The sequence below is a fragment of the Mirounga angustirostris genome, unplaced genomic scaffold (assembly GCF_029215605.1).
Source record: "Mirounga angustirostris isolate CCGP_5_RB_7025 unplaced genomic scaffold, mMirAng1.0.hap1 SCAF_1, whole genome shotgun sequence".
Classification (NCBI taxonomy): domain Eukaryota; kingdom Metazoa; phylum Chordata; class Mammalia; order Carnivora; family Phocidae; genus Mirounga; species Mirounga angustirostris.
Window position 1 is genome coordinate 160,872,838 of NW_026991709.1, and position 143,166 is coordinate 161,016,003.

The window sequence follows — 143,166 nt, forward strand, 5'->3', positions numbered from 1 at the left end:
CTTGTTGATTTTCTGCTTAGCTGATCTGTAATTGGGGTGTTAAAGTCCCATACTATTATTGTATTATTATCAATGAGTTTCTTTATGTTAATTATTAATTGATTTATATATTTGGGTGCTCCCAAGTTGGGGGCATAAATATTTACAATTGTTAAATCTTTTTGATGGATAGACCTTTTAATTATGATATAATACCATTCTTCATCTCTTGTTACAGTCTTTCTTTTAAAAATCTAGTTTGTCTGATATAAGTATGGCTACTCTGGCTTTCTTTTGATGTCCATTGGTATGATAAATGGTTCTTCACCCCCTCACTTTCAATTTGGAGGTGTCTTTGGGTCTAAAATGAGTCTCATGTAAGCAGCATATTGATGGGTATTTTTTTAACCTGTGTTTACCCTTTGTCTTTTGTTTGGATCATTTAGTCCATTTACATTCAGAGTAATTATTGAATTATATGAATTTAATGCCAGAAGGATACTCCAGGGTGCAGGTGGGACAGGGCTAGGTGTAAGTGGCTCTGGCCTGGCCTCCACGAGGTGGTGAGGTGGCTCAGTTTTGCTCCCTGAAGGCTTCCAGTGCTGATGGGCATGGCAAATATGGCTGCGCTCCTCTCTCCAGCCCCTCACTCTTCAGTGAGCCCTCACAAAAGAGCAATCAATCACCCTTCTTGTGTCCTCAGTTTCCATCTGAACCCTGTGTTCACCCTGCTTTTATATCTCAGCTTTTATATCCAAGCTTTTATATCTCAGGTGCAAGACTGAGTTTCAAAACTCCAAATTTTAGGGACTCCCATGGCGTAGACCCATGCTGTTCCATTGAGGGAGGGTCTCACCATGCCTTTGCTGTTTGCTGGCCAGTCCCAGGAAAGCAGTCCCACAACCACACAGCAGTTCGCAGTTTATGGCACAACAGAGTAGAAAGCTGGTACCAAGACCGAGTGTTCTCAGCCAGCTTCCCCACTCCTATGTCTGAGAATAATGCAGCACTTCAGCACCAGTGGCTCTTCTTGCGACCCTGGGGATCCTCAGACCATCCTGTCATTCCTGGGATTCCACCCCACTTCACTACCTGAGCACCTTTAAGCCAGGCACGTCCCCCACAGTAGCAAACTTCTAAAAGTTCAGATTTTGCACCTGCTGCTTATAATACTTTGCAGTAGCCTGCATAAGCAGGCTCTCTTCTTGCCATCTTACCCACAGCTATATCTCCTCCAAGAAAACTCTGTACTTCCTACCTTCCTAAAGATGGTCACTTTCCTACTTGTATACTTGCAGTTTTTATTCTCTCAGACCTCCGATAGATTTCTTGGGTGTTCAGAATGATTTGACAATTATCTAGCTGTGTTTGTGGGACAAGCTTAGGGTCCCCCTACTTCTCTGCCATCTTAAACACCAGCATCTGGATTATAGATTTTAAATACTTGGTTTTCCTAGAAATTGACCCCTTCATTCATTTTTTATGAGAATGTGTATGTAACCTATTCCCTTCCACTATCTGCTGAGATACAAAAGAATTGGCAGGTTGTGTAATGAATGTCCCACTTTGTTCTTTGCTACAAAAACATCTCCAGGGGGCGCCTGGGTGGCTCAGTCTGTTAAGCGTCTGCCTTCGGATCAGGTCATGGTCCCAGGGTCCTGGGGTCGAGCCCCGCATTGGGCTCCCTGCTCAGCGGGAAGCCTGCTTCTCCCTCTCCCACTCCCCCTGCTTGTGTTCCCTCTCTCACTGTCTCTCTCTCTGTCAAATAAATAAATAAAAAATCTTAAACAAAACAAAACAAACATCTCCAGATTCAGTGTTTAGGCTTCTAGCTAAATTTAGCATTGTATTTGTGACAGAGCTCCTCCTCTTTTCCCATCTCCTAAGTCTACAGTACCATTTTCTGTCCTCCTACCTCTTCACAGAACACATATCAATGCCTTGCGCTAGTAAATTCCAGTAGCAAGGAAGATTATTTGCTCCACCTCTCATCAGAGTCAGCTTCATTTGTTTAACCCAAAAGTGTCTCTCTCTCTCTTCTTAATATGAAGATATATTCCAAAGAAGAGTCTGACAGTCAAAGAAAAGCATCACACTTCCTGAAGACATAAGCATTCCTCTTCTCCTAGTCACATGGCATTTGTATATTCCACAGAGGGGATATTTGGCGTCCCTTAACTGTGCCAGTTGTTTCTCTGTATTTCTCTCAGTGGTTTTGGCATTGATTTCATGAGCATTATGTCAAGGGCATGGATTCTTATTACCCTTGGCTTCCATTAGAAATGTATATTGATAAAATTATGGGGCACCTGGGTGGCTCAGTTGGTTAAGCGTCTGCCTTTGGCTCAGGTCATGATCTTGGGGTTCTGGGATTGAGCCCTGTGTCGGGCTCCCTGCTTTAGAGGGGAGTCTGCTTCTCCCTCTCCCTCTTCCCCTTCCCTTTCTGCTTGTACACTCTCTCTCTGTCAAATAAACAAATAAATAAATTAAATATTTTTTAAAAAAGAAATGTATATTGATAAAATTAGATGGTTATAATAGATCTTTAGAATCATTTAGTCTACCATTCTTACTGTTCACATGGAGATTCCAAGGAGAAATATATATATGTTACATATATCATATATGCATATATATGTCATTATACATATATACAACATATATATATCATTATACATATATACTATATATATCTATCTATATATATATCATTATATGTATATGCAACTCTCTGGAGCCAAAGTTAGGTGGTGATAAATAAAAAGTCAATTGTTAAGTCTATAGTGCTTCATATATGTCATGCATTTTCCAAATGCTTTTCATATATTTACTTATATATTCCTCCAACAATACTATGATGAAAGTACTATTATTATCCCCCTTTTACTCATGATGTTAATAGAAACAAAATTAGTTAAGTGAGCGAACAATGCTCACCCAGCTAGTCAGGGGTGGAATCTGGGTTTAAACAGAGGCCATCTGGATCTAGGGTACAAACTAGATCCTTCATAATTTTGCACTTCTATAAATAAATGGTAAGAATGGTCCTGTTGGGATTGCTTACCTGGAAGATTCTTATTTCCCCTTGTCCACAATTTACATAAACAGGTTTTAGTGAGTAATTGTTATGTAAGCATCAGTGTTCCAGATGCTGTGAATCCAAAGACAAATAAATCTCTGCCTTTGAGGAATTTGCAGGGGAGATAGAAAAGTAAACAAAGGCTCCCATTAAATAGGTTAATGTGTGCTATAAATAAGAGTATAGGTACTATAGATTCACAGAGAAGGGTGTGATGTTAGTGCCACCATGAGGTGAAGGGGAGATACACAAAAATGATTTCCTTGGAGGCCTGAGTGAGTTGAAACTCAAATGCTGAATAAAAGCAAGTCATATTTATGTAGAATTATTGTGGTTAAAATGATGATTCTAGAGATTGAAAAGGATGATGTGATGATGTATAGAATAATGAAAACACTACTGTTGTCAGAATCTCTTATTTTTCTTTCCAGAAATAACATTGTTTGCTTTAACATTCACATGGAACAAATGTTCCAGTTATGTTGTCATTAGAAAATGCCTTTTATCTTTACGCTGGTATAGGGATCTCAGAAAACACCTCACTTCTTTTCCTCCACATTTTAGTTTTCTTTGTGGGATGCAAGCCCAAGCTCATTGACCTGACCATTACCCACTTAGCTATAATCCATATGATGATACTCCTCACCATTGGGTTCTTGGTGTCTACCGACATTTGGGGACATGGGATATCCCAAGTGACTTCAACTGTAGAGTGATTGTCTTCCTTAACAAAGTACTGAGGGGACTCTCTATTTGTACCACCTGCCTCTTGAGTGTGCTTCAGGCTATCACCGTCAGCCCCAGTAGCTCCTGGTTGGCTAAAGTCAAATTTAAATCTCCAAATTCCATTTCTCTTCTTGTGGGTCCTGAACATATCCATCTGTAGCAACCTGTTCCTTTGTACTGTGGCCACACCCAGTGAGGCCCAGGCTAATTTTTGTTCCTTACTGAGCACTGTTCCTTTTTGCCCATGAGCTAAACAGGGGCCTGTTCTTCACACTGATGGCATTCAGAGATGTCTTCTTCGTGGGTCTTATGCTCCTCTCAAGTGGATACATGATAATTCTCTTGAGCAGACATAGGCAGCACTCATAGCATCTTCACGACAAGAGTCTCTCTCCAAGAAGCTGCCCAGAGAAAAGGGCTACTCGGACAATTATGCTGCTGATGAGTTGTTTTGTGATCATATATTGTGTGGACTTCATCATTTCATTTTCCATGGGCAAGACATGGACAAATGACCCAATCTTGGTATGTATCCAGATGCTCATGGCCAATGGCCATGGCATAGTCAGTCCTTTGGTGCTAATCAGCGGTCAGAAACAAATAATAAAAATTATGCAAACCATATGGGGGAGGAAAGGTCAAAATACAAAAAGTATTTTTGTTTAACAAAACAGCAATAGAAATATTTTAAGAGAAAAATGTTTCCACTCTCATTAGAGCAATCTTATGTTTAACAGAATTTTCTCTCTGAAAAAATTGATTAAATATGGCATTATAAATTTTCTGTCATAACATGGTAATCTTAATATATATATGGCTAAAAAATACATTGTAGATAATTTGAGCAGTCTTTTTCTGAGAATTATGTTGTCTTTATGAAAATTCTTTTTAGGAAAGATTGTTTCTTTATCTTTTTCTTTTTAGGAAAATTCTCTCCACTCTTCGTAGTTTTAATTTCCTGTATTAAAGTATTCTGTATTTTTGCTAAAATGTATCTACATGTGGATATTCTTTCTATATTTGTTATATGTGTCTTGTTAAGCCTCACTCCATGTAAGTGATTATCCTTCCTGGGAAGTTCTATCTTTGTTGCTTCAAATACTTGTTCTCCTTTTCCCCAGTATTTGTGAAGTTCCAATTCAGCGTGTGTCAAAGCTTATAATTTTATTTTCTGTATTCCTTAGTCTTTTTCATATTTTCCTTCATATTTTCCATATGTTCTATGAACTACATCCTGAATAATCTCTTCAGTCTAATACTCTAGTTCACTAATTCTCTCTTCAGTTGTGTTTAAACTATTTCACACATCCAGTAATAGTGTATTATATATATATTTTTTTGTTCCCAAGAGTTAGCTTCATTTGTCTTTTTTAATTTGCCTGGTAGTATTTTATAATTACATATTTTCTTCATTTTTGTATGTATGCCTCTTAAAAAACATTTACCCTACTTAATAACCAATATCTAATATCCACAGAAATATAATTCCACTTTAGTTTTTGAGGGCTATTCTTAGCATTTTAAAAATTTAAATTATGGTTTCATATTTGGCAAATTTTAATTTATTGGGAAATTGAACATCCTAGTTGAGATGTATTTGTCCTCCTCTTATATGGCACAAGTCTGGGGAATTTTCAGATTAATCTTTTGTTTAGATTTTTCTGGACTCTACACACATGGGGATAAATTTGAACTCCAAGCCAACATGAAAGCAAGATTTTGTTCCCCAAAAGAAGCCAACAAAGTGGCAGAGTAATTTCATTGTTAAACTCCTTTACTAAATTTTCCGAGCTCACATTTTTGCTAAAGACATCAATCCTTATGAACACAGGCTTTATGTAGGAGTCCTGTTCCTCCTTTCTGCCTTGTGTGGATTCATGACATTGTCTCCTGTGTATAGCTGTTAAGATCGCCATTTCTGGGTTCAGTAAATAACTGAAGAGGAACCCCAGTTTCTCAGTTTCAGATCCCTCTTCATATTAGCCTGCTGAGGATTTCCCACACTTTTGTAAACTGTTACACATTTTTTAAAAGGTTGCTTTATACATGGCTTATAACACATTAGCAGTGGAAAGTTCTTCTGTGTTTCTAGTCTATTAGATTACCAGAAGAACCACTACTCGTATATGAAAAAAAACCTTTTAGACTAACTATATAATTCTTTGTTAGGCCATAGGGTTTCATGAGAAATACCAATTTTGTGATGTCCTTACAAATGCTTCAAAAAAATTCCAAGGGATCTCTGTTTCTGTTTTTACCTCTTAATTTGGGAAATGGTATGTTAAAGACCTATTAAAACCACCACTCAGCTTATTAAAAGATGGGAGTTTATTCATATATTTGAAGCTCCTGTGCATCTTTCTCTAAGTGCATTGAAACAAAAATCAAAACAAAAAATAAAAAACTTCTCCCAAATGAATTGCTATCTTGATTATTACAATTATTTTCCTTGCTTTTCATTTTAAAGTTGTTGCCATATATGTATATGAATATATCATTAAGATATGTAGTCCCTGGGGCACCTGGGTGGCTCAGTCAGTTAAGCAGATGCCTTCGGCTCAGGTCATGATCCCAGGGTCCTGGGATGGAGTCTGGTGTCGGGCCCTCTGCTCAGCGGGAGCCTGCTTCTCCCGCTCCCTGTCGCTCCCCCTGCTTGTACTCTCTCTCTCTCTCTGTGTCAAATAAATAAATAAAATCTTAAAAAAAAAAAGATATGTAGTTCCTTTCACAGATTGTATATGTAGATAATTCTTGGTGAAGTCCCAATAGTTTAGTTTTGCTTTTGTTTCCCTTGCCTCCGGAGATGTATATAGTAAGAAGTTGCTGCAGCCGAGGTCCAAGAGGTTGCTGCCTATGTTCTCCTCTGGGATTTTGATGGTTTCCTGCCTCACATTTAGGTCTTTCATCCATTTTGAGTTTATTTTTGTGTGTGGTGTGAGAAAGTGGTCCAGTTATGGGATATAAACCAAAACAGAAAGGGTAGTATAATATCAGATTACCCTGCTTCAAAAATATCAATTCATGGCCAATTTCATTTCATTTGTAGCCACTACTCTTCCATCAAATGCTGAAACAAATACCATTAATAAATTACTTCATCAGTAAAAAGTCAATGTTTCTATTAAATAGAGGAATTTTCCCTTTTAAACATAATCACAGTATCATTATCACACCCCCAAATTTAAGGTTAATTAGATATATCATCAAATTTCAAATGGTCATATTTTCTGTATTGTGTTGTACATTTCCAGTTTGTTTGTTTGAATCTGGTCCAAGTAAAGTACCTACATTGTGATTGATTGATATGCGTTTTAAAACAGTGTCCATACATCCCAAGAAAGTAGTCTGGGACAGTTTTGGTTTTTATCATTTACTTTGTTTCTTAGCACTATCCAAAGTGACTAAAGAGTTATTTTTGTATTATTATGAATTCAGGGGCTTAAACATATTTAATGTGTTTCAACAAATCACATTTATTGTCCTTACTGATGATCAAACTATCCTGTGTTTGGTATATAGAAGTCTATTCATTTTGGCTTCTGGGTCCTTTGATATGACCCTTATAGTATTTGATAGCATAGCATCCATATTTCTTTGTATAAGAAGTTCCAAGTTCATCTATCTTTTCTGCCCCAGACTTGAGGTCAGCCATTCACCAAGAGGTTCTGGGACCATTTAGTAAAAATGCTTTGTACAGACCACAATCTGGGTGCTAGCGAAATTCATTGCTATTGGGTTTGTAATTTTTTCTAGGCATTCTTTATCAAAAGCTAAAAAATATTTTATTAAAAAAATACATATGAGTTTACACTGATAATTTAAATTCAAATTAGAACTGAGGGTTTTCACTGTATTTTATCAATTTTATGTATTTGTTTCTTTCTGATATTATACCATTCTTTCTGCTTTTGTTTATGTTTCAAATTTTCTATAATGAAATGTTTAAAAGTTGGAAAATGGTAAAAAAAAAAAAAACAAAAAACACACAACAAGTTGCAAACCAGGAGAATATATTTGTAGGACATATAATTGACCAAGAATTAATACTTCTCTAAACTTTCCAAAATTCCTAGTTCTCAAAGGCATGAACATCATTTCTCATATGCATTATCCCACATTACAATCTTATCCATTTACAGTATGACTTGGACTAGTTACTTCATGACATCAGAAAGGCAAGGAAGAGATTTTCTACCTTTCTGGTTCCATTATGAGATTTCGAGAGCTGCTCTTAGCTATAGTCAGCCTATTCATGTCTGAGAAGCCCTGAGCCATGTCACCTTACTTTGGATTATTTCCCTGGGCTACATGCCTTATCTTGTATTTTGCAGAACCTGATAATTCATCTATTTCCCTGCATTTCTTCCTTACTTCCCTACTCATTCTAAATATATGCCATTTTCAGTCTTCCATATTTTTTCAATTATATATCTATTTATCTAAAAATATTCTTGAGCCCTTTAGTATGTGCCAGCTACTGAGTAAGGCTTTCAAGAGTAATTTTTTTTCATTTTTATTTTTTAACAGCTTTATTGAGGTATAATTAATACACAAAAAACTACACATATTTAATGTATACAGTTTGATGGGTTTGAACATATGCATGCACCTGTGGAACCAGGATGAATTTGTGAGCAAAACACATGCAGTCACTGCCCTCATAAAGCTTATAGCCTATTAGGGGAGCCAGACATTAATAAAATATTCACACAAATAAATGTAAAAGATAAATATGGTGCATGCCATGAAGTACAGATATAGTATTTAAAGGACAGAATATGTCAAAGGTATTATAGGAATTTTGAGCAATGGCCTATGAAGATTAGAGATATGTGTAGAAGTGTAGAATGTACGTCCCAGAAAGCATGTAGTTCATGTAGATAGACATAGGATCTAGAAATAGATGATTTGAAGAGAGAACCATCAGCTATGCCATTTGTTAGGAATTAAAAGTGAGTCAGGGAGTACGGTATATCCCTGTAGGTGAAAAGTATCTCAGTTATTCACTGCAAAATCATCCTTCCCCCTTTCCCACTCCATGTAATTCCACAGATTTGACTCCATCACTGAATTCATGAGGAAGACCTCTAAAAAGGTCAAAGCCAGAAAGTTTATCTCATCTACACGGACTGATTGATAGATAACCACATGAACCATCATGAGCCTATCAGGGAAATGAACTTTGTGTTAGGTTCCAAAAAAGACATTATTCTTTCTACCAGATGTACCTCTAACAAGGACATAGGAGTTGATCCAGCTGCCCATATCTGAAGCCTGATTCTAAAGCCAATACAGAGGCACCAAGACCTCCAAACCCACCAAGCCCAAGGCTGCAAAAACAGGAAACAAAAATTCTTCAAGTGGATTACTATGTGTAATCATAAAAAGGCCTACTTCTTGCCTCAAGTTTCCAGATCTGTGCACTCTGGCTTTGAGGTAAGCAGCTCCATTTATTGAGTATACAACACTGTGTGTGGCAGCATCTCAAACCCACAAGGTTTTGGATATTCACATCCAAATTGCTGTGCAGGGAGAAGATCTGTGGGCAGGGAAGTCAAATCCATACTCAGATTATGTCTACCCCAGTGAATAAGGTATCACCTTCCCTCCCCATCCCCTGCCATGAGAGAAGAGGTCCAATACAGTCAACCTGTCACCATGGAATATTTCCATATCAAAGACTCAGCATCAACCTCTACAGATGGAAAATTGGGTGCACAGCAGAGGTGATAGCCAGATCAATCTTGGTGAGCAGAATGTCACAGTGTTCACTCCACACAGAGCCATCTCTGCTGCCATGGCCATTTTGTACATGGTCACAATGAATATGGAGGAAGCTGGGCAAGAAGCTAAGTGATATCCATAGGATGATGATTATGGAGAATTCCCTCTGATGTGGCTGCCTCTGGTGGGCATTTGTGTGGTGATGACTATCTTCATATTCTGCCTACCTTGCAGGATTGATCCTCATACCACCCCCCCACCTCCACTGCTAAGACCTGCTGGTCACCAATTTTCCAAGACTGTTTTTTCCAAGGCCCTGATCAGCAAAGGCAAACTCTTAGCCATTGCCCACGAATGACTATAGATCTATGCCTCAGGCCATCTTTTCTTCCATACAAGGTGTCCAACCAGATGTACCCCAAGTTCTGTCTACTAGGAGTGTTTCTTTATAGCACTCTGTCTCAGAGACCATCCCTGTGTGAAGTCATAGTACTACAACGAAATGCTGCCAGCTTGTGCTGGCAAATCATGGAAATCTATCCATAAATCAGGCCCTGGAATTTTTTCCTGTACTCTTGGCTGGTCATAGGGAACCCCCCGTGTGACTGTAGGTATGAATTGAGGGAGAGAAGGTAAAGTAGAGGAGAGAGAACCATGATTGTCTGAGCTCCCAGTTCATGAACTTTACTTGTGTCTTTCAAAACAGCTTTGGCCCAAATCAACTTATATTTATTTTACATGCATTTTTGTGATTCAGTGGATCACATTATACCCAATTCATAAGAAGTTCAGTTCACACAGCATCCTTTCTTGATCAAAACTCTTCAGAGTATAGGGATAGAGGGTACATACCTCAATATCATAAAAGCCATCTATGAAAAACCTACAGTGAATATCATTCTCAATGAGGAAAAACTGAGAGCTTTCCCCCTAAGGTCAGGAACGCGGCAGGGATGTCCACTATCACCACTGCTATTCAACATAGTATTGGAAGTCCTAGCCACAGCAATCAGACAACAAAAAGAAATCAAAGGCATCCAAATCGGCAAAGAAGAAGTCAAACTCTCACTCTTTGCAGATGATACGATACTTTATGTGGAAAATCCAAAAGACTCCACCCCAAAACTGCTAGAACTCATATAGGAATTCAGTTAAATGGCAGGATATAAAATCAATGCACAGAAGTCAGTGGCATTCCTATACACCAACAACAAGACAGAAGAAAGAGAAATTAAGGAGTCGATCCCATTTACAATTGCACCCAAAACCATAAGATAACCTAGGAATAAATCTAACCAAAGAGGCAAAGGATCTGTACTCAGAAAACTATAAAATACTCATGAAAGAAATTGAGGAAGACACAAAGAAATGGAGAAACGTTCCATGCTCATGGATTGGAAGAACAAATATTGTGAAGATGTCAATGCTACCTAGAGCAATCTACACATTCAATGCAATCCCCATCAAAATACCATCCACTTTTTTTCAAAGAAATGGAACAAATAATCCTAAAATTTGTATGGAACCAGAAAAGACCCCGAATAGCCAGAGGAATGTTGAAAAAGAAAAGCAAAGCTGGCGGCATCACGATTCCGGACTTCCAGCTCTATTACAAAGCTGTCATCATCAAGACAGTATGGTACTGGCACAAAAACAGACACATAGATCAATGGAACAGAATAGAGAGCCCAGAAATGGACCCTCAACTCTATGGTCAACTAATCTTTGACAAAACAGGAAAGAATGTCCAGTGGAAAAAAGACAGTCTCTTCAAGAAATGGTGTTGGGAGAATTGGACAGCCACATGCAGAAGAATGAAACTGGACCATTTCCTTACACCACACACAAAAATAGACTCGAAATGGTTGAAAGACCTCAATGTGAGACAGGAGTCCATCAAAATCCTAAAGGAGAACACAGGCAGCAACCTCTTCAACCTCAGGCGCAGCAACTTCTTCCTAGAAACATCGCCAAAGGCAAGGGAAGCAAGGGCAAAAATGAACTATTGGGACTTCATCAAGATAAAAAGCTTTTGCACAGCAAAAGAAACGGTCAACAAAACCAAAAGACAACCGACAGAATGGGAGAAGATATTTGCAAATGACATATCGGATAAAGGGCTAGTATCCAAAATCTATAAAGAACTTATCAAACTCAACACCCAAAGAACAAGGAATCCAATAAAGAAATGGGCAGAAGACATGAACAGACATTTTTCCAAAGAAGACATCCAAATGGCCAACAGACACATGAAAAAGTGCTCAACATCGCTCGGCATTAGGGAAATCCAAATCAAAACCTCAATGAGATACCACCTCACACCAATCAGAATGGCTAAAATTAACAAGTCAGGAAATGACAGATGTTGGTGGGGCTGCGGAGAAAGGGGAACCCTCCTACACTGAGGGTAGGAACGCAAGCTGGTGCAGCCACTCTGGAAAACAGTATGGAGGCTCCTCAAAAAGTTGACAATAGAGCTACCATACAACCCAGCAATTGCACTACTGGGTATTTACCCCAAAGATACAAATGTAGGGATCCGAAGGGATACGTGCACCCCGATGTTTATAGCAGCAACGTCCACAATAGCCAAATTGTGGAAAGAGCCAAGATGTCCATCGACAGATGAATGGATAAAGAAGAAGTGGTATATATATACAATGGAATATTATGCAGCCATCAAAAGGAATGAGATCTTGCCATTTGCAATGATGTGGATGGAACTGGAGGGTATTATGCTGAGCAAAATAAGTCAAACAGAGAAAGACATGTATCATATGACCTCACTGATACGAGGAATTCTTAATCTCAGGAAACAAACTGAGGGTTGCTGGAGTGAGGGGTGGGGTGGGAGGGATGGGGTGACTGGGTGATAGACACTGGGGAGGGTATGTGCTCTGGTAAGCGCTGTGAATTGTGCAAGACTGTTGAATCTCAGATCTGTACCTCTGAAACAAATAATGCAATATATGTTAAGAAAAAAAAAAGAAGATCGCAGGAGGGGAAGAATGAAGGGGGGGAAATCGGAGGGGGAGACGAACCATGAGAGACGATGGACTCTGAAAAACAAACTGAGGGTTCTAGACGGGAGGGGGGTGGGAGGATGGGTTAGCCTGGTGATGGGTATTAAAGAGGGCACGTTCTGCATGGAGCACTGGGTGTTATGCACAAACAATGAATCATGGAACACTACATCTAAAACTAATGATGTAATGTATGGTGATTAACATAACAATAAAAAATTTAAAACAAAAACAAACAAACAAAAAGAAGTTCAGTTCACTTGTCCCATGACCAGGTATCTTGTCTCTTGTGGTGTTCATAGAAAGTGGGAACAACTTTTAAAATGGAGAGTAGTGGACAGCAGAAAAGGAGAAAGGCACAGTCTTACTCCTTATGGTCAGCACTGATTCTACTGTAGGTTTTACCAGTGGAACCCTGCAGCCATCTGTCTGCCACAAGCACCTGTGATACAGTTAGGTTTGCTGGGGCTTAAGGACCAAGAACCAGAGCAACTTGTTCCCGTTGCAGAGACCTTTCTTGTTCTGAGTCCCGTTCCAAACTGGGAACCTTATGGATTACCTCGTAAATGGATCAGCACTGCATGTCCCGAAGTAAAATATTGTTGCCTCCAAAATCCTGAGACACTCATCATTATGTCTCTTTCTTTGTTGTGGATAGTACACTATGCAGCAACTTATCTTTCACTTTCCTATGAATATCCCCATGTGCTCCAGAATCTTGGAGATTTTCTCCAAGGTGGCAGACAGATGGCTGCAGGGTTCCACTGGTAAAACCTACAGTAGAATCAGTGCTGACCATAAGGAGTAAGACTGTGCCTTTCTCCTTTTCTGCTGTCCACTACTCTCCATTTTAAAAGTTGTTTCCACTTTCTATGAACACCACAAGAGACAAGATACCTGGTCATGGGACAAGTGAACTGAACTTCTTATGAATTGGGTATAATGTGATCCACTGAGAAAATCTCCAGAAATCCAACCAGAAACTCCAACTATTTGACAATGCTACTGAATTTTATCTCCCACCATCTGGCACACTTCATGGTCTTAATAGGACAGTTATCTAGAGTGCTTCCTAATGCCCGATCACCAGATCCCATTAGCATGGTGTCATGAACCAACATGATGCTCTGGTGCATATAAAGAGAAAAAGCTCCCCCCAGACTTTATTATAATACAGAGGAGGAGAATGGGTATAGCACTAGAGTAAGATAGTCAAAGTAATTTTGTCCTTACCTTAGGGCTCTTTTCTTATTTTATTATCAGCAGGAATGGAAAATAAAGCACATGCCTGGATCCATCCCCCAAATGCCCTGCACCACAGCTGCCTCCTCTCCACTGGCCATCACCTGTACTCGAGCCCCACCCAGGTGCTTAGAATCATAGCTCCAAATTATCACCACATGATTATATTTACAATAACCTTTGGTCATTCTCCTTCACCCACTGTCAAGCAGTCAAATAGTCCCTAATCAGCAGGGTGGTGGCTCACAGGGCCACAGGGATCACTTATGTAGCTACAAGTCTGGCTTGCTACACTTTCCACAGAGTCAACCAGAAATGATGCAACAAGCCCAAATGGATTCAGAGTGAAGGTACATGTTGTCAGGTCCCCACGCACCTGGTCCCACAGGATGGCATGGAAATGGAGGGGCCGCATGACAAATAGCACAAGTGGTGGTTTGCTCTGCCACCTAAGAGCTAACTCTAAACTCCAGCCAAGTCATTTTCGGATTCACATGGAAGCAGGAAAGCTCTTTCTGACTAGAGTTTTTCTTCTTATTGAAAAAGTGTCGGGGCGCCTGGGTGGCTCAGTCGTTAAGCGTCTGCCTTCGGCTCAGGTCATGATCCCAGGGTCCTGGGATCGAGTCCCACATCGGGCTCCCTGCTCGGCGGGAAGCCTGCTTCTCCCTTTCCCACTCCCCCTGCTTGTGTTCCCTTTCTCGCTGTGTCTCTCTCTGTCAAATAAATAAATAAAATCTTTAAAAAAAAAAAAAAAAAGAAAAGAAAAAGTGTCCTTTAGAATTTTTAAATTTTCAACAAGGCTCTATGTAAGTACTAAGATTTCATATATTTGCAAGTATTCTTGTGCCCTTTTCCCCCTATAGTTTTAATTGTATGTAGATTCTATTGGGAGCTACCAATTACTATGACCCCTCTGCATTTTGGAGACATTTACTCACTTTGTCTTGTTGCTCATCTATTTTGCTGATGAGAGATCCACTGTCATTTTTACTGTTACTGATTTTTTGAAAAGTCTCTTTCTCTTGTAGATATTTAAGATTTTTTTCTTTATTCTTGATTTATCGGTAGCTTCTCTACTTGTGTGCAAACTCTGAGGACAAAAAAAAGTCTGTGCTGCATTCTGGTAAAGAAGCTCCCCAAATCCTGTAATTTGTGGGATTTTGCAAAGGTCCCATTATGTGGGCACGATGGATTAAACCACTGGCCACTGGTGATGAGACTAGTTTAAACTTGGTCTTGACTTTTGAAGAATTTTTCCTTTCAATGATTTTTCCTTTTTATATTTCTAAGTGTTCATTTTTTTTCATATCTACTTGTATTTATTTCTGCTTGATTTTTTAAGTTTTTATTTAAATTTCTGTTAGCATACAGTGTAATATTAGTTTCAGGTGTAAAACGTAGTGATTCAACAATTCTACATATTAGTGCTCATCATAAATGTACTCTTAATCCCCTTTGCCTACTTTACCCATCCCCGCCCCCCTCTGGTGACCATCAGTTTGTTCTCTATAGTTAGGAGTCTATTTCTTGGTTTGTCTCTTTCTCTCTCTCTCTCTCTCTCTCTCTCTCTCTCTCTCGTTTATAGCAGCATTATCTACAATAGCCAAATTAAGGAAACAGCCCAAGTGTCCATCGACTGATGAATGGATAAAGATGTGGGACATATATTTACAATGGAATATTACACTGCTTGTTTTTTTTCTTTCCTGGCATAAAATATTTTTTTAAAAAGTTTTATTGATGTATAACTGATACACTGTGAACCTATTTAAAGTATGCAATTGGATGAGTTTTGACATATGTATGCACCCATGACACCATCACAACAATTAAAATAATATATCATCACCTGCAAAAGTTTCCTGAATTGCCTCTTCCCTCCTGATCCAACCCTATCCCCAGGCAACCACTGATCTGTTTTCTTTTTTTTTTTTTAAGATTTTATTTATTTATTTGAAAGAGAGAGAGAGGAGGAGGAGCAGAGGGAGAGGGACAAGCAGACTCCATGCTGAGTGCGGAGCCCAACATGGGGCTCTATCTTATGACTCTGAGATCATGATCTGAGCCAAAATCAACTGATTGAGCCACACAGGCACCCATGATCTGTTTTCTATCATTATGTTTGCACTTTATAAAATTTTTATAGACATGGAAGCACACAGAATGTACTTTTTATCTGGCTTCCTTAATTAAGATTCATCCATGTTGTATCAACATTTCACTTTTTATTGCTGAGTATTCCATTATATGAATATACCATAACCATTCACCTGTTAATGGACTTTTTAGTAGTTTCCTGGGTTTTGTTATTACAAATAAAGCTACTATGAACACTCATGCACAAGTTTTTGTGTGGACATATGCTTTTATTTCTCTTGGATAAACAGGTAGGTGTGACATGCCTGGGTCATATGGTGGGTGTATGTTTAAACTTCCTAAAAACTGCCAAACTTTCTTCCAAAATGGTTATACCATTTTGTACTTGTACCATTTGTACTTGATTCCTTTCTCCCTGTAATTGGGATTTCAATTTTTAAAAAATTGAGGTGAAATTCATGTAACATATCATTGTCTTAAAGTGTACAACTTGGTGTTTAGTGTATTCACAATATTGTCCGACCACCACCTTTCTCTCTCTAGTTTCAAAACTTTTTCATCACCCCATATATCCCATACCCATTAAAAAATCACTTCCAATTCCTCCCTAAACCTTGGCAACTTCTGATCTGCTTTCTGTTGCTTTGGATTTGGCTATTGTAGAAATTTCATATAAATGGAATCACACAATATGTGACCTTTTGTGTCTGGCTTCTTTCACTTGGCATGTTGTTGAAGTTTATTCAACTTGTAGTATGTATCAGTACTGCATTCCTTCTTATGGCTGAATATATTCCACTATATGTATATATCACAGTTTGCTTATCCATTTATCTACTGATGGTTATTTAGGTAGTTTCCACTTTTGATTATAGTAAAGAGTTCTGCTATGAACATTAATGAACAAGTGACTCAATACTCATTTTCAATTTGGGGGGAATATACCTAAGGAAATTGTGGGATAATATGCTCATTCTGTGTTTAACTTTTTGAAGAAACTCCAAGGTTCCTATGTTTCCATATGCTTACCAACACTTATTTTCATGTTTGGCTTTTTAAAAATAATAGCCATCCTAACGGGTGTGAAGTGGTTATCTCATTGTGGTTTTGATTTGCATTTCCCTAATGACCAATGATGTTGAGCACCTTTCCACGTTGGCCATTTACATATCTTTAGAGAAATATCTATAGGGCCATAATTTAGGACAGCAGTAATTTGGCTATGAGCCTCCACTGACTTGAGGTAATGAGGAGTGGTTAAACATTCTTGCTTAGCATATTGTTTTTAACTATCCATTATGGAAAATTTCAAGCAGATATGAAATTAGAGTGATTCAATTAATAGTTCATAGATACCCCTTGTAGTATAAGCCCTGACAATATTGGGTTTTCTTTTCTTTTTTGTAAGGTAAGTGCCTGGTTTGATTGCCTAGCCATCCCTTCAAAGATGGCAATCTCGAATAAACATATTGCCAGCCACACCATAAGGAGCCAGGCTGTACTCCCCTCTGCCCCAGGCTTAGTTTTAGGGATCCTAGTTGGCTTCTATAACTGACCACTTGGGCCACTTGTTTTTTCTCTTCCAGCACTTTAAATTCCCACTCTTACGTTTTAAATTCACCAATAAAATGTGAGCCCATGAAACCCTAGGCCCCACTCTCAACCCCAACAAAAGCATAACCCCAGGCCTGCTCACTCACTCTCTTTCTTCTCCTCCCCAACTTTCCCCCCAACCTCACTGTGTGGCACATATAATTTCAGGTCCTGTAAGTAATAAACTTTTTTTTCCCAGTTTCCTGATGGTTACTGCTACAGGGGATCTTGTAAACATATAATAAGAACGATAAGGGCTGGTCCAGCTACAACACTGGTTATTGATAGGCTGCACCCAGCACCAACAGCCCTACTCTGTCTTCTTGATGCCCGATTTTGACAAACTATGTGCTGTTTTTCTCCCCATTGGTTGATTAGAGGAAAAAGTCTGTCTACTTATATCACACTAACAAGTAATTTCTACAAATTACTATTCTGGGCCTATAGCAGATCTTGAAAGTTATGTGAAATTATCTAATGCATGTGACTTTTCTTTGGTTCTTCCAGGTGAATGAGAAGGCTTTTATTTTTATATAAGGGCTACTTCCTAATAGTTTGGGCTATTAAAATGTTATTATTTTAATAACATTTATGGCTTACCAAAATGTTAAGTTAAAATCTATACAATCATAGAACTTAATGAGAACAAAAACGAGCAGAACAATGTTCTGCTAGAAGCCTGGCTGATATGCTGCACTGGCCTGCATCGCAAAATAACAAAACACAGACAGAAAACACTGTGTGTAGGTAGCTGGTGCAAATCACTGTGATTCTGAGTCATGGCTTCCATCTTGCTCTCTCACTTGCTCTCACAGAAGCCACCTGCCATGTTATGAGCTGCCCTAAGCAGGGGCCTATGTGACCAGGAACTGAGGGAGGACTCTGGCAGATAGGCAGTGAGGAACTGAGGCCCTCAGCCCAACCACCCACAAGGAACTGAATTTTGCCCCCAAACTACCTGAGTGATTTTGGAAGGCCTGTCAAGCTTTGAGATGATCACAACCCTGACTGACACCTCGATCACAGCCTCATGAGACTCTGAGCCATGGACCCAGGTAAGCTGTGCCCAGACCCCTGACCAACAGAAACTGTGAAATAATAAATGTTTGTTTCAAGCTGCTAAGTTTTAAAGTAATTTTTTATATGGCAATAGATAATACACCAGGGACAAACGAGGTATTACTACACCCTGGCCTGAAATGTCTTACAGTTGCCTTGGGCTAGTTACTTAACCTGTGAGGGCTGCAGTTCCTTATCTTCAAGATGGGAAGAGCCTTCCCAGCCTCACAAATTAACTGTGGTATCTGTATGAAGGATCTGCTCATTGACAAAAACAACTGGCTTGCTAGGAATTCAACAGAAAATTTTAAGACTCAAACCAGCTTACCAGTATCTTCAAGGAGGAATTTTAGGGAATTTTTCATATTTCTATTTCCTTATATCAAAAATATTTGTAATTAGTAAAAACAAAGGACACACTCAACATCAGGTAAAAATCACGTTTTCCTTTAATTGACTACTTAATTCACACCATTTCTTCTCTTGGCTGCTACTTTGGTAACAACTAGGTCCCCACCTCTCAAGAACATTGCATCTAAACAGGCTGACACAGAGCCATTGTGAACACAGGCCCCAAACCAGGGCTTCTGGAATAACAAGAACAGCAAAACCAGCCTTTCTCTTCACTCAGAAAGGGATTTTGAATTAGAGGGTCTAAAGCTCCAATTTCCAAACACAGAAAACCTGGAGCTCAACGTAAAAATGGAAACCAAAATGCATCAGAAATGAAATATAGTACCTCCTCATATACTCAAGGTCAAGATGGTTCTTGAGAAATATGTATCTGATCAGCTGGCTTCTTGTGTTAGGAATGGCCCCACTCCAGCATTTTTAAAGGAAGCTGTTTTTGTTTCTATTTCATTTCCCAAAGGGGTATAAAAATCTACTAAAAGGGATATAATCAATCAGAATAAATCAGCTCACTCATAAGACACTCCCAAATAATGATATTTGCTTGCTGAGCATAGTCAGCACATTATTTCAAAGTGGCAAAATTCAGGGTAATCTGAGAAGAGAATTCAAAAGTAACAGCTACATTTGCTGATAGATTTATGTGAGACACACATACATTTTTTCCAGTGTGTATGCAAAGGACCAAGATCCCTGATCATCAAAATAAGTTATTTTGTACATTATAGTGCACAGAACAACAGAGGAAAGACACTTTCTCGGAGAATGACCAAAAGGCATTTTGCAAAAGGTTCATATAACTCTGAAGCAGAAGGACTGGAGCCCAGTGCCTTGTGGCCTTTATTAGCTTGACTCCTCCTCTTCTTTGGTTGCAGTGGCCTCAGTGGCAGCTGTCTCTTCTAAACGTTCTGCCGGCTTCTTCTCTTCCTCTTCCTCCTCCTCGTCCTCCTGGGGATAGAGGTCGGGATATTTCTGCATGCATTCCTGCATGGCCCGGAACTGGTCTACACAGTCTGACCCCTTGACATCCTCTGTGCTATAATGGAAGCAAGAAAAGGCTGACTTGAACTGTTCCCCACAGGGGCCACTGGCCATTCCCCCAAGGCACGGGCAGTTCCAGTTAATGTCTCCATTTGGCAGGATCAATCCTAGAATGGGAAAATGGGCAGGAAAATGTGAGACAGGCTCTCGAAGGTTTCTGAAAAAGCAAAACCAAGTCCAGTCCTTGAAAGATATGTGGGAGGTACAGAACTGCTGCCTGGTAGGCCCTTGCCTACCTCTCAATCTGGATTGGGTTCAAATGCCTATGCAAACGCAGCATCCCTTGGCTTGGCTGGAGAGAAGCCACCAATGGCAACTTTCTACCCTGATCTGTATTTTCAGCCACCTCCCATGGCTCTGGCTGTGCTCCAAGAGCTAAATACTGGAAACCATTTAATCCAAAGAAGAAACCATTATTGGGTTGGTTAGCAAGAAGCTTTTTCAAAGCCCCAACACTTTAAGGAGTTGAGGTATTGATCTCCTTCTTTCGCTCTCTGCTCTGCTCCCATTCAAATGATCAGGACCAGACCACCCCCTGCCTCCAAAAAAGGCACCTTGCCCCCTCAAGCCCCTCTGGCTCTGCAACTGCTCTCAGAAGCTCAGCTCAGTGTGAGGACTGGTAAAGAAGAGGCTGAGCCTTCTGCACTGGCGGGAAGATATCCAAGACATGTTGTATAAGGAAAAAGCTAGTGGCATACCAGATGGTGTGGTTCTAGTCTTTTAACAGTGAAAAAACCTAGAGGGATGTTAACCATACTAACCCAACTGCTAAACAGCACGTGTGTTTCAGGGAGGGGTGCAACTACAGACTGACGTTCAGTTGCAATATTCTATAGGCCCCCTTACTTTTGAATTTTACACTTTCTTGTCTCTGAACCTTATTCACATCTAAATAGTATTTCCTGGTTTTCTAAAATGCTTTCAAGATGATGGCTTCGTTTCCAGCTTTGTAATAGACAGGGAAATACGATTCATACAGAAGTTTCTTACATGAGTCTTTTATAGGACTGGGAGCACTCTGTAAGACTCTAAAATGCCCAGTGAAATTATACAACTTTTCACTCTAACCAAGTACCCAGGCACGGCACTCTGAGTTAGTGTCCAAAGTCCTAGGCCTAGGCTGAACCCCATCTCTTCATTCTAGCTCAGGAAACTTCAATGATCAAAAGATCTGCTGCTGCAGTTCCTTACTTGTAAAATGGGCTAACAGTGGAGATGTCAATGGATACCGCACCCCAAGCAGGTAGTTCACCACTAGACCATCAATAGCTGCTGGGCACACTCTCAAGTACCACACTATCTGTGGTAAAAAACATAATCCTTTTTGACAACCTTCTTCAATCGTACTACAAATCCCAGTTTGCACAGGAGATTTTGTGGTTCAGTGGGGTCTAAGTCAGGACTACAGCCAAGGTCCAAAGGATTCCCAGAGCCCAAGCTGTCTCCCCCCACATCTCACCACCTCTCCCTACACAGGCCAGCATGGTGCTGGATACCTACAGATACACTTCAGAGATATTGTGGGTTGGGTTCCAGACACCACAATAAAGCTCAAGTATCAAATTACTAGTATCAAATTACTCTCTTGGTTTCCCGGTGCATATGAAAGCTATGTTTGCACCACAGTGAATTCAGTGCATAATAGCATTATGTATAAAAACCGTACATATAGTAATTGAAAATACTTTATTGCTAAAGAATGTTAACCATCGGGGCGCCTGGGTGGCTCAGATCGTTAAGCGTCTGCCTTCGGCTCAGGTCATGATCCCAGCGTTCTGGGATCGAGCCCCATGTCTGGCTCCTGGCTCAGCTGGGAGCCTGCTTCTCCCTCTCCCTCTGCCTCTCCCCTGCTCATGCTCTCTCTCTCTCTGTATCTCTCGGTCTCAAATGAATAAATAAAATCTTAAAAAAAAAAAAAGAATGCTAACCATCATCTGAGCTTTCAGTGAGTTGTAAGTTTTTGCTGGCGGAAGGTCTTGCCTTGATGTTGATGGCTGCTGACTGATGAAGGTTGTGGTTGCGGCAATTTCTTAAAATAAAGACAACAATGAAATTTGCTGCATCAATGGACTCTTCCTTTCACGAATAATTTCTCTGTAGCATGTGATGCTGTTTGATAGCATTTTACCCCGAGCAGAACTTCTTTCAAATTGAAATCAATCCTCTCAAACCCTGCCACTGCTTTATGTCATATTATTTTGTTGTCATTTCAACAATCTTCACAGCATCTCCACCAGATGTAGATTCCATCTCAAGAAACCACTTTCTTTGCTCATCAATCAGAAGCAACTTCGCACCTGATAAAGTTTTTTTAACTGAAGTATAATTAACATACAGTGCTATATTAGTTTCAGGTGTATAATATATAATTCTATACCCTTCTCAGTGCTTATCAAAGTAAGTGTACTCTTAATCCCTCTCACCCGTTTCACTCCTGCCCCGGCAATCATCAGTTAAAGCTTGATCAGGAGATCGAGGCAGTTCAGCCACGTCTTCAGGCTCCACTTCTAATCCTAGTTTTCTTGCTATTTCCACCACATCTGCAGTTACTTCCTCCCCTCAAGTCTTGAACTCCTTAAAGTCGTCCACAAGGCTTGGAATCTGCTTCTTCCAAATTCCTGCTCATGGTGATATTTTGACCTCTTCCCATGAATCACAAATGTTCTTAATGACATCTAGAATGGTAAATCCTTTCCAGAAGGTTTTCAATTGACTTTGCCCAGATCCACCACAGGAATCACTATCCATGACAGCTATATAGCTTTATGAAATATATTTCTTAAACAGTAAGACTTGAAATCAAAGTGACTCCTTGATCCATGGAATGCAGAATGGATGTTGTGTTAGCAGGCATGAAAACAACAATCTTGTACATCTCCACCAATGTTCTTGGATGACCAGGTGCACTGTCAAAGAGCAATAATATTTTGAAAGGAATCTTCCTTTCTGAGCAGTAGGTCTCAACAGTGGGCTTAAAATATTCAGTAAACCACACTGTAAATAGATGTGCTGTCATCCAGGCCCATCCTCAGGGCCCTAAGATTTTTGGAATGGTAAGTGAGCACCGGCTTCAACTTCAAGTCACCAGCTGCATTAGCCTCTAATAACAGAGTCAGTCTGTCCTTTGAAGCTTCAAAAGAAGGCACTGACTTCTCTCTATCTCTGAAAGTCCTAGATGGCATCTTCTTCCACTAGAAGGCTGTTTCGTCTGCATTGAAAATCTGTTGTCTAGTGTAACCACCTTCATTAATGATCTCTGCACGATCTCCTGGATAACGGGCTGCAGCTTCTACACCAACACTTGCTGCTTCCCTTTGCTCTTTTATATTATGGAGACGGCTTCTTTCCTTCACCTCAAGAACCACCTCTGCTAGCTTCACACTTCCCTTCTGCAGCTTCCTCACCTCTCTCCGCCTTCTCAGAATTACAGGGAGTTAGGGCCTTGCTCCCCATTAGGCTCTGGCTAAGGGAATGTTGTGGCTGGTGTTCTCTTCTCTCCAGACCTTCTCCTGCCTTCTCCGTATTAGCATTCAGGTTGTTACACTTTCTTATCATTTGTGTGTTCACTGGAGTAGCACTTTTCATTTCCTTCAAGATCTTTTCCTTTGCATTCACAGCTTGGCTAACTGTTCGGTGCAAGAGGCCTAGCTTTCAGCCCATCTTGGCTCTTGACAGGCCTTCCTCACTAAGCTCAATGACTTCTAACTTTTGATGTGACATGAGAGGCTGCAAACTTTCCCTTTCACTTGAACACTTAGAGGCCACTGTCAGGTTATTAACTGGCCTAATCTCAGTATTGTCATGTCAGGGAATGCGGAGACCCGAGGAGAGGGAGAGAGACAAGGAAGAGCCAGTCGGTGGAGCAGTCAGAAAACACACAACATTTATCGATTAAATTCCTCATCTTACATGGCTTATGGCACCTGAAACAGTTATAATAGTAACATCAAAGATCACCAATCACAGATCACCATAACATACACAATAACAAAGAAGTTTGAAATACTGCAAGAATGACCAAAACGTGACAGAGAGACATGAAGTGAACAAATGCTGTTGAAAAAATGGCACCAACAGACTTGCTTCAAACAGGGTCACCACAAACCTTCAATTTGTAAAAAGCGTGGTATCTGCAAAATGCAATAAAACCAGGCCTGTATACAAATGCTGCCCTCAGAAGGCTCAAGACCAGGAAACCTGCACAGCCAATTTCCAAATGAAATAGTAATACTAACTTTTTAAAATAATAGCCCAGGTCTGCAGGAAGTCTATGCTTCCTTATTTCTCAGGGGAAGGCATGCTAGAATGAGGTAGCTCCTCCCAGAGGGCGCTTTGGGAGCCAATTTGCATTTCAAGGGCAAAATGTAAACACACACAGACATCAACATTTTAAATTAAGCCCAGATGCAGCAGGTTTGGAACATATAATCAAAACCCTGCAGTTCTAGTCCCTGCCACTTTCTTGGCCAGTCCTCACCTCCTCCTGGGTCCTCAATTTTCCCCCAGACCAGGTGATCTTTAAGGCCCTCCCCCAGTCTTTTTGAGTGGATGAAAATTCCTTCTGCCACCTTTCTAATGGCACTCTAAGCCGAACCAAGTGCTATCTTAGCCATAGAGCTGGGGTGCTTGGATGCAGGCGGCCGGCATGAATTGGTGGCCTACTTAGTCTCCTGAGTGATTCTGCCATTGAGAGCTCAGAACCCGGGTCCCAGAGTTCTCTGTTGTATATGCTTCTTGGTACAATCATTCACTATAAGGGGCTGCAAAGGCAAATACCTCTACGTCCAAGCAGATCTATTATAAACGACAGAAGCAGGTAGGACAGAAAACAAGAAGGACGATAAGGCCTGGCAGGAACTGAAGGGGAATGCACAGGCTCAGCAGAGACACATTCAATTTTAAAATGCCAGGAGACAAACAAAACACGGCCTGATTTGTTCTGTAGGCCCCAATAAATGTGCTTAACTAATATGGACCTCAAGAGAGGCACAACACTGGAACTGACAGGCGACTTGTTTTTCTTCGCCAGAGTGCTGATTCAAGATTATTCCCATAGCTGCCTTTCTCGTAGAAGACCTGTGCCTCCCACCACTTCCAACGGAGTGCTCTCGACATGCAGCCTCGACCTGACTTTACTCTCACCCCCAGGAGCAGTAAGACATTCTCCCTGAGAACATACGCTTCAATTAGCATCTGAAAAATTCCAATCAGGAGCCTACACTCCATGGGCTGCTGCTGCAAGCTCTTTCCACCACATTTACCACCAGTCAGCACTGGAAAGGTTGCTAATTATCATCACAGGTGTCAGAAATAGCTTTAGATTGGTCAACTGAGGACTGTTTATGATACGGACTGTTTATAAATCCTGCGCACACACACACACACACACGGGTCAGTCTTAACACACACCAGGGAAGTTCCAGTGAGCCCAGCAGTCTAAAGCCTCTGGAATGGCATCCTAGGCCCAAAAGACCACTGACCATTAATAAGTTGTATGCAACAGTTCTGACTAGGTGAGCTGGATCCTGCCACTGGAAAATTGTCCCTCAATCTCGAGTGAGCTTTTTGTGCAGGATCCTTGCTGGAGCACCGACGAAGAGAGAGCAGACCTCACCACCTCACAGAACAAGGTGTAGGACTCTTCCATGCCTGCTTGCTAATGGTCTGTAGATGTGGCAGAATTCCATCTGCCAGCTCGACTGAGCAGGAGGATCCCTGTCACCTTAACCCGCCTGCCACGCTGGAATCCATGGCCACCCCCCAACCCTGGCGTAAAACTTCATCGGGAAGCATCCAACCAGCTCAGTCTGTGTAAAACTTCAGAAGAAAAAGAGACAGAAGACTTCAGTTCAGGAGAAACTTAGGTTCTGGCCTAATAGCCAGGGGAGTGCATCAGCATGAGGGCTAGAAAGCACTGTCCTTGGAGATAGCCCATGGCTGAGAAGGACACCCGAAAACCCAACCTTGGCCAGGACAAAATGGGAAAACTATTATGGACATTTTCCCCAGGAAGGGTCCGTGGGTCCCTGGGAGGCCCGTGTCACTTACCATGCTCCTCATACGGATCGTTGGGATCATCAGCCACCAGCTCTGCATTGCTTGGAGTTTCATGGTCTTCTTTGGTCACAAATATGATTCGATCCTTCCCTAGTGTTTGGAGAACAGAGGAAGAAACATTTCACTCAAGAGCAGCCAAACAGCCCCAAACCCAAAGAAGCCACAAAAAGCAAGTTTTAAGACTGTCCTATGCAAAACCCCAAAGCGAGGTGACCATCAAACTGCCCTTCCTGGGTTGTATCACTGAGTCTGTGTGTGGTCAAGCAGCCACTTGTATTGAGTGCCTGCAACTGGAACAAAAACTCCACCAAGGTCATGGGTAAGGAAGAAGATGCCGTATGCACCAAGGTAGGAGACAAAATGCCTGATCCAATGAAATGCAGCTGCTTTAGTCCCCAGATTTGCTGATAATAGAGTTGTGCAACAAATTCTTCTTCCCATCAAGAAAGGGGCAGTCTCATCTCAGAACTCCCCTGGCACTCAGACTGTCCCCATTATGTCCCAACAACCTATGAAGGCCTCATCAACCTGCCGCCGTCTCCCCTCCTCCCCAGGCCCAGCAGGGAGCTGCAAGCTGTCAGCCTTCAGACAACTCTAGTGGAATGAAGAAGACTCACTAGGGCCTCGGAGTGCCTGCCGCTGGGCACCCCGCTCCACTCCACTAGGGCTCGAGTGCATGTGCGCAGGGAAGGGGTGGAAGGGACAGGAAAAAGGCATGCAGGAAAAGACTTGCTTCTAGCCCTGTAAGGGTTTACCCACAGCATTCAGAGTGCAGACGAAGTCTGAGGAGACTGAGAACTTTGACAAGAAGAGAGGGCAGGGATGTGGGTGCCTGGCCAGCAGCCCACCACAGCCCATTCAGCTGATGTAGCCACCGAAGTGTGTCCAAGAAGATGCCCTGTGCAAAAATATCCCGGTCACCTGCCTCTGAAAGGCTGGGGACACGGTGGTCTGAGAGTGCCCACAATCAAGACTCCCTCTGGCCTCTTGGCCCCTAATCGTGGCCAGAAAGAAGGGGTCATGGTGGTAGGGAACATTATGGAGGTTCCCCATGGTCCCCGAGGCCTGGGGAGATTTCCCGACACGTGGAATGACTGGGGGGGGGGGCGGATTTCATGAAGTTCTGATGTTATCAACTTCTGTAACAATCTGCAGTTCGTTATGTTTTAGAACAATCACCCAACCTAAATATAATAGGCTGAGTGTTAGGGTCAGGACTGAGGCCCTGCAAGGACCAGTGTCAGGAAGCCAGCTCTTCATGTGAACCTCGATCAGGCCAGAGCCCCTGGCCGTACGTGCCTGGCTGCCAGAGGGTCCTGAGCCTCCAGGCTGGTGGGAGCCAGATGCATGCTGTGTGAGGAAAAGCTCCTCGTGGGAGGCTGCACCGGCAAAGGAATGAGAATCAGTGTTGACTGAACTGGTATGAGTGTGATCCGAGGCTTTTTATACAATAGAAGCCCAACCCCAGAGTGGTTACTCAAAGTCAACCAGCCGGAAAGGGTAAGGCAGGCATGTCTGCTGTCTGACACCCTCCCGGCTCTCTCCCCTACACCTCACAGCTGTCCACACACCTCACCTTGCTAGAACCTGTGGCCATCAGCTAACCACAGTCTGTCTGATATTCCTGTTGCGGTTGGGAGCACTTTGTCTTCAGCACCCCACACACTGCATGTCATTAGTTGCCCCTGCTGTTCCTGGAGGGCAGACTGAGGCCGGCCCCTCTCTGGGTCCTGTGTGTCAGCTAGCTCCTGCCATCCCATCCCTACCCTGAGAGGAGCCAGCAGGAGCCCCATTCTACGGTGGTTAAGCCTAGGGCTACGGGAAGTGGATATACCTGAGCCCACCCCAGGCTGGAATTTGAACCCAGCTCTGTGTGTTTCCAAAGGCCACGCTGTGGAGATCCTTTACCCAGACCCACACTGCCCCACCCCACCCCCAGGACACACAAGAATAAAAACAATAGCTAACATTGGGTACTTAGCATGACTCAGACACTGTCCTGAGAGCTTTGTGTGCTTGGAGCAGGAATAAACGTTTTGTACAATAAGCCCCAAGAAGCTGAGAATTAAGAGAATATTTGCTGAGTGAATGAACAGGAGCTTTCTTCTAAGCTCCTGGGTACCCACCTGGTGAAGGGCAAGGACAAATGCAACAACCCTACTGACTACCCATTCTCACCCAGGAGATGTGGGACAATGGGACCTCATCTGGAAGGGCATGGGAAGTGCCTTCTCCAGGTCCCATCCACATTGGCCCTTGAGCAGGGCCTTCATCAGTGGCCTGCTGTGAGTCAGCTACAATGGGGGCAGAGGCTGGGCCTGCGGAAGTTTGGCTCTCTGGGAGCTGCTGGCATTTTCTCTGATTATATCAGTTCTTTTCCCTTTACACTTAGGAAAGTTCCGTCACAGGCTTGTTAAGAGAAACCAAAGAAAAAGGTTTGGGCCCACACCAAGCTGGAGTATTTACGGAAGAGGATTGAGGAAAATACAGGGACTAAAAGCAGAGCAACACCTCCAGAGAAGACAGTTCAGGGGACAGAGGGAAGGCACCCTTCTCATGCCTCCACAGGGTCTCCCACATGGGGTAACAAACAGTAAGGACAGCCGACCCTTGGCATGCTCGGCGACTGGGCCTCCAGTCCACCCGTGGTTCTGCCGTCCTGTGACCAGCTCCTTCCTGCTTGTCAAACTAGCTCTCTCTCCATGTGCTGAAATGCACTCCTGTCCCTGACCGTGAACCCCACGGTTGGGGTCCTCAATTCCTCTGTCCGGCCAAGGCCACACAGCTGGTAAGTGTACAAGAAGAAGCTAAGGCCCGTCTGCCTGCTATTCGCGCCAAAGCACGATGTAGCCCCTCTGGGTCCTTGACTGAGGTTTGGTGTCCTTGTCGGCACCCACGTTCGGCACCCACGTTCTGTCATTACACGAGCAAAAATAGCTTCATCTGGACCATCCTTTGGATTCCAAGAGCCTTGAGAGCAAAGTCCTGGATCCTGCTGCTCCTTGCCTCTTCTACCAGTCATTTTACTTAGTGGATGTTTACTTACACATTTTAAATTAGGTTGAAGTTTATCGATACCTTTAGTTGATTATGGTGACTTCACCTAAGTCTTAGAGGCTTCACTGACAGAAATGAAGTGTGGGGCGAACAGTCCCGCTGAGCTGTCTGGCAGAGAAAGTAAGGATTCCAAGCCTCCCTGAGTGGCACTTTTCCTACCCTGGGTAGGTGTCTTTGTCCATTCAGGCTGCTATAACAAAATATCACCACTGAGGTAGTTCATAAACAACAGAAAGTTACTGCTCACAGTTCTGGAGGCTGCCAGTCTAAGATCAAGGCCCCAGTATGGTCACCTTCTGGTGAGGGCCCCTTCCTGGGTCACAGCAGCTGCCTTCTCGTTGTGTCCTCACAGGGTGGAAGGGGCTAGAGATCTCTCCAGGGCTTCTTTTATAAGGGCATTCATCTCAAACATGAAAGCTCCACCCTCATTCCCTAAGCACCTCCCAAAGGCCCCTTCTAATACTATCACTCTTGGAGCTTTGGATTTCAACCTATGAAACTGGGGGGACACATTCGTACCATAAAACTGGGGGAAGAAGATCCCCTGGGTGATCTGACTGTGGTTTCTAAGCAGGGATGTATCTTTGCATCCCCAATCTTGGTATCCAGACGGAGCTCCTTTTGTTTCACAGACAAATAACATTAAGGGCTAAAAACCATCTGTAGAAAGAACAGAAGCACAGCTCTAAGGCTGAGAGAGAAGACCAGCTTCGGGAGGTCTGGTTCAGTGGCATCGATATCACAGAGGTTTAGGTCTGGGGTTCAAATGTGAGCATGAGCACATAACAGCTGTGGGATCGCAGGCACCTTCTTGTCCCCCGGCAGCTCAGCCTCTCTTCCTCCCATGGTCAGGGCAAGAATCATGAGACTTTGCTTAAACAAAAGAGGTGAAATGAGTTTCTGCTCTCACCTGGAATCCCACTCGAAGGACAGTAATTTTTTAAATGGCATTAAATGACAAGGATAAAAGGGCCAAGAAAAGAGACAACCACAGGCTAGAGAGGTCAGTAAAGTTTGGGAAGTGGGCAAGCTGAGAGCGAGTGCTTTCTGACTTAACACAAAGTTGAACCCAAAGTCACAAGGAGGGGAAGTCAGCTAGAAGAAAATCCATCCTCACCCTAGTACCCTGGTAAGGGTCAGGAATCAGGGGCCCCAGGGCCCACTGTGAAAGCAGGACTTAAGGGAAAAACTGAGAACAGAAAGTCTGATTAAACAGTTGGATACCAAGACACCCCCAATTCATTATTTTTACTCTCTGTACAGCCATCCTTGACTCCTTTCTCTCAACCTCCATCATCAAATCTGGTTGGCTCTCCCTTCAAATACAGCCAGAAAGATCTGCATCCCTCACCTCCAAGACCCCATCTCCCACCACTCGCTCCCTCCATTCCCACACCTCGTTGCCTTTACTAGACACACTGGGGGCACACCTACCTCTAGGCCTCGGCCCAGGCTGTCCTCACTTCCGGGAGCTCCCTCCAGATATCCCCACAGCCACCCTCTCCCTGCTTTCATACCTCCTACTCAGATGCCGCCTTCTCTGACCATTCCCCATCTCCCTTGGCCTGCCTTTTCTCCAAAGCACTTTTCCTCACCTAACATATTATATATTTGCTTACTCCCTGTTTCCCCCACTGAAGTATCAGCTCTTCTAGGGCAAGGATTTGTCTATTCCATTCATTGCAGTATCCCCAGAACCTAGAACAGTGTCCAGAACATGGTGGGTAATCAATATTTGTTGAACAAATGAAAGGAGAAACCAAACTGAAGACCTCAGCAGAAAGCAGGAAGACAGAATGGTTCTTACCATTAAGTAGATTACAAACAAAACAAAACAAAACAAAACAACTTTGGATAAGTGGTCTCATTTCCCCCCAGAAAGGGGAGTAGGAACACGCACGGGATCTTTACATGTCAAAATCTTCAGCAGATTCAACCCAGATGGAGAGCCCATCTCTTCCCCAACGCCATGAAGCAGATGACGTCACCTGCACTCACCAGCACCTGCTCAGGGGCTGGTACACCACAGGTGTTCAATAAATGTTTGTTGAGGAACTGGAGAAGGCAGACAGCAACAGAAAAGAGGGAACTAAAGAAAGGATCAGTGTGGCACTAATACAGAAAGTGTGGGTGGTCTACGGCCAGGGAGCGAGGCTGAGTCCACGCCGTAGAACACTTGGATGTCAAAACTTCTAACCTGAAAGCTGGGTGGTGGGGGGGACCCCTGAAGTAAATTTGCTCAGGCAAGTGACTCACTCAGAACCCAGAATGAAGAGCCAGCCATGGGAAGAGCTGAGGGACAGAGGTACCAGGCAAAGGAACAACTAAGACACCAGTGTAGCTCAACTGTGACGGGGTAGTTAGAAATCAGGCTGGAGCCAGATCACGCAGGGGCTTTCAATTCTCATCCCCAAACTAAGAGAGAGATCTTTGACCCAGGGAAAGATGAAGATCCATGTTTTGGGTGGCAGATGGAAAATGCCTTTCCTTCCCAAAGAACCTGTGATTCCTAGATATCCTCACAGGCAAGGAGAGGTCTTATTCATCTGGCACAGCCTCATTATACCTAAAAAGCTCAAAATTATTTGCTAAATGAAGTAAATCAGAAACCCAGAGAAAGAAAATTAAAAACAAGAGACCTACTAACAAAGTAGTGAGGGCAGAGGACTTCTGTTCATGGCACAGTTATTAATCAATAAAAATAGTACCCAGGAGAGACATCAGTGAGTATTATGGCTTTATGACCCAGGAAAGGAGTGGTTCTATTAGGAGAATGAGGTACTGGGGAAAAGCTTGATATTTTAGATGGAGCTGTTCTCTAATTGGATGTATGACCTTGGGTAGGTCATCCCCTTCTCTGGTCTTCAGATTCCCTGAATTAAACTGAGGGAATCAGACTGACTATTCACCAAACAATTTGAGTGAGTTCCAACTCTCTTTGTAGTTTTACATTCTCATGTGTCCACCATAATTGCCAGGCACAGAGAAGATGCCCGTGAGTATCTGTTGAATGAATGAAAACCAACTTCTCATTTTACAAGATTGGAAACTGGGGCCTGTAAGTGTTAGGTGGCAGCTCAGGGAGAAAAAGCTAGTTAGTAGCAGTGTGTGGGGAGGCCCTGGGACTCCAGCCAAGAGACTCCTGGGTTCCTCAGTAGAGGTAAGAACAGATGAAGCAAAGAGGAGATAGGCAGAGGAGATGGGCACTTTGTTGGAAAGGGGGGGGGGGGGGCGGCTTCCCAGCAGAGAGCTCCCTGGAATCCAGCGGACACCAGACTGAATGGTGCAGTTTCTGTGATCAGACTGATGAAGCTTGAACCCCAGCTCCAAGATATACTGTGTCAAGTACTTGCCTTAGGCCAAGTCACCTCTGTGTCTTAGGGTCCACTCTTTGGTAAAATGTGGGTAACTTATAAAAATCGCTGCGAGATCAGTGAGAAAAGCCATATAAAGACTCTTGAACAGTGTCTGGTACGTAGTAGGGGCTCAGTAAATGTCCACGTGGGTGGCACTTTTACCACTCCAGCACAGCCCCTAACCCGAGTGGCAACTTTCCAGGAGGGACAGTTAAAAGGCGCCTACAAATGGAAACGGGTGGTGGGTGGTAAAAGCGATAGTAAAAACAATAAATTCCCAATTACGAGCCAAAGGAAGCGTGCTCAGCACTTCCCGTACCCCCTTGGCCTAGTTTATGAAATCTCCCACGTGCTGGTCCTTCTGAGGTCCGGGTTCGAGTCTCACAGTGACCTTGGACCAGCCTCGTTCCTCCCAATCTCGGTTTTCTCATCTGCAAAACGGAGGTGGCGACCCCACCGCTCAGCCCTCCCAAGGATCCCGAAGAGGGGACCCCGGGTCGCGCCTCGAGTCTCCCGCGCCTGCAGTGGGGTCGCGGGGCGCCGGGGCCTGCGTGGCCGCGGGGGTGGCAAAATCGCTTGGCCCCTGCAGGCCCTCGTAGGCCGGTCTCCATGGCAGCCCGCCCTGCCTACCTTCCTGCCGGCAGTAGGCCATGGCTGCAGCCCCGGCTCTCAGACCTCGCAGAGATAGCGGTGGCGGCGGCACGGGCGGCAGCGCGATCACGCTGTGACCTCTTCTCAGGCAGGGCGGGCGGCTCCGAGGCCCACGCGGACCCGCCCCCTCCAGGCCTGCCCGCCGCGCGCCTGCCTCTGCGCCCTCTCAACCCTACCCCGGCCCTAGTCAGCTGGGAACTACATTTCCCAGGAAGCCGCGCGCTGGTCGGTGACTCTTCAAGGTAGTGGAACTACATATCCCGGAATGACTTGCAGTGCGCAGGCGCATCAATGAGGTACGGTGCGTGTTGCAACTTAGTGGCTAAAGCGCCTGATCCCGGACTACATTTTCCAGGAGGCCCTGCGGCGCGCATGAGCAGAAAAGCTGTGGCTCACGGGGCGGCAACTTTTGCACGTCCTCCCTGATTCTAGGGTTCACGCGGATTTTCGCAGCTCCTCGTCGGGCGAGAGACCGCTGGGCTCTGCACTCAGGCCGTCAAGCCCTTACATAGCTGAGCAGAGCGAGGGTGAGCGCCCAGCCTGGTCCCACCATGGCCGCGAACGTGAGTGTCTCCTGGTCTGCCGGACCCCACCCATACTTACCCATGTCCCCGAAGGGACCGCCTGGGTCCATCTTGCCTGCCTGCCCCTCGTCTGTGCGGCCAGCCCCATCTCCCTCTGCATGCCCTTGTTCCGGCTTCTTGGCAGCTAGCCCGTCCGTTCACCTCTCTTGGTCTGTCCGGACCTCCTCGTCGGGCCGCACGTTTGCGGGGAGGGAGACTCAGGAGCTGTTGTTCCCGGCATTGGGGTCTCCTTGTGCTAGGCGCCTTCTCGCAGCCCCTCCTTTCATTATCAGTTCCCGCCTGGGCCCTTGGGCTTCTCATTTACGGGCTGTGAGAGCGGGACGCGACTTCCGAGGGAGCCAGTCCGCGGGAAGGGTGGGGAAGCCGATACCGCTCAGGTGGAGCTGTCCCATCAACTGACAGACAGGACTGTGCGGGCGGGCAGGGAGCTCCACGCCCTAGGGAAGCATGTAAACCGAGGCTGTGATGCTGCAAAGGGGTGCGGGCGAGATTGGGAACGGAGGAGTTAGGATGACCGTGAGAGGGAGCGTTTCCCCACTGCCCGGCCCCTTGTCCTCCTAGGTGTGTTTGGTTAGAGAGGCCATGGCTGAAGGTGGTTCCCTTCAAAAGCCTTCTGGCTGTTTGTCCCTGCAGCCAGCCTGTCTCGGGAACCTTTCCACTTAAGATTTAAGCCCAACATTCATTCAGCAACCGAACAGCACCTCCCACCAGGGTGCTGGGTGTGGGAGAGTCTGGTGACTCACCACTCCCCTCCTCTGTGAAAGCGCTTCTGGAGCCAGCCCTGGTGCCCTGCCAGCCCCAGGACACTCCCTCCCTCCTGCTTTGCTGGAGTGTCCTAGCCACTCTCCCCTGGCCTGTTACACTCTCCTTCCAGCCCCTCCTCTGTCCCCAAGAGCCCTCTCTGCCCCCCACACCCTTGGAGAGGAGGATTTATATCACTGACAGCCCTAGCGTGCTCCGCCTCAATTGGAGTTGTCTGGGAGACCTAGAAACTGTGAATGCTGCACCTAGAAAAGCCTCAGAGGTGGTCCGAGACCCAGGGTCTGCCAGGGGAGAGGACAATCAGGAGACCAGCCTGCCCCCAGAGGTAGACTCCTGTCTGCCCCCATACCATGTTTTACAGATGGACAATTTCCCCAGTAGGTGAAGGCACTTGCCCAGCTTGGCCAGCTACTTCATGGGAAGATGCTGAAGACAGCAGGCTTTGGAGTCAGGCAGACCTGGGGGCAAATCCAGTTTCTTCCTCTTAGAAGCTGTGTGGCCTTAATCACTCTGGGTTTGTGTTTCTTCGTGGGATCTGTTAGTGTGAAGTTTAAGGGAGTCAGCCTGTGCTTAGCACAGTGCCTGGTGCATAGAGGGTGCTTAATACATGAAAAAAAATCTATGTTCACAGTCTGACGCAGATGGCCCTGGTGGGGAGAGACTGTCTTGGGTATATTGGCACCTGACCTTTGCCAAGGAATGTGTATGAATGTGGGTATCTTCTGCAGTCAAACCTTTGTTGAGTCATCCAGGAGCTGGGTGCATGTTTACAGGAGCCACCAGGCCTGGTGAGGAGGAAAGATCTGAAGATGGTGGGGTGGAGCAGGGAGGTGACAGAATTTCTTAATTGGTATAACAGCAAAAGTGCCCTGTGACAGAGGTACTGTGAACCATCTCCATATTAATATGTGAGTAAACTGGATCAGAGAGGTAGAGCAACTAATGCAGGGTTACACAGCAAGTAATTTTCAGGGCCTGTGTATCAACCTCTGTACCATCACTCGTTGCTCTTTGCTCCTTAGCCTAGAGTGCTTACTGAGGACACCTGTATGTATTCAACACATATCAAGGAGCCAACATCAAGATAAGGGGCTCAAAGATGGCCTTGAGGGGAAGAAGAGAGGCACTGGAGGGTTGCCCTCAGGCTAGGGAAATAGTCCGGTAGTGAGATATGGGTGGAGGAAATCACCATCATCCTCCATTCCAAGACCCTCCATGTTTACTGGGATTTTGTTTTGGAATGTGGGCCGAGTGTGTCCTGTCACTACCCAGCCTACCCTTCCTGTAGACTGAGATATACCCTCCTGTGCCTTTCTTTCTTCCCTCCAAGGCCTTCCATGAGCTCCTCTCTTTGACGTTGGCTCCTAGATGTATGCTGAGGGGAGGCCCAGAAGGAAGTTATGCCTTCTGGCTTCCAAGTTTGGGGCTGCGCTGCTAATAGCAGGACGGGCTCCTTTTCCTGCCACTCTCTGCAGCTGGCTCCCAGTGTTCAGCTCTCCTTACAGCCCAAGAAGTGAGGAATGAGGCTTGGAGCAAAGTGGTAGGAGAGTGGCCTCTGTTCTGTCCAGATATGAAACTTAATTCTCCCTCTTAGAGGCTGAGTGATCTGGGCTGATGACTTAACTGATGAGCCTCTGTTTTCTCATCTGTGAAATGGGGTAGCGATAGCTTGCCTGTGATTGGCCTGTGATAGACTGGAATGTTGCCGTTGTCATCATTCGATGGTTGATGGTCACCTCCCTGCCGGCAGTGAACTGCTCTACTAATGTTTCCCAATGATATGGAAAGTTAAGACCATTTCTGAATCTAATGGACATCTGGACTCTGGCAGGCCTGGGCTGGGGACATTGGGGGACAGTCAGAGAATATGGCATCAGCCTTATTCAGGCAGAGACTAACCTGAATCTCTCCTCTGGCCCCCTGTGCCAGGGGCTTGGCTCACTCTGAGTGCACGTCTCAGAACCGCTTTACACCTTTGTGACTTTTGTCAGCTTACCCCCAGCCATGGCACCAGTCTTGGTGTCAGTTGCAAAGAAAGCTGTTAACATTCCCACCCTTAGCGCCTGTGCATTATGTCCTATGTCCTAGGCACTGAACTGTCTGATAATTAAGTCCTTTGGTTCTCACCAGAACCCTGTGTACTGGGTTTTTATCCCCATTTTACTGATGAGGAAATGGACGGCATAAAGGGGTCAATTGCTCACCCAAGATCCCATAGCTTGAATTGAAACCCACTCCTTCTGGCTCTGGAATTCTGCCCTTAACGGTGATACTCAATCAGCAGTGGACACACTTCAAACCATGCTTCTGTTATTGGTTGGATAAAACTTGACCCCCTGACGCTGGAGCTTGAGGCCTCTCATGAACCTGCCTGGATGTGTCTAGCTGCCCTCAGTTCCCTCCACCCAGGCCTCCCCAAACCCAGCCAGAGCAGATAGGCAGCTCTGCTCCTGGAAGCACTTCCCTCACCACTGCTCAGACAGTTCCCCCTGCTAAGGATGCCCTTACTCCAGAGTCTGCCTCTGAGATCCCAATCAAATGCCGCCTCCTCTGGGGAGCCTGCTGTGATCCCCCAGCCGGAAGGGGTCCCCTGTTTGGCACAGGATCTGCTCCTCACCAAGCACTCAGCATGGCTTAGTACTGTTTGTGCCTGCTACTCGATGGCCCTGCAGCCTGTTGTCTCCTTGCCTCACCCCTACAAGACCCTGCATGGCCCTTGGGAAGCCGAGCCACCGTTTGATGAATTGAATTAATAATATATGTCTAATAACCTCTTTGTAAAGCAGTTTGGCAGTTTCTTAAAAACATACATCATGGGGCGCCTGGGTGGCTCAGTTGGTTAAGCGACTGCCTTCGGCTCAGGTCATGATCCTGGAGTCCCGGGATCGAGTCCTGCATCAGGCTCCCTGCTCGGCAGGGAGTCTGCTTCTCCCTCTGACCCTCCTCCCTCTCATGCTCTGTCTCAAATAAATAAATAAAATCTTAAAAAAAAAAAAAAAACCACATACATCGTCCCTGTGATCCAGCAATTTCACTCCTACGTTGGTATTCATTACCCAATACCCAAGGGAAATGAAAGCACAGGTCTTCATAAGGACTTGTACAGGAATGTTCATAGAAGCATTGTTTGTAAAAGCTAAAAACTGGAAACAACCAAAATACCCACCCACTGGTGACTGAGGCAACTTACGTGGTATACTCCTAGATGGAGTACTACTTGGCCATGTAAGGGAATGAGCTACCACTATACCCCACAGTGTAGATGACCCTCCTCAGAATCTGGACAGAAAAGAGCTGGTGCTGTATGATGGCCCCATTTATATCGGGTTCCATAAGAGGCAAAACTAACCTATAATGATACAAATTCAAATAGTTGTTACCACTAGGGGCTGGGGAGCAGGGAACATTGGCAGGAAAGAGGCACAAGGTAACTTGCTGTGATAGTAGAAACATTCTGTATCTTGATCTGGATGTCAGTCAAGTGGGGTAAGCATTTGTCAAAGCCCATCAAACAGTATGCTTAATATCTGTGCATTTTACTGTATATAATTGAAACTCAATGAGAACAGTATACACAAATAACAAAATTCAGTTTACTTTTTAAAAAACTAAGTTTCATTTTGATTTTTTTTTTTTTTTTTTTTTTTTTTTTTTTTTTAAAGATTTTATTTATTTATTTGACAGAGACAGAGATAGCGAGAGCAGGAACACAAGCAGCGGGAGGGGGAGAGGGAGAAGCAGGCTTCCCCCCGAGGAGGGAGCCCGATGTGGGACTCGATCCCAGGACCCTGGGATCATGACCTGAGCCGAAGGCAGACGCTTAACGACTGAGCCACCCAGGCGCCCTCATTTTGATTTTTTAAAATATTTTTTTCCTCAGTATTCCAGTACGACTAACAGGAGAGAACATGTCAAAACGACGACCAACCCCCAGCCAGGCTTCTTGGAGCGGCTCAGCGAGACCTCGGGTGGGATGTTTGTGGGGCTCATGACCTTCCTGCTCTCCTTCTACTTAATTTTCACCAATGAGGTAAAATGTCTGGCATCCCTTTGTGCAGAGTGTGGATCCCTGCAGTATTAGAAAGCAAAGGCTATGAATCCAGAGGCTAGAGGTGGTAACAGGGCCTAAATTTTACAACAGGTGGGGTAGGGGGGAGGGAGGGTAATGGTGCTGAATTAATCAGAATTCTTTCTCTTGTGACCCATCTCATAACTGACCTAAATAGGAAGATGAATGAATTGGTTCACATTGCCTGAAATCCTGGGGTAGCTACAGCTTCAGGCATGGCTGGATCCAGGTGTTCATGTTGGGTCACTAGGAGTCTCCATTTTCCCATCTGTTGCCTCTTTTTCTCTCTTACGGATTTTTCTTTGACAGGCTTTTCCTTTTGTGGTGGTAAAGGTGGCCCAGCAACTCCAGGGTCACATCCAACAGCTTAGCAGCCTGATCTCTTCCAAAATCAATTTAGCAGCAGTTGCAGAGAGATATCTCAGTGTCCTGGCTTGTCTCAGTCCTCTCTCTGAACAAATCCCTGTGGACAGTGGACCCATGTTCTGTTTGGCTAGGCCTGGGTCACATGTTTGGGGCAGTAGTACAGAGGGGCCCATATAAACTACAAGGACTGAGAGGGGGGAGGAGAGAAGACAGAGAAAGATGGGGGAAGGGGCACACAACAGACAAGCACCAGTTGTTCCCAGCATGGAGTAGTGCTGAGAATTAGGGGGGTGGGATGTGCAGCAGGAAGAGGGCTACCTGGGAAAGCAGGAGTCCTTGGCTCCAGTTCTAACTGTGCCACTTGCTGGTCCTCGGGTTTCCGACTGTAAAATGGGGAGATGAGTCTCCATGCTTCCCGTTATGCACTGCAGTAAGCACACCTGTGTTGAACCACACCTGCGTTGAAATCCTCACTCCCGTTTGCTCACAGGGCCACGCATTGAAGACAGCAACCTCCCTGGCCGAGGGGCTCTCACTTGTAGTGTCCCCCGACAGCATCCACAGCGTGGCCCCGGAGAATGAGGGGCGGCTGGTGCACATCATTGGGGCCCTGCGGACGTCCAAGGTAGGTTTGGGGATGCTCAGGGCACATTGCTCAGGGGACCAGATGCTCAGGGCAAATTGCTGGATGTTGTCTGGTTGAGGATTTTGAGCACATGGGCTCTGGCGATGGACACACGGGTGTGACTCCTAGCTGCACCACTCAACAGCTATGTGGACCAGTCACTCCCAAGTCTCAGCATCTTCATCTGTAAAATGCAGAGAGTACCTGTAACAACCTTGGGGGTGGGGGGAAGCTTTTAAGAGTTAGTGGGATTAGATAGCTAACCTTTTGGCATGGTGCTTGGCACACGGCCGGAGCCTTACGAGGAGGTGCTTTAACAATTATGCTCTGCCTGTGTGGCTAGTGCAGGGCTGAAAGGTACTCTGGTTGTCGGACCTCTCCTGTTTGAACCCTAAATACACTGTTGTTGGCACCATGCCATCAGACCGTGCCACCCGAGCCGGGACTGGGAGACTCCTGGTCCCCAGGCAGTGGGTGTGAAGGACTTAGGCCAGGCAGCTTCACCTGACTCTCCTGCCTGAAGCAGCCGTGGTAGTCTCCATCCTGTCCCTGGCCTCTACCTGTCTCTTGTCCAGTCCCACTTCCTCTGGCATCCTAGGCTCATGTGAGTCTTGGCCTGTATTCTGTTTTTTTGACTTGTGTGATTCTTTTCAAAGCTCTTGTCTGATCCAAACTATGGGGTCCACCTCCCGGCTGTGAAGCTGCGGCGGCACGTGGAGATGTACCAGTGGGTGGAAACCGAGGAGTCCAGGTGAGGTGCCGGGGAGTGAAGCCTCAAGCAGGGATAACAGAGGTACAGATGTTAGGATACGATGCAGGTGGCTTTCGATTTTGACACTTCTGAAATTTAAAGTATTAAATCTTGTCGGAGAAGTGTCAGATTATCCCGAAATTCCTCATCAGTGATCTTTTGTTTGGAGGTGGCAGTAATCTAATGAGAGTGGTTCCAAGAAGGAGGGAGGATGAATTAGCCCCCTCGTGGAGGACGTCATCCGGGGATGCCCAGGATCGACACGTGCCCAGATCCAGGCCGCAAACAGTGCTTTCCTCTGTGTGGGCTCTGTTCTTGCCCAGGCCAGAGCAGAGGTGGCCCTGGCTTACGTCCTGTCCATTCTAACACAAGTCTGAGGGCAGGTGTCCTTAGGCAAGCAGGGGTCACTTGGAGCTGAGCGGCATGGAGGTGGCTAGGGGAGCCAGGGCAGCCGGCGGGGGGCCTCCGTGGGGCTGTCCTGGTGCAGACGGTGCAACCAGGTCCCTGAGCCCAGAGGTCAGGGCTGCAGCCCTTGGTGTGGGCCGAGTGGAGGCACATTTCAGCTCAGAATACAAAAGCTCTTTTCTCCAGTGTGGGCCTTTGAGGGATAGAGCTGGCTGTGTGGCGGGGGGTAAGCACCCTGTCTCCCGGCTGCTGCAGACAAGGCGGCTCCTTTTGGGGATTTTGACCTGGTCGCCCCGAGTTGCTTCCAGCTGGAGATGCTTAGGGATGGGAATGCCTCTAGGGTGAGAGGCTAACTCTGGGGCTGCCTGTGCTTTCCCCGCAGGGAGTACACTGAAGATGGGCAGGTGAAGACAGAGACAAGGTACTCCTACAGTGAGTACCGGGCCCCCCCATCCCTGCACACATGTGGTCTCTTCCCTCAGCGGAGGCTGACGGCCCTGGGGAAGGCATGGAACAAGGCATCGGGAACCCTGGGTGCCAGGCCTCAGAGTCCTGCTCTTCCATCCCTCCAGCGAGGCTTCAGGAGCCGCCCCTTTGGCCCTGGAGTGGCCACGGGCTTGGATGACAGGACACAGAGCCAGTGGGCCTAAGACACATGGCCACTCTTACCATGGTCTCTGAGTTGTTCCCTCTCCCTGTGACAGACACCGAATGGAGGTCAGAAATCGTCAACAGCAGAAACTTCGACCGAGAGATTGGCCACAAGAATCCCAGGTGAGAGCTGGGTGCCCAGGCCTGACTGAGCACAGTCTTGCCTGCCACTCGCAGGTCCGCAGCCTCAGCTTCCTCATCTGAGTGATGGGATTAAGTTCTGTCTCCTGAGCTGATGGAAGTCTGGGACATGGCTCTGAGGCCAGTTCCTGCATGGAGCACCAGGAACATGGAAGCAAGACCCAACTTTCTGAGCCCACACAGGCTCCCCTCAAACAAGTCATGAACGTAAGGCCTGGACTGAGTGCCTGAAGGGACTTGCACGTCCAGCGCCAGGGAGGCATTTTGTTACCAGCCGTGGGGGTGGGAAGACAATCAAGAAGGGCTTTCAGGAGGCAGTGGAATTTGATGTGGGCCTTTGTAGGATTTTGGCAGAGGGCGGTTAGCTCAGAGACACGGGGGTGGTGAGATGGGCTTAGTGTGGAGCGTGGCTGGAGCTGTGGTAGGGCTGTTCCCCGGGGGCGGGGGGCAGGGGGGTTTCGGAGCTCCCTGGGGCTGGGAAGGGTCAGGGAGGGTGTGAAGTCCACAGAAGGTCCATCTGACAACGGGTGGCTGGGGAGGGACAGGCCAGTAGGGGTCTAGGCAAGGAGGTACGAAGCTCTGGGGGATAGGAGATAGGAGGAGGGTGCTCCACTCAGGCGAGGGGGACAGGAACGTCCTGGGGGGTAGGCCTGGTGAAAAGATGTCCACAGTGCCTGGGCTGGTCTGGATTTGCAGGAGCCCCCTGGGTGGGAACCCTGCCGGGCATAACCTAGAGAGACCCAGAGAGCTCCTGGCCGGCACCCTGCTCTGCCAATAGCTCCTTCTCTCTCCCACAGCGCGATGGCGGTGGAGTCGTTCATGGCAACGGCCCCCTTCGTCCAGATTGGCAGATTCTTCCTCTCGGCAGGTAAGTCTCTGGCCCTTCAGATGAGCCAGCAGCACCCAGAGGCCCTGTGCTTCTACTTGGCTGCCTCCCAGGAGCTCGGGGCCCTGCTGCCCTAGTGTGGGATGAGCCTGCACTTTCCCGGCATCGAACTTTGGGCTGGGGGCCAGAGGGAAGGCAGGTCCCCAGGAGGTGGGGCCTTGTGTAGAACAGCCCCACCCCAGCCAGGCTCCTCTGAAACATGGGCTCTTCCCGAGGAGAACTGCCAGGCCCTGCTGCCCGATCTGACCAGACGGAGCAGAGAGCCCCAGAGCCAGTGGTAGAGACAAGGCTGCCCCCCAAGGGCTCCACCTCTGAGCCCCACCTGGCATCTAGCAATTCATTGCAGGCGACACCCCCCCCCCCAACCCAAGTGACTCCAAAGAGGCTTTCCAGGGACAAGACGGCACCTGGGGTGGGAGAGAAAACACATAGGCCCCAAGTAGCCAGGGTGAGGGAGGAGCGGTGGAGGCCCAGTGCTCCGCCAGGATGCTCCAGGGCCTGGCTTGTCTGCCGTCTGCCCTATCGCTCAGCTGGGGACTGCTGTACCAGGCAGCCCCGGCCTCAAGTGCACTGCACGCAGCCAGGGAGCCAGGCACAGACGGGTGCCTGCATCCAAGGCAGAACAGGTGCGGGGCTCAGGCTGTTCCCAGAGCTGCCGTGGCTCCCGCTGGCCGGGATGGTGGACAGGGAGGCTTCCTGGAGGAGGCGGAAGCTAGAGGGGGCCGGCAATATGGAAGGAGGGATGAGAGAAGGGCACTCCCGGTGGGAAGGAGGTCAGGCTGAGGGGTGTGCAGGTGTGGGGGGGGCGATGTTCGTTTGCACACTACTGTTGTAATCGCTGCACTTTCCTCAGGCCTCATTGACAAAGTTGACAACTTCAAACCGCTGAGCCTGTCCAAGCTGGAGGACCCACATGTGGACATCATTCGCCGGGGAGACTACTTCTACCATAGTGAAAACCCCAAGTATCCAGAGGTACGCAGGGGCATGGGCTGTTCACATAGCGGAGATCAGGGCCCTGGGAGTGCTGCCCCTTGGACAACACACAGGTGGCACATTCCTGCTTGGGACTTGGATTTGGTTCAGTTGAATCCGCTTGGCCAAATGAGATTGGAGGGGAGAAGCCTCAAGGTGATGGGAGCACCTGGGCAACGGTGTGGAGGCGGGAAGAGCGTGGGAGCTTTGGGGTTCGACGGTGCCAGGGACACAGGCCCAGGCTGGCTGCTCCCGGCCTCACTCAGCCCACTTCTCTTCCCAGGTTGGAGACCTGCGCGTGTCCTTTTCCTACGCGGGGCTGAGCGGCGATGACCCTGACCTGGGTCCAGCTCACGTGGTAACCGGCTTTCCCGGGGTGGAGCCAGGCAGGGCCTCCTACCCTTCCCCTGTGTGCAGTGCCCTGAGCACTCGGGACCCTTCCTCCAGGCTATGCGTGCACGCACCCCCCTCTGCATGCGGCCGTACCTCTGAGCGGCTTTGGAACCCTGTGTGCCCCGCAGCTGTCCGTGGGCATCCGTGGGCCCCAGGTTACGGGGCTGTCCCCCTGCGGCTTTACAGGGACCTCCTAATGATGCTGGTGAGAGTTCTGCCAATCGCATGCAGCTTTTCTTCCCCCAGCCCTAGTTTTGGCTCAGGTGCCTGACCAAGTCACCTGCAGTCCCAGCCCTAGCCCCAAGCTGCTGCGCCAGGTCCTCCCCCGAGCGTGGAACGAAGCGGCTTCGCCAGGCTTGTGGCTGGCAGGATCTCCTCACTCCTGCAGTGGGCACACTGCGCGAGGGGTGCTGGGCCGGGCCGGCTGATGCCCTCAGCTCTGATGCTAAGGCCTCTGACCAGGTCACTGTGATCGCCCGGCAGCGGGGTGACCAGCTACTCCCCTACTCCACCAAGTCTGGGGACACCTTGCTTCTCCTGCACCACGGGGACTTCTCAGCAGAGGTGAGTCGCTGCTGCCCATCTGTGTGAGCGAGGGGCAGGCGTCTCCCTCCCTCCTTCTCCCTGCCCGTGGTTATTCAGTAAGTGCCCGCACGGGAGGGCGCAGCCAGCGCAGAGGCGGGGGGGAAGAAACGGAAGGAGTAAGAGTCGTGCAGCGGACTGTGCGGCACGAAGGATAGCAGGGGAGGCCCAGCAGACTCCTCCTTCCCAGGCTTCCCGTCTCCTGCGGGGGGTTGGGGGCGGGGGGGACACTCATCAGAAGAACCAAAGAGTGAGGACCCCCTTGTGCTGAGTGTTGTGAACTGGGAGCGGGTGCCCTGAGAAGCAGACAGGGGTACGGGAGATTGACTCTGACAGTGGTCAGGGCAGGCCTCCCTGAGTGACAGTTTGGCTGTGTCACAAGTGAAGGGAAAGGGGTCAGAGCCGGCAGCATGGGGGGTCAGGCAGTCACTGAGGCAGGAATGGGAGCACCAGGATTACTCCTGTGGATGCCACCCAGAGAAGAGGCGGGGCTGCCCAGTGGGCAGGGGCTCCCCGTGAGGGGTAGGGGGTTAGAGCCCCAGAGTCCTGGGACTGGAGTGAGGGCCGGCACCCTGTCCCCCTCTGTAAACTGGGGGGGGGTCATGCCTCACCCTTGTCCCATTCTTGTGCTGATTAGTTAGTTCAATTGCATGCCCTAAAACTTAGCCTCTCTTCTCTAGGCAGAAACCCTTCTCTTTTTTATTTTTTTAAAGATTTGTATTTATTTCAGAGAGAGAGAGGGAGAGTGAGCATGAGAGAAAGAGAGAGAGCGAGTGCACGCACACCAGCAGGAGGAGAGGCAGAGGGAGAGGTGGACCCCCTGCAGAGCAGGGAGCCCGATGTAGGGCTCGATCCCAGGACCATCATGACCCGAGCCGAAGGCAGACGCTTAACCAACTGAGCTACTCAGCCACCCCAGAAACCCTTCTCTTTAACGGAAAAATCGTTTTGTGTTGTTGATGAACACAGTGTGTCACCGGTGGGAAATTTTATTCTCGCATGGAGCAGGACTGCAGGACTTTTCAATCCATAAGGCATTGAGATGGAAAGGTGGTGGGGAGGGGGCAGGGCATGGCTGTGGCCCTGTGACCCTATTATTAGGCCCTCTGCTGCCATCCTTCTCACTTCAGCCCCCAGCCCCAGGTGGTGATGGGCCCCACCTTCTCCTTTATCCAGGACCAGGGTGTGACAGGCTGCAGCTTACCTACCCAGTTACCAGCCTCAGGGCAGGGCTGCCACCTCCCACTTGGATGGGCATGAGTCACCCTTTCCATCGGCAGCTCTCAGCGAGTTTCTAAAATTAGGAGGCCCTGCCCAAGCCTCCTTTCTGTCCGGCAGCTCCGGCTCCACCCCACACTTCAGCCTCCTGCAGGTGGAGGTCTGGGTCTCCCAGCTGTTTCCCCAGAGAGGAGTGGCCTCCAAGCTTCCCCGGAGGGAAGGCTCAGACCGGGCTGACCACTGTGGGCCTCCGGCACAGTGTCTGGGGTCTCTGCCAAGCAGGGAGAGAAGGCCCTGAGCTGAACAGGTAGCGAGGGCCCTGAGGTGGAACCCGAACCCTGCGAGTCAGCACACCCAGATTCTAGTCCCAGAGGCAGGAGGGCTCAGCGTGGACAAGTGTGGACACTGGAGACAGCCCCAGCTCAAGCGGGCTACAGGACCTTAAGCCAGTTGTTTATCCTCTTGGAGGATAAGAATTATGATCCCTACCTTATTTGGTTGTTGTAAAGATTATGCATACGCTTATTCCGAGTCTCAGTTTCCTTATCTGTACACTGGAGATAAGTGTGTCTACCTTGTGAAGTTAGTTTGAGGACTAAGTAAAGCAATACTGGAAAGCACTGAGGACAGCAGCTAATAGGTGGTAGGCAGTAAGTGTTAGCTGCTGTTACTGTTACTGTCCTAGATAATGACGGGGGGCTCTCTAAGGAAATGGCATTCACGCTGACATCAGAACAATGTGTAAGAGCTGGCCAGGCATGACTGGGGGCAAACCTGCTCCAGGCAGAGCTAGCACATGTGCAAAGACCCAGGGGAGGGAGGAGGACCCTTGACCTGCTCCCGGACAGGCGGCAGGACCTTGGCAGGTGGCTGTGGGGAGAAGGTGGTGGAAGCAGGGAGGCCAGTGGGGAAGAGACTTCTGCAGTGGTCCTGGTGAGAGAGGGTGATGGTGGTGAGCGATTTGGGGAAATGGGGACACGGCATTGACAGGACTTGCTGATGGGCTGGATGGGAGGTGGTCCCAGCGGGGAGGAGCGAGCCAAGTGTGACACCCCGGTTTTGGCTTGTGCAGGCGGGAGGTGGCTGTAGCATTTGCTGAGGTGGGCTCAGCAGAGAGGAACAGGTCGGGGGGATGGGGGAGGCTGCAGGGTCCGTGTTGGATGGCACAGTGGGCAGTGGAAGGCCCAGGGCTGCAGCTTGAAGCCGGGGGGTGGAGGGGCACTGGCCGGGAGGCACCAAGGAAATGGATGGAGCTGGCGGGGAAGGCGCGAGACTGAATCCGCCGCAGAAGTGCAGAGGGCAGCCCGCTAAGAAGCAGGGGGCACGCGGAGAGTGAGGTGTCCCGGAGTCACGGGAAGGGCATCCGAGGTGAAGCACCACACATGACATTGTCGGGGGGGGGTGCGGTGAATGACCCCAGAAAGGAAGCACTGTCGTAGGGAGGGCTGGGTGCATTCCAGGTGACGCAGTGGGCCAAGGACTCCTGACTTTGCACACTGCTGTCTTCTGCCCCGTCCTGTGCTGCGCCGCTCGGGCCGACGCTTTGGCCTGGGTGGGAGAGGTGCCCTTACCTCCCCTCGTCTGCTTAGAACGGCCAACAGCTCCTAGCTTGGTGTGGAATGTACCCCTCAGCACCTGCGCCGCCAACTGGGGAGGCTGGGGGCCCCTCAGAGACATGAGGCGTGATACCCGCCCCCCACCTTGTCCTGCAGGAGGTGTTCCGTAGAGAACAAAAGAGCAACTCCATGAAGACATGGGGCCTGCGGGCCGCTGGCTGGATGGCCATGTTCATGGGCCTCAACCTCATGACCCGGATCCTCTACACCCTGGGTAGGTGTGCGGAGACAGGTCGGTGGGTGGGGGGGTGGTCCTGCTCACCCTCCTGCAGCCCGTGTGCCTTCTCCACTTCTCACACCGCCCCTAGCCCTTCCCGGCCTGCTGCAGTGATCCTCGGGGCAGAGACCGGGCATTTGGCCATGTCCGTGTCCCACTGCACGGCACTGGGATGAATGGGCCGAGGAAGGCAGACACGAGAGACAGGTGCTTCAGGGGTGGGGGTGGCGGTGCCAGCTCCTAGGAGGGTGATCTAGGCCTTGTGATCTGAGGGTCTGGTCCGTCTGGCCCTAGCTCTCCTGCTCCTTCCTAGCCCTTCACTCCACGAGTGAGTGGGCACGGCGAGGAGACTAGCCAGCCTTTTGAGCCAGACCCAGAATCGGTTACATCAGAGCTCTGGACACCTGGGCCGTTCCCTTTCCTGTCTCAGCTTCAGTTCCTCACATCTCATGGGCAGAGTTTTGTGAATGTTTGGCAAATAGGAAACACCCCCAAACCATAATGCTTCCCTCCCCCACCCCAAGACCTGGGCTCGATTTGGGGCAGCCAACAAGTTGGAGCACAAGGCAGAGTGCTGGGCCGCCCACTTGGCCTGGTCGGCACCCGTGAGCCCAGCAGTTGCCAAGTGACCCAACCTGGCGTTGGACCGAGGCCCCGGGTGGTTGAGTAAGTGCTGGCCCCACACTGTTGAAATAAGCCTGAGCCGGCCCCCCACCTCAAGGATTTCACTGGCTACTGGCCCAGTATGGTAAAGAACAGTACCAGCCTCCCTGAGCAGGCACGAGCATTTGAGGAGATGGTCCACATAGTGCCCGATGCATGTCAATGCACAAAATCCATCTGGACTTACACTGCATGGCGCATCTCAGGGGACTTGCATGCAAGCCTTTACCTCATCCGATGATTGCGTCCAGCCTGTGCTGGGCCCCACAGAAACCTCTGCCCCATTTACCCTTTCCCGCTGGGGAGAGGTCTGGCCACAGTACCTCCCAGGCTAGGAGGGAAAAGCACAGTTCCTCCCCTCCAAGGCTTTCTCTGGGCCGCTGAGTTGGGCTCAGAACAGCCAGCCGCATCTTGCGCACCATTTGGGAGATCAGAATCTGATCAGAATCCTCCATCTTCCCTTTGCACTGAGCCCCTCCTGGCTGTGTGACCTTGGGCAGGCCTTTTCCCCACTCGGAGCCTCATCCCCTATCGTGGGAGTCCGGCTCAGAGGGCCCTCTGATTCTCTCCTCATCTGGAACGCTGACGCTCAGACCCAGGACAGATGTCAGAGCGCAGAGGGGTCAGAAGTGCAGGTGGGGTGACTGGGGAAGCTACAAGACAGAAGCACGCGTTCACTCCTCTGTTCGGGCAGTAAGTTCTTATTGAGTGCCTGCTGTGTGCAAGACCCTGCTCTCGGCCCTGGAGACTATGTGGTGAGCAGGACAGACAAGGTCCCTGTCCTCTCAAGGCTCAGAACCATGGCTGAGAGCTCAGCTCTGGGCTCATACCGTCTTGGGTTTAAATCCTGGCTCTGGCACTTTCTAGCTCCAGGACATTGGGCAAGTTGAACTGCCTGGGCCTTGGTGACCTTGTAGGTAAAATGAGGGTAAGAACAGTACCAGCCTCCCTGAGCAGGCACGAGCATTTGAGGAGATGGTCCACATAGTGCCCGATGCATGTCAATGCACAAAAACAGAACTCTGCTTATTAGGGGGGCCAAGGTGGGCAATATGTGGGAACAGACCAAGATGAGCCAAGAGGTGGCCTGCAGGGTCCTGTAGTCATGGCAGGGCAATAGGCCTTGCTCTGCAAACCCAGTGGCAGCAGACCACTGGGGCCTCCTAGAACTGAGGGAAGGTTCCCCCCACGGACTGACGTCAACTACGGGATGCCAACCTGGAGGGGGTAGACAGGCCAAGGACAGTGTAAGTCCGGATGGATTCACTGGATCCTAGACTTTACCATATTGGGCCAGTAGCCAGTGAAATCCTTGAGGTGGGGGCCGGCTCAGGCTTATTTCCCTCCGCCCTGCACAGAGCTGGGCACAGAGGTAATTGGTAATGACTTGAGTGAACAGACACCTCCAGGAATGGCCGAGGAGCCCAAACAGGCACCCCCAGAAGGTTCTGCCCAGTCTCCTTTGTGAGTGTGCAGCAAATGGAATGTGCCACCATCACGGGCAGCTGTCTTCTATTGGCCTCAGACTGATAGCAACATCCATAGTTTTAGGGGCGACAGGGCACTTCCACCGGCCTGCTCCCGGGAGCAGGGCGAGGGGCGAGGGGCGCACGCCTTACCTGCGTCCTCCAGCTCTCACAGGAGGCTGTTTGCCTTCCGCCCCGAGCCCTCTCCTGTCCCGGACCAGGCAACACGGGCCCATCCTCATCTACAGACGGGAATGATCTGCTCACCTCTGTGACACAGAGCGTGGTGGCCTCGGAAGCCTCACCACCTTTCTCTTCCTCACAGTGGACTGGTTCCCTGTCTTCCGAGACCTGGTCAACATCGGCCTCAAAGCCTTTGCCTTCTGCGTGGCCACCTCGTTGACCCTGCTGACCGTGGCGGCCGGCTGGCTCTTCTACCGGCCCCTGTGGGCCCTCTTCATTGGCTCTCTGGCCCTGGTGCCCATCATCATTGCTCGGACGCGGCTGCCATCCAAAAAGCTGGAGTGAATCAGGCCCCGGCACCCGCCCCACACCTGCATGATCCTCAGGATCCAGCTCCTTCCCCCGCCCTCCCCTCCCCCCAGCCCCTCTTGACCTCGAGTCAGTTTGGGTTCTGCTCCTGCTCTGCTCCTCAAGGGGCCAGACTTGGCAGTGTGCATGGAGGTCAGGTTTGGTGTTCACCGGGTCATGTCTTCCCCACCCTTTTGCTTGCCAGCAGGCGGCTCTGAAGCGCAGAAGGCAGCTCCCGTCTGGTGGTGTGACAGGCCTTCTCCTTGCTTCCTTCCCTTCTCTTGGGACCGCGTGTGGCCGGTTCACGTGTTTCGCTTAGCTGAAGTCTGCACACAGGGAGCTGGTGACACTCCGCACAGAACTGCTGCCTGGTCACTCACTGTCCCTCCTCCTTGGAGACAGGTGCCAGGGCTCTGCCCCAGCTGCCACCCACTCTGTGAGCCCCCGGGGCCAGCGTCCTCAGCTGTCCCTGAGCAGTGCTGAGCACCAGGACGGACTAAGCGCGCAACCCCCCACACACGGGCGCCACACACCCAGCCTGGGCACAGAACCTGCCTTGGTGCTTAAAAAAGAACACCACCACTGAGGTCACTGGGAGCAAAATTGGACATTTGGTGGGCCTAACATGGATTTTATGGTTTGGCAAGAACCTGTTCGTGTGTAGGACTTCCAAAGGTCCCGTCGGTTATGTTTGCCTTTGTTACACTTCATGGGTAAGCTACCCGAAGAAATTTAAAATCTTTAAATTTCAAGATTTAAAGAAACAAAGCACTGCTTGAATGATGAGCAAATCAGACGGTTACAGAAAAACTCCCTGTAATCTGTCCGTTGAAGTTAATTCAGGCACAGGAAGGTATTACACCAGGGTGTGACGTGCTGGCTTAAAAAAAGTTACCTCTGGCAGGACTCGGGGCCAGTGGGAGGCCTGAAGATGCTTCTGAAGCCAGTGTCAGCCAAGGGATTCCACTCTGGGAGGAGATGGGATTTGTACAAGGTGGAGAAAGGCATTTCCTCTCATCCTTTGGCTTCAGAAACTACCGATTTCCTTGAAGATGAATTTTGAGTTTTTAGTCAACCTTTAAGGAAGAGGCTGGAAGCTTTCTGATCCTAAGTGGGCTCCCTCAGAGTGACCCCCATCAATCTGAATCAGGAGCCGGAGGCCTGACCTGAGGCTTGTGCAGCTCTCGGGCCTCATTCCTTTCGTGGAGGGGTGTGGGGTGGGGGCTTTTGGGTTAGCCGCTGGGCCCCGGCACCTGCCTCTGAGTGACTCCTGTCACGTCCGCGTCTGCAGCTTCACTCCTACGTACAGTCTACCTGCACTTCACCCCGTCCCCTCTCACCCCCACTGAAAGAGCAAGTATGTTGCCACTTTGATGGTTTAAAAGATCTTTCCTGTACCCTTTATCTTTTTATGACTTGGACTTGTTCTGCCTGGCTGGGAGCGGCTACTTTCGCAAATTAGTCAGTGGCTGAGTAAGTGATCGGAACTCCTGAAACTAGCAGCCTGACAGTCTCTCGTTAGCCTGCGAGGTCTGTGGTGTGGCTTGAGATTCTTCACACCGACAACAGCCGGCCCCAGAGAGGACTTCTCTGGACTGAAGAACTGAAATAGTATTCACTCCTGCAGTTGTCACTGAATCTCTCAACTCTTAAAGGATGCTTCTGGAAATAAATACAACTAGGTGGTAGCTACATACAAAATCTGTGGGATGTGGTTTGTGTAACTTTTCCTAGTACAGATTTTAAATTACTACGAATTTCAATAGTGTTTTTAAAGGGCAAAAGAATGTTAAGAAATATTTGAAGTCTTTGGGAAACCATGAAATTTGTATTATCTTTGTATTTTTTGAAAAAATTCAAAATAAATTTCGAAATAGCTTTTACAGGACCTTGCCGTTACTCTTTTTTTTGAAATTTCTATCTTAAACAATTCAGCCGTAGAATTAAGAACTGTATGAATTTTTAGAATTCAGTTCTTAAGTAGCTTTTAGTGGTTAAAATAGGTTTCAATTTTTCTTAAAAGGGCAACTCGGTATTTTTAGCACTTAGAAGCCTTATCTACCAAAGCCCACTTAGTTTTGGATTGATTTAAAGGACTCAAACGTCCCCCAGCTTCAGAATGCGTCAGAGGAGGTGGCTGGAGCCACAGTGGGACATCGTGTGACACCCTCCCCCACCCCAGGCCTTAGGTTGGCACAGACCCGAGTTCCAGCGCCCAGCCGACCACGGCCTGGCTGTGTGACCGTGGCGAGTCTGCGATCTCTGGGTCTCAGCTTCCTCATCGTGAAAATGGCAGTGAAAATGGCTTTTGTCCCTACGGCGCCGCGGCAGGGACTCGATGAGCTCAGGCCCACGAAATGCCTGATGGACGGCCCAGCAGCTTTTCCCTTTTACCTCCTGTTCGGAAGCAATAGGCAGCTGCTGAGGGGCCACTCTGGAGCTGACAATTTGTGTACTTTCTGTGACAAGGTTTGAAGCAGGTGACTTCCCAAAACGGGCTCTGCCTTCTCAGACCTGAGGTTCTGTTCCATCACGCCTCCAATGAGCTGGTATCTGCCTGAAGGACAAGTTGCTGACTTCCAGGACAGAGTGTGCTCTGGCGCCGGAAGCGCGAGGCCCTGCAGTTTCCATGGCGACCCCGGTTGTTTCTCCACACCAGCCTCCCAGCCAAGCTCTCGCTGCCGATGAGTCACACCCCAAGTGTTCTGTTTGTTTCCCTTGGAGAGAACTGGCTCAGAGTTTTAATGGCTCCCGTCAAAGGTTAAGAAACAGCTCTCCTCACTTAAACACAGAAAAATTTCCATGTGTGGAATGAGGAGTTCCCGGTCTACCGGAGACCCAAACCTGGTCTTTAGTCTCAACACGCGCACAAATCACTCAGTCATGCAGGTGTTCTTAGCTGACCATAAATCTGGAAGAAAAGGCAGAGCTGAGTCTTTTTAGATAAATGTTTTATTTCTTCCTCAAAATGTTACAAAAGTTATTTCTCCTGAATTATCTACAATGCATAGAGCTTTTATAAACTTATCCATAATGAATAAAATCTAGCCGAACACTGATCCACTTTGACTAACATTTCTTTAACTCCCAGTGTTTTTCCTTTTCTTCCCTGATTTTAGCTCTTTGTTCCAGTCTTCTGCCACCCTGAAGCATCACTTCCAAAAAGGAGATCCCCCCCCGCACTAATCTGAGACGCCCGTCCTTCCCACCTGCTCCCCGCCACACCACGAAGGGGCAGCGTCAGGCAGGTCAGCACACCTGGCTGAGGGGAAAAGGCCTGGCCCGCAGAGAAAGGGTCCCACGTCTGCAGGAGAGGCAAAAGCACGAGGGCCTGACAGATGAAGAACTCACCTAGAAGAAGGGGCGGGGGCATTTCTAAATCGCCCAGTGGTTTCTGTAAAAAAACGGACTCACGTTTCCGAAGGTGGGCCGAGCAACGTCTAGGCGGCCAGGGAGTCTCCTGGGAAGTGTTCTGTGGCTCAAAGCATAGGGCGTGGGAGCGGACAGCTTTGAAAGCCCTACCCTGGGTCTATGTGACAAGGCCCGGGGCCAGCCCAGACCCATGACACCATCTCGGCTTGACCCCCCGGTCCCCTGGCCCTCATCCGTGGTGCACGCAGCTTCTGGGGCTTCTCAGAGGAGACGCCACCACCACCAGGGCCCTGCGTAGCACAGGGTGCGACAGGTGGCCACCCCCATCACAGCCTCTCAAAGGGGAACAGGTGGGAGGCCGCGGCCGCCTTCTCCCTCTTGGTCTTCTTAGGGCACTTTGGCTTCTGCTCTTCTTCAGCCTCTCGGTTTTGGGGCCAGGAGGCAGCCAGGATCTTCGATGCTTCTGCTTGAGAGCTGGTCCCCTCCTCTTCATCAGAAGAGAGTCCATCCCCGGCAGGTGCTTGGGGAGCTCCTGCCTCACTCTGGAGAGGGAGGGACAACGGCAGCCGGGAGTCAGCCATCAGATGGCAGGGAAACGCCGGGGGGCAGTCAAGCCCCCAGCAGCAGCCTGCCCTGAGCCAGTGACTCTGAGAGGACGGGGGCACCACGTGGGGCTGGGGGAGCCTCGCACTGGGGACTCCGCCAAGCAGGTACTGGAGAACTTGCTCTGGGCCCAGGGCTGGGAAACGCAGAGATGTTTACGCAGGAGACTGCCCTCAAGGAGCATACAACCCGACCTAGGAGATCCCAGGACTGGTGCTTTGCACTTCTTTACCTCACTTCTGCACAAAAGCGCACTCATGTCTTTAACTGCCCCGGACCAGCTCTCCTTGCCAAGTGCTCCGAGGGGACGCTCCCTGACGCGGGGCCAGCTGGGCTGGGGAGCTGGGCCTGGAGGGTTTGGCTGCGTGAGGTGAGAGCACGTGGGGGGACGGAGTCAACATAAAGCCTGGTGACAGGTCACCAAAGGGATGTGAGGGAGGAGTCTGACAAAAATAGTTTGCCACTTTTAAAGGCAAACTGGCAGCAGTTCAGGGTTGGAGACAGGGAGACAACAGGTGCGGTTTTGGCTGTTCCCAGAGCACATTTCTGTGTCTGACCCAATCCTGATCTCACCACACAGCTGCGTGGAGGGGCCTCTCTGCCCCTCTGGGAGCCCTTTGAGGACTGCATGTCAACTCCGCACAGGTTGGCCCAGACTGGGGCAGGTGCCCTGAAACATGACTTAAGTGAGCAACCCCAGGCCTGGAGGACGGCCACAGGCGCAGGGAGCCTGTCTCTCCCTGGATCGGTTTAGCATGAGATTAGACCCCTGCTTGTGGGGACAGGAGCAGGACAGGGACGTCGGGGTCGGGCTGGGGGCTGGAAGAGCCAGCTGAGGTGGACTCCAGGGACACCTTTCCCAACAAGGTTAGGACACAGATGTCTCAGAGACACAGGACTGTGGTGTCAAAACACAAGGCATCTCTGGGCAGAATCCGGGCCCACAGTTCTGGGTCCCCTTCTCCCACCTGGGCTTGTCTTCTTTCCAAAAGAGCCGCACTGACCTTGTCCCCATAGCGAAGCTTCAGCCTCTCCCGGATGAGCAGTCCCCTGACCAGCAGCTTCCAGTTCCCCAGGGCCCGCTTCTCTCTTTTCTGCCGGCAAAATGAAACGGAGAACACAAAATGTTGAGTACTGTCACTTTCAGGAGAAGTATCAAGATGGAATCTATGAACATATAAAGATCCAAAATAAGACTTTTTGGTTAAAAGAGTCCCTCAACCATGCCGAGTCTGTTTTAAAAGGAATGTGATTTATAAAGTGATGCACATAAAAGGCAGCAAAACAGAAGCCTCTTTTTAACTGGTAGCAACTCTAACATCTTCGAGGAGGAGGCTTGGACCACAGCAGTTCCCTTCAGCAGAAGCAGGCGTGGACGGCAGGTGCCGTAGCCCCCGGAGCCGGGGTCCAGTACCCGGTGGACACGGATGCTGGATGGTGAGGTGGAGGCAGGACCCTGTTTATCCGGGGCTGGCTCCCTAGGGTGCCTTCCGCAAAGTCCGAGAGCTGGAAAGAGCTTTGGGGCACGTGGCCTCTCCTGTTTTAACCCACCATCAAATGAGGCACCTGCCCCACCTGGGGGCTCGTGTTCCCCTGCCACTCTGCTTTCGCACCTCAGGCCCCCGCCCTGGCCAAACGGCTCACCTCCTTCTCCCGCTTCTCAATGAGCGCCTGCTCGTTCTCCCAGGCGGCCAGGAGCACGTCTTTGTATTCCTCGCAGACAATGTACCCGTCGGTTCTGTAAGCACGCAACGCGGACGGCTCACTTGAGGCTGCCGCCTGCTCCGGCCTCTGCTCTCCCTTGCGGAGGCCGGCCAGCGGCTCCCAGGCGCTCGGAGCCCTGAAGGCTTTCCGGCGTCAGGCGCCGTGATCCCAGCCACAGCCGCTGACAGCGCCCGGGCACCAGGCAGGCCTGTGGACTCTGGCACCGCGTCCTCCCCAGGCCCCCCGCCCTGGGCGGACAGAGGCCACCTAACCAGGATGCGTGCTGACCTTGCTTGCTCCCCCGCCCCCGCCCCCAGGAGACGGTTTCCATCTGGCATCAGGAGCATGCGGTTTCCCTGGTTTTGCTGCCTCTGCAGAGTCGCCAGAGTGAAAGTGTGGAAGTAAAAGGTAAAGTGTTATGGCTGACTTCGCAAATGCAGAGTAAAACCTGGAAAATGGCCTCAACCCGCACATGGACTTCCTGCCCCAGCCCTCCTGCGGCCGCCGGGGAAGGCCCCTCACGCACATGGGATGGGAGTAGCCTTTATGGAAATCGAAGCCGGTGATGGCCTGGACACAGTCGATGTCCAGCTTGCGGGCCACGCGGTGCAGGTTGGGCAGGTTGAGCTGGACGCAGCCGACGGGCATCATGCTGGGCAGGAAGAGGTACACGTTCCCAAACTCATTCCGGGGGACCTGCAGGGGGTGGCAGGGCGGGTGTGGCCAGCGGCAGCGTGACACGACCCGGTCCCGAGCCCTCGGGGCGCTGCCCTCACCTTGCCGTCCACAGCCACGGGCGGCTGGTACTCCTCCGTCTGCCACTCGCCGAACAGGCCCAGGTCGTTGTGGTCCTGCAGCTGCGGCTCAGTGAGGCGGGCTTTCCGGGCCCGGTTGGAGTAGCCTTTCACCATCTGCCCCGGAGGGACAGCCAGTTGACAGACGGACTGCCGCTGCCGAAGCACTTACTGTATCCTGGGCACCGTGCTGAGGGCCTTCCTAAACCCATGGCCTCATTTCACCTCCACAACGGACCCGAGATGCACGTGCCTCTTACCCCCTTACCGGGCCCAGTACCAGCGCGACCCCGGGGACGGCCACCGCTAGCCAACACCTGCAGACGCTCCCTGCCCCAGGTTGTGTCCGGCAAGGGGGTCCCATCGCCGTCTCCACTGCACAGCCAGATGAGCGACCCGGGAGCTGCAAACTATCTGCCTACAGCGCAGACCGGAGCCAGGCTTTTACCCGCCACACCTCGCTCCCTACTTTCATCACAGACAGGGTGACTGGGACTCGGAGATGAAGTCACTGAAATCCCATGGCCAGGTGAGTGACAGGGCCAGGATTTAAACCCGGGAACTAGCTGCGTCGTGCATTCTGGAAGGCACTGACAGCTTAGGACTCCTCGCACACTCCCCGACCATGTCTAGTGGCCAAAAGTCTCACTGGGGAGGACGAGCGAGAAGGCTGCCTAAGTGCTCCAAGGAGGAGTGGGACAGACGCACCGGGCGCCTCTAGCACAGGGCTCGGCACATTTTTCTGGAAAGGGTCCCATGCAGCCTGTTTTACAACCCTTAGGTGTCACATGTCTTGCTTGCTCTGAAAGATCCAGCTTACAAATTCCCCATTAGAGTAAGACATATTTGAATGCTTTTCGCTTCCTCCAGTCTTTCTCAAGCCAGAAAAGTCAGCCCTGGATGCCTCTCCCCGCCTGTCCTCAGCAGCCCTCAGTGCCCAGGCCTCTGCCTGCAGGGCGCCCGCCATGGTTACCTTGTAGGGCACTTCTCCCAGCCTCACCACTCTCGCCTGTTTCAGCCACGTGTCCCGCGAGTGCAGGGTATGCACGCAATCCCTGCGGGAGCCAACAGGGGGAGACACAGGACACACTCAGTTCACACCGGGCTGAAGGAGCTGTGCGCGCAGCCTCCCAGAAGGAAGGGCTCGGCCCTCGATTCTCTCCTCAGGCCCGGCTCCTGAGGGAAGCAGGGGACCTGCGGTGGGCGAACGGCTAACCTGGACTTCCTATCTTCTCGGGGATGTGTCCACTTACACTGGAACCACGAGCTACTGAGTGACCACAGAATGAAGATGCACGCCCGTGGCAGTCACGATTCCCGGCAGCCTCTGGCTCCGCTCTCCTTCCACAGCTAAGAGCTGTACCCGGCCTTGCAAGACCACTTTCCAAAGAGTTCCACCTGCCGTCCTCGCTGAGCCTTCTCCGACAGGGCGCGCTCATCTCTTCCTCAGTTTGCAGCCCTGCACTCTGGCCAGAGAGAGGGCTCCCGTGCGCAGAGCAGGCCCTCCGGCTCCGGCCCCATCGGAGGCCTGCGGTGCACACCTCCTCGTGCCACGGCCTGGCGGGGGGCCCCACACAAGCCACTGTCCCTTCCTGAGCCTCAGCGGCACCCTCTATCAGCCAGGGATAATGAGCTCTGTCCTCTGTGCTTTGCCGGGCTGCAGGAAGACCAGACGCTGCCCGGGTGCTGGAGCAGAGCCTGTCCTGTCAGGGCTGGCACCCCCGGCAGGCTGCACAGCTCTGATCACCCAGAGGAGCAATTACGTCACGGTCATGGTCTTCACGTGGGGGCGCGGGGGGGAGGCAGGCGGGCACTGTCAGGACATTCCAAGGAGCACAGCGGGGAAGTGGACACAGCCCCGTCAGGATAAACCTCAACTTCTAACCACTTCACACCCACGAGGACGGCTATTATCCAAAAACCCGAAAGGAAGCGTGGGCGAGGGTGGGGGAAACTGGCATCCCTGCATGCTGCTGGTAGGACCGGAAAACAAGGCAGGCACTGCGGAAGGCAGGAGGTTGAGGCTTCAAAAAGTAGACACAGAATTACCACGCGAGTCGCGATTGTACTTCTGGGCATATGCACCCAAAAGGAGCGACAGCAGAATCTCAAAGAGGTATGTGTGCACCCACGTTCGCAGCAGCACTGCTCAGCACAGCCGAAAGGGGAAGCACCGCGAGTGCCCGTCCCTGGAGGCCAGTCCCCAAAGGACGACTACTGCACGATCGCATTTACATAAGGTCCCCAAAGGAGTCAAATGCCCAGACAGCGGCATGGTGGCCGCCAGGGGCTGCGGGGGAGGGGGGAGATCCTGTTTCATGGGGACCGAGTTTCCGCTTGGGAAGATGAAGAAGTTCTGGAGACGGACGGTGGGGATGGTTGTACGATCCAGTCAGTGTACTTAACACCACTGAACTGTATGCTTACAAATGGTTACGTGGCACACTTGGTTTTGTGTATTTTACTACCAAAAAAACTGTCTACCTCTGATGCGTTCTCCGATGACTGACGTGGTGGTCCCTGTGGACCACACCTGCTTCCTTCCCACCGGCCTGCTTTGCCTCAACCACCTGTGCCTTACGCCTGAGCCTTACGCCCTCGACCAGGGGGACTGGGCCCTGGGGCCTCTGACTGCCGGCAGCTGAGGCCCTGACCAGGACTGATGCCTCCTGACACGGAACAGAAAGCTCAGCCACAGACCCTGAACAGAGGGTGTAGGCTGGGTCCCTGCAGGGCTGCACGCAGGAAGTGGGCTGCACCCACTCAGAGCCCCTGAACCACCTACTCCTGTGATTTCCCTGTTGCCTTGTTTTCTCTCTCTTGTCCTGGTTATTAAGAATACCCTCTACTCTATTTTTTGGTCTCTCATTCCAGTGTTTTAAAAAGCCACTTCTTTTAGTTATCATTTTGTTTTGTTTTTTTGAGGCACATTTTATTTAAATTCAATTAATTAACATATAATGTATTAATAGTTTCAAAGGTAGAGGTCAGTGATTCATCAGTCTTATATAATAATAGCCAGTGCTCATTCCATCACATGCCCTCCTTAATGCCCATTACCCAGCCACCCCATCCCTCCACGCCCCTCCCCTCCAGCAACCCTCAGTTTGTTGCCTATGATTAAGAGTCTCCTATGGTTTGTCTCCCTGATTTTGTCTTGTTTTATTGTTTCCTCTCTTCCCCTATGATCCTGTTTTGCTTCTTAAATTCCACATATCAGTGAGATCATATAACTGTCTTTCTCTGATTGACTTTTTCACTTAGCCTAATACCCTCTAGTTCCCTCCACGTCACTGCAAGTGGCAAGATTTCATTTTTTTGATGGCTGAGTAGTATTCCATTGTAATTTCTTTCTATTGCCATTTTTCTTAAAAGTTCTGCTTCTATTTTTCTCTCTCACCTTAAGATTTTATTTATTTGACAGACAGAGGCACAGCAAGAGAGTGAACACAAGCAGGGGGAGTGGGAGAGGGAGAGAAGCAGGCTCTCCGCTGAGCAGGGAGCCCGATGTGGGACTCAATCCCAGGACCTGGGATCATGACCTGAGCCAAAGGCAGATGCTTAATGACTGAGCCACCCAGGCGCCCCAAGATTTTTTGTTTTAGGGGCGCCTGGGTGGTGCCGTCGGTTAAGTGTCTGACTCTTTGGATTTTGGCTCAGGCCATGATCTCAGGGTTGTGAGATGGAGCCCCGCCTTGGGCTCTGTCCTCAGCAGCGAATCTGCTTGAAACCCTTTCCCTCTGCCCCCACCCTGCTTGCACGTTCTCACATGTGCACGCTCTCTCTCAATAAGTAAATAATCTTAAAAAAATTTCTTTTGGGGCGCCTGGGTGGCTGTTGGTTAAGCGACTGCCTTCGGCTCAGGTGATGATCCTGGAGTCCCTGGATCGAGTCCCGCATCAGGCTCCCTGCTCGGCGGGGAGTCTGCTTCTCCCTCTGACCCTCCCCCCTCTCATGTGCTCTCTCTCTCTCTCTGTCTCAAATAAATAAAATCTTTAAAAAAAAAAAAAATTCTTTTGTTTAAATTTTGTATATATCTTACATTCTTCTTCTAACTCTTATTCCCTTCCCCTCTTCTTTGGCAATTTTCTTTAGTGTGGATAAAATATACACAGAATGTACCATCTTAACCATTTCTAGGTGTGCAGTTCAGTGACATTAAGTATATTCACACTGTTGAGTAACTGTCCCCACCACGCACCTCCAAAACTTTTCCATCTTCCCAAACAGAAGCCCTGTCCCCATTAAGACATCTGCTCCCTTTAATTTTCATGATCAAATCTTGTATTCCCTCCTTTTGTAGTTTTGTTAACTTACATCTTAGGGGTGTATTTTCTATTGTCCCATATAAACCTTGTCATACTTTTAATTTTTCCCCCATAACTCTTTTGCACCTGCTGGTCTTTTAACCCTTGTGGTTTTCATCTTCAAACTAGAATCCCTTCTACATGTGCACCCCATGGGACGGTGTGCGCACACACCCACACCCACACCCACACCCACACCACACAGCTCATCCCGTTTGACAAAAGGGCTGATGTAAGCAGCCCCTCCCGCAGAAGGCTGCTAGTCCCAGGCCAGCGGGAAGCCCACAGGGCCACCTGGCTGCCTCACGCACCTGGAGTAGACCGCTTCTCCACGACAATAGCCAAGAATCGCGGCTGTCTCAGGGTAGATGGCCTCGTATTTCAGGAGATGCCTCTTCAGCGCGTACAGAGGGTGGTTCTTATATGTGCCAATGACAGTCGGCAAAGGCTGGCCCAGGTGCTTTGCCTGGAACTGCAAAGACCAGAGAGACAACGCTGAGCATGTTTGGAAGAGGAGGTGAGGTCTGAGGCGGGCCATTCCCTCGACCACCTTGTGCAGGGAACAGTGGAGCAGAGGTTTCGCGAGCACCAGTGACTGTAACATAGCGTCTGTAGTCTGGTACTAGGCAGGTTTTAGATAAAGCATGGGATCCTGTGGCCTGTGGCAACTGTGGAAAGTCATCTAACCTACTCATTCTCGGTGCTCAGACCTAGCCCTCAGGGAGGACACACGGTTTTCCGCAGGAAGAAGGCCTTCCGTCCTCTGCAATGTGGGTCTACTTGATCCTGCTCGGGAACCTCAAATGGGCCGTTCGCGCCATGTAACTCTCCTTAGTCCCCTGTGAGGAACACTCATCTCTCGGCACTTCTTTCAGGACTCTGATTTCTCAGTGGACAATTCCACTGCGGTAAGTCACATGCTAGTCATCAAGGTCTCCTGAGCTCTCCTGGCATCTCTTCAAACAGCCCCAGCAGATGAGAGCAGACTGGCCAAGCTCGGGCAGCTTCCACCTCAAATAGTCCGTTGTGACACCATCTGCACCATTCCCACTCACCCAGTCACATCTAAGTAAAATGAACCAGGAACAGCCCCTCTCAACGCACCGGAACTGGGGAACTGTACTGCTATGGGGGACGCTAAATAAACCCATGCTTCACCTGCCCCGACAAAGTGGGCATCATTCATGAGCAAATCCGGGCAAATGCTGAGCTCCACCCCACGCGACTGCCGTGCACAAGGAGCTCGGGTCAGTGGGCGGTCCTAGCACAAACTGTACTGCTTTAGCAGTCTGCTTCCCTGTGCGCCCTCCCGAGTCCCTTTCTCCCCAGGAGACGAGTGTTCTAGATCCAAGAAGGGATGTCCGTGTGTGCTTCTGTGAGCGTGCACTCGGGGCTCAAGCGGGGTGGGGGGACAGATGGCCATTGCATTCCTGAGTTTTTTCTTCTTTCACTCAGTGCAATTTATATGATTGCATACATATTTTAAAGCTCCAAATTTACAACTAGGCAATAACTAAAAGTATGCTGTATAACGGCTTTGAAGCCTGACAGATGTGGGTTCAAATACCAAGGCAGTTAATCTCTCAGATCCTCCATTTTTAACTGGTAAAATTAGGGCAATAGTCATCCCGGGTCTAAAGTACTGTGATACCCCCACATGGGGCCGGGCACATACAAGGGGCACCAAGATGGGCCTTTGAGCCCACAGCAGACCTTACCTCTGAGTCTTCCTTCTTCTCCCTCTCCACCAACGGGCTCTGGTACGGTCTCAGGGTTTCAGCCCACCACTTGGCATCAACCCGGCACTTGCGGGTCACAGTCATCCAGTCTGGGTCGTACCTCTGGGTGACATCCCGGACCCAGCCATCACCGTCGATGCCCACCACGTAGGTCATGGGCTTGGTGGCATACTTGTAACAGGCCAGAGCCTGGCCCACCACACCATGCACACAGTCCACACACACCCACTTTTCCTCCTGCTCACAGAACACCTCTAGCCACTGGTCTACACCAGCTGCTTTCTCTCCTTCTGCCCCCTCACCACCACTGGAGATTTTCCTGCCTCGCTTACTCTTACTGCTTGAAGAGCTCGTGGATGCTGCTGGAAAGCTAGGGTGCTTGGGGTGCTGAGGGTGCCTTCCACGTTGGGTCCTGGAGTCACTCTTGGACCCTGCCTTTGTCCTCTGGGGGGCTGGGGCCCTCCTCTGCCTGGGAAGGCCAGGCTCAGAATCCTCATCAGATGAATGAGGGGCTTCCCCGCTGGAGAGCTCAAAGTCAGAGCCGCTGCTGCCCTTGTCACTCCCACTCTCTTCTTTATAAGACACCCTGGAGGCCACCTGCCGCTCCCGGCCAGGCCGACGTCTCTGGGTGGCCTCCTGCCGCCCTCCCGCCCTGGGCTCTTCCGCGCTGGAGGAGGGCTCTCTCCGTTTCTTCTTGGCCGCGGCTGCCTGGCTCCTCTTCCCTTGGGCACTTGGACCTCCAGGGCCCTTAGAAGACGTGGCCTCCTGCCTGGTTCCTTGGCTGGTCTTGGGGCTGGTTTGGCTTTCTGGAACTGGGCTGCAAGTCTCCAAGGAGCCCCCAGGATCTTCTGCAGAGGTCTCCTTGGCAGCTTTCTTCCCCTTAAGTAGAACAGGAAATTTTGTTTTTTCTTTTTGTGCTCATGATATGACAGAGATCCTATAATCTGCCAGGGCTAAGTCACTGGCTACAGAACCAGCATACACAGGATGTCCCCAGCTCAGACAGAGTCGAGCTGGCAATCCTTTAGGAATGTAAGAATGTATTCACTAAAATCTGTGGCATCTTAGCTAAGCCACAGTGGACTCTTTCCACTCTAGCGCCTGGCTCGGGGAGGGGAGTGGGGGCAGCAAGGGAAACAGACCAACCTGGGTTCCATCTCCAGTTCTGCTTCTCATTCATTATGTGGTTTCAGTCAACAATATATACGTTTATTTACATTTTCTCAAATATTTATTACTTATGTGTAAACCTCTGAGTCTCAGTTTCCTTGGCAATACCCGCCTCGCACATAACATATCTTGCGAGCAAATACTGATGGACTTATTAAATTTGCAGCTTTAAGAACATGGAATTAAATCCTCTGGACCACTAAGTTTCAGACGGTGCTGACAGCACGGCAAGTCTAGTGCTGAGCCTCCTCCTTAGATGACAGCAGAACGCAGAGTCCCTCACCCCTTACCACTCCACACGGCCAAGGAGCAGGAGGACGGGGCCAATCTGCTGCATCACAAGGCAGAAACTAACCCACCAGGGAGCCAGGCCCTCCCTTGGGCCCCTCTGTGCATGCCAGGCTCAGGCTGCTGGAGGCCCACTGGTGTCCAGTCTTCCCAACACAGGGGTGAGCAAGGCAGGCTCCAAGGGGCCCATGCTCCATGAATGCCAACCCGTAAAAATAGTCCAATGACCAATTTTTTTCTTGGAAGTCTGGTAATTTCTCCCTCCCTGCTGAGCCAACTGCCTTTTAGGAGAACCCCACCTTTGCTGTGGGTAACTTCAGAGGAAGTGGCTGGAGAGACAGCACCAGTCGGGTCTGGACCTGCAGGGCCCGGAGGATCAGTAAAAATATCTGTGGGGGGAAAAGAATGATGCATTTATCCTAAGAAAAAAATCGAGGATTTAACTAATTCCATGGTGTTTGTTGTGGTAGTTTTTTTTATAACAGGGAAGAGTTAGAAACAACTGAACAACAGGAGCCGGGAACCCTACACGGTTTTAAAAATGATGCTGAAGAGATTTATCTTTGTAGAAAAATGGAAAGATGTTCACTACATATTAGATGAAAAGAGAAGTTTGGTTTTTAATGTGTAATGTTAATTTTTGTAAAAAAAAAAAAAAAACCACATAAACATATATGTGTATTTAGAAAAAAAAGGACCCATTTTTGGGTTATGGGTGTTTACAGGTGATCTTTTTTTTCAGCTTACCTACCTCCTGTATTCAACATGTGTTGTAATTATGAATAAAATAAAACAAACGAAGTATCACTTTGAGAAGAAAAAGTAGAAAACATCATTATCACCAGATCTCCAAAGTCTATTCTGTTTACCATTTTCCCCACAACGAATCTTTCCACTGGAGGCTGCAGTTCTACAACTTCTGCTTACCTGTAAGGAGGGGAGCCTCCTCAGGGGAATGAACCTCCAAAACGGCGACAGTGATAAAGCACCTGAGCAAGATCTTCCCACGCAGACCTCAGCATCTCATGAGTTACTCTAATGCCCGACTGAGAAAGCCACAAACAGGAGGGCGTGTTTTCTGTGAGACGCTGCATTATATCGAAAAAAATAATGACTTTTGCCTATTTCTTCTGGAGTTAAAAGCGGCTTGGTGGGGAGGATGAGAAAACATCAAAGAAACCCAAACTGAGAGACACTCTACAAAATTCCTAAGCAGTAGTCTGAAAAGTGTCAAGACAGGAAGGATGAGGGAAGACCCACAAACTGGCAGATGGAGGAGACGAAGGAGTCCCGACGGCCAAAGGCAATTCAAAGTAACCAGATGCCGACGGCCAACTGCTTTTTGATGAGGGTGCCAAGACTTGTCTCTTCTTACCAGTAGTGAAGATAACACAACAAACAGCTGGAAGAATAGTCTCCTCAACCAAGGACACCGGGACAACTAGATACCCACATGCAAAAAGGATGGAGTCGAACTGAGACCTCACATCATATATAAACATTAACTCAAAATGTATGGAAGACTCAAAATGGATGTAAGAGCTGAAACTGTAAAACTCTTAGAAGAAAACGTAAGGGGGAAAAGTTTCATGATCTTAGATTTGGCACTGGATTCTTAGATATGACACCAAAAGTATAAGGAATAAAAGAAAAATAGAAAAAGCAGACTTGGGGCGCCTGGGTGGCTCAGTCAGTTAAGCGGCTGCCTTCGGCTCAGGTCATGATCCCAGGGTCCTGGGATCGAGCCCCACATCAGGCTCCCTGCTCCGCGGGAAGCCTGCTTCTCCCTCTGCCACTCCCCCTGCTTGTGTTCCCTCTCTCGCTGTGTCTCTCTCTGTCAAATAAATAAAATCTTTAAAAAAAAAAAAAAAGAAAGAAAAGAAAAGAAAAAGCAGACTTCATCAAAATTAAAATTTTTGTGCCTCAACACACTTTCTCCAGAAAAGACAACCTACGGGATAGGAGAAAATATCTGCATATATCTGAGAGCGGGTTAGTATCTAGAATATAGAAGGAATCCTCACAACTGAACAATAAAAAGACGAAGAACACAACTAAAAAACGGGCATAGGATTTGAATAGGCGTTTCTCCGAAGAAGATACACGAATGGCCAACATACACATGAAGGCGATAACCATCATGAGTCCCCAGGGGAATGTAAATCCAACCCACAATGAGCTAGCACTTCACACTTATTAGGATGGCTAGAATAAAAAAGAAAAAAGGAAAATACAAGTGTTAGAGAAGATCTGGAGAAATTGGAGCCCTTGTACATTGCTGGTGGGAATATAAAATGGGGCATCCGCGGAAAAGTTTGACAATTCTTCAAAAAGTTAAACATAAAATGACTCAGCAACTCCACTCCTGGGTATACACCTAAAAGAACTGAAAACAAGTAGTCAAGTACGTACACATGTTGATATTAGTACTCTTTACAATAGCCAAGAGGTGGAAACAACCTAAATGTCCAGGAACTAACAAATACACAAAATGTGGTCTAGCCATCCAATGGGATAATATAAAGCCATAAAAAGAAACAAAGTGCTGACACAAGCTACAACATGGATAAACCTTGAAAACACTATGCTAAGTGAAAGAAGCCAGACACAAAAGGTTACATGATACTTATTCCACGAAAAACATCCAGAACAAGTAAATGCGTAGGGACAGAATGCAGACTGTGGCTGCCAGGTGCTGGAGGGAGTAGGATGGGGAGTAACTATTTAATGGGCACATGGTAGCCTTTTAGGGGGGGTAAAACATTTTGGAAATACACACAGGAACAGAGTTTGGGAGGATAAGTCTCTAATATTAATGCTTTTCCCTGGGTGGTGGTATTAGGGCAATATCACTGGCCACGTCAGGTGTCTTAGGCTTTTTCAAGCCGAATCAGAAGAGAGGTAAAGATGCCAGTCATTTGGGCTTTTAAGATCCAAGAAGTCTGGTCTCTTTCCCTAAACAAACAGAGAAGCTGGGGCTCAGATATAAGTACATGTAATGAATAGGAATCTTTCGGGGATAAAGCCATATTTCTACCTCTATTTTCGGTAGACAGAACTCTCCTCACTGCACTGTTGCCGGCCAATGTCACTTCTCCAATCGGAAGGTAGGGAAAAGCTTTCTGACAGATTTCAGCAGAAATCTGACAGTTTGAAAAAACATTTCCTTGGGACTTCTTTTTTTTTTTTTTTTTTTAAGATTTTATTTATTTATTTGAGAGAGAGAGAATGAGAGACAGAGAGCATGAGAGGGGGTAGGGTCAGAGGGAGAAGCAGACTCCCTGCCGAGCAGGGAGCCCGATGCGGGACTCGATCCCGGGACTCCAGGATCATGACCTGAGCCGAAGGCAGTTGCTTAACCAACTGAGCCACCCAGGCGCCCTCCTTGGGACTTCTGAACATAATTTTTGAATAGTTAATGGAAACAATTCTAGGGCACCTGACCAAAAAGTACGTGCTTAATGCCCCAGGACACCAAGCAACAGAACGAATGCAGGCTTTCCACCCCACACACTGGTCCTGAACCTGACTCCAGTGCTTACCAGCGGAATGACCCTGAGAAAGTTCTTTGGCCTCTCTGAGCTTCAGAACCTATTTTTTATTTCACAAGCAATGAATAAGGAAGAACATGGAAAACACTGGAATGGCATCTGGCACGTGACTGCCATGGTCATTAGCTCACGGTCCTAGAAAATACTGGCACCAAGAGGAATCACTTACATGGACCAACTCTTCATCATCCCGCGCAGAGTAAATAGCAAACCTCCTTTCCAACGTCGTCTGTAGACCATCGCGTTCGTTGGTTGAGAGGTCTGCATTAACTGTAAATGTACCAATGAACCTGGAGAGAAACCAGGCGTTCCCTGTGTCACAGGTGAGGGCAAAGAGGAACGCTTGCTATCCTTTTATAGCCAAGCAAATCAGACAGGAGAGTCTCAGAAGGGAATCGTGAGCCTTGCCTGCCTCTGTTCTCATCTTCCCAGTCCGTGTGGCTGACCCCGGCTCACCACTGAAGACCCCAGCAGACTTCATGTCCCTGGGAGGTTCCCAGCCCCCCAGCTGCTCCGTGCACCTACAGGCCCCAGCAGACCTCTTCCCAAGTGCTCCTCACACTATCCTGACTACCTGGGGTGCATCTGTCTCCCCAGCCAGCCTAGGAGCTCTTCCAGGACAGAGAGCATGCCTGACACGTCTCTATCTTCAAGGCTGTGCTCAAGGCTCGGCATATAGGAACCCCTCAGGGAAAGTCTGTGGGAACTGACCTGCCCCCAGCCTCTGAGAGACACAAGTCCTATACTAGGGCTTCGCAGGACGGGCTGGAGGGCCATACCATTTCACCAGGTTTGACAGGTAACAGGCATCCACGTCTTGAGGTAGCACTCTGGTAAAGCGAGCTGGGATGATGGACAGGCCAATAGCAAGCAGATCCGGCTGGCTGCAGATGTTACTTCGATAGAAACCATTTGCCAGCAGGCACAACAGGTGAACCTGGAAAGAAGGGGAAGATGGTAGGCCGAGAACTAGAAGGGTTTTTGCTGCCACACTGAGAGATGTTTTGTGGGCGGGAATTATCTGTTATTTCTACACACAAGGAAGTAAAAATCCCAACATTAGCCATTTCCCAAGATCATGTTTTTCACCCTGTCTTCCCCCTAGATACTTATTCCCTCAAATAACCAAATCTCAAAATTGCAGAATACAGACTTTTTTTTTTTTTAAAGGCCTTGTCTTTTAAACATATGCTGCAGGATTTGCTCCAAAAAGATCGGGAGGAAAAGTGAGTCGGGGGAGAGAAGGGAGAGACTGTGCAAGCGCCAATAGCTGTCCAAGCTGGGGGACGGCGCAGGTTCACCAGACAGCTCTCTGCGCCCTTCCCTGGGTGCCAGGACCCAGCCTCTTCCGCTGCAGACCCCAAGGCAAGCTGGCCCCCCACCAGAGCTCCAGAGATGGTCACATGACTCCTCACCACCTCCTCCACAACCTTACATCCTTTTCCCTTCCTCCCCACCGAGGACCTCCCCATTTCAGTCAATGGCTCCGCTCTTCTCCCCTCACTTGAGCTTCCCATCTTGGAGTCATATGAACTCTTTCCCTCATTTCACCTCTTCCCAAAGCTACAAGCAGCACAGCTGTCTCACGTGCTCAAGGCCTCAGGGAGGCGGGTGTCTTGTCTCCTCACTGTCCTTGCTCTGTGCTCGTCTCATCTCCCCATTTCTGCGGCTGCTGTAGACACACCGTCTCTTCCAGCCGTGCAAGCTCTACCCGCTCTGGTTGCTCACTGCCCATCAGGGGGACATCCAAGCGCCCTTCCCTCACTCACAGGCCACCAACGCACGTACCGTCCAAGACGCAGACACACGGGCTGTCCCACCATGCCCTCTGCACTTGGCGCGGGCAGCCTCCCCAGCTCCGCCCTCCCCCCACCGCTACCCGCTGGCCCTTCTCTTAAATAAAGCTGCCTTCCTCAGCCACCTGACCCACACCGGTCCCCTTCCGTGTTCTGAGTCTTGAATGTCCTGTTTTGAAGTCTGTCTTGTTCCATCTCTGAGATCAGATGCTCCTTAATGGCAGGAAAGAAGCTTTATACAAGTCTCTAACCCCACAAAGCCAAGTACCTTGTGAGGTCCATGATGCGATTCAATAACTGCCCCCTGAAGTCAAAGACACCATCTCTTCAGCGGTGGTGGGAACTGAGGTTATGAAACAGGTGGAGGAAGGGATGGCGGGAGAGTGCCTGTGGGTCCGGCCCTGCTTTGTGCCGGCTCTGTGCTCCGGACCTTGCGTGTCATGTTTGCTCCGTCCCTACAACCCCCCTCCGAGGCAGGCACTTATCACCCCCCACCTCAAAGATGAGGAAACCAAGGCTCAGGGAGACAAAGAAACTCGCCAAGGCCACACAGTGAGTAGAGGAGCCAAACAAAGCCAGGCTTGACTGAGAACCGAGGTTGCGTGCACCACACTGCCCTGCCTCGACAGAGAGGACACTGTCCCTTCACCCCCTGCCCTTGCCCTTACCTTGTGTGTGTCCTCGCGGACTTCTTTACCGAAACGTTTCATCATCCTCCGAAGATAGGTCTCAAACTCCACTTTTATCCTTTCACTGCCATGCACATGGAAAAATCCGAGAATGAAGTGGGAGACTGAGCCCTGAGCCCAGAGCCCAGCCCCCAGTCCCGCGTCATAGCTCCTGAATCACTCTCCTGGTTCTCCTGCCCGAGGCTGTGCTACTCGGGCACACCAGCAAGCTGCCTGTTTTCCGCTGGCTTTCTGCTCCTTCTCACCTGCACACCTTGGCTCGGGACATTCTCCACCCGTCACGCCTCATAGCCGTGCTTCGAAACACACATCCTCCAAGGAGGCTTCCCTGCCTGTCTGACCTCCCGACCACTGATTCCGTCCTTTGCACCAGGACTTCCGTGCTAAATTGGTGCACACTCATTTGTATGGTGCTGTTCTGCTGGGCGATCTCTTTCATGCCTGTGTCCCATGCATCTGTCCTCCTCCTTCGTGCCTAATGATGTGCCCATCAATGTGCAGAGTGCACACAGAGTGGGACTCATTCGCCAATTAACTGCCGGGCGTTGTGCTCACGTTCCCAAGCCACCAGTGGCTGCACTAGTCCTGGCGATCCTGGGATGGAGTGGGGGCTCCCTACCATAGGGGGGCACTGGCTCACATCGCGCAGTATAATGTGGTGCGAAAGCATGAGTGTCAAGTTGGCCAGAGAGGGATTTGGATCTTGGCTCATCTGCTCCCTGGCTGAGTGACTCCTGAAATGTTACTTAACTTCTCTGAGCCTCCACGATCTCATCCACAAACTATCTTCAAGTTTAAGTAAGACAATGGACAACCTACAGAGTCCTCGGCACACACCAGATGTTCAACACTAAGGATTTCCTCTTCCCATGTCTGCCCCAGCCAGAGAATAAACCAGGAATTTTGAACGTGGGACTCTCTCACCTAAGGCTCCTAACCACATTGGTACTCAGCCCCCGTCTCCTATGTGTTTCTCAAAAACTTGTGTTAGGGCGCCTGGGTGGCTCAGTTGGTTAAGCAACTGCCTTCAGCTCAGGTCATGATCCTGGAGTCCCGGGATCGAGTCCCGCATCGGGCTCCCTGCTCGGTGAGGAGCCTGCTTCTCCCTCTGACCCTCCCCCCTCTCATGTACTCTCTCTCATTCTCGATCTCTCAAATAAATAAATAAATCTTTAAAAAAAAAAAAACAAACTTGTGTTAAGTAGCAGCTCTTGCTCATTTTGTGTGACAGGAATCTACAGACAAGGTAAGATAATCTTACCTTCTTTCCCTTGCTTTCGCCTGCTGGGGTGTTTCAATCTCTATCTCCACTGGTTTCACAGGCAGGACAGATTTAGAGAAGGCTGCATTTTCTCCCACATCACCTGGCACAGGTTCACCAAGTTCTATCAACAATAATGTTTTTTTAAATCAGTAATCATAGGGGCACCTGGTAGCTCAGTTGGTTAAGTGGCCAACTCTTGTTTTCAGCTCAGGTCATGATCTCAGGGTCATGGGATCGAGCCCCACATCAGGCTCCACGCTGAGCGTGGAGTCTGCTTGAGATTCTTCTCCCTCTGCCCCTCCTCACTGCGCTCTTTCTCTCTCAAAATAAATAAATAAAATCTTTTTAAAAAACTAGTAATAATAATAATTATGATAGCTATCATACTGAACAAAATGGAGGTTCTGCGGGGAGTGAAGAACAGATGCAAGATAGGAGACCCCTACTCCTACAATGCTTTGAGTATCTCAAAAATGCCACAGACTGTGCTGTTTTACATTTATTTCTCATTTAACTTGAACAACCCAGAGAAACAGCCCTTAGAGGAGGAAACTGAGGCACAGAGATACTGAGTTGAATTAGAACCACACCTCTGGTATCAAGGAACTAATGCTCATGTGTGTGTTTTAGTAGAGACAGTCTTTCTCCAAGAGAAAAAAAACCCCAAAGAACAATTTCCTATTCTGTATTACTAAAATAATGCATATCATAATTTGCTTCATATACAGGCATGATTTAGTGGTCTTCCAGCCCCAACTGCAAACTTGTAATGATAAGGAATGCATCTTTTTTATCTCTTTATCCTCTACATCACTTGTAAACCCTAGCTGAAATAAACTGAATTCACTAAACTGGATCTGTGAACTTCATTAGCAAAGGCCCCTTTAAAGAGGCTCTGGGCCCAGAAGCAGTGACACCCCATTGGCAATGAACACACCTCATGCCAAGATATGGTTTCTACATACCAGTCACTAGTGAATGAGCCAGGCTTTCCTGGAGAAACAAAAGTTGATTATAGGTCTGGAGCAAGAAGAATATAGGATGGGCCTGGAACATCTTCTTGTGCCAAAAAACAAAAATGTTCTCAAAAACGTTTTTGAGAATGAGGCCATGTCAAAAGGACACAGTAAGGTAGCTGGCTTAAAGGAGCTCTTACTAGCCAAATCTGGGACAATCTGAAGATCAAAAAGTATAATGATGATAACTGATAACACATGAGTATTTAAAATATCTCTAAGTCCATAGTGATACTCAAAATAAATAAAATTCTTAAAAGAGAGAGCTCTTCTTTACAAAGTCATCTGATAAATGCATATGAGATGACAGAATCAGAAAGTTCCATTTTGCGATGCTCATTAAAATAATCTTTGATTCAGGGGCGCCTGGATGGCTTAGTCGTTAAGCATCTGCCTTCAGCTCAGGTCATGGTCCCAGGGTCCTGGGATTGAGCCCTGCATCAGGCTCCCTGCTCAGAGGGAAGCCTGCTTCTCCCTCTCCCACTCCCTCTGCTTGTGTTCCCTCTCTCGCTGTGTCTCTCTCTGTCAAATAAATAAACAAAAATATTAAAAAAAAAAAAAATCTTTGATTCAGTAAAGATAAATGCATACTAAAAACCATGAAGTAAAAAGTTACTGGAGAATAAGATATTCACACAGAATCAGAGTACCACCCGAGATGGTTAATTACAGAGGAAAAATGTACCTTTATATTGTCACAATCTGCCAGAACCACATTATATGATCACACTTAGCATCACTAGTAGGACAAACTGACATTAGGAGCCTCTTAATGGATGCAGTATGAAGTATTTTTGCAAAAAAAAAAAAAAAGTTTAACCTAAATTCAATCAAGTCTTAACTTACAGTTTATAAGAACCCAGGGGATACTGAAACACGTTTACCACCACCCTGAGGTGCCTATTTATCAGACAAAACTAGAATAAGAGACATCCCACAAAAGAAGAGGCCAGGACTCCTCAAAAATAGCAGTGCTACAAAAAGCAAAAAAAGATGCTAGGTGGGGTGTCTAGGCTAAGGGAGACTAAAGAGATGTAACTCACACCTTGATTAGACCCTGGATTAGAAACAGGCAAACAACAGCTATGAAGGATATTTTTGTAACAATTAGGGGCTTTTCTTTTTTTTTTTAAATTCTATATTCTTTTTTATTGTTACGTTAATCACCATACATTACATCATTAGTTTTTGATGTAGTGTTCCATGATTCATTGTTTGTGCATAACACCCAGTGCTCCATGCAGAACGTGCCCTCTTTAATACCAATCACCAGGCTAACCCATCCTCCTACCACCCTCCCCTCTAGAACCCTCAGTTTGTTTTTCAGAGTCCATCGTCTCTCATGGTTCGTCTCCCCCTCCGATTCCCCCCCTTCATTCTTCCCCTCCTGCTATCTTCTTTTTTTTTTTTCTTAACATATATTGCATTATTTGTTTCAGAGGCACAGATCTGTGATTCAACAATCTTGCACAATTCACAACGCACACCATAGCACATACCCTTCCCAGTGTCTATCACCCAGCCACCCCATCCCTCCCACCCCACCCCCCACTCCAGCAACCCTCAGTTTGTTTCCTGAGATTAAGAATTCCTCATATCAGTGAGGTCGTATGATACATGTCTTTCTCTGATTGAGTTATTTCACTCAGCATAACACCCTCCAGTTCCATCCACGTCATTGCCAATGGCAAGATCTCATTCCTTTTGATGGCTGCATAATATTCCATTGTATATATATACCACATCTTCTTTATCCATTCATCTGTCCATGGACATCTTGGCTCTTTCCAGTTTGGCTATTGTGCACATTGCTGCTATAAACATCAGAGTGCACGTACCCCTTCGGATCCCTACATTTGTATCTTGGGGGTAAATACCCAGTAGTGCAATTGCTGGATCGTATGGTAGCTCTATTTTCAACTTTTTGCGGAACCCCCATACTGTTTTCCAGAGTGGTTGTACCAGCTTACATTCCCACCAACAGTGTAGGAGGGTTCCCCTTTCTCCACATCCCCAACAACATCTGTCGTTTCCTGACTTGTTAATTTTAGCCATTCTGACTGGTGTGAGGTGGTATCTCATTGAGGTTTTGATTTGGATTTCCCTGATGCCGAGCAATGTTGAGCACTTTATCATGTGTCTGTTGGCCATTTGGATGTCTTCTTTGGAAAAATGTCTGTTCATGTCTTCTGCCCATTTCTTGATTGGATTATTTGTTCTTTGGGTGTTGAGTTTGATAAGTTCTTTATAGATTTTGGATACTAGCCCTTTATCCGATATGTCATTTGCAAATATCTTCTCCCATTCTGTCGGTTGTCTTTTGGTTTTGTTGACTGTTTCTTTTGCTGTGCAAAAGCTTTTTATCTTGATGAAGTCCCAATAGTTCATTTTTGCCCTTGCTTCCTTTGCCTTTGGCGATGTTTCTAGGAAGAAGTTGTTGCACCTGAGGTCGAAGAGGTTGCTGCCTGTGTTCTCCTTTAGGATTCTGATGGACTCCTGTCTCACATTGAGGTCTTTCAACCATTTCGAGTCTATTTTTGTGTGTGGTGTAAGGAAATGGTCCAGTTTCATTCTTCTGCATGTGGCTGTCCAATTTTCCCAACACCATTTGTTGAAGAGACTGTCTTTTTTCCACTGGACATTCTTTCCTGTTTTGTCAAAGATTAGTTGACCATAGAGTTGAGGGTCCATTTCTGGGCTCTCTATTCTGTTCCACTGATCTATGGGTCTGTTTTTGTGCCAGTACCATACTGTCTTGATGATGACAGCTTTGTAATAGAGCTGGAAGTCCGGAATCGTGATGCTGCCAGCTTTGCTTTTCTTTTTCAACATTCCTCTGGCTATGCGCGGTCTTTTCTGGTTCCATACAAATTTTAGGATTATTTGTTCCATTTCTTTGAAAAAAGTGGATGGTATTTTGATGGGGATTGCACTGAATGTGTAGATTGCTCTAGGTAGCATTGACATCTTCACAATATTTGTTCTTCCAATCCATGAGCATGGAACGTTTCTCCATTTCTTTGTGTCTTCCTCAATTTCTTTCATGAGTATTTTATAGTTTTCTGAGTACAGATCCTTTGTCTCTTTGGTTAGATTTATTCCTAGGTATCTTATGGTTTTGGGTGCAATTGTAAATGGGATCGACTCCTTAATTTCTCTTTCTTCTGTCTTGTTGTTGGTGTATAGGAATGCCACTGACTTCTGTGCATTGATTTTATATCCTGCCACTTTACTGAATTCCTGTATGAGTTCTAGCAGTTTTGGGATGGAGTCTTTTGGGTTTTCCACATAAAATATCGTATCATCTACAAAGAGTGAGAGTTTGACTTCTTCTTTGCCGATGTGGATGCCTTTGATTTTCTTTTTGTTGTCTGATTGCTGTGGCTAGGACTTCTAATACTATGTTGAATAGCAGTGGTGATAGTGGACATCCCTGCCGTGTTCCTGACCTTAGGGGGAAAGCTCTCAGTTTTTCCCCACTGAGAATGATATTTGCTGTAGGTTTTTCATAGATGGCTTTTATGATATTGAGGTATGTACCCTCTATGCCTATACTCTGAAGAGTTTTGATCAAGAAAGGATGCTGTACTTTGTCAAATGCTTTTTCTGCATCTATTGAGAGGATCATATGATTCTTGTGCTTTCTTTTGTTAATGTATTGTATCATGTTGATTGATTTGCGGATGTTGAACCAACCTTGCAGCCCAGGGATAAATCCCACTTGGTCGTGGTGAATAATCCTTTTAATGTACTTTTGGATCCTACTGGCCAGTATTTTGGTGAGAATTTTTGCATCCATGTTCATCAAGGATATTGGTCTGTAATTCTCCTTTCTGATGGGGTCTTTGTCTGGTTTTGGGATCAAGGTAATGGTGGCCTCATAAAACGAGTTTGGAAGTTTTCCTTCCATTTCTGTTTTTTGGAACAGTTTCAGAAGAATAGGTATTAATTCTTCTTTGAATGTTTGTAGAATTCCCCTGGGAAGCCATCTGGCCCTGGGCTTTTGTTTGTTGGGAGATTTTTGATGACTGCGTCAATTTCCTTAGTGGGTATAGGTCTGTTCAGGTTTTCTATTTCTTCCTGGTTCAGTTTTGGTAGTTGATACATCTCTAGGAATGCATCCATTTCTTCCAGGTTATCTAATTTGCTGGCACAGAGTTGCTCATAATATGTTCTTGTAATTGTTTGTATTTCTTTGGTGTTGTTTGTGATCTCTCCTCTTTCATTCATGATTTTGTTGATTTGGGTCATTTCTCTTTTCTTTTTGATAAGTCTGGCCAGGGGTTTATCAGTCTTGTTAATTCTTTCAAAGAACCAGCTCCTAGTTTCGTTGATCTGTTCTACTGTGCTTTTGGTTTCTATTTCATTGATTTCTGCTCTGATCTTTATTATTTCTCTTCTCCTGCTGGGTTTAAGCTTTATTTGCTGTTCTTTCTCCAGCTCCTTTAGGTGTAGGGTTAGGTTGTGTACTTGAGACCTTTCTTGTTTCTTGAGAAAGGCTTGTATTGCTATATACTTGCCTCTTAGGACTGCCTTTGCTGCATCCCAAAGATTTTGAACAGCTGTGTTTTCATTTTCATTGGTTTCCATGAATTTTTTAAATTCTTCTTTAATTTCCTGGTTGATCCATTCATTCTTTAGTAGGATGCTCTTTAGCCTCCATGTACTTGAGTTCTTTCCGACTTTCCTCTTGTGATTGAGTTCTAGTTTCAAAGCATTGTGGTCTGAAAATGGGCAGGGAATGATCCCAATCTTTTGGTACCGGTTGAGACCTGATTTATGACCTAGGATGTGATCTATTCTGGAGAATGTTCCATGGGCACTAGAGAAGAATGTGTATTCCGCTGCTTTGGGATGGAATGTTCTGAATATGCCTGTGAAGTCCATTTGGTCCAGTGTGTCATTTAAAGTCTTCATTTCCTTGTTGATCTTTTGCTTAGATGATCTGTCCATTTCAGTGAGGGGGGTGTTAAAGTCCCCCATTATTATTGTATTGTTGTCGATGTGTTTCTTTGCTTTTGTTATTAATTGCCTTATATAATTGGCTGCTCCCATGTTAGGGGCATAGATATTTACAATTGTTAAGATTGTCTTGTTGGATAGACCTTTTAAGTAGGATATAGTGTCCTTCCTCATCTCTTACTACAGTCTTTGGTTTAAAATTTAATTTGTCTGATATAAGGATTGCCACCCCAGCTTTCTTTTAATGTCCATTAGCATGATAGATGGTTTTCCACCCCCTCGTTTTCAATCTGGAGGTGTCTTTGGGTCTAAAATGAGTCTCTTGCAGACAGCATATCGATGGGTCTTGCTTTTTAATCCAATCTGATAGCCTGTGTCTTTTGATTGGGGCATTCAGTCCATTTAATTCAGCGTAACTATTGAAAGATAGGAATTTAGTGCCATTGTATTGCCTGTAAGGTGACTGTTACACTATATTGTCTGTGTTCATTTCTGGTCTATGTTGCTTTTAGGCTCTCTCTTTGCTTAGAGGACTCCTTTCAAGATTTCTTGTAGGGCTGGTTTCGTGTTTGCAAATTCCTTTAGTTTTTGTTTGTCCTGGAAGCTTTTTATCTCTCCTTCTATTTTCAATGACAGCCTAGCTGGACATAGTATTCTTGGCTGCATATTTTTCTCGTTTAGTGCTCTGAATACATCATGCCAGTCCTTTCTGGCCTGCCAGTTCTCTGTGGATAGGTCTGTTGCCAATCTAATGTTTCTACCATTGTAGGTTACATATCTCTTCTCCCAAGCTGCTTTCAGGATTTTCTCTTTGTCTCTGAGACTCGTAAGTTTTACTATTAGATGTCGGGGTGTTGACCTGTTTTTATTGATTTTGAGAGGGGTTCTCTGTGCTTCCTGGATTTTGATGCCTGTTTCCTTCCCCAAATTAGGGAAGTTCTCTGCTATAATTTGCTCCAATATACCTTCTGCCCCTCTCTCTCTTTCTTCTTCTTCTGGGATCCCAATTATTCTAATGTTGTTTTGTCTTATGGTATCGCTTATCTCTCGAATTCTGCCCTCGTGATCCAGTAGTTGTTTATCTCTCTTTTTCTAAACTTCTTTATTTTCCATCATTTGGTCTTCTATATCACTGATTTTCTCTTCTGCCTCATTTATCCTAGCAGTTAGCGCCCCCATTTTTTATTGCACCTCATTAATAGCCTTTTTGATTTCGACTTGGTTAGATTTTAGTTCTTTTATTTCTCCAGAAAGGGTTTCTATAATAATGTCCACGTTTTTCTCAAGCCCAGCTAGTATCTTTAAAGTCATGATTCTGAACTCTAGATCCGACATTGTACTAATGTCCGTATTGAGTAGGTCCCTGGCAGTCGGTACTACCTCTTGTTTTTTGTTGAGGTGATTTTTTCCGTCTTGTCATTTTGTCCAGAGGAGAACAGATTAATGAGAGAACAAAATGCTAACAGGGTAACAACGTCCCCAGAAAATATACTCTAAACAAATCAGAAAAGACCTGAAGCCGGGGGAAAAGAAAGGGAAAGAAAGAAAAAAGAAAAAAAAAAAGATAAAAACAAAAACAGAATATGATCAAATATGATCAGGCTGGTGCATAGATCAGTGCCACACACTAGATTTTGGGTGTATTTTGCTCTGTTAGAAGAAAGTGCCCCCCAAAATTTTAAAGAAAGAAAAACTTATATATGTACAAAAATAAGGATTGATATGATGAAGGGATAGAATATGACTGTAAAGATGAAAATTATAAAAAATTTTATAAAAGGAATTGATAAGAAGTTGTTTGAAAAAAGAAAGCAGAGGATTTAAAAAAAAAAAAAGAAAAAAAAAGGCAGAGAATGTGATCAGGCAGGAGAGAAGAACAAAACCATACACTAGAGATTTAGGGTATATTTTGATCTGTTAGAAGAAACTATCTCAAAATTTTAAAGTGAGAACAACTTATATATATATGCCAAAAATAAGGGTAACTACTATGAAGGATAGAATATGACTGCAAAAATGAAAAATAAAAATGTTTTTTAAAAAAGGGATTGATAAGATGTTGGTTGAAAAAGGGAAAAAGAAAAATTAAAAAAGAAAAAAAGAAAAAAAGACAGTTAAAAAAAAAATTAACTTTGAAAGACTAAAGAATCACGGTAAAAAAGCCACTCCCCTAGCGCTGGAGTTCTGCCGTTCTCATTGATCGGTAAACTTGGCCTTGGCTGGCTGTTCTCGCTGATCTTCTGGGGGAGGGGCCTGTTGCTGTGGTTCCCAAATATCTTTGCCGGAGGCGGAATTGCCCCACCCTTGCCCGGTCTGGGTTGAGTAATCTGCTCGGGTTGCTCTCTGGAGCTTTTGTTCCCTGCGAGCTTTCCCTACAGCTTTGGAGGTGGAGAGTGAAAATGGCGGCCTCCCAATCTCCGCCCCGGAGGAGCTGAGAACTCGGGGCCCCGCTCCTCAGTAAGCCCACAGAGAAAAGCCTCCAGTCACTCCCGTCTCCCCGGTCTCCGGCCGCACTCCGTGCTCACCCAGCCTGTGACTGAGCGTTTCTATCTCTGGCACCCGACTCGGTGTGGAGTCTCCAAATCCAGCAGATTCCTGCGGTGCGCTCCCACACCTCTCCTCCCGGGGGAAGAAGGGGAGTCTCCCCTTATCTGCCGCCTGTTGGGTCCCTGTTGGAGGAGCAGTGGCCCGACTGTGCCGCGGATCATGGTTTATGGCAACTCTGAGCTGAGAGCCCGCGCCTTGGCTCCGTCTCTGCAGCCGGCTTCCCGCTCCGATACCTGGGAGCTCTGCCGCACTCAGGCACCCCTGGTCTTTCTGTGACCCCGAGGGTCCTGAGACCACACTGTCCTGCGAGGGTTCCACCCCTGCTGAGCCACTGGAGCGACGTCCCTCAGCGGAGCCGACTTCTAAAAGTTCCGATTTTGTGCTCCGCGGCTCTATCACTTGCCAGAAGCGGCAGACGGAGGCCCCCTCCCCTGCCGTCTATCCTCCCGAATATCGCCTCGGATTCACTTCTCCGCACGTCCTACCTTCCAGAAAGTGGTCGCTTTTCTGTTCAGAGAGTTGTTGCTATTCTTTTCTTCGATCTCCTGTTGAGTTTGTAGGTGTTCAGAATCGTTTGATCCCTATCCAGCTGAATTCCTGAGACCAGACAAAATCCAGGTCTCCCACTCCTCCGCCATCTTGCTCCGCCCCCGGCTTTTCATTTTCTTAAGTGTGAAAATATTTTATCATGCAGGAGAATGCGTTTCTCAGGAAACGCATGAAGTATTTACAAGTGAAGTGCCAGGATGTCTGCGACTCACTTTCAAATGGTTCCACGATACATATTTACAGAGAGAAAGATACATTCACTATGGCAAATGTCAGTTACTGAATCTAAGTGAAGAGTCTATGTACTACATTTCCAATGTACTATATTTTCAATCTTTTTGTAGGTTTTCAAAAATTATTTTCAAAATCAAAAGCTGGGATAAAGTTAGGCTAGACAGAAGGAGTCAGGGATGATAACATTAGCTGCCATTTATTGTGAGCATATGATGCTTTAGGCCCATTACATTTGCAAACCTTTCTTCCTTCACTACAATCCTGCAGCCTAGCCTGTGAACAGCTCACGGTGAGCATACAATGCTTACTGTTATCGGTGAAAAAACTCCACTCTGACGGGTGGATTTACTTGTTCACACAGCTATACAAGTGGCAAGGCTGGGCTCTGAACCCAGATCTCACTACTCTCGAAGCCCATGCGCTTTCTACAAGATGATGCTGCCTCTCTATTTCACAATCTACTCCACTGACAGCCACAAGAGGAAGAGAATATACAGCCTTCTTTGGTAACCTGGTCATGAATTCTTCCTTGCATCAAAAGCAAGTCCCTACTGGAACCTTATTTGGTCCTATTTAGTTTTAAAAGGAAACAACGGAATTGCAACTAAATGACATGACTCCAAGCAGACTCAAATGGAAAAACGGGATCACACAGCAATGATGTTTTACCTTCGACCTCTTCCCAATCATCTTCGCTTTCTTCCTCATTGTCTCCTTCACAGCTGCCTTTGTCCACAGCAGCCTCTCTCTGTGGGGGGTGTGACTTCTTCCGGGCACTGGCGAAGTCCCTGTGTAAAGATCACAGGAGGGAAGGTGAAGAAGGCTCATACCTCCTCATGCTACATTTAAGCTAAATGGAATCCTAAGGACTCTTTCTTCTATTTATTGTGAACCTGTTGCAATTATTTAAAGATAACGGGTGAGCTCTGAACCTCATTCCCTCCATCACTGTGAGTCTCAAGGGCTCCTCAGGACGTGCTCTGATCATCAGTCTAATACTAGATGTGCTGTCAAACAGAAAGAGTGCAATGGACTTACAGCCTAGAGCCGTGTGAGGGAAAACACAGCCGTGCCTGGAAGTGGTACAGGAAAAGTGAGAAGAAACCACAACAACAATGCAAGTTCCAGAAGTAAAAGCTGTGACGTGTATTATATATGCACAGGTGGACACCACATTGAAGAAGCGGGAATTCACGTTTGCCACTCATACCATGAGCCAACTCGGATCACTGTTTCTCCCCACCTCTATGATGTAAGGAAATGGAAGCTGGTAGAATTCTAACCTCAAGGTATGTGGGGATCTGTCCATACACAGGTATGTCACAAATAACAACAAAAGTATGGATAGCTACCTGGTTAAGTAGGTAACTACACAGATAAGCAGCTAGCTGAATATTGGCTGAAGATGCAATGGTTGCTAATATGTAATCCATTTTCGTAATTTCATACATAAAACGTGTTTAGAGCACAGTTACTTTTAGCTTTTGTAAGGTCTTGACGTGTGGTATCAAGTGAGAACATCATCTAAGATCTGAGCTCAGACATTTAAAATAAGCGAGCCTCAGTCTTCAGCTCTAAAAATACACACATTCTCTTTGCAACCACTTTCAACACCACAGTAACAAAAATTTCTCCTTAGAATAAACGTAGCGGGAATGTCCATGCGCTATGGATTTGACAGCAGTCAACTCAGTGGAGAGGGAAAGGGGGGCCCAGAGCTTTAACCGGCAGCATCCTGGTCTATGTGTATGTGGATTTCTCTGGAGAAAGAATTCAACTAGTGGGGAGAGGCAACCGGGAAGCAGGAAGCTCAGAGGCGTGCATTCACAGGAAAAGTCTAAGGGAAAAGAAGAGATGACCTTGAGGGCAAAATTCCCACGCTTTCTCATGGCTCCTGTCTACTGCTGGCCCTTCCCCGGGCTGCCTTCCTTGGCCAGGACTGCAGGCTGCTGGGAAAGCCAGCACTAAGACGGAAGAGTGGTTTCTGAAGGACCTACTACCTCTCTGTTCTTCCTCTTCCTCCCCTCCACACAACTTTCCTGGCAAGTGGACAGTCAAGTGTTCACTAGGCTTGCAGTCATTGTTCACCAATGTATTACTATGCATGTTCATTCAACTGCAAAAATCCTGGCTCGGTTTCTGCCAAACAAAAGGCCCCGCCCTAGATGCCACAGGGCCTACAAGAATGAACCAGGCATGGTTCCAGGCCTCGGAGAGCTTGCAGGGTAGTAAGCAGGGGTATGTGACCTGGGCACAAATAAGTGCAAGAAATCAGAGGGGGAAAAGGGGAAGAAACCAATGAAGACTGTCGAGTGGATGGATTCTGATCCACATCTTCAAGGTGGAAGAAAGCATTCCAGGTAGAAGGAAGAACAAGCACGATTCAGAAGTAGCAAAGTCTGAGCATGTGGCAAGTGAATGACAAGAAGTCCAGCTGGGCGGGAGCAGAGTGAACTTGAGGAGAGCAGTACAAGAGAAAGCTGGAATGGCAGGCCAGTATCTTAGGTATGTAGTTATCATTGCGCAGTAGAAAGAGCACTGGACCAGGAGTCCGAAGGCCTAAGTCTCATTTGGATTTTGCCACCGTCTAGCTATGTAACCACAGATAAATCCCTTTCTGCCAGCTCTCGTCATCTGAGAAGTCTGGGAGGCAAACTATATACAGCTGGCCCTTGAATAATGCGTGGTTGGGGCACCAACCGCTCACAGTCAGAACTCCGCACAGAACTTTCGACTCCCCAAAACGACTAACTACTACTAGGCTACTGTTAACTGGAAGCCTTACCAATAACTTGCAGTTGATTAACACATATTTTGTATGTTATATGTATTACATACCGCATCCTTCCAATAAAGTAAGCTAGAGAAAAGGACGTTATTTTTTAAATAATCGCAAGAAAAACTACATTTACAGTGCTTACTGTACTTATCAAAAAAACTCCATGTAGAAGTGGACCCATGCAATTCAAACCTGGTTGGTCAAGGGCCTACTGTAATTGCTAAGAAGAATCTTACTAGTGGTCTGAGCTCCAGCTGGAGGAGTTTAAAGATCCCATCTTTTGCACAGATCCCAGAGATGAGCTAAAAGAGACTCACAGTTCCCGGAGGGCAGAATCAAGACGTGGCTGGAAGCTTTTCAGCCATCTCACCTGAACTCCTCCCCATCGCTGAGGGCTTCATCCTTCACGACCTTGGGGTTTTCAGATTTGACAGTCACCTGGGACACTTTCTTTTTGGCTGGACCCCCAGGATCACTGCAGCCTCTCTTCCTCTTGCCTTGTGAGACTTTGGAGAGAAGGCTCCTCTTTAGAGGTTTCTTGTCTTCCAAGACATCTAGATGACCACACAGAACACGAGGTAAGGGACACAGGAAAGGCGGAGGCGGTGTGCTTTCACGGGCAAGTGATGAAAAGCCCCCTTCTGTCATCTCCCTCCAGACCCCATCTTCATCGCCAGGGCACCGTCCCTGGTTTGTTCCACAAGCAGCCTCCAGCCTCCTCCTTCCTCCAGCCCAGTTTACACCCTGCACTCCCAGTAAAAACTGGCTTCCTTTATCAGGGTTTTATTCCACTCCCTCGTGGGGTAACACGGACTGCCACATGAATCCAGTAAAATCTGGCTTCCAAATCTCAAATTGCAGCTAATAGCCAGGAAGGAAAAATACATCAATCTGCTAAGTAATACCTTGCTTATTTATTACCTGCCAAGACTAGTTATTTTAGGAGTAACCCACTATTAAGTGAAACGTTTTGAGTTCATAAACATGTCCAAGTTTTATCACCAACTTTACTATTACTAATCCATGTTTCTGCTATCTTTCAAAACCAAACCCCTGCTCAAAACATACTTCATGAAACCTTTCCAATCTAAGCCTAAAGTATATTCATATACCAACCATCTCAGCAAGCTTAGGGTTGGAAAAAGACAGTAATAATTTAAAAAATACCTTTATTTCCTTAAAAATAATTGTTGGTTTTTGTTAAAGGGAAAATTTAAAAATGCACAGGCTGCTGGCTTTAGTTAAATTAGGGTATCTAAAGGTATGGTCTGTTTCTTAACATATTAATAAATCAATTTTCAATAAAGAATAAATAACATGGCAGGGGACAATATCTTCTATTTTGCAAATATATTCATAAAAATAATTCTGAATCTGAAATAAAGCATCTTCCTTTGCCTTTGCATGACTCTGCTTCAGTTAATTTTGGAAAACAAAAATACTTTAGCCTTTTTTGAGGTTCCAAAAGCAGCAGCAATATTAACCTACCATCATATTGATTCCTTTCATTTATGGTTTGTCCTACCGACTCTACAGATAGATACTTATATTCCCCAAGAATATACTCTTGCATGGGGGAAAAGCTCTCCCTTTTGATCTAAATAAAATCATAATTTTAATAAATTTCTCATAGTAGAGGGGCATTTGTTCTAACACTAGATAAAATCACTGATTCAGTTCAGTTTCTTTAGAATGTTTTATAAAAGGAATTTATGCATTCTAATGTTTTAAACATTTTAACAGAAACACAATTTCAAAATTCTTTAGAATCTGGAGATACTTCTTATTCCAAGGCCAGAAGCTGCTTAAAGGTTTATGACTTGACAGTTTGAGTAGCATGTCCTTGAAATCAGGATTTCTGGATCTTTTCACGCTTTTTAGCCCTCTATGAACAGATGTGAAACAAAGATGTGAAACACTTCATTTTTACTAAACTACGTGGGAGGATACTTCAAAGGAACCATTTCTTCCTCACCAAACTTATTTGGTTGGTTAAAAAGCACAATTGTGTAAATCTTTTTGCTTTGAAGAGAGTTAGAGGAGTTAAAAGGGGGGCAAGAACGGAGCAAGAATGGAAACAAAAAACGGTGAATCAAAAAAATTTCCAGAGTATTATTTTCATACAGTCATCCTCCCTTAGCTGTGGTTTCAGTTACCGGGGATCAACCAGTGTGGAAGCAGATGATCCTCCTTCTGACAATCTCCTGTAGGTCAATGCCCCATTCAATGCTACGTCACAATGCCCCATTCACCCCATCACTAGGCATTTTATCATCTCACATCACCGTAAGAATTCGAAGGCTGAGTATAGCACAATAAGATATTTTGAGCAAAACAGAACACATTCACGTAACTTCTACTACAGTACAGTTTTAACTGTTCTATTGTATTACTAGTTATTGTTAATCTCTTACTGTGCCTAATTTGTCAATAAAGCTTTACCATAGGCATGTACCTATAGAAAAAAACGGCATATATAGGGTTCAGTACTATCCGTGTTTCAGGCATCCACTGGAGGGGAGGTCTTGGAACATACATCCCTGCGGATAAGGAGAGGGACTACCGTAATACCCCCAGATTTTTAAAATATGAATGCCTAACCATGACATATCATTATGTACATACATTGCAATATAAATCAGTCATCTTTTAAGACAAAGGAAAATGACCTATGATAAAATGTTAAGCATGCAAAATTGTTTTTACTATAAGGTTTCCACTACTTAGAAAAACAGACTAGAAGGAAATATACCATTATTTCTGGATAGTTGTAATACTTACTTTTTAAAAAATTCTTTACATTTTTTGGGGTCCCAGAGAATCCAGAGGCTATTTCCTAGGACTCTCCAAGATCTAGAGCTACCTACCCAGTCTCCTTGAGCTCAATGTGGTAATTTCAGAAAGGCAGGAATTATCACTTTGGGTGTGACTGGCCTTCTACTGAGATTTTAGAATACCTGCTTAAAACCGCCAGTGGTATCTCATAGCACTTAGAATACAAACTCCTTAACTGGGTCTCCAAACTAAGGGTCCTGACCACCTTTCCCACCTCAATTCCTATTTGCCCCTCACTATGTCCAGCCAGCCCGCCAAGCTCATTTCATTTCCTCCTAAGTCTTTAAACTTATTGATTCCTCTGCCTAGAACTCTTCCTGAGAACTTCCTTTGAATAGCTCCTTTGGGACACTCAGTAATTGGTTCAAAATATCACCTCCTCAAAAAGGCCTCCCTTCACCACCGACTCTTAGCTGCTTCTTCCCCACCACGTCAGTTTTACTACCTCTTTTACTCTTTTCGTAACTCTCATCATCGTGTGAATTATTTAACTTTTTATTGTCTGCCCTACCAACCCCTCCCCAGGGATTGTAAGCATCATGAGAGCAGGGACCTTGCCGGTCCTGTTCACTACTAGAATTTCAGTGCCTAGAATAGTCCTTAGATATAGCAGGTGCTCGGTAAATGTTTGTTGAAGGAATTAATGATTCACATCAATGAAAGCATTAACACAGAGAAGAAACATGAAGAAATTAGAGATGCCCTAATAGAAACAAGGAAATAATGTGAAAGACTGTTTTCTTTGACCCTAAATGTTGAATGCAGCCAAGTGTCACTTTCTTTGGCATGCACTGAGGTGCTGTTAGAAACTACACTGAAGGTCATCGAGTCAGTGTCAACTGTAGCCCAAACCACAACCAGATTTTTCCTCCACCCAACCACAGCAGAGATTGTAACTCTTCCTGGAAGCTGCCTTGGGAACTTACTGGTAGCTCCTCTGGCTGAGTTTCAGTGAAGCTTGGGTGCATGCTTGCCTACACCTAAGCTGAACTGATAGAAGCTAGCCCATCTGATTACCTGACACGGACCATGGCAGGAGCGTCTATCTCACTGAAAACTCACAACCACCCTGAAAGACAGTATTATGTTTCAGAGATGAGCTTCAGAGATGAGCTTCAGAGAGGCTAAACTGTCCAAAATAATTTATGCAAGTGCACATAAACAACTACGAAGTGTTGGAGCTGCACCAACTTGGCGTCCAGATACTGTTCAGCTGGAAGGAATGGTACCCAGGCAGGTGGAATTTCCATCAGATCACAACTTTTAATTTTTGAATTGCCACATATTCAGAATACATTCCCTCTGACTGGAATAAAAACCCTTTTCACAGCCATTTGCTGAAATGTTACCCATTCTCAAAGTCACAGATCTAACATAACTCCTTCAGAGAGCATTTCCCAATCTCTCCAGTCAAACTTGATTATTCCTTCAGAAGCCACAAAGCCTGCTACCTTCTTCCAAGATATCACACTTTCTTGACTATTTTTTATAAATGTCAATACTACAGCACTCTAAGCTTCTCCAAGTAATCTCTATCTCCCATGTCAACCAGCTTGTGCGCAGCACATATTAGGTACTCCAAAAATGTTATCTGAATGAGTAAATGAATAAAATGGAACTTGTAGCATTAACTGTGAGGTAAATCACTTTCTAAGTTTAGAAATGACTTCCACTTGCCTATTTACTAATGGATGATGAACTTACGTAAAGAATCACAGGATTATTGAATCTAGTGTCATAGGAGCCCTTGCTGGTTACCTATCTATCCAGGTTATTTTAGGAACCTCAGAAATCCCTTCTACAGCATGCATTATGCAATTATTTAAGATATTTATTGAGCACTTAATAAATGCAGGGAAGGAGAGAACAATATGGGACACAGCAAAAAATAAAACATGTTTTCATAAAGTTAAATTGTGGTAAGATAGGCGATCAAAAAAGAAGCAAATAAATTAACAAGATCATTACATTATATGACAAAGGCTGTGAGGGCCTGTGATAAGGAGTACCTGGGGAAGATCACCTTAGATAAAGCACTGAAAGCGGTGTGAATTCTCAAGAACAGAAGAAATCTGCCACCCTAGAGCCACGGAGGAAGGAACATCAAAGGCAAAGGCTCAAGGTGAGAAATAACATGGCATGTTTGAGGGATGGAAAGGAAACCACTAAGGAGGGTATTTGGCAAAGAAAAGAGTCATAGGAGACAACAAGTAGCAGCACCCAAATCATGTAAGGTCTTGCAAGCATTGGTAAAGAATTTGGATTTTAGGCCAAGAGCAATGAATCGGAAGCCCCAGGTTTGAAGTAGGAACATGGCATGATCCGATTTTTTTTTTTTTTTTTTAATCACTTGGGCTGCTGGGTGGGAAAACCATTGCAGGGGGATAAAGGGAAGTAGGGAGATCAGTAAAGAGGCATCTGTCATCGTTCAACTGAAAAGTGACGATGGCTTTAGGCAGGGATTGTGACCATGGAAATAAAGACAGGTGAAGAGATTTGAGATACAGACGGATTACATGGGTACGTGTAAGGAAAAGGAGGGCTTTACTTTAACAAGTGGGTGAAGGGATCATTTATTGAATGGGAAAAGGTGGGGGAAGGGACAGGTTTAAAGGGGAAAAATCAAGAGTTTTGCTTTGCCCTTGACAAATATTTTAAAAACCTATTTGATATCCAGGTGGAGAAGTCAGGTTGGATCGACTCTGTAACTCTGGGGTGAGATTTAACTGAAGACATTATTCTGGGGGGCCGCACACTACAGCACTCTGATCCATCCGTCTTCTGGGGCCACAAAATAACTTGCCATGCCTTTTTCCCTAGTCAGCCCTGTGCATCTGCAGGAGGCTGGACTGTATCCTGTGGGCAACAGGGAGCAGGAAAGAGGCTACGCGGGAGAGCCAATGGGCAGGTAGGGCTCCAGGGGAATCGCCCCGGGCGCATCACTCCTCGCGAGGATTAAAGCACAGCGACGTCGATAAGGACCAGACCAGCGACACAACCGCCTGCCTCCCCCTGCAGTCGTAACGTCGTCTCCTCCGGGCAGATGGGCACGGGGCAGCCTCTGCCCCCCACCTCCAGGAGTCCGGCCTCCCCGCTCCCCACACCTTGCCTCCTGCCCTCTTCCAGCAGCTCCCCCTAAGCCCGGCTAGGTCTCGCTCTCACCCGCCTCCTTCTCCTCACGCCCGGCCATGCTCTCGCCCTTGGCCTTCCGGCCGCACGGTTCGCGTCCCTGCGGCTTCCTACCGGCCGCGCGCTTCCGAACCATATTGCCCGGGCAAGACCCCCTTCGAGAGCGACGCACCAACACCGCGGGAAGCTGAGCGCCGACTCCGCCCCAAGCGGGATCAGGCACGGCCACGCCCTTCCTTACAGACCTAGTCTACGCCCATGAAGCTCCGCCCCAGCATCAAATGACCAATACAAACCGTACGAAGCAAGACGGCGCGTAGCGGATTTCTTTCTCCTTCCGGCGCATGGCATTTTCGCATTTCCTGAGATAATAGTGAGGGGCTCGCGTACTCTCGCGAGAGGCGGGAAAGGGCGCAGGGTTTGAAACATGGCGGACGACGTGGATCAGGTGAGTGAGTTTTGAGGGGCTCGCTCCAAAGCGGCCTCTCCACTACCAGTCCTGGTGCCGCTAAAGGAGCACTAGGGCTCTGTGGTGTATATGTTATAGAATTACTGTGTATTTGTTAATATGCCTCTCCCCACTAGAATGAACTGCTTGAGGGCAGGGACTGACCTCTCTATCCTAATCTAGTAGTTAGCTGGTTCTTAACAAACACCTGTTTAACTGGGGATGGGGACCAGTTCAGGTCAGGTTTGGCTCCCCCCCTCCCCCCACTAGCTTTTTAAGGCTGTAGAGCTTGTAACATTCGGTCACATACCTCCACTAGTCTAATGTACTCAATGAAGAAGCTCTCCTTGAATAATCTTAACAACTCCTGGCTTCAACCGTCCCTTGCGTTTGGATGATTCAAAGTCATCTTAGCCCTGATCTGTCACAGTTCTTTAATTGGTAATAACAAGAACCATTTCTAGGTACTCTCAGATTGCCAGGTACTATTTTAAATACATTAAATATGTTGATTTAATATATTAGCTCATCTAATACTCAAAAGAATCATGAAGGGAAGATAGGGCTTCCTCATTTTACAAACAGGGAAGCTGATAATTAGAGATGGCATGATTTTTAATCTGAATTCATAAGTATCACAGGGCACCTGGGTGGCTCAGTCGGTTAAGCCTCTGACTCATGATTTCGGTTCAGGGTGGTGAGATCAAGCTGCACTGGGCATGGAGCTTGCTTAAGATTCTGTCTCTCCCTCTGCCCCTCTGTATGTGACAGCACGTGCTGTCTCATAAATTAATTAATAATAATTAATTAATTATAAAAGAAACTTATATTTCTTTTATATAGAAGAAAAGATACTGGTATCTTTTCACTGGTGTGAATTCATAAGTATCAGATTCAGGAGTTGAACCCATACTGCCTGACTTCAAAGCTAGTGCCTTCAACCATCATTCAATATATTCATCTTGCTGGCCAGTTGGTACCCTAAACTCAACCTGACCCAAACTGAACCCATAATCTTCCTTCAAACTTTCATCTTTCCTTAGCATTCTGATTAGTGTGTGGTAATCATTAATGTTTTTCAAATCACTAAATGATATTTGAGATAAGGTTAAAGGCTCAGAGAGTGACTTCCTATAACTGAAATTGGGTCAGGCAGTTTGGATTTTGAGGAAACAAAGTACAGTCATGATTATTTTGCTGTATAACTCCTTCCTGTATATGTATGTTTCAGCCTTCATGTATATAGCACTATGATCCAGACTCTGTTCTAGGCCTTCATAATGTCATTGAAGCCTCATAGCAACAGTATTAGGTAGGCACTATTATTACTCACATTTTACAGGTTCGGAGACTGAGGCATAGAGGGGTTAAGTAACTTGCCCACAGTCACACAGTATAGCAATGATTTGAACACTGCACTCTCTAGTACTATATTACTAAGCCTGTTTCTTTTATCAGCAACAAACTACCAACACTGTAGAAGAGCCCCTGGATCTCATCAGGCTCAGCCTGGATGAGCGAATTTATGTGAAAATGAGAAATGACAGAGAGCTTCGAGGCAGATTACATGTAAGTAAATTTATTAAATTACCTTGAAATCAGATTATTTCCTTGTCATCCCTTCCTAACCCTACTCCTTTGAAATATAAACACTGTCCAATGTAGAGGAGTATTTTGAATGTAGATGAGAGAAAGGTAGGTCACTTGTATTTGTACAAGCGAAAGACAACTACCTTTTATTCATATTTTTTAAGAGATTTTATTTATTTATTTGACAGAGAGAGAGAGCGAGAGCAGGAACACAAACAGGGGGAGTGGCAGAGGGAGAAGCAGGCTTCCCGCTGAGCAGGGAGCCCGATGTGGGGCTCAATCCCAGGACCCTGGGATCATGACCTGAGCTAAAGGCAGACACTTAATGACTGAGCCACCCAGGCGCCCCTGTTCCTATTTTTCTCAACAAAAATGATGTGTTTATTAAAGAACATTTTCATTTTTTCCCTTCTGTTTATTTGTAAATAACATTTACTCCATTCTTATTTCAGTGTTCTTTCAGTTACTGATATGTACATAAATTTTTGTTTTCTTGTGAGAAAAATTAAATAGCCCAGAAGTACATAGAGTAAAAGGTGAAATCCCATTTTTTCTTTTGCTAACCACTTAAAAATGGGTCTGTCATCTTTCAGATCTTTTCTGTATATTTCCACACATATACATATATGTGATCACATGCATATATTTGCACTGTATACACCACCTCTAAATAAAAATGGATCTTACTATACATCTTTTTGAGCACCTTTTTCTTTAATCTTTCTTGAAAATTATTGATCATGAGTATGTATAAGTCTCCTTTATTTTTAATGGCTGTATAGAATTCTTTATATGGTAATAGTGGTTTTTAAGATTGTTTTCTATTTCTTACTATTATAAATAATGCTGTAGTATGTATCTTTGTATATATTTTTTTGTGTATGTCTGCAAATATTTCTATAGGACTGGTCCTTTGAAATGGTCCTATTTATTCATAATTCATAATTATGAATATAATTCATAATTTATTCCACTGAATGTTTTGCCTTTTCTTGACAACTTGTTGTTTTCTTGAGTATATTGTTTTTATTACTGCCATTCTATCTTAAAGTGATTTAAAATAGCTAATATTTATTGAGCATTAATTACATGCCAAGTGCTTTTATTATAAGTGTTTTGTATGGGGGTGTCTGAGTGGCTCAGTCAGTTAAGCATCTGACTCTTGATTTTGTCTCAGGTCATGATCTCAGGGTTGTGGGATTGAGCCCCACCTCAGGCTCCACACCCAGCGCAGAGTCTGCTTGTCCCTCTCCTTCTGCTCCTCCTCCTGCGCGCTCTCTCTTTCAAATAATTAAAAAATAAATAAATACGTGTTTTGTATGTAATACCTCATTTAACCTTTATAATAATCCTATGAGGGTAGATACTCATTAGTCCTGTTTTGCATTTGAAGAAGCTCAGGCTCAGGAAGGTGAAGTTACCTGCTTAAGGTGACAGAGCCAGTAAAGGGAGGGCCAGAATATGAACCTAGGCGGTCTGACTGCAGCCCTACTCTTAAGTACGCTGATTCCACCTTCCGTAAAACCTAAAGGTAAAGAACCTCTTGTATTTGGAAAGGAAGTAGGGACCTAGGGAGACAGTAGTCTTAATACACAGCTAGCTTTACGAGAAGAGGAACCCCAGGAAATGGAATAGTGACAACTTTGCCAAGAAAAATAGAATTGCTTAATCATGTGGGCCAGTGGCATGTCGACAGACACCCCAGGATATGTTGTTTAAGCTCTCGGAGGCTTCTTCAGTTCCCTGCTAAACTTGATTGCCTCTATACTCAATGGCCCCCAGCCTTCTGTGTGTTTGTTTTCTGGCCCTCATGTATAGATTTTTGCTCTTGTTAGTGTGCTTTGCTCCACTTCCCCACATGGCTGATGGGCTACTTTTATTTTGATGTGAGCTGGTAAACCATTTAACACTGTTAGAAGTAAGCTTAAGTGGGTTCTGAACAAGGCCCCTGGAGTTTCACCTTTTAGTAAAATATATGAGCTTTGGAGTTTGGATTGAGGACATCCCTGAATATCAGAATTGCAACATTTATTGATTGAGCCCACAAGTGCCAAACACAGTTTATTTTGGCTAGGTTTTAAGTGGGCAGGGTGTTGCGCTACTTACTTTACATGGTGGTGTTTAGTATAGGACAAGGGAGGGTTGAAGGGCAGTGTCTTATGCCTTTGGGAGACCACAGTACCATCATCTTAGCAGTTAAAGAATTTTATTTCCTTTACTGCCTCTTTCTTGTCATTTTGTTACAGAGGGAATTGAAAGAAGTCTACTGAGAAGTGATGAATTTGCTTTTTTTTCATAATTAAATATTATAAATGATGTGACTGCCGTGGATGACCAGTAGGGTGGACACTTTAAAAAAAAATAATTTCAAATTATTTTGAGTAAACTCATTTTGGGCCAATATAAACAGCTTTGCATTTTTATCAGGTCAATTAAATTATCACTGGAAATAATTTGTGAAGAAACAGTGTATTACTAGCAGAATTATATTTTACTTCTGTATAAAAGTTTGTGGTATAAGTATTGTGCAGAAGACCTGTTCATTGTTTCTTAATTTGATTGTTAAATTTTTTGGTCCCTCACCTTTCCACTTTAGGCTTACGATCAGCATTTAAATATGATATTGGGAGATGTGGAAGAAACTGTGACTACTATAGAAATTGATGAGGAAACATACGAAGAGATATATAAAGTAAGTCATGCAGTTCTGTTCCTCACTTTTAAAATGTCAATTGTTCTTAGTATCCAACAGCTTCTCACTACTTACAGGAAGCCTGTCATGATTTGATACCTAATTGGACTCAGTAAAGTATAGCAATCAAAAGCAAAAGCTTTGGGGTCAGACAGACCTGGTTTCCAGTCCTGGTGTGGCCACATCCTATCTGGGGTACCTTGGGCCAGGGAATTAACTTGGCAGATTTAATTTCCTCATTCTTAAGCAGGAATACTACCACTTACTTCATAGGGTTACCAGTATTCATGGATACATGTGAGTGTAAGATGCCTATGTGTGCTAATATATGAGTAATGCTGGACAGTGTTCTTATGTTTGATGTGGATCTGAGCTGTCAATAATAAAAACTAAAACTGAGAAATTCTAAAAATACTCCTTAAAAGTAATAGTAAGCCTATTACATGTTAATGTAAGTAACATTCTTATTAACAATAACTACTAAAACAAAATGGTGAGAAGCATCTTTGTTTTACCTTTTTGCAAATTTCTTTAATGCCTGGCTTAATTGATAACATCTAGATTCTCACATCTTTCTCTGCATTTAATCTGTCATGATATGTTATAGTTGAAGAAAATACAGCCTCACAGAGAGGTAGTTAGAAAAAGGAGGAGTATTTTTTGTGGATATTTGCCTTTGATGCTACGTTAAAACTCAACAGGTGGTAGTTTCTTAAAGGTTAGTTGTGGGACGCCTGGGTGGCTCAGTTGGTTAAGCCTTTGGCTCAGGTCATGATCCCAGGGTCCTGGGATTGAGTCCCGCATCGGGCTCCTTGCTCAGTGGGGATCCTGCTTCTCCCTCTGCCTGCAACGCCCCCTGCTTATGCTCTCTCTCTCTGACAAATAAACAAATAAAACCTTTTTTTTTTTTTTTAAGATTTTATTTATTTATTTGACACAGAGAGCGAGAGCAGGAACACAAGCAGGGGGAGTGGGAGAGAGAGAAGCAGACTTCCCGAGGAGCAGGGAGCCCAATGCAGGGCTCGATCCCAGGACCCTGAGATCATGACCTGAGCTGAAGGCAGATGCATAACTACTGAGCCACCCAGGTGCCAACAAATAAAATCTTTATAAAAAAAACGGTTAGTTGCAGTGTGGCATCTGAGACCATTATCGGTGAACTTTTCATACTCTTACTATATGCAAATTCATCGGTCTACCTTTGTCCTTTCAGTGGATCTTTTACAATGCAGGATTCTGTAACATCAGGCACTGGTCATTTGGAAAATATTAGTTTGTGGAGTTATGCAGATCTTCTGAATCTTGGCATATTTCATTGTTAAATATAAAAAGAGAACATCACAGTTAAGTCTTCTAAGTATTGGGAAGCCAGTCTCTGACTCTCCTAGAGCACAGTGGTTTAAAATGTAGACTCAGATGGTAGGACTGGATTTAAATCTTGACTCCCTTGCGTACCAGCTATTTAATTGTATCACACTACCCAACCTGTCTGTGAAAAGTGCCCTTGTCTATAAAATGGGGTCGGTAATAGGACCCACTTTATACAGCTATTGAGGATTCATTGAGAGGTTACATGAAAAGCCTTTAGATTAGCCACAGGCACATAGTAAGTGTTCAACTGTTAGCCTTTGTTGGTTTTTGTAGTTCTGCTTTATCCTGGCTTTCCTTCTGTCTTCAACCACTGCTGACTCCTTTGCAAATTTTCTTTCTTTCTCCCTGTGAACATGGGCTTTAAAATTTTGATCTACATTTTTTTTTTCCCTCAGACATGTCATTTAGTCACTATCATATGTGATAAGCCATGAGTCCATACCAGTAATCAGTACAGCACCAAAGCTTGAGCTCTTCACAGATCTAGGCTCAAATTTTTGCTGCTGGTGATTAGTTTCATGACCTTGGGCAAGTTATAGAAACTTCCTAAGCCTTGGGGGCTTCTGTAAAATGACAACTGTGCCTGCCTCCCAGGATTATAACAAGATGCACTAAATTCGGTGTGTGTAAAGCTTTGGCATGTGGTGATTGGTGGCCATTATGATTGTGGATAAATCTGTGTCTTCAGTTTCTTTCCTTTTCTGAGCTTCACTCTTTCATATCCAGTATTCTAATTGAAAATATTTTTACTTTGGATGTTATCTTGAACTCAGTGCATCTAAAGCTAAATTGCTAGTGTTCTTCACCTTCAAAACAAGGTCATTCTCAGGGTACCTGGGTGGCTTAGTTGGTAAGCGTCTGCCTTTGGCTCAGGTCATGATCCCAGGGTCCTGGGATCAAGCCCTGCATCAGGTTCCCTGCTCTGTGGGAAGCCTCTGCTCCCTCTCCCACTCCCCCTGCTTGTGTTCCCTCTCTCCCTGTCTCTCTCTCTGTCAAATAAATAAATAATCTTAAAAAAAAAAAAAGTCATTCTCTATTCCGTATTTCTGTTCATGATTTTCTGTTATTTAGACCGTAAATTGCAGAATTTTCTTGGACTTCTCTTTTTCAGTCACAGTGATCAATAAATAATTCAGTTGATTCTTCCTTCATGCTGATTTAAAGTGTCATTTTCTTTCCTATTGCCATGACTCTAGCTCAGGCACTTCACTTTATGTCCACCTCCATTTCAGCCCATGCACAACAATTGCAAAAGTAATTGTCCTCAAATAATGCTTTCATTTGTTACAGTCATGCCTAGAGACATTTAAAGCTTTCTATGGCTTATAGAGCAAAGCACAAGTTCAGGCTAGGTTAAGAACCTCCACAGTGTGATTGAAACTTTCTAGTCTCCTCTCTGATGACTCCTCTGGCCACGTTGGTCCACTCACTGTCTTCAGAGTGTGCCCTCTGTAGTCCTGCTTCTATGTCTTTTCCCATAATGTATCCCCTAACTGGAATGTTGCCCTTGTCTCTTTTCCTGCAAAGCCTGTTTCAAGAACTGCCTCAGTCCTAACTCCTCAGTGACACTTTCTCTGACCATCTGGACCTTCTTTCTTCCTTTGGTCATTTCCTCCTTTGATTGGATCTTCCAGCCTTTGGCACTGTCAGCTGACATTGATCTTACTGACTCTTCATTTCTATATCCCTTTTCATCATGTGAGCTATTTGATAGCAGAGCCCAGGACATTATTCATTCTGTTCCCCATAGTGCCATGTTAGCTATGGGTGATGAGTATATGTGCAGGTTGTTAGAGGAATATGGGGGAGGGGAGGAAGTAGAGATAACAAAATATAGATTTTCCTTTACTTACAGTAGGGTTACAGCCTTAGAAACCCACTATAAGTTGAAAATACATTTAATACACCTACCAAATGTCGTAGCTTAGCCTAGCCTACCTTAAATGTCTCAGAACACTTACATTAGCATACAGTTGCCCAAAATCGTCTACCACAAAGCCTATTTTATAATAAAGTGTTGCATAATCCATGTAGTTTATTGAATAAGGTACTGAAAGTAAAAAACAGAATGGTTTTAAGTGTATTGGTTGTTGAACCTCTTGATCACATGGCTGACTGGGAGCTGCGGCTGCTGCCACTCCCCAGCATCACGGGAGAGTGTCGTACTGTGTATTACTAAGCCCAGGAAAAGAACAAAATTCAAATTTTAAAGTACAGTTACTTGTGAATGCTTTTTGCTTTCACACCACAGTAAAGTAAAAAAATAATAAGTCGAAGAACAAAAAAAGAGATAAAAGAGAGAAAATATCCAGGAAGAGAATAGAGAAAGGGGGGAAAGGAAACTAATACATGTTGAATAACTGCTGTGGGCCAAAGATTTACAGGTTTTATTATACTTAATCCAATAACAGTGAGGCCAGCGGTGTTATTTCCCCCTTTCTAGCCCAGGAAACCCAAGTTCAGCTAGGAAGAGATATGGTAAGGATTTCCAGCGCCAGCCTAACTGGATCAAAGCCTGGTGGGTTCAGTTCTATGTATTAGGGCCTTGGGCTCAAAGTAGTTGATGGTGGAATTGATGGACAGTGAAATCTTGAAGGTAGCAGGATAGCACTAGTTCTTCTGGAGATCTCAGCAGTAGCTGAGCTACATGGGTAGACTGCCTAGTCTAAATCTCTAGGATCTGGCAGACCATGCGTGGTCCCTGCTGTTGTGGGCTTTAAAATCTAATTTAGAAAGTGCCCACTATACAGAAAAATTGTGGGTGCCTTGAATGTGAGCAATTAGGCAAAATAGGTTCAGAGAGATAACACTAGATACGGAAAAGTATTCTATCATAACATAAACTTACTCTAATAGTAAACAAGTGGAAATGGGAGGGGTTCGAGAACTAACCTTTGTGCCTGCTGATGTCAAGTGCTATGCTATCCATTTATATACATCATGTATAATTCTAACAGCTCAGTAAAATAGGCCTAGGTTAAAGCAAATTGACATTACTATCTCCAAAAAAGTGTATAGTATGCAGTATTTCCCAAATTTATATAACCACAGTACTTTTTTCTTTTTTTTTTTTTTAAAGATTTTATTTATTTTTTTGATAGAGACACAGTGAGAGAGGGAACACAAGGAGGGGGAGTGGGAGAGGGAGAAGCAGGCTTCCCGCAGAGCAGGGAGCCCGATGTGGGACTCGATCCCAGGAGCCCGGGATCATACCTGAGCCGAAGGCAGATGCCTAACTGACTGAGCCACTCAGGCGCCCCCACAGTACTTTTTTCTTAAGAATACATATGGCTACGTAACAAATTACCCCAAAACTTAAAAGCTTAAAAGCACATACATTCATTACCTCACCATTTCTGTAGGTCAGGTATCCAGACACAGCTTAGCTAGGTCTTCTGCTTCAGAGTCTTTGATGAGGCTACACAAGGGCTGGAGTCTCATCTGAAGCTCAGCCGTGGAAGAATCTGCTTCCGATCTCACTTACATGGTTGTTGGCAGGATTCATTTTCTTGAGGGTTGTTGAACAGAAAGCCTCAGTTCCTGCCACATGGGTCTCCACTACTTGGCAGCTTCCTTCATCAAACCTAGCAAGAGAGTTGGCTAGCAAGATGGAAGTCACTTTCTTATGTAACCTAATCATGATGGTGATATCCCATTACCTTTGCAGCATTCTTTTGGTTAGAAGCAAGGCATAAGTTTCACCCACACTCAAAGCGAGGGGACTTCACAAGGGTGTGAACACCAGGAAGCATGGGGATCATTAAGGGCAATTGTAGAAGCTACTTTGCCTTGGAAAATGCTGCCGTGTTCATTTCTGTTCACTGAATCTCTAGAAAACTATCATTTCTTCTTAATGGAGAATCATTGCAGATGAAGTGGATTCCATAGGAAGAGAAGGAACTTTTTAGTTCAGAAATATGACCACCGAGTAAGGAATTTGAGTAAAATATATCAGTTATTTTGATGAGCACAGACTCTTTCCCTAAACTTGCTGTCCTCGAACGAGATGCATCTTTTGCAGCTCGAAGGAAGCCAGAAGGAAGAACTGCCTCATAATTGACAGCAGTCATATGACACTTGTTTCTTGGAGAGCGATTCTCAGAGTATGTTCCTTAAAGCAGGGAGCATTGGCATCACCCTTGCCTGTGTTTGAAATACAAACTCATGGGCCACAACCTGACCTACTAAATGAGACTCTGGGCCTGGAGCCTAGGAAACCACCTTAGGAGCTATTAAAGAGGTGATTCTTTATTCACATTATAATTTGAGAGCCACTGCCCTGAGAGTGTGTTATAGGGAAGAGTCAGATCACTTTTTCGGTGACAGTGACAAGTAAGTGTACTTGAGTTTCGTATACTAAACTTACAAGTATTACTTGAATTTTAGTGTGAGGGGTTATTTTATGTTAGTTCCAGTACCCAAGAAGCTCATAAAACATAGTTTTTACATTTTAAAAAAAGTTATGAAAACATAGCCATCATGAGCACACTATAAAGGCGCACACTGAAGACACGCAAGTTGTGTCTCTCCACAATGTCAGATTATTCAGTCACAAAGCAAGGTTAACATCATTTTAAGCAGGTTCAGGATTCCAAACTCAATGACATTTCACCCCGTGATTAACTTGGCTTCTTACATGACACACAAAACAGAACATAAGACAAGCCACACGACAGACAAGATAACACAGAGGGCAGGAAGTGAACGAATCGAACGCCAGGTCAGTCTGTGGACACGCAGGGGAGATAAGGCCTCGGTCTCGTCCGGGTCAGCTCTCAGCACTTGCTGCTTCTGATGTTCAGTGAAGGAGCTCAGTTCTGTGTGGAGATCAGTCAGGCAGAGAGCCTTCAGCCGCAGCTACCTTTTTGAAGTGGTCAGACGGAGGGGTCCATGTCTGAGGAGTCTGACAGTTGGCTGCAAAAATCCTCTCATTTTAAAGGGATTTAATCAGTCTCGGGCCCCTGCAGACCTCCTCCGCTTCTGCTTGCTGTCAGTCCTGGGGTGTCGTCAGCTGGTGCTGGTCTCAGCAATAATCTGGTAGCTGCAGTCCACTTAGCTGCTCGTGTCATTGCTTGACGCAGGCCCCTGCGTGACATGAGTGACTCCATCTGGCTCTCTACAACAGCTATTACTAATATTTTCTGCCTGGCAGAGAGGCAGTTCACTCTGTCAGATCTACATGTGGTCACTTGTGGTATAGATTCCTAGAACTTAAAAAGGATGGATTAATTACCATTGCCCTTCCCACATCCTCTGTTGCAGAGCAGGGACAGGAAAACCGCCAAAAAAAACCTCTCTTTGGAATGGAAACAGCAGAATCCCCTGGGGATGTGTGAAATGTTCCTGTCCTGGTAGTAGAAGTAATGTCTTTTAGGTTAAGTGTGTCCTATGTGATATTTGGGACATACTTACACCAAGAAATTCTTCTCTGTTTATCTAGAATTCAAATTTAATTGAGCAATCTACATTTTTATTTGCTAAATCTGGCCACCCTAAATGGGGGCTGCAGAGTTTTCACAACCAAGTTCTTGCTTATGGTGGAAGACTGAAATAGTTTCTTTGAATGCAGTTTCTTTAAAAGCTTAGGACTTCATCTGTGTCTGATCTGTTCACTTCCAATAAATTCTATGGGCCAGTAACCTCAGTCAAAGTTCTTGCCTAAACATGGCCTGTCGATGCCTTTATTTCTTTGGTTTCTTCCCTCTGTTCCTCTCCCTCTCCGTCTAATTAATGTTGACCTTTCGGCCATTTGCTAAAGTAAATTTGGGTGGGAAAGCAGCACCCTTAATCTGATCCTTGCCTCAGGGCTTAGTTTGTTTAACTGAGAAGGTTTAACTGGGCTTAGTCCTCAAAGCTTTTGTTCCTGTTTATTGTCTACAGTTTGGGATCCAAAAACAGTTGGCTTTTTGAACCCTGTGAATCCTGTTTCTTGTAATCTTTTCTTGAAAACCAGCTCATTCTTGCCTGGGTTCATCTCTTAAACTGCCTTGCTGAGTGCATCAGCAACTAACATTTGGCTTTTTCCAACCTCTTCCCCTAGAACCTATGGGTTTGGGAGGCCCTTAGACTAGTTTCCAAGTCATTGCAGGTAACAGTTGTACCCTACATTTTCTAAGGCATAGGAGGATTTCAGATATTCCATATCTGTTTCCTTACTGCCCAAGGCTCGACCTGTAGGCTACTGCCCCAAGGTATTCATTCTACATATTGAGTGCAGGGCACACGGAAGCAACAGCTAATGGCTCAGCACAGCAGAATTTTATTTCTCACCCACATAACAGTCCTGAGTGGAGTTTGAGTTCAGCACGATAGCTTTCTTCCAGGTACTCAGTCAAGGACCCAGGCTTTCTCTGTCTTATGGTTCTGCCATTTCCAGAGTTCATCATCTGAGTCCCATCTAGTTACGTGGGGAAGACCACAGAGGGGCATTCATAGAATGTTAATGGGTCAGTCACTTATTTTTGTTTACTTCCCATTGGTTAAAACCCAGTCCCATGGCTGCACCTGTTTGCAGAGGAACATTAGTAATGTAGTCTAGCTATGTGCCAGGAAGAGGAGAAGAATGGATTTTGGTAGATAGCTCCAGTCTTTGCCCCAGTTGTTGACATCAAGGACAAACAAGTAAACAGTTAATACAGTGGTTCTTTGTGCTACAAAGGTAAGTAAGTGGTCAGGTTTTTAAATCAGTATGTGTTATGATGAATCTATGTTATTTTTTATTTTGTTTTCAAGTTTCTCAAAAAATATATACTACTACTATGTATCTGTATAAATGTGTTCTGTCTTTGTTTTCCTCTTCCAGTCAACAAAACGGAATATTCCAATGCTTTTTGTCCGGGGAGATGGTGTTGTACTAGTTGCCCCTCCATTAAGAGTTGGCTGAAACAAAGAATTTATCATGTATGGAATATAGGAGCTTTTGTATGATTGCCTCTTTAAATGTAGAAGACATTCAGAAGAGAAACCTGCGTAAATTTTGATATTCAGAAATGACCAAGGATTCTTCCACTCCTGAAACGAGTTGATTTGCAGATAACTAAAAAATTCTTAAGCTAAAGGGCATTTTAATTTTTTTCCAACCCTTTCAATAAATGTGATCACCAAGATGCAGAACTCTTTTTTTCAGGAATTGATTTGTTCTGTTGTTTTCTCAATTTCTGATTTTTTCCCTTTAAATTAAATTTGATGTTTCCTTTTTTGATATATTTTTTTAATGTGGTCTCCTGTCTTGTGACTTCTTTAAAGCAAGCACACATCTTACATTGACTTTATTTGTACACATTTATCTGTGCATCTGCTAGGTTTGAGGCACCAAGTGGAGTACTGAAAACTACAGTTTTGCCAATATGTGTCCTTCCTTTGAGTCTTCTGGGGAGGCAGTTCTTTAAACCAACAATTGGAGGACAGGGAGATTAGTGCTGATAGAATAATGCACATATAGGATGTCATAAGAGCACAGAGAAGAGCACCCAAAGAACAGGTTGAGTGGGTGGGTGGGTGTGGGGGTGGTACCATGCCATTGTAAATGTGGCCATGAGCTACAAAGCATGATTTCTGTTACTTCTACTTCGATTTATCTCTGAGGTCAGGCTCCAGTGGTAATATACCTGTGTGGTTCAGCTTGGTCATCTCTACCATTGCCGCCCATTTTATGACTCAAAGAACATTTTCCCACTCTTGGATCACAGACCATTAATGATGACAGGTCTACAACAACATACCTGAGTGGCACAATAAAACAAAGTAGCTAAAAAGCTAAGCTCTTTTTATTTCTAGCTTCAGTCAGTCAGCACTTAATACTTGAAAGGGAAAGAGGAAAGTGTATGTATGTGTTGCAGTCTCTAAAACTTTATTTATATAGGACTTAGAACCTGACATCCTCTCCTGAGTAGGTTGTACCCTACTGTACTGTAGAAAATCTGATATGTGAATGGCTTGCCTGTAAATATGCTGAATGTGTGTTTGTTAATCCATTATCCAGCCCGATATGTTAACATATGCACAATATTTTAAGCCATGTGCAGGAAAGACACTCGGTAAACATTGTGTAAAAAGGTTTCATTTTCATTATTTATTGTACTTGTCCCTGCAAGTTAATGGAAAAGGGGGAGACAAGTGTGGGCAAGCTGACAGAGGTTTTATCTTACGTGAGTAGACAGGAGAGAACCTTCCTTCGCTTCTGCTTACCCCCACACTTTGTCCTTAGGCTTCAGTAGTCCGGGAAGTAACCTGTTTACATCAGCCTGTTCAATATGGAAAAAAATGGGACCTGTGCTTCTGGTGGTAGCAAGTGGCCGATCCTTTGGATCACCCTTTCCTAGTAGAACTCTTGACTAGATGATGATGATGATGATCTAGGATGATTACCGTATGTATTGAATCACAGTGCACCAGGCAAAAGCAGTCTGTGTGTGTATGCCTGTTTAATTTTTACAACAACTCTCCTGCAGAATGTTACAAGACACTGAAACTTAAAGAGCTCACGTTGCTTGCCTGTGGTCCCACAGCTAGCACAGGGCAGTAGGGTGTGAATCTGCTGGGCTCCAACCTGGGGGTTTGGGGGTGGTGGTGGGCATGCTGTGGAGACCCTGGCTCTGGGTAGTACACTGCTCCTAATGCCTACCGCAGCCATGACATGACTGGCATCTGGTCCTCTTGCTCTGCCACACCCTCCAGTTCTTTCCAGGGTTGTGTTTATTTTTAGTGGCTTCTGATATCCATGATTAGAGCCTGGATACTTCTACTCTATTCTTGGTCATCTTTCTCCTTTTTCTCCTAGAAGTGATAGATTATACTAGAACTTTCGGCAGTGAGGGCTGTTGTTCACACACCAAGGTTTCTAGAAACCTTGGGCCTTAAAATCTGACACAGCTACTGTCATATGCCAGTAAGATTCAGCTGCAACATAGAAACATCCACCCACCTCCTGGCTGCTAAGGTACAGGGAGAGGGGCAATAAAAGGTCAACTGCAGGATAACCAACCAGTCGCATGTTAGCAGAGGAGAAGGAGGCAGTGTGGGTTTGGGGAGCCCTTTTGTGGTTCAGTCTACCTACCTGGAGGGTTGGTGCCGGGACTCATTCTGCAACAGGGGCAGCTAACCCAGCATCCTGACACAGCCCTCATCAAGGCTTCCCCTACAGGGCTGCACGGTGCTGCCCTCTGAGGGTTTATGCAATATGAGGGCACCCTGGAGCCATTCCTTGGATTCCCAGGCTGCACAGCACTCTTGAGCTCTGGCCAGCTGGACGGCCTGTGGTCATTGGAGCTGGTGACGAGGCTTCTGCAACATTGTGTCACAGAGCTCAAGAGGAGCCTTCTGACCATCTCTCCTTTGGAAGCCTCCCAAGCAGATGCCATACCTAGATCCCTGTCTTGGTGGTTTCCTGAAGGAGATTGTTATGAATTGTCATTGCTTCCTGCAAAGGAAGATGGACAGACAAAATGTAGGACCATGCATTTATCTTTGAGATGAAATGTGCCCAAATTGAAACCCAAATAACTTGAGTATCTCAACTTAGACTAAATCATTAGCTACAAGGGGACAATTTTCACACATTTCAAATAGTGATTTTTCTAAGATCTGCATAAACTCAAGTATTTTTCTGTACACCAAAAGAGAAACTGGTTTCATACACCCTTTTATTACAAAAATACCTATTGCCCACAATGCTTTTAGCCTATAGTCAGGAGAGGAATGTTCCACTGGGAGCAATTGCCAGCTGTAGATCAATGCTCATCTGTGTTGGACTGGGAAGGGAACTGAAAATTCCGGGAGTCATCCTGGCAGAATCAAGAGGCTTGGTTGGTGTTTCTGTCACTCAGTTCCAATGAACTGTGTGGGCAAGCTCTACCCTGTAGCAGATCAGGCTTACAACCTACCTGCCGATAGCACTGGTCTCCCTCTCAGTAGGTTCATGTGCTGGTCCGCGGCCAGTCATCATGGTCATGAGAATGTAGGGCTCTCACTGACAAGGCCTGAGCCACACGCCCATCCTGGAACTGAGCAAGATTATCCCCACCTGAGCCGTATGGTCTGCGCGTGGAGGGGGTAGTTCTCTAAAGGGAACCAGAGGAAAGGGTGGATGGGAGCTGGAGACAAAAAATGCCTGTTAGATAGAGATGACCTGTAGTCTTCTGATTATAGACAAAAGACTCCTTTGATTTACTTGATAATTGGTAAAATTTCTTGGAACACACCTTAGAGTGGAGACCCTGATTTGAAACCATTGCTCTGGAATCTAGTAGGAAGCCCTGGATCCCGAGGGGGGGTCAGTGTGGGAGGAGCTTAGACTTGTTCCATGACTGGGCCTGATGGTAGTTGGAGTCTCCTCTTGGAGTTAGGTTCGGGACTTGCCACACAGGAGGGTATTAGGCTGAGAGGAGGTACTGGGGTCCTTGGAGCTCTGAGGCAGGTGGGTTACTTGTAGGATGTGAGTGAAGAACACTGAGCCCCACCAGATAGGTTGCTGCTTAAGAGCAGGGACCGTGTACTCACAACCCCTGGCATGGGGGCTGGCCAAGAGTGTGTCCTCAATAAATGCTGAATGAGTCATTGAGTCACAGGAAAACCAGTGACAACACTATGGGTGGAAGGGGAAAGTGGTACTTTTTTCCCTCCAGCTTTATGGAGGTATTATTGAAAAAAATTACAAGATTCGTAAGTGTGCATTGTGGGGATTTGATAGATGTATACATTGTGAAAGGACTCTCACCATCTAGTTAAATGACACATCCATCACCTCATAGTTTTTTTTTTTGTTCTGTTTTTTTGGTCGGTTTTGTTTTGGGGGGTTTTTTTGTTTGTTTTGGTGAGAGCACTTAAGTTCTCTCTGAGCAAGTTGCAATTATACAATATAGGGTTATCAACTCTAGTTACTTGTTTTACATTAGATCCTCAGACCTTACTCACCTTATAGCTGAAGTTTGTACCCTTTAACCAACCTCTCCCTATTTCCCCCACCCCCAGCCCCTGACAAACATTTTTGTATTCTCTAAGGGTTGGACTTCTTTCTTTTAGGCTCGACATATAAGTGGTACCATGTAGTATTTGTCTTTGGCTTATTTCACTTAGCGTTAACTCCCTCAAGGTCCACCCATGTTGCAAATGACAGGATTTCCTTCTTATGGCTGAATAATACACACACACACACACACACACGTATATACATAAACACCACAACTTCTTTATCCATTCATGGCAAATAACACTTCCAAGGTGAACTTGGCACACTCTTTTCCAGATACTTGTGATGTCCTCCATAAAACTGGACAATGCTTCCCACTTTTTTGCCCTAGCCATCTTGTCTCCATTACCATTTACCTGAGAATAGCAGTATGTGCCAACTGTAGATACCTAACTAGTTATCAATTTACATGGAAAACTAACACCAAGAAATGAGGAAGCCAAGGCTGAGTGTTTTAAATTCCTTTTAGATCCATTGCTCATTTTTAATACCCAGAGCATGTAGACTCTTATTTTCTTGGCTGCTTCTAGAAGCTTGCTGGATGTAGAAGCAACATGCCCCACTGCAGTTCCTGATTCTGATTACTCCAGAGGAATTCTTTTCTTGGCTCCCATCCCACCCACCTCCAAGGCTGTGGGTTTCTGGGCTCTGGGTATTGACAGCACCTCCAAAGAGTTACTCTTGGTGGGTTGGAAAACTGACCAGAGAGTCTGGAAGTGTGGTAGAGTCATAAACCTGGCTTTAAATCCCAGCTGTGCCATGTGCCAGCTGGGCAAATTACATATGCCCAAAGGTCAGTGGTAAGGATTGGAAAGCATTTATATAAACAGCCTAGGATAGTGCCTGGAATGGCCCTTGACACATCACAGGCACCAGTTGCAAAAACCACAGAAGTGGAGACTGTATTGGAGGCCAGTTCCGTTTTCTAAGGTCATTCATTTATCTTATTCCAACTATCCCCACTCTTTTTCTCCCTAGATAGTTTGCAGGAGGATCATGAATGTGAAATAATATAATTCAATCAAAGATTGTGATCACTAAGTGCTGGGCTCTGTCAATAGAGGACTGAACAAAACAAAATGAGAACACAATGCTAAGTGCTATAAAGGACGTAGAGGGTAAGGTAACAGAGCATGAGAGTAGCAAGAGAGAAGGCAGAACATCAGAGGGCCTCAGAGAAAGGTTGTCCAACCAGGTATCATTTGAGCAGAATCTACAGAGCTAGAGGGAGCAGGCCCCACTGGGACGTGGCAAAACAGCATTGGTCCACGCAACTGGAACCCATGCAGAGGCTCTGAGGCAAGAACAGTTTCACCTGGTCAGCAAAGGGGCCAGTGGGCAGGAGGAGAGTGAGCCGAGGAGATGAGGTCAGAGAGGGACCAGATCCCAGCGACCTCAGTGGTCCAGGTGTAATTCAGCACCCTTGTTGTACACATGGGGAGGAAGAGGCCAAGACTCAAAGAGGTCTGCCCACGGCCCCAAGCAAGTCCAAGCTAATCTAGTTCTAAAACCTCAGCTGGGGCCACTGTGTGACACTCCAGCAAGCACAGCTCACACTGTAGTCCCTGGGGTTGTGCAAGGTGTAATCTGTGTAGCGGTGTGGCCCCCTAACTTCTGCTCGCGTGCTATGTCACTTCCCTCTTTTTCTTTTTTATCCAAAATGTGTTTATTGGGGTGGTCTCCCACTCATCTTGGTTCAAAGGGCTGCCTCTGTCTGAAGCAGCAACCTTCTGCAAGCCTTGCCGTTCTTCCTGTGGGCTGGCAGAGGAGAATGGAGCCATCTATGGTTTGTGCCTGGCTACAGATGGTGGTGATTTTATACCATGCTGGGCTCTTTACATCCATGAAGTGTAGGAACTGGGGCTGGCGCTTGTGTTTTTCTTCTCTTCTGGAGAGAGATGAAAGAGATCTTTGCAGGAGTCATGTTCGTGTAGGAGGTCATCACTGCCAGCAAGGTTACTCTCCTTTTCAAAGGAAGGGATCTTCCTTCTGAGTACCAGCTGCCGTTTAGACCCCATATGAGCTGGTAGCCCATGTTCACCAAGGGCAAAATGACTGTGCTCTCTTCCCCCGAATTGGGCCCTGTGGAAAAGACACAGAGTTGAAAACCAAACAGGATTCGGCTCTCTCATCTCCTGTTTTGTGAATTTTGGCAGGCCTCTCAGCCTTTCGGGCCTCCATTCCTCACCAGAAGGGAAATGAAGAGGAGAGTTTTACCCCTGAGGGGTTTCTGCTAGTCAAGCTGCTTCTAGCCAGGAGAGAGCACCTAAACTGACTTGTCTTGATTGTCAACACCAGGTGGCGCTGTGCTCTGTGCTTTTCAACTTGCTACTCTTCTTGGTTTGCATTGTATATTAATATTGGCCAGCAAAGTCTGTGTCATTTATTTTCTTAAGTCTAAACAGTTTGTGGAATTCCAACCCAACAGTATCTGTTGCTGCCAGGAGCAAAGAAGGAAAGAAAACAACATGCTGTTTAGGCCCCAGGGAGCAAGTTGTAAGGTAAAATGCCCTTCTGATTGTGCCCACATCCTGTCGAGCTAAAATGAGATTGTTGACAAGGCCACATTCCAGATGAGATGACTTTTGTCAGCACTCTGTCCTTTGCGTGTAGTTGACTGGTGGTTGGAGGGTACTTCGGTCAGGGTTTGAGGCCGGATGCTGCCACTCTGCAGAGCAAATTCCTTTACCTGCTCGAAGCCTTGGTGTCTTCGTCTGTACAGTGTCCTTTCAGGTCAAACATTGTGTGATGCAGGAAGGCCTGGGATAATTCTGTTACTGATGAAAAGGGCCCGAGTGTGGAGTTCTTGATAAACTCTTGGTAATAGTATCTGAAAGCCAACCATTGTGTGTGCTAGGTAAAGAATACAGATTTGGAGTCAAGAAACTGTGTTCGTATTCCAACACCACTACTTACTAGTTGAATATCGGACTCAGCCTCTCTGATCCTCTTTCCTCCTCCATGACATGAGGATCATGGCAGTGCCCACCTCATGAAGAGGGGCCAAGGTTTAACAGACATCCAAGCTCAGGGCCTGGCATGCAGTAGGAGTTCAGTATATCATTGTTTCCTTTCATTAAACCAGCGGCTCCGTGTAATGTGCTTCCTTTCTCCTCCTGCCTTTCAGGCCTCTATGGTTGGTCCATAGTGCAAAAAGACCACTCGTAAATACTTATCTGTCTTTATAACAGGGATCAAAGTCGTTTTTATGAGTCCATAGTTTCTGCCTTGCTGAGCCCACTACACTTAAAAGCTAATCTCACTGGTCTCTTCTCACATCGTTTTTCCTTTATGGCTTTTCCAGGCTGAGGATTGCTAGAAACTGGGTCAGATAAAAGCTGATCATGATAAGTGTTTGGAAATCGGGTGAGAAAGACCAGGGGACATCCCTTTTGCAGAGTCTCAACCCTCCCTGTGCTTGGTTCTCAGTAGTGTTTTTCACAGTTCAACTTTAGGATATAAGAGAAATGAGTGGAACCAGCTCAGTGGACAAGGTCACCCAACATCACGAGATGATGACATCACTGTCAGCTCCTGCCCAGGAAAAACCCAGGGCTCAAATGACGGAGGGAAAGGGCAGGTCATCTTCATGGCAGGTTGACAGAGCTAGTTGCAGGCCACCATCAAATATCAGGTCCAGAGGTGTTGCTAAAAATTACCCAGGGGCCACACCTGCCTCTGCTCAGTTTGCCCTGGGCAGCCTTGCTGCCCTCACATGCTCAGGACAACAGAGTATCACCAACAGGTTTTTTTCCATTTCCTAGAAGAAAGGTTACCAACTGCCAGAATCAAAATAGAACGTGAATCGTGTCACAGGAATCCTGTCCATTCCAAGCACACTCATATTGTGCAATGGCCTTGAGGGGATAGAGCAGATAAGCAAAATCTCAAAGTTATTATCACTTTGTTGGACTTGACATCTCAGAAGGCCCCTCGCCATCCTCTCTCTCCAGGCTAGTTATGTTTCTGCGATGCTACGTGTCAAGTGAATCATGTTTTTAGTGCCCTAGAGGGACACTAGTACTTAGGTCAACCTGGTGCAAAAACCCTCACATCAAGAATCTTTATGTTAAAGTGAGTAGTTTTTCCCAACTTTGTCCATTTCCTAAGTTCGTGGTTTTATACATTTTCTTTTCTCTTTTGTTCATTCTTGGCTTAAATTCTTCTTTATTATTCTTAATGGTATGATATAGTTTTCCATATGGTAGTGAAATACCCATGCTAAGTTTCCTGAAGAACAAATGAAAATTTAATAAATTGAAGAATTCAGTGCTTTGCAGATTTATCTTTCACCTATATGATGAATATTTTTTTTTAATTGTGGTAAAAAACACATAACATAAAATTTACCATCTTAGCCATTTTTAAGCAGTAGTGTTAGGTATATTCACATTTTTTGTGCAATATATGTTAGTTTTCTTAAAGCAAAGCACTCCTAGATGTCTTTATCAATAATTAGAGACATCCCTATCCGCCAAGTCCTTTTCCAATGACATAGTACTTTATTAGTGTGCCTGAACTTACCTTTCAAGGATTTCAAAAACCTTGGACAGTAATTCTAAACAAAATCCATGGGCAATACTTAAAATATGTGTGTGTGGGGGGGGGCATTTAGAGAAGGGTGTGAAGCCATTTCATACTTTATTTGTCACAATTCAAACTGATTTGGGTAGAAGGGCCTGGCAGGAGAGCTGGCCTCAACACTGTTGGATGAGGGTCATGATTAAGGCATTCAGGTCATGTCCTCCTTGCTTAAAGCCTCCAGTGGCTTCCCATCCCGCCACAGAAACCTCTGCATGCCTGACCCAGCTCATCCCCTCCTGATCCCAACCCTGCCTACCTCTCTGACTTCACTTCCTTCTGCTCAGCCACACTGGCCTCCTTGATGGCAGTTGAAAATGTCAAGCTTATTCCTTCTTCCAGGTCTTTGTATTTACCCCTACTTCTTCTAAAACAATCTTCTCAACTTTTGCTAAGCAATAGAACCACTTATTGTGGTTATTGTGACCTTATTGAGGTCATAACATTCTCAATGCCCAGGCCACATCCTATACCAATTAAATCATAATCTCTGGGACCTTAAAGGTCAGTATTTAAAAACAAAAGAACAAAAACAAAACAAAACAACCCAGGAATTCCGATGTGTAGCCACGTTTGAGAACCAGAGTCTAGATTAGTGGTTCTCAAAGTGTCCCAGATCAGCAATAGCAGCATCACCTGGGAATTTGTTAGATGTGCAAATTCTCAGTCCCCACATAGGGAATGAGAAACTTTGGGAGTAGAGCCCAGGAATATGTATTTTAACAAACCCTCCACGTGATTCCAATGCATGCCTTGGTTTGAGAACCATTGCCCTACATCTTTGACGCTCAAGATGTGGCTTATGGACCAGCTGTGTCAGCATCACCTGGAAGCTTGTTAGAAGAGCAGAATCTCTGATACCATCCCAGCTCATGACCTGACCAATGAATCAGAATCCGTACTTTTAATGTTATCCCCAATGGCTCCTAGGCACATTAAAGTTTGAGAAGCTTTCTACCTCTCTCTCCTGAGAGAACCTAGGAACAATGACACACTGGTAGCAGGAGCCCACCTGGCGCCTAGATTCTAAATCTCAGATTCTAATACCTTTTAATATCGAAGGCAACTGGGCTCATTGGAGAAAAGGCTGATTCGAGGCCTAGTGCCAGGAAGGTGCAAGATGAGCCTGAAATATCTTGTGCCAGAAAGCAAGGAAATTCTTGAAGGATGATGGAACATGTCAGAAAGACACAGGGGTCAGTTGAAAAGGGCTCTCACTGGCCAAATCTGAGATACTATACACAAATAGTAGTGGATTATAACCTATTGAATAAAATAAAAACTGATGAGTTCGTAATGTTATAAAAAAACAGATGATCATATAGATAAGTGAGACAGAAGGAACAACTCTTCCTTGCAATAGAATACTAACTAATAGGTATAGAAGGAAAGATGGAGAAGGACAATCATTCGTGAATGCTAAAACTAATGGATGAAAGTTTGAGGAACAGAATGTTTATGTTCTAAAAGTACCTCCCCACAAATGACTTGGTTACAGAGGGGAAAAGACTAACTTGATATGGAGAAAGCTAGCAGAGACCACCTTCACCCAACAGTCAAAGTTAACATCACCCATATTGGGACAGACTGATACCACATACCTCCTGCTGCAATGCACCGAGGAGGACATGGCATTACTTCTGCCAAAAAGGCATTAACTGAATCTACTCCTCAAGAATCATCAAGAAACCCAGGGGGAACATTCCACAAAATAACTGGCCTGCACTCTTAAGAAATGTCAAGGTCAAGAAAGACAGCAGGTAAGGAATTGTTCCAGATTAAAGGAGACTAAAGAGGCATGAGAATTACATGCAGGATGTGACCCTGGACCTGGAAAAATGTATGTAATTTCAAAAGGTTATTGTTGGAGCAACTAACGAAATTTAAATACAGATGGTGGTTATGTAAGAGAATGTTCTCATTTTAGGAAATACATCCTGAAGTATAGGGTAACAGGACCGTGTGTTTGCATTATGAACTCTCAAACAGTTCCAAAAAAGTATGTGTAAAAGTATGTGTATATATTATATATTTATACAGAGGAAGAGAGGAGAGAGAGTGGGGCAAACATAAACGATTGGTGAATCTAGAAGATGAGAGTTCCTTGTACTGTTTTGGAACTTTTCCGTAAGTTTGAAATTATATCAAAATAAAAATCATGCCCCCCGCCCTCGAAAAAAGACATGTGGGAGCAAACACCAAAATAAACCAAGGAAGAAGCAGTGTTCCAGAACACTTGCTTCCAAATTTAGTATGACTCTGTCCTTCCGGTCATTCAGGTCTCTGTTCCTCCGTTACCTTGTCAGAGAGACCCTGGCTGGTCACCTCCTCTAACATAGGCCCCCACCACCACTGTCAGACCCTGTCCATCACATTACCTGCTTTCTTATTCTCATAGCACTTTGTTAGCATGTAAAATTATCCTTGTTTATATATTTGTCCACTCCTTTATTACCTCCCCCCACTAGAATGCAAACTTCGTAAGTATAGATATATTTTTTTTTCTGTCTTAATACGTCGCCCGGTATAGTGCCTAACATGTAAGAGGCACCTTGGGGGTTTATGTTAAATGAATGAACAAGCAAACAGATCTCATCTGCAGGACAAGGGGGCTCTATAATTCAAAACCCAGACTCCTTCTCAGCCCTGACACTGACAGAGTCTGGCAATGTAAGAGCTACTGTTTAATGAGCATCTAAAATGTCCTAGGCTTTTATTTTTTATTTTTTAAGATTTTTTTTAGACGTAATCTCTATACCCAACACGGGTATAGAGATATACCGAACTCATATCGAACTCATGACCCCGAGATCACGAGTCGCATGTTCTACTGACTGAGCCAGCCACACGCCCTGAAAATGCCCTACACTTTTATTGACAAGCTCTCAACCCCCACAATGATCCTGCAGCACTGGCGATGGTACCCTTGTTCCACTGATTGATTTGGCAGATGTGGACTGAGTGCCACTTGTCTGCGAGGCACAAAGAAAACACTGATTAACACAACAGTCTCCTGCCCTACTCCCATGTGACATGCTGCATTAGCAAGAGCTGACTGAGAAAAACCAAGGCTCAGAAAGGTTGCCCAAGTTGCTGTAGTCACACAGCCATCACAGGGACAGCTGGAACGGAAAAGTTCCAAAACAGTACAAGGAACCAAAATCTCGGTCCAAAGCCCAAGCTCTCCAACTGCTTCTGACAAGCTGCCTCAAGGGAGGGAAGCTGCTGTGAGTCAGTCCACTCCTCAGGTGGCTCCCTCAGAGCCACACCCCGTGTCCTGTGACCGCGACACTAATTCTCACTGTGCCCCTTTCGTCGGCACAGAAACAGAGCGTGCTATATCTTAGCCATTGCTGATTACGTTTTTGATTATTCCATGGCCTCTTGGTCCCATTTACTTCAGATAAGCAAGAGCCTGTTCTGCTTCACTGGGCAAAGGTCAAGATAAATTCAGCGTGAGAAATCATATAAGTTGGAGATGTGATCAAATAACCTTGCCAGAAAAATAACCAAAAAAGCAAAAACTAAGAAACAAAATAAAAACCCACTTCAAAAAATGTTTAATGAAGAGACGGAGCATGAAGAATTAAAACAATGTAAGGGAGTGGGAAAACTTCCTGAAGGGTGTTTAATTTTTCTTCAGCTCATTGATCCTTTCCCTCCTTGAAAGCTTTCTTTGCCAATTAATCACTCAACTCATTACCAGGCCCTGTTCCCTGTTTATAATCTTGGGCTCAAGAATCCCTCTGTAAGGACCATAGTAAATTTCCCTGGTTAGCAGACAAATATTTATCTTAGAGGATCAATTACTATGCTGGGAGGTCTCAGATTCCTGGTATTTAGTGCATGCTTTTGCCCTTGATTTGTTGGGTGACCTTCGCTTCTCTGCCTTGGTTTCTGAAGCTACACAAGGAAAACAATGTGACCCCCTGAGTCGTGTCCTGAAGTTGCTTTGGGTTCCCTGTTGGAAAGTAGAGGAGAGTATTTGGCCAAGGATATGATTTATCTATGCCCATAAATGCCCTCCTTCTTCTGGAAGTTAGCTAATTGTGTTTAGAATTGAAAATGCATTCTCTGCGGGCATCTAAAGTAGATTCCTTACAGGAATGTCCAGCGGCTGGGTGAATAAAAGAGACACATTAACAGAGTTTTGTTATTCCAAAGGAAAATGTCATATCTCCATTTTTTGTGGCCAGAAATTTCGGAGTTGGGGAGAGCGGTAGACAAGAAAACAGTACTGTTCTTTGGAACTATGACTCACAGATTGCTTACCCATGGGAAGCTTTTTTGTCGCTGTTGAGTGACCTTTCTTTAAGTGAACCAGGCAGCTAACTGACCACTGGGTGGATGATGAAATGATCCACCTTTGGATTTAGTGAGTTCCCCATTATTAGAGGTAAGTAAGAATAGCCTGGATGTACTCTCGGCAGAGGGTGGGGTAGAGAAATTTCAAGCACCAGGAGAGAGCTTAAACTAACATTCATTCTCATCCAGCCCTGAGATTCAGGGATTTTGGTCCCTTTCAGTGTCACAGGCTCTTCTGAATAGATGGAGTTGTGGAGCAGCACATGGGGACAAAGTGGTGACAAGTGAGATCATGGGTAAATTTGAGATTCAAATCCCTCAAAGAAAGGATGGCTTTATATCCGCTACAAAGCATGAACTAGAATTAGGATCCCAGGAGAAGAGGCTAAGTAGGGTATTGTGTATTTGAGGACACACCTTTCAATAGGGAATGCGGCATGGACCGTGGACTCCAGCCTAAAAGGAATTTGGTGTGGCCACTGAACTCCCTCTGGAGCTCCCTCTGGAGCTTTCAGCCATAGAAGCCCCATCACTGATTAGAGGAGGATCCCCAGTGTCAAAGACCTAGAGAGGGTGAGCGCAGTGGTGGAAATTGGAGCAGTATCAGCTTTTAATCAGGCACTTATTTTTAAAATAAAGAACAACCACAATAACAATAAGAGTTGCCGATTATTGATCATGTGCCACGTGCAAGCATGATGCATGGTCTGCCTCACCTGCGCAATTCTTCAAGCCAGGTGCTATCTGCCTTTTGACAAATGGGGAGACTGAGGCATCTAGCGAGAGGAAGTGCCTTGCCTTGCCAATGGCAGTGCCAGTATTCAGACTCAAGCCTGTCTGACTCAAGATTCATGTTCTTTCCATTGTGTCCCCAGCCTTCATTTAAAGGTAGGAATTTAAATTTAAAAAAGAAAATAAAGGTAGGAATTATTAACTCCATTTTTGCTGATAGAAAAACAACTCAGAACGTGGAGGTAATATCAGACAAACTGAAACCCGACTGGCTCCAAATCTCTGCCAGATGGCCTGTGAGGGGAATAGTTGTACTTTGCAGGATGCCAAAACTGGGGGGGGGGGGGGGGGGAAGGGGCGGAGGTGACTGCCCCTAGGGTTGGCTGATCACATGCCTTCAGTCTGAAGGAGAACCTGACTCAGAGGTAGGAAGTGAGCAGCTCAGGGGCATGAGGCTAGGCAGTGGCAGGCGGGACAAAGAGCCCCTATCTCCAGGCTCCTGGGATGTGCTGAGTTAATTGCTTTCAGGTAGATCTGTGCTGACCACCCTCTGGGTGTCTTTGGGCCTGGTAGGGATGCCCTGCCCTGAGACTGGGATGGAGGCCTGTCACCTCCGAGGATATCCAAGAGGCTAGCGTAGTAGGGGCTGGATGTCTGACAGGGAAGCTGATTCCCTGTGTGAGGATGTGAACCAGCAGGCAGGGCCCTGGGATCAAGGTCACCAGCCCAGCAGCTGCCCATACTGGTGAACCTGGGAGAGCTGGGGGGAATCAGGTGAAGGGCAGACAACAAAAAGTGGAACTCTATTTGGGGAGGTAAGCCATTGTTCTCAGATGCCCCTGCTCATCCTGCACCTTCTTGAAAGGCTCTGCCTGTAGTGCAAAGCCTCCCTGAATCTATCTGAACTCCCTTCTCTCCTGGCTGCAAGAGCCATAATACTGACTGCTGTTTCTAGAAGCCACTTAAATGCCAGGCCCTAGGCTTGACACTCTACTTGCAAAATCTGACATTTATTTTCCAGCAATCCTGGAATCATGTGCAATCCTGTGATCATGTTGTAACTAGCTAAGGCTCAGAGAAGTTAAGTGACTTGCCCAACCTCACACAGCTGATAAGTAACAGAACCAGGATGACAGCTCTATTAGGATAGGGACTTGCTGCTGTATTCCCAACACTTGGCACAGAGTGGTCACCCAATACACTTCATGGACGCAATGTCTGACTCCAATGCCACATACCTCACTTCCTCCTGAAAACCCCCATGATAGGAAAATTCAGATTTGAGTGAAAATGGACTTGGAGGACTTCAGTCAAGAATGAGTCCATGAAGTCTCTTCCTATAGGTACTTTTCATACTCACCAAAATATGAAAATAAAGAAAGCTCCCTGAAGAGAATGTCAGTTGCATTGTGCACAATTTTGCAATTAGTAATAAGGGCTGCTATGGAATTAATTTCTTCCCCAGGCAGGTTCAGTGAGTTGCTTGTTAGTTCATTTTTGCTTGTTTGCTTTCCTGCAGACAACATGCACACCAGCAGGCATTTGTTTTTCCTCTCTCTAAAAGTTCAAAGCCATTATGATTTTACAACTCAGAGTCTCTAAGTCACTGTCCTCCAGCCATGAGTTTATGACTTTATATTCAACGCAGACTCTGGTGGTACAGAATGGGTAATCTATGTATCCTGGAATTTCCATAAGGGAAACTCAGAGCAGGGTCAGTTTTTAATATAGCTCCCTCTGTTGCCCAGCATGGTCCAAGTTCATGAATGTTCAGTTTATTGGATCATTACCATCCGTTCCACCCATGAACTCTCATTTTCAGCAACTGGAATTCTACAAATTACAACAGAACTGCATCTAAACTTTACTGACTATAATTGTTTTTGCTTTCATGATTCAGGATGTAGTTTAGCATCTCACAGAATCCTAAGTCAAAATAATGAGTTTTGAATTAAAACTTCCCAAAGCTGAAAGGGATCCTCTGGATCCCCTAATCTTTTCTGAAATTCTGTTTCACAAAACAACTCCCCCATAAGACAGTACACCCAGAAAGAGTTCCTGTGTCAAGTAAATTTGGGAACTCTGGTCTCTACCTCCCTATTTGTAAGGAGTTGTTAGGCACAAGAGCAGGCTGAAGTTTCCATGAAGTCCTGTAGTAAATATACTTCTGTTTAACTTTGTCCTACTCAGTGTTCCCAAAATTATTGGACCTGGGTGGGTGGGGGGTGTTATCTCCTTTTTTTCAAACTTCTGAAAAATGCCTGCTGGAAAACACTTTGGGAAACATCACTTCAGTCAAACACCCCCCTAGCACACTACCAATTTTGTAGATGCAGAAGGTAAGGTCAAAGAGGGGAGGAAAGTGACCTGCAGTTATACATAGTTAATGGCAGAGTTAGGCCTGGAGCCCCTACATTTCTTCACTCCTAGGCTCACAATTCTTATCAGCCACAGGGCCCAAGTTAGATTCGTAAATGGCTGGAACAGAGATAGCCAGGTAATAAAGTGTACATTGACCTAGCTTCTACTGGACCAAATAAACTTGTTCTGAAGCTTATTGTATTGAACAAGATAACAATAGAATAAGACAGCTTTGAGTCCATCCTAACCGACTCTCTCCATTTGTAAGTACAAGGCCCTAACATGGCTACTTTACCTCTCATCCAGCTATAGATTACTTTTCAGAAAGCAGATTCGCAGTAGTTGGAAGATGGGGCAGGGCCAGTGATCAGGGATAAGAAAGCCATCACATCATCAGCCTTGTTGGAATGACTGATTATTACTGTTCATAATAGCAATCATAGCCCCTTACTGAATGGTAGCAGTTTACTTCAGTGGTGACAGTGAGCTCGGGAGCCACAAGCACTGGGTTTGAATCCATCATGGATTAATTGTGTGATCTTAGACAAGAAACTTAATCTCTCAGGGTCCCTGTTTCTCACTGTGAAAAGGAAATAATAGTAGGCCTGCATCTTCCTGGCACTGCACTCAGAGGATTTGATGCCATGATTTCTTCACAGGGAGTATGGGGTAACAAACACAATAGTTCCTGTCTTTGATAAAGAGGTTTTCCAGAAGATGCACAGAGGCTCTCCTGGCAACTATCTCTGATAAATCCTGGGGGAGTTTGAGCAGACAGCCCAGGAAGCACCTATAGGCTGTCATGCAGCAGTCATAGTGGGGAAGGGGGTGAGTAAATTAGGGCAAAGATAAGTAAAGAGTTGCTTAATCTACACAGAAGATTAAGGGCATTTTTTTAAAACTATAATTGAGGCAAAGAGCAGTTATAGAAGACAAATAGATTGTATTAAACAGGATTCTTTTCATTGGCAATTGGCAAAAAACAACTCCAACTGGCTTAGGGGGAAAAAATAAGCAAGGGGGGAGCTGATTGTAGATATGACTGCATCCAGGAGCTCAAGCAAGAGCACCAGGAATCTGCCCTGCTCCATCCCTGGCTCTGCTTTACTTGCTTTTGACTCTGTTCTCACAGGTGCTCCCTTCATGGTGGCAAAATGGCCACAGCAGCACCAAGTGGACATTCTACAGTTTAGCCATCCTGCCTCTTGCCCAAAATTTCCACCCAACTCCCTGGATTCATGATGGGCCTGGCCCAGGTAATGTGCCCCTTTCAATTACCAGGCCTGACTGGGCAGGCCTGAGTCACTTGCTTCCTCCTGGAATGAAGCAGATGTAGGGCTGAGACCATGGCCACATGCCTTTAGTTCCTCCTATTTCTTTCAGTTTCCTGATCCTTGTCTCCATCTTCAGCTGGCCCACACCTTTCCAGGCTTCACAACCACACCTCATTCTGGCCCCCAGTAAGAAATGGCCACATCATCTAGAGGGGTCTTCTAAATTGACTTGGGACTCTCTGTTGGCTCAAAAGTAGATTCAGGAGATACCAATTCAGATAGAGGGAGGCAGTATGGTGTGTGATGCTAGGATGGCAGAGGAGTTTTTATCTTATTTGCCAATTACAATTAAGAGTGGCTGTCTTGAAGAGGATGCAGTCTAGACTCACAGGGAAGGGAAGCCATGATTGATTAATAATGTCTGCCAGGAGCACTAAAGTAGGTAATTGCGGCAGACATGCCATGTATTTGCCAAGCCACATTAAAGAAACAGCATGAATCACAGAGAGCAACAGCCCTGTTCATGGTCACCTTCACCTCTTAGTCCTGTGATCACAGTGCAGTGCCTTAGCCTTATAGACAATAACTGCCCATTTGCACAGTGAGGATATTTATCTTGAAGAGCTTCTAAAAGAATCAATAGAGATAGTGTACATAAGGTGCTGACCATGTTGTGCCACAAATGGAGGCTTTGGTTTTTAACAGAGTTAGAAAGTCATCCCATTTTTCCAGGGGCCCCCTCTCAAAAGTGCTAGAATTGCCTATGACATCTTGGTTAGGAAGATTTTCATGGGTTTGAAGTTCTTTTTTGAAAGATGCACTCTTGGTTCCTTATCCTTATCTCAACAGGCCTTGATGGTTCATTGCATCTAGGTGCAACTTCCAGCAGCCAGCATCTACTTCTCATTGCCTTTCCTGCCAACAGCACCTCAGCCAGCATCACCATATGAGAACTTACAAAGGGTCTGACTTACCTTCCTAAGATCCCACATTACCTTTCTTATACCAAGAGACCCACTTAATCGCAAAGGATGTATGACAGTGGGCACACGATCACAGGACCCGTTGATCTTCCCATGGAATGTATCCCTGGGAAGCTACTGTTGGCCTGCTAGAATGTTGGAAGGGCATCTTAAAAGCAAAGTTAAGATGCCAGCCTAGGAGTGATATTTTGTAAGATTGGGGGTGTTGTATTTTTTATTGAGGTAAAAGTCACAAAACATAAAATTCACCATTTTAGCCTTTTTAAAGTTACAATTCAGTGGCTTTTAGTACATTCATCATACTGTGCAGCCATCACCACTATCTAATTCCAGAACATTCTCGTAACCCAAAAGAAGTCTCATACACATTCAGCAGTCAGTCTTCATTTCTCTCTCTCACCCCAGCCCCTAACAACTAATTTGCTATCTGTCTCTGTGGGTTCACCTATTGTGGACATTGTATATAAATGAAATAATACAAGATATGGTTGGGGGGGTTGTGTCTGGCTTCCTTCACTTAGCATAATGTTTTCAGTGTTCATCCATGTTGAAATGGGGTCAGTATTTCATTACTTTTTATGGCCCAATAGTATTCCATTGTCTGGATATACATTTTGTTTATCTATTTACCCACTGATGAATATTGGGTTGTTTCTGCCTTTTGGCTATTGTGAGTAGTGCTGCCAAGAAATCTTTGTAGAAGTTTTTGTTTGAACATCCGTTTTCAGTTATTTTGGGTATATACCTAAGAGTAGAATTGCCAGATCACATGGTAATTTTATGTTTAACTTTCAGAGGAACAGCCAGACTCTTTCCCAGGAGCTGCACTATTTTACATTCCCACCAGCAATGTATATTAAGAGCTCCAATTTCCTGATTTCTTTGCCAATATGTATTATTTTTCATTTTTTTAAATTATAGCCATCCTAGTGGGTGTGAAGTGGTATCTTATTGTGGTTTGGACTAGTATTTCTCTAATGACTAATGACAATGGGCATCTTTTCATTGCTGTATCTTCTTTGGAGAAATGTCTATTCAAGTCTTTTGCCCATTTTTTAAATTGAGTTGTTTTGTTGTTGTTGTTGTTGAGTTATAGGACTTCTTTATATATTCTAGATATTAATGTCTTATCAGATATGTGGTTTGCAAATATTTTTGCCCCATTCTGTAAGTAACCTTTCAACTTTCTTGATTATACTTTTTGATACACAAAAGTTTTCATTTTGATGAAGTTCAATTTATCTTTTTTTCTTTTGTTGCTCATGCTTTGGTGCCATGTCTAAGAATGTATTGCCAAATCCAAAGTCATGAAGATTAACCCCTGTGTTTCCTTCTAAGAGTTTTATAGTTTTAGCTCTTATGTTTAGGGCTTGGATCCATTTTGAGTTAATTTTTTAATATTGTGTGAGGTAAGGATCTAACTTCATTCTTTGCATGTGGTTATCTAATTGTTCCATCGCCAATAGTCTTGATGAAAAGACTATTCTTTCTTGGAATAGGGTCTTGGAAACCATGTTGAAAATCAGTTGACCATGGATATATGGATTTATTTCTAGATTCTCAATTCTATTTTGCATTGATTGTTAGGTCTATCCTTATGCTGGTAAGTAGAATACTATTTTGATTACTGTAGCATTTTAGTAAGTTTTAAAATTGAGAAGTGTGAATTCTCCAACTTTGTACCTTTCTCAAGATTGTTTTTTTTTTTTTTGGCTATTCAGCGTCCCTCATAATTACATATGAATTTTAGGATCATCTCATCAATTTCTACAAATCAGGTTGTTGGAATTTGGACAGAGTTTTCACTGAATCTATTGATCACTTTGGGGAGTATTGCCATGTTTGGCTGCCTTTTTTTCTTGACTAATTGCCCTGGGTAGAACTTCCAGTACAATATTGGATACAAGTACTGAGTAGACATCCTTGCATTGTTTGTGATTTTAGGGAGAAAGCATTCAGTCTTCCCCCATGAAGTATGATGCTAACTGTGGATTTTTCATAGATGTCCTTAACTTTTTCTTTATTATGTTGAGGAATTTCCCTTCTCTTCCTAGTTTGCTGAGCATTTTTTATCATGAACGTGTGCTGGGTTTTATGAAATTCTTTCTCTGCATCAACTGAGATGATCACAGGTTTTTTTGTTTGTTTCATTCTATTAATTCTATTAATATGGTATATTATATTGACTAATTTTTATATGTGGAACTACTTTCCCATTCTTGGGATAAACTCACTTGGTTATGGTATATAATCCTCTGTATATGCTGCTAAAATCTGTTTATTTGTATTTTGTTGAGGATTTTTTGCATCTATATTCATAGGGATATAGGTCTTTAGTTTTCTTTTCTTTGATGTCTGTGTCTGGCTTTGCTATCAGAGTAATGCTGGCTTCATAGAATGAGTTAAGAAGTGTTTCCTCTTTGGTTGTTTGGAAGAGTTGAGTGAGAAAAATTAGTGTTAATTCTTGAAACATTTGGTAGAATTCACCAATGAAGCTATCTGGTCCTGAGTTTTCTTTGTTGGAAATTTTTAATTACAGATTTAATCTTTTTGTTTGTTATGGGTCTGTGGAGAGTTTCTGTTTCTTCTTGAGTTAATTTTGGTAGTTTGTGTGTTTCTAGGAGTTTGTCCATTTCACTTAGATGATCTACTTGTTGGCATGCAGATGTTTGTTGTTTTCTCTTATCATCCTTTTTCATTTCTTTAAAATTGTTTGTAATGTCCCTACTTTCATTTCTGCCTTTGACAGTCTGGCTCCACAGTCCAGACTCTTAACCACCATGCTCTTTGTTGTCTCCATTCAATTTTAGTAATTTGAGTCTCTCTCTCTCTCTCCTTCTTTAGTCTTGCTAAAGCTTTGTCAATTTTTTTAAAAAAAATTTTCAAGGAACCAACTTTTGATTTCACTGATTCTATTTTTCTATTCTAGATTTCATTAATCTCTTCATTATTTTCTTCCTTCTGCTTGTTTTGGTTTAGATTCTCTTCTTTTTCTAGATGGTTCATAGTGTTGTTCAAGCCTTCTATTTCTTTTTTATCTTTTCTCTAGTCATTCTATTCATTATGGAAAGTGAAGTGTTGAAATCTCCAATTATTGAACAGTCTACTTCTCCCTTTAATCCTGTCAATTTCTATTTCCTGTATTTTGGAGTTCTGTTTTTAGGTGCATATATGCTTATAATTGTTATATCTTCTTAATATAGTGACTCTTTTATAATTATATAATGTCCTTCTTTGTCTCTAGTTACAATTTTTGTCTTAAAGTCTATTTTGTCTGATCAGTATAGCCACTCCAACTCTCTTTTTGTTACTGTTTACATAGAATATCTTTTTCCATCCTTTCACTTTCAATCTATTTATGTTTTTGGGTCTAAAGTGAGTCTTTTGTAGATGGCATATAGTTAGACCACTTTTAAAAATCCATTCTGCTGAAGTCTGTCTTTTAATTGTAGAGTTTAAACCACTTACATTTATTATAACTCCTGATAAGGATGGCCTTACTTCTGCCATTTTGCTATTTTTTTATATGTCAATATTTTTTATTCCTCAATTCCTCCATTACATTACTGCCTTTTGTGTTAGATATTTTCTAGTATACCATTTTGATTTCTCTCTCATCTATCTTACTAAATGTATTTTTTAGTTATTGTCTTAGTGGTTGCCTGGGAATGACAATTAACATCCTATTTCATAACAATCTATTTCAAGTTAATACTAATTTCAATAGCATACCAAACATTGCTCCTACATAGTTCTGTCCCCCCCCACTTCTGTTGTTATTGTCTCAAATTACATCTTCATACATTGTGTGCCCATCGATATATTTATAATTGTTGTTTTATGTAGTTCTTTAAATTATATAGGAAAAAAAAGGAGTTACAAACCACAAATACCTTAATACTGACTTTTATATTTACCCATGTAATTATCTTTACTAGTGTTCTTTATTTTTTCATGTTGATGTAAGTTGCTATTTAGTGTTTTCTCATTTCAGCCTGATGGGTCTCCTTTAGCATTTCTTGTTGAGTAGGTCTATTAGCAGTAAACTCTGTTTTTGTTTATCTGAGAAAGTCTTAATTTCTCTTTCACTTTTGAAAGTTAGGTTTCTGGATATAGAATTCTTGGTCAACCATTTTATTCCTTCAGTTCTTTGAGTATGTCATGTCACTACCTTCTGGCCTACATGATTTCTGAGGAGAAATTAGCAGTTAATATTACTAAGGATGCCTTGTATGTGATAAGTCATCTTTCTCTTGCCACTTTTAGGATTCTACTTTGGCTTTCAGTGGTTTGATTATGTGTTTCAGTGAGGATCTTGAGGTTTATTGAGATTCTTGGATATGTATATTCATGTTTTTCATCAAATTTGCAAAGTTTTTGGCTATCATTCAGGTATTCTTTCCACTCTTTTCTCTCTGCTCTCCTTCTGGGACTCCCATTGTACATATGTTGGTATACTTAATGCTGTACCACAGGTCTCTTAGGCTCTGTCCATTTTTGTTTATTATTTTTTGTTTCTGCTCCTCAGACTGGGAAATCTCAACCTATTTTCAAGTTTGCTGATTCTTTCTTCTGCCTGCTCAAATATTCTGTTTATTCTCTTTCATGAATTTTTCATTTTAGTTATTGTGCTTCTCAGCTTTAGAATTTCTCTTTAGTTCCTCTTATAATTTCTATCTTTGTATTGATATTCTCTATTTGTTGGGATTTTTTTATGTTCTCAATTTTTGACCCATCATTCTCATGGTTTCCTTTCGCTCTTTGAACATATTTTAAATAGTTGATTTATAGATTTTTTTTTTTCCAGTAAGTACAATGTCTTGGCTTCCTCAGAGCACATTTCTGTTAATTTCTTTTTTCCTGTGTATGGGCCATACTTTCTTGTTTGAATATAATGTGGCAACTCTGGAAATCATATTCTCCTCCTTCTCTAGGGTTTATCATTGCTGCTTGTTGCAGTTGTTATTTGTGTGCTTGTTCTCCTTTCTGAATTAATTTTGTAAAGTCTATATTCTTTTTGTATACAGCCACTTAAATCTCTATTCTGTAAGCTTGTGCTAAACTAGTGATTTGACAGAGATTTCAGTGACTACATGACAAAGTATACAGATTTCTATTTTTTGCCTGGAATAATACAAAATCTCCTAGTGTATGTAAATAGACTCTGTGTGTGTTGGGCCTACCTTCAACACTCAGCCAGGCATTTCACTATTGTGCCTTGGTCTTCACTTTCTGTTATGGAGAGGCTCAAGGTCAGCCAAAGGTGAGAGCTTAGGGCTTTCTCACATATTTCCTGAACATGTACCCAGACCTGGGCATGCAGATGGCCTTCTAGATTCCCAGCTATATGTGGGAGCTTTTCAAAACCCTATTCTCCAAAGTGTCTCAATCTTCAGATTTTCCTTCAGACCTTTTAGATTTGTCTATAGTTTGTCCCAACTATTATCCCTTGCCTCAAGTGGCAGCAGGTTATACATTTGCCTTTAAATATTTTTGACAAATTCCCCCTGGGTAGTCACCTCAGGCCTGAGAGTTTAATAGTAGTTGAAATAAAGACAAGTCCTTTGGATTGGTCTCTCAGGTAGCAACAAGACAGACAAAACAACCAGGATTCTTTGAGAATTAGATCCATTCTGCTCCCTTATGTACTCTGCACCTATATCAGAAATGTAGGCTGTTGTCTTCAAATTACCCCAAAGCTCTACTATCAAGATTCTGTTGGGGTTTTTTTTTTTCCCCCTCAATTAAGCATTCTCCTGGTTGCTGTAAATTTTTCATTAGTTTCTCAAGTTCCAATAAAGTTGATTCTCACAACTTTTGCCATTTTATTTCCTCCTTTTATGTAGGAATGAGATTTTATAGTTTCCTACTCCGCCATTTTCACTCTGGGGTACTGTCTTTTAAGAGTCAATGTGTACTTCGAGGAGTGTCTGGGTGGCTCAGTCAGTTAAGCATCTGACTCTTGGTTTCGGCTCAGGTGATGATCTCAGGTTCATGGGATCGAGCCCTACATTGGGCTCCCTGCTCAGGGGGAGGTCTGCTTCCCCTTTCTCTCTCCCACTGCCCCTCCCCCCACTCATGCACACACACTCTCTCTCTCTCTCAAATAAATAAATAAATCTTAAAAAAAAAAAAAAAAAGATTCAATGTGTACTTCGGAATAGCAGTCATTATATGGTGCTGGGGCCCCAGCAGGTAAAGTACATGGGAACCAAGGAGTAAAAGTTGAAGGGTCCTTGTCACCATCATGTCCAATGACTCACTTCAGGAATCCCTGTAACTTTTGGCTCTGCTAGACTAGTAGTCTTGTTTCTGGCCATGGCTGGGTGGTGAATGGGGAGGAGGTACTTCTCCCAAGGACATCTAAAGCTATGGCTGCCCCATGGCATTTTAGGTTCCTCATGCCAACAGGAGGCAAAGAAAGGAGTTCCTACACTGGGAGGGATATCAGATCCTGATTATCATGAAGAGATACAGCTGCTCATAGATAATAGGATCAGGGAATGACATGCCCAGAACTCAGGGGATTCATTAGGGCTCCTCTTGGTGTTTGTCTGCCCAGAGACTACCAGTGTGGACAATTATAGCAATTGTAGTTTGACCAGTGCATAGTGACCAGGGGCTCAGACCTCCCAGGGATGTGGGTCCAGTTACTTCACCAGACTAGCAACCTCAATATGCAGGAGTGCTGTTCAAGGGTGAGGGTTGTCTGGAATGAGTAGTGATACAAGGAGATGATGAACACCAGTTATGACCTTAGAGACAATTGAAGCAGTGGGGCCTATAGCTTGTCCCACAGACCCTTTAGTGTTCTTTGTAGAAAGTATAACTGGCAACCAGCTAGAAGAATTGGTATCAACAAGGAGTAGAACTTAATGTAGGACATCAGTGCCCCACCCATACCTCTTCAGGTCTTACCATTTTAGCCCAAGCTGCCCTGACTTCCATCTGCTAATACCTGCATCTCTACCTGGGGGCTTTCTCTGGCTATTGGAGCCTGCTCTAACCATAAGCATTGCAGGGAAGTACCAGAGTATTAATAAATACCCTACCCCAACAGCAGCCCTCAGCTGCTCCCCTCCCTGGATAGGATATCACTAAAGATATCAGGTTATCACTGTACTCTGTGCTGGCTCCCAGAGTTCCCAGTGAAATTAAGCTCTAGTTGCCTACAATGGTGACTTGTGTGATATTACCTACTTTATTGGCTTCTTCCCTCTCTATCTCAGTTCCTACTCCCCTACAAGTGCTTCCTGACATGAAATAAACTACTTGCACTCAAATCCTTGGCTCAAGATCTGCTTCTTGGAGAACCCAGGTTAAGACACACCATGTCTGTCCTCCTTCCCGCAAGAAAGCTTAGTCTCTTTCTCCTGAGAAAGCCACAGAGCCTTTGCACATGTTCTTCCACCTGCAATGATCTTTCCATCATTTACCATTTGGTGAATCATTACTCATCCTTCAGATTTTAGCTTTAAAGCCACTTTTCAAAAAAAATGCCTTCTTCAAACCTCTAATATAAACCATTTCTCTCCATTGTTCTCTTTCAAAGGGCATTTTGCTTTTCCATTTTCTGCTTATATTGTCTCAGTATATTTATTGGTGTATTTATCTGATTAATATATTTTTTTTCTTTTTTTTTTAGAGAGAAAGCAAGAGGTAGGGGCAGAGGGAGAAGGAGAGAGAGAGAATCTTAAGCAGGCTCCACACCTAGCACGAGGCCTGATATGGGGCTTAATCTCACAACCTGAGCAGAAATCCAGAGTTGGACACCTAACCGACTGAGCCACCCAGGTACCCCTGATGACTATCTTTCTTTTAAACAAAATGCACAGAACTATCGAGATAGGCCATGAAAGCCTCCAAAGCAGATGGGTGGCAGTGATGAGGCTCTGAGTATTCAGAAGGAGGGAGGGGGCCTTGCGAGGAGCACACAGAGCTCTGAGGCCTGGCCTTTAGGGACATTGAGGTGGGGTTGGGTCAGCATTTCCAGGAAATTTGAGAGGTATCTTCTGTATTGACCCTATAACCCCCTCTAGCTAGTGCCTCATTTCTCTGCTCCTCTTGACAGAAAAAGTCTGCAAAAAAATTGTTTTCACCTCCTATCTCAAATTGCTCTCCTTCCGGTCTCAAAATCAGGCTTTTATACCCATTACTTCACTGAAACTGCCCAAGTTGCTAAATCCCATGGTCAGTGGTCACTCCTCATTCTTTCTTGATTGATCAGCAGCAGTGGACAATGCTGTTGACTCCCTGCTTCCTGAAGCACTCCTTCCCCTTCCAGATGACCACACTCATTCCCTTGGTGATCTCATTCTGCCTCCTGTAAGTCTTAAATGCTTCTTGTCAGTTGACAACTCCCAAATCACTATCACTATCTTGGGCCTCCTCCCTAGGCTCCACACTCCATGTTCAGCTGCCTGCTTGCCATCTCCACTTAGATAATTGTAGATTTTGTCAACTTTAACATGTCTAAACCAAACTCCCAATTCTCTCTTCACCCCAGCCTGCTTCTCCTGTATTTTCTCCACTTCAGCAAATGGAAGCCCCACCTGTCCACTAGCTCACGCCAAAAACCTTGGGGTCCTCCCTACATCCAGTCCATCAGCACTATAAGAGTTTCTCCTGCTCTTGCCTTCCTATAGTCCTTTCTCAACCCTGCAGCCTGAGTGACCTTTAAAAAGGTGAGTCCAGTCATGTCAGTTCTTGGCTCACAAAACTCCAGCTACTCCCATCTACTCAGAATAAATCCAAAGTCTTACTAATAGTGCACATGGCCCTGCATGATCTGCCCCATCTCGCTCTCCTTGCCTCCTATCCCTCTTCACTCCTCTCCCTTGACTCCAGCCCCACTGGTTTCCCTGATGGTCTTTAAATATACTACTCTCACTCCTGCCTCAGAGTTTTTGCGCTATTTCTTTCCTGCCTGCAGGACTCCCCACAGATACTTGAGCCCCGCACCAGCTCCGCACAGATACTTCAAGGCTTGTTCTTTTATTTCTTCAGATTTCTGCCCAAATGCCAGATTTCTTTGAAAAGAAATATGTCAAATTTCTCACTGACATATTTTGCCAGTGAGGTCAAATATCAGTGCCATGGCCATCTTCTCAGGCGGAAATAAACCATAGAACACCAGAACTGGAAGACCTTGGAGGCTTTGCAGAGGGAGAAAATGAGACCCAGCAAGAGGACAGGACTTGCCCAAGGTCCTACAGGGAGACCTACAGTCCTGCCTGCACGACTCCCCACAGATACTTCAAGGCTTGTTCTTTTATTTCTTCAGATTTCTGCCCAAATGCCAGATTTCTTTGAAAAGAAAAAAAATATGCCCTTTGAAAGAGAACAATTTCTACTACACCTTCCTTGACAACCCCACATCCTCAGAACTTCCTATGCCTTTAATCTGCTTTGTTTTTTTTCAAAACACTTCTCACCATCTAATATTCTTTATTTCAATATTCTATTTTCTCTATATTCATTAAGTTCTATATTCTCTACATTCCACATTCTGGTTTGTTTATTACGCATCCTCTCCTCCCTGGACTAGAATGTGAGTTCCATGAAAATGGAAGCTAGATGTCTGGTTCACCTCCAGAGCCCACTCAATAAACATTTATAGAGTAAATCAATGAGTAAGTGGATTTATCATTGTTCTCATGTGGACCTTGGGAATATATTAAGGAACTTATCTAGTAATTAGAGTTTTGAACTGGGATTCTTTTTTTTTTTTAATCATTTGTTTGTCATGAAAATATTTTATATTCCATACGTAGCAGAGCAGCTCCGTTACTGTGATCTATTGAAAGTCAGCCGATGGGGCACCTGGGTGGCTCAGTCGGTTAAGCGTCTGCCTTTGGCTCAGGTCATGGTCCCAGGGTCCTGGGATTGAGCGCCACATCAGGGTCCCTGCTCAGTGGGGAGCCTGCTTCTCCCTCTGCTTGTGCTCTCTCTCTGTCAAAGAAATAAAATCTTTTAAAAAAAAAAAAAAGTCAGCCTGTGACACAGGGTTTATTAAAAAAAAGAGAAAAGAAAAAGAAAAAAAATATTTTATAGTTTTGTTATTCTAACTATGGGGTTATACACACCTTCGTATATTTAATATTATAGCTTGTTTTAGGGACAACTATGAAGTATGTGTGTGTCACAATTAATTCTAAGTACACTTTTCCTTAGGCTTTTTTTTTAAAGATTTTATTTATTTATTTGAGAGAGAGAGAGAGAGCATACATGAACTGGGAGAGGGGCAGAGGGAGATGGAGAAGCAGGCTCCTGGCTGAGCAGGGAGCCCGACTCAGGGCTCGATCCCAGGACGCCAGGATCATGACCTGAGCCGAAGGCAGATGCTTAACTGACTGAGCCACCCAGGCACCTCTCTTCCTTAGGCTTTTTATTTTACTTATTTTTATTTAATAAAAACATTGTTTTATCATGATGCTGTGCTCCAATTAAATTTTTGTGTGTATTATCACCTGAAAAAGAAATGACATTTTCTTTAGAGTTGAACTTTAAAATGAATTTACAATAGCCTTCACAATGTCAGACATAGTACCTTTGGCTGCGCGAACTTCAGTGAATTGAATTTTTAAAAACCAGTATCATTGGAACCAAGCACTTTTCTATTTGAATCATGTAATGCCATTTATAGAAAACAATGATCATTTGGGGCACCTGGGTGGCTCAGTAGGTTGAGCGTCCCAATCTTGGTTTCTGCTCAGGTCGTGATCTCAAGGTTGTGAGGTTGAGCCCCACACCAGCTCCACACTGAGTATGGAGTCTGCTGGAGATTCTCTCCCTCTCCCTCTGCCCCTACACCTGCCCCACACCCCTGCTCACGCTCTCACTCTCTCTCTCAAAATAAATAAATAAATATTTTTTAAAAAACCATGATCATTTAATAGTCCACAACTTTTTTTTTTTTTTTTTTTAAGATTTTATTTTTTTTAAGTAACCTCTACACCCAGTGTGGGGCTCAAACTCACAACCCTGAGATTGAGAGTCACACGTTCTACCAGTTGAGCCAGTCAGGTGCCCAACAATGTTCCTCTTCTAATGGAACTATTAGCTATCATTGTCATTTTCTTTTTCATGTGTACACAAAAAGCCTGAAACTTAAAATGAGTGAAGTTATTTTTCAAAATACAAACATTTGATATTGACAAAAAGTCATGTTTCGACTGGGATTCTACAGAAATAAATCATCTCTGACTTCCTGCTCACCCCTTTGTATGTTTTAAAGGCAGAAAAGCAAAACATTCACATCCTCAAAGATGTGCTCCACCTTAAAGCCTGGTCTTGTTTGTAGAGGGCAAAGGGGCCCTTGTTTTTCTTATAGGCCTGGGTCTCTGACGCCGTCTCCCTGTAGGACCTTGGGCAAGTCCTGTCCTCTTGCTGGGTCTCATTTTCTCCCTCTGCAAAGCCTCCAAGGTCTTCCAGTTCTGGTGTTCTATGGTTTATTTCCGCCTGAGAAGATGGCCATGGCACTGATATTTGACCTCACTGGGAAAATATGTCAGATAAGGAGGCCCTGCTATCTCTGCAACCTTCATCTTCACCTCCATTCCCTCACATGAAACCCAACACCAGAGTTTTGGGACAACCTCCCTCATTGATAAAGTGTCCCGTAACTTCTCAATGAGCCCACACACTGTAACCGCAATGATAATGGGCTATATCTGGCTCCCCGGAATCATGCCCATGTTCCACAGAGTGCTATGGCTATCGGTTATCTGCTGAGCATGAATGACCAGAGGCAGAAAAAGCACAAGGCGCTTGTGCTGTCGAGAAGTGGAAGTGATTAATTTATGTCGCATGCTCCAGCGCTGGTCTTAGTAAGTGGTAGGCAGAATGTATGTTGACAGCTGCCTTGGAGTTCACACCACACCGTCAGCACTCTGCAGGAAACAGATGACTTCAGGGCAGCTCTCAAGCTTGTTGACAGCTCGAGCTTTCTGATAAGGCTGTCAGAAAATGAAAAGAACAGTCCTAGGAAGTTGAGAGCTTCCTGGCCATGGATGGGCTATGGAAGAGGTTCCAGATGCACCAAGGGGAGAGAGTGTCTGTCTTGTTCTCCATGATGTCATCATAACCTAGCACAGCACCTCTCCTCCCTGCTCAGAGGTTTGGGGCCAAGGCTTATCTACCAGGCATCAGTTAGGGCCATGGGAGGCAGAGAAACAAAGAGGAGGTAGGGGAGCAAGCTAGGCTAACCCTTAGAAGGAGAGCCAGGACCCACGTGTCAGGAAGGGGCCAAATCCAGATATCATCAGAAAGAGGAAGGAATTCAGAGCAGGGAGAGATGAATTCACAATAAGGGAGATGAGATACAGTGACAACAAGTCAAGATCAAATAAGATTGGAGGACAGAGATACTAACTAGTCACTTTTATAAGCCTGACCGGATAGGATGCCTGGTGTGTTAGCCTGGCTTTAAAAATGCCCAGCAGTGAGTGCTTATTGTGTCTTGCCGTTAACACTGCACTGTAGAAGCACCAGTGAGCACCTTCTCAGGAAGGCCCATTCAGAAAAATGGAGATGCTTAAGGGTCATTCCCCCTACCACCCCCACTACACGCACACACAAAAATGAAAATACCTCTGTTAACTCCCATAAAAAAAAGAATATTCTTCTAACTTCAATTACATGCTTTATACAACATCAGTTGGAGAATCAGAACTACTTTTAGCCACTTCAGTGTTACTCTCTAGGCCCATTTGAGAAGAAGCCATAAAGTGGCAGCTCTCCGGTCTTTCATCTCAATATAGCCCAAGCAATAATCTCTCAGGCCCCTGTGGGCCGTCCACGTGATCTCATCTTTCCTGTAGAGTTTCAGCTAGTTGAACTGCAGCAGTGGAGAAAGCGTGTAAACTGTATGGTTGTGTAAGGAGCCCACAACTCTGATCCTACCCACTCAGCTTGCATATTCTCTTGTTGGCTCCGCCCCTAATCTTGTTCACTTTGATTCAAATGTAGTTTTCAGTAAGGCCAGAAAGAGCACTAAAAGCTCTATGTTCCATAGTCTTCCCTCACCCCGCCCAATAGCTCGAGGCCCCTTGGGCTTTGGCATCAGTCCGAAAAGATCGTGTTCTCTCTTTCTCCCCAGAGCATGTCACAGGAGAGAGCCTGACCTGGGTGGGATGATTTGAGGAAACTGGATGACTTCCCAGCCTCTCATGAGTCAGGTGTTCATGGCCTCATTCTTTTGTTCAAAGTAAATTCCTGGAACATAACCCGTTTTCTGATATCAGTGCAAAAATACCTTTAGCGCCGAGTGGTGTCCTTTGGGGTCACATCAGTGGACCCTCTGGGCAGCCTGCTTTTCACAAGGGGAGAGGTGGGCCAGCAGAGGCAGGCAGGAGTCCATTTTTTGTAGGGCCTACAGGGCAATGGCGAGGAGTTTGAATCTTGAGCAATGGGAAGTTATTAGTGAGTTTAAAGCAGTGACAGGCCATGATCTGATGCTCATCTTTAAAAAATGCTTCTGTCAGCAGAGTGGCTAAGGGACTGGAGGGAACAAGCAGGTGAGGGAAACTGGTGAGGAGGCGATTCATTCATTCTCCAAGTCTGTGCTGCACTCCAGCTGTATGGGCAGAAGGCACTGGGGATAAGGCTCCATACCCTCTTGGAGTGCAAGGGGCAGAAGGAAAACAAACAAAATTTAGCAATCAAAGGAAAGAGATCAGTTCAAACTGGGATAGATGCTCTGCAGAAAATAAAACTCATGCTACAATAAAGAATGACTAAGGCGGGAGGTGATGGTCATGTTAGGAGGTTGAAGGGATAGCCCTTCTGAGGAAGTGACATTCTTGCTGAGACCTAAATAATGGGAATGAGTGAGTCATGTGACAGTGTGGAGTGGGGATGGGGGTGGGCTGTTCGAGGCAGAGGAAACAGCCAGTGCAAAGGCCGACGTGTAACTGGGGGCTGGTGAGTGAGGACTGGGTCCTAAACAAGCATGGAGAGGTGGGCAGGGGCCAGCCCAGGTAGCTCTTTGACACCTGCAGTTAGGGGCTTGGGCTTTAGGGGGCGCAGGGGCGGCTCAGTAGGTTAAGTGTCCGACTTTTGATCTCAGATCAGGTCTTGATTTCAGGGTTGTAAGTTCAAGCCCCATGTTGGGCTCCACACTGGGCATGTAGCATACCTAAGAAAAAAAGAAAGACAAGAGTTTGGGCTTTATTGTATGGGGATGAGAAGCCATTACAGGCTTTCGAACAGAGGCACCAGTGAGCAACAAGCTACAGCCCACGGGCCAAATCCAGTCTGCTGCCTGTTTTTTTGTAAATAAAGTTTTATTGGAACCCAGCCTCACCCATTCATTTCCATATTGTTCCTAGCTGCTTTTATGCTACAAAGGCAGAGCTGAAGTTGGCACAGAGACCGCCTGGCCCACAAAGCCTAAAATGCTTACTCTCTGGCCCTTAACAGAGTAGCATGCTGACCCCTGACCTAACTGATGTTTTCAGAAGGTTATTCTGGCTGCCCTAGGAGGTAGGGCCATGGAATAAGGCTACAAGGTACTGCAGGACACAGATAAGGTGAGGACTTCAGTTTTTAAAAGATATTTATTTATTTATTTGAGAGAGAAAGAGAGAGTGCAGGGGGAGGGGCAGAGGGAGGAGAGAGAGAATCTCAAGCAGACTCCCCACTGATCGCAAAGCCCGATGCAGGGTTCAATTCCAGGACCCTGAGATATCATTGAGCTGAAGTCAGCCGCTTAACTGACTGAGCCAGCCAGCATCCCAGGTGAGGCCTTTTCTTAGCATCAGTCATTGTTGGCTGATGTTCTCCCCAACACCAGGGAGAGGGAGGCTATGGCTTGGCCGGTGGGCTCATCTCTCCGAGTGCACACGGCTCTAAAGACAGAGATGATGTCTGTGCGGGCAATGCTGTCTGGCGTACTGTGGCCAGCCGAGCACACTCTGCTTCGCCTGGTGAACTTGACAAGAGGAGTTAATCGCTGCTCGTGGGGCCTCCACCCAAACCATAACTGCCTGTCTTTTGTCTGCGGCACCTCGTCACCAATTTGGGGCTTAGTGCAGGCCAAGCAGCTGTTTCCCATTACCTGCTTGTCCCATTTCAGCAGCCCGTGGTGACTGCCAAGCATGCCCACACCACTCCCAACAGAGAGCAAGAGACACTGTGAGAAAGGGATCTCATTTCCAAATTTTAGGGCAGATTGGTTTTGTTTTGCTTCTTGAGAAAAACATCAAATAAGTGAAATAGTTGTGCGTTGTGTTAAAAAACTAACCCCAAACATCTGGGTTCTTTGTACCATGGGAGCTTATTTTCATTCCTTTGGTTGTAACTGATAAATATTCACAGAATAATTGAGTTCGTGCATTTTTCAGGGGGAAAACCATCCGTGTTGCATAAAGAAATGGTGAAAATGAGGGCAGGGACAAGAGAAGATTCTGGGTGACAGAACAGCTGTCCCTAAGTAGCTCACTATAGGTGGGAGGGCAGAATGTACTTCAAATTTATTTCAACAAGCATTTACTGAGCACCTGCACTTCGCCAACCACCGCCAAGTGCTGGGGAATCTGAGTTGAATAAAACAAGGTCCCCCAAGGGCGCCTGAGTGGCTCAGTCGGTTAAGCGTCTGCCTTTGGCTCAGGTCATGGTCCCCGTGTCCTGGGATCAAGCCCCACATTGGGCTCCCTGCTCAGTGGGGAGCCTGCTTCTCCCTCTCCCTCTGCCTGCTGCTCCCCCTGCTTGTGCTCTCTCTCTCTCTCTCACTCTATCTCAAATAAATAAAATCTTAAAAAAAAAATGAGGTCCCTGCTGTCTGGGGCCTCACGTCTGGTAACAAGTTAAAACAGCGGCAGTATGACAAGATAACAAAAAACAAAGCACTTGTAATAGCCCTTTCATTCATACAACATCCCTCTCACGTGGGTATCATTATTCCAACTTTAAATTGAGATTTGAAGAATAAATGCTGAAATTAGGACTTGAAACCATGAGAGCCTTTTGCTGCCCCTCAGATTGGTGGAATTAGACCAATCAGTGTAAGTTCCAGGGAGGTAGGTTTCAGCTTAGGAACAAAAGGGGCTACTTTGGAAGGTGATGAGCTGTGAGTGAAGGGCAGTGTGTAAGTAAAAACATATGGAGGCATGGCTGGAACCAGAGCCTCAAAGGATATTGTCAGAAATTAGTCTCTCTCCTTGTCTTGGCGCCACTTTCCCCTAGTTTGGCTCCATATCAAGTAGGTCCTTCCCCATGGAGTGACCAGGGTGCCTCCAGCAGTTCTAAGCTAACCTTCTATGTGCTTAGTAGTCTCAACAGGAAGAGGACAATTTTCCCCAATAGTTCCAGCAAAAGTTCCAGGATTAACTCTGGCCTGGCTGAGTCACATGCCCATCTCTGAGCCAGTCCCTGTAGCCATGAGTGAAGGACTCTTATTGAGTAAACTCACCCAACCACATGGACCAAGAGCAGTCCTCGTCCCCATTTTCTGAGGTCCCCCAGCACAGCTCCTCTTGATGATATGAAGGTACTGGCTCTTTGGGATCTTTGGATGGGAGGTCATGGTAGTTCAATGGGCTTGGCTGGTCACTCACTGTGTGACTTTGAGTAAATACCATCCTCTCTCTGAGCTTCATCCATAAGCTGGGTATTCATTGCACCTTCCTTGCTGGCTGTAGGCATGATTAAATTGGTGCTCACCACAGTGCCTGGCCCAGGAAATGATGCCCAACACCCCCAAGGAGGGACTTATGTGAGACGAGATGTGGGGGCCCAGGCTAATCTCAGGACCAGGATGCAGGGATGAGTAAGATGTGGGTGGGTGGCCAGTAATTTGGCAGGTTGACAGTCATTAGGCCAGATCTGAATGCATGACGGATGCTGGGTTTCCATATTGAGCTCCTGGAATAGGAGCCACTCAGACAAGGGCTGTTTGTAAAGGCCCAGCCAAGCCTGTTTCCCTCTTCAGCTTCTCAAGCTCCAGCCAGATCACCAGAAAGCAACATTCCCAGAATGAATTGGCTCAGCTCCTTACAGAAATGCTGCCAGAAAAGGACAATTAGCTACGGACCCTTGGCTTTTATAGGGGTCTGCATTAGACACAACTGAGTGGGAGGAAACACACATTCAGGGTCTTCTTTGTGGCACCATTAGAAGAAAGGTGGGGCAGCATGGCAGAGCAAGCCTGAGACTGCAGCCAGGCTGCCTGCATTGAATCCTGGCTCTGCCACTCACAAGCCCTGGGACCCTGGGGGGAATCTCACTTTTCTTATCCTTAGGACAGGGGAGTTGATAAAAATTATATCTGCCTGAAAGGTTTGTTGTAAGGATCACACATATTAGCTCAAGCCATTCTTACAGGTCAAAACATATTGCTGTCAGCAATTTCATGTGGTTCAACCTAAAGTTCTTGACCCAGAGTATGTGTTAACTATTGACATACACTATCTGTAGCCCTCACAACAATCTTACGGAGAAGGTACTGTCATGCCTGTGCTACAGGCCAGAGAGTAGAAGGCAGTGCAGCCACCATCATGAAATGTGCACTCTGTGCTAGCCAGTAGGAAAACCGAAGATCAGAGAGGCGGAGCTCCCTCCCCGGGATCACACAGACAGAGCTGCGCCTGCGACCTGGGTCTGACAATTTTTCTTTGCTTACACATTGCTGGCTCCTGCAGCAGGATTGTTTCTAGTAGACATGATCCTTTATTCTAATCAGAGTCTCTTCTATGAGGACCTAGGTGATAAATTTCTCATAGAAGTCAGTGCCAAGAAAAACAAATTTGTCCCTTCTAATGACATTTCCTTTTATCAGAGAAACCTCTGAGGACAGGGAAGATACCTGGGCTGGGTTTCCAGAGATGAATTTTTATTATTATCTTTATTATACCTACCATCATGGGGCATTTATTATGTACTAAGACATAGCACTAAGTGCATTACATGAACAATCTCCTTGCTACTCAAAGTGTGATCCATGGACCAGCAGCAATGACCATCACCTGGGAGCATATCAGATAGGTAGAATCTCCAGCTCCTCTTGAGACCTGATGAATCCAAATCTGCATTTTAACAAGATGGACAGGTAACTTGTAGGCACATTTCATATTGAGGCATCTTGCACCGTGGCATTTAATCCCCACCACATCCAATGAGGTAAAGACTATTAAGGCCATTTGACAGATAAGTAGTTGGTTTAGTGAAGTGAAGCCACCTGACTCAAGCCACACACTGGGATTCTGACTGATTCTGAGCCTGCACTGTTACCAGCCCTTGGAAAGTAGGAGGAAACATCATGAGCAAAGGCCTAGGGCAAGACTGAGAACCTTCAGACAGATTATTAACAGTGTTTCTTGGCCAACTTAAAGCTCTGGGCACCTTTCCCAGAGATTCAAGGAACTTAGACCTGGCAGAACTCCTACATGCCCAAGTTCAGGTGACAGTCAGCAGTCCCAGAACCAAACCCTACCGTAGAGGTAAAGAGGATAGGCTTTGGGGTTGAATCTAAACCCAACAGCTGAGTATCCTCAGGCCTGTTGATATAACTTTGCTGAGCCTCAGTTTCCTCACTTGTAAATAGGGTCAAGGGTATCCACTGTGTCAAATTATGGGGAAGATAAAACAACCTCATGACATTAAATTCCTTCATCCAGTGCATGACAAGTTTAGCATAATAAATGTTAACTACAATGAATGAATGAACACACACACAAGGGAGCCCTCTTATTCATAGCATGGAGTTCCCAAACTAGGCACAAATAATTTGAAACTGACATAATGTGCAGAATTTTCCCCCATGAATTAGAAACTGGGCAGCCAAATGTTCAGGTGAAAAATATGACCCTGCTCTTGAGGCCGCTTAGTGGATGGAGTCCAACCCCATGGGGCTACTGCTCTTCCCAGGACGTTTTTGTACTGTCTTTGCCTGGTTTGGTATCAGGGTCATGCTAGCTTTAAAAGATGAATTGGGAAGAGTTCCCTCTTTGTGATGATCAGTTTTATGTGTCAGCTTGACTAGGCTGTAGTCCCTAGTTATTTGATCAAACACTAGGTGTTGCTGTGAAGGTATTGTGTAGATCTGATTAACATTCATAATCAGATAACTTTAAGTAAAGGAGATTATCCTAGATAATCTATGACATCCTGCTTCAATCAGTTGAAAGGCCTTAAAAGCAGAACTGAGGTTTCTTTGAAGAAGAAATTCCGCCTGTGCACTGCAGCTTCAGTTGGTGCCCAAATCCTGACAGCCTGCCCTACGGATTCCAGACTTGCCTAGAAAGCCTCCACAGATGTGTAAGCCAATTCCTTGTGATAAATACACATACAGGCAGACAGGCAGATGTAGACATATGGTTCTGTTTCTCTGGTTGAATCCTAACAGATACAGATTTCGGAACCAGAAGGGGCTCTGGGGGAATACAAACACAAGGAAGAGTTTTTTGAATTGGTTCTGGGTTTTCTAAAATTGGTTCTCTAATGTGATTATATTTAAAAACACCAACGACTCTATTTCCAGTGGTAAAGAGGATGCTGGTAGACCATGGTTTGATGTGGCAATACAGATATGCAAAATATGGCCATTGCATAATACGAGGAAAAGTATGTCTGGAATACAAGAGATCCATTAGGACGTCTCTTAGTACTACTATATCCTGTGATTAAAGGAAACGGAAAACGACAACAACCCAATTCAGGCGGAGCTACTAGTGGCCTCAACCATTCAGGAGTGAAGGTTTGGGTCACCCCACCTGATAAAGAACCATGACCAGCTGAGGGCAAATGGAATGTGGAATATGGAATGGGTAGTAGAAGTAGGTCATTATAAACACCAGCTACAATCACCTGATCAGTTGCAGTTGCAGAAACAAGGACTATTATAGTTATGAGTATTTCTTCCTTATTTTGTTATGAATATATTTGTGTAGATCTATTAGGCAAATATTTTTGTTTTGGTTATGGGTCCATGTCCCTTGGTCCATGTCCGCTTACCATCTGACATAAGATGTATTAATAATAGTTAACTTTACATCATGGTATTTAAGTTACAGGCTATCAAGGGGGAGAAAACACAATTGGCCATAATAGTGTAGGCCAATTTCTTGCAATAAATCCATATATTTGTTGGATTCTGTTTCACTGATTGAATTCTGACTGATACACACCTCTTCTATTTTCTGGAAGAGATTGTGTAGAATTGGTGTTGATTCTTCTTTGAATGTTTGGTAGATTCTCCAGTAAAACTATCTGAGCCTGGAGATTTCTTTTTTCAGAGTTTTTAAAATTATATATTTGATTTCCTTAATAGTTACCATGCTGTTGAAATTATTTCACATTGAGTGAGCTGTGATCGTTTGTGTTTTTCAAGAAATTGGTCCATTGTCTAATTTATGTAGGTAGATTGTTTGTACTGTTCTTTTGTTATTCTTTTGATGAGTGCAGGGAATGTAGTAATATCCTCTATTTCATTCCTAATATTGATACTTTGTGTCTTTTTTTTTTCTGCCAGTCTTGCTTGAGGTTTGGCAATTTTATTTATCTTGTTCAAAGAACCAGATCCCTGTTTGATTGATTTTCTCTATTTTTAAATACCTTTCTCCCCCATTTAATTGAGATATAATTGACATATAACATTATATTAGTTTAAGGTGTACAACATAATGACTTGGTGTATGGATATATGCTGAAGTGTAAGTCTTTTATCATCTCACATAGTTACAATTTTTTTTCTTGTGATGAGAACTTTAAGATCTACTCTCTTAGCAACTTTAAACAATACAGTGTTGTTAACTATAGTCACCACGCTGTACATTACATCCCAGAACTTCTTGATCTTAGAACTGGAAGTTTGTACCTTTGACCCCTTCACCCATTTCCCTACCCCCTACAGGGGCAACTACCAATGTGTTCTCTGTTTCTATGAGTTTGGTTTTTTTTTAAGATTTCAGATTCCACATAGAAGTAAAATCATATGATATATTTCTTTCTGGGGCTTACTTCACATAGTATAGTGCCCTCAAGGTCCATCTATGTTGTTGCAAATGACAGGATTTCTTTTTTTTTAATAGCTAAACAATGTTCCATTGTATGTGGGTGTATATCATATTTAATACATATATACATATATGTGTATGTGTATTTGTAAATCACATGTTCTTTATCCATTCATCCATTGACAGACCCTTAGGTTGTTTCCATATCTTCGCTCTTGCAAGTAATACTGTAATGAACATGAGAGTGTATATATCTCTGTGAGTGGTTTCATTTCCTTCAAATATATACTCAGAAGGGGTATTGCTGGATCATATGGTATTCTATTTTTAATTTTTTGAGGAAACTCCATACTGTTTTCCACAGTGGCTGTGCCAACCACCCACAGTGCATGAGGTTTCCTATTTCCCCACATCCTCACAACACTTGTTATTTCTTGTCTTTTTGATGTTAGCCATTCTAACTGATGTGAGGCGATATCTCATTGTGTCTTTAGTTTGCATTTCCCTGATCATTGGTGATGTCAAGCGCCTTTTTATGTACCTGCTGGTCATTTGTATGTCTTCTTTTTTTATTTTATTTAAAATCAATTAATTAACATATAGTGTATTATTAGTTTCAGAGGTAGAGTTTAGTGATTCATCAGTTGCATTTAACACCCAGTGCTCATTACATTAGGTGCCTTTCTATATGCCCATCACCCAACTGCCCCATCCCCCACACACCTCCCCTCCAACAACCCTCAGTTTGCTTCCTATAGTTAAAAGTATGTCTTCTTCAAACCATGAGAGACGATGGACTCTGAAAAACAAACTGAGGGTTCTAGAGGGGAGGGGGGTGGGAGGATGGGTTACCTGGTGGTGGGTATTAAAGAGGGCACGCTCTGCATGGAGCACTGGGTGTTATGCACAAACAATGAATCATGGAACACTATATCAAAAACTAATGATGTTAATGTATGGTTATTAACATAACAATAAAAAATTTTTTAAAAAGAGTATGTCTTCTTTGGAAATATGTCTCCTTTGGAAAAATGTCTATTCAGGTCCTCTGCCCATTTTGAAATCAGATTGATTTTTTTGCTATTGAGTTGTATGAGTTCTTTATATATTTTGGATATTAACCCCTTTTCAGATATTTTTCCTTTTGGTAGGTTGCCTTTTCAATTTTTAATGATTTCCTGTGCTGTGCAGAAACTTTTTAGTTTGAGATAGCTCCACTAGTTTATTCTTACTTTTGGTGTCAAATACAAAAAAATCGTTGCCAAAACTGATGTCAAGGAGCTTACCCCCTATGTTTTTTTTTTTTTCTATGAGTTTTATAGTTTCAGGTCTTACATTCAAGTCTTTTATTCATTTTGAGTTGATTTTTGTGTATGTTGTAAAGAAGGGGTCCAGTTGCATTCTTCTACATATGGCTGTCCAGTTTTCCTAACCATTTATTGAAGAGAGTATCCTTTCCCCATTGTATATTGGCTCTCTTGGCTCTTATATCATAAATTAATCAACCATATATACATGGGTTTATTTCTGGGCTCTCTATTGTGTTCCACTGACATATGTGTCTGTTTTTATGCTTATACCATACTGT

General features: G+C 45.4%; 4 protein-coding genes across 10 annotated transcripts; 2 read left to right on the forward strand and 2 right to left on the reverse strand.

Annotated features, from left to right (window-relative positions):
* Positions 1-18,948: 18,948 nt before the first annotated feature.
* CHCHD4 (coiled-coil-helix-coiled-coil-helix domain containing 4) lies at positions 18,949-34,184 on the reverse strand. Of its 2 annotated transcripts, none has more exons than XM_045904264.3 (3): positions 33,699-34,184; positions 26,023-26,121; positions 18,949-20,081 (listed from the first exon to the last, which is right to left on the reverse strand). In XM_045904264.3, exons 1-3 carry the CDS (start codon positions 33,727-33,729, stop codon positions 19,777-19,779), a joined length of 435 nt encoding a protein of 144 aa, XP_045760220.1. In that variant the 5' UTR covers positions 33,730-34,184; the 3' UTR covers positions 18,949-19,776. The 2 variants fall into 2 exon arrangements, with proteins under 2 accessions (XP_045760220.1, XP_045760221.1); XM_045904265.3 differs by lacking the exon at positions 33,699-34,184 and adding an exon at positions 33,075-33,297.
* On the forward strand, positions 33,472-51,879 carry TMEM43 (transmembrane protein 43). Its single transcript, XM_045904263.3, has 12 exons — positions 33,472-33,658; positions 38,322-38,471; positions 39,367-39,501; positions 40,158-40,252; positions 41,040-41,089; positions 41,362-41,431; positions 42,247-42,317; positions 43,189-43,310; positions 43,594-43,668; positions 44,166-44,267; positions 47,216-47,333; positions 49,791-51,879. The coding sequence occupies exons 1-12, from the start codon at positions 33,647-33,649 to the stop codon at positions 49,991-49,993; spliced, it is 1,203 nt and encodes a 400-aa protein (XP_045760219.1). The 5' UTR covers positions 33,472-33,646; the 3' UTR covers positions 49,994-51,879.
* Positions 50,479-89,548, reverse strand: XPC (XPC complex subunit, DNA damage recognition and repair factor). Of its 6 annotated transcripts, none has more exons than XM_045904260.3 (16): positions 89,358-89,548; positions 83,731-83,914; positions 81,251-81,369; positions 71,271-71,394; positions 69,989-70,073; positions 68,304-68,461; positions 67,694-67,814; positions 64,273-64,362; positions 62,495-63,394; positions 61,088-61,248; positions 57,443-57,524; positions 56,452-56,586; positions 56,202-56,371; positions 55,616-55,709; positions 54,976-55,065; positions 50,479-53,910 (listed from the first exon to the last, which is right to left on the reverse strand). In XM_045904260.3, the coding sequence occupies exons 1-16, from the start codon at positions 89,458-89,460 to the stop codon at positions 53,695-53,697; spliced, it is 2,832 nt and encodes a 943-aa protein (XP_045760216.1). In that variant the 5' UTR covers positions 89,461-89,548; the 3' UTR covers positions 50,479-53,694. The 6 variants fall into 6 exon arrangements, with proteins under 6 accessions (XP_045760216.1, XP_064447598.1, XP_064447595.1 ...); XM_064591528.1 differs by having other exon boundaries at positions 56,452-56,625; XM_064591525.1 differs by lacking the exon at positions 50,479-53,910 and adding an exon at positions 53,924-54,332.
* A 51-nt stretch (positions 89,549-89,599) lies between these two features.
* On the forward strand, positions 89,600-102,630 carry LSM3 (LSM3 homolog, U6 small nuclear RNA and mRNA degradation associated). Its single transcript, XM_045904266.3, has 4 exons — positions 89,600-89,772; positions 91,231-91,341; positions 93,959-94,054; positions 102,228-102,630. Exons 1-4 carry the CDS (start codon positions 89,752-89,754, stop codon positions 102,306-102,308), a joined length of 309 nt encoding a protein of 102 aa, XP_045760222.1. The 5' UTR covers positions 89,600-89,751; the 3' UTR covers positions 102,309-102,630.
* The last annotated feature ends 40,536 nt before the right edge of the window (positions 102,631-143,166 follow it).

Coding starts and splice junctions, on each gene's coding strand:
- TMEM43 (XM_045904263.3), top strand. Junction 40,253..41,039: donor GTGGAAACCGAGGAGTCCAG/GTGAGGTGCCGG, acceptor CTTTCCCCGCAG/GGAGTACACTGAAGATGGGC. Junction 43,311..43,593: donor AAAACCCCAAGTATCCAGAG/GTACGCAGGGGC, acceptor TTCTCTTCCCAG/GTTGGAGACCTGCGCGTGTC.
- CHCHD4 (XM_045904264.3), bottom strand. CDS start 33,729: ATGGACCCAGGCGGTCCCTTCGGGGACATGG. Junction 26,122..33,698: donor CGGTCCCTTCGGGGACATGG/GTAAGTATGGGT, acceptor TCCAAACACTAG/GGAAGGATCGAATCATATTT. Junction 20,082..26,022: donor CGATCCGTATGAGGAGCATG/GTAAGTGACACG, acceptor TTCCCATTCTAG/GATTGATCCTGCCAAATGGA.
- XPC (XM_064591532.1), bottom strand. CDS start 89,460: ATGGTTCGGAAGCGCGCGGCCGGTAGGAAGCCGCAGGGACGCGAACCG. Junction 61,249..62,494: donor AGAAGAAGGAAGACTCAGAG/GTAAGGTCTGCT, acceptor TGGTCTTTGCAG/TTCCAGGCAAAGCACCTGGG. Junction 57,525..61,087: donor GGAGAAGCGGTCTACTCCAG/GTGCGTGAGGCA, acceptor TGGCTCCCGCAG/GGATTGCGTGCATACCCTGC.
- LSM3 (XM_045904266.3), top strand. CDS start 89,752: ATGGCGGACGACGTGGATCAG. Junction 89,773..91,230: donor TGGCGGACGACGTGGATCAG/GTGAGTGAGTTT, acceptor TTCTTTTATCAG/CAACAAACTACCAACACTGT. Junction 91,342..93,958: donor AGCTTCGAGGCAGATTACAT/GTAAGTAAATTT, acceptor TTTCCACTTTAG/GCTTACGATCAGCATTTAAA.